The 128,527-nt window shown below is 52.7% G+C and overlaps 1 protein-coding gene across 2 annotated transcripts; it reads right to left on the reverse strand.

The window, feature by feature from the left end:
* On the reverse strand, positions 25,905 to 121,601 carry NKD1 (naked cuticle homolog 1). Of its 2 annotated transcripts, XM_021094197.1 has the most exons (11): positions 121,353 to 121,543; positions 121,192 to 121,224; positions 120,352 to 120,485; positions 60,406 to 60,472; positions 43,701 to 43,807; positions 39,921 to 40,016; positions 33,413 to 33,593; positions 32,850 to 32,934; positions 31,144 to 31,271; positions 29,529 to 29,773; positions 25,905 to 28,796 (listed from the first exon to the last, which is right to left on the reverse strand). In XM_021094197.1, the coding sequence occupies exons 1-11, from the start codon at positions 121,375 to 121,377 to the stop codon at positions 28,707 to 28,709; spliced, it is 1,191 nt and encodes a 396-aa protein (XP_020949856.1). In that variant the 5' UTR covers positions 121,378 to 121,543; the 3' UTR covers positions 25,905 to 28,706. The 2 variants fall into 2 exon arrangements, with proteins under 2 accessions (XP_020949856.1, XP_020949855.1); XM_021094196.1 differs by having other exon boundaries at positions 25,905 to 29,773; positions 121,353 to 121,601.

Consider the following 128,527-nt stretch of genomic DNA (forward strand, 5'->3'; position numbering starts at 1 on the left):
TGACATTTTTAAAAACCATAGATTCTTCTTCAAATGAAATTTGATATAGAAACTGAACACATGAGAAAGATCAAAGCCAAGCTTTTCAGAATGGGAGCTTAGGGAGCCCTACCTTAGGCCTGTCCGGGGTACCCCTGGCGCTCCATGGAGCACTATTTGAGAACCAGGGGTGGTCATTTTGTCAGGTCATTTTGGTGATGGGAAAGAGCCTCAAGGTCACAGAGCACTAGGGTAGAAGAGCCCAGACTTGAACGTAGGTCTCCTGCCTCCCATTCCTGGCCTGGCCCTTCTGTTCCAAGTCTTCAGAAAGTAAAAACACTCATTCCAAAAGAAAGGCACACACCTGATTTTTTTTTAAACACCCATTTTCCAGAATGGTGCACTTGGCTTTTTACCTTCATCATTGGAACCTGATGTCTCGGTGTCTTCACAACCTCTCCTACCTTCTGGGGTCACGGTCAGGCTGCAGGTGTCTACAGATGTGAAAAGATGCTCCAGAATGTCCCCAGGTCCAGGAGAAGCTAGAGAGGCCAGGGAAGGCGCTGGCTGTCAGGCACTGGGTGTTGCTGGGGTTTGCCTGCCTGGCTCCTTCTGGAAACGGCGTCTGGTCATTCTCCTGTGGGGAGCCGCCCCTGATTCGCATCTGTGTGGTTTGGCTAGAGCGCTGGCTGCCCCTGCGCCAGCTCCTCCATTTACAGAGCCTCAGTTTCTCTGCTGGTAAGTTGTATTAGTTTCCTAGGATGTTGTAACAAATTGTCACAAACTTGTACTTAACAAAACTGGAGTTCTTGTTGTGGCTCAGTGGGTTAGAACCAGAATAGTGTCCGTGAAGATGTGGGTTCCATCCCTGGCCTTGCTCAGTGGGTTAAAGATCTGGCATTGCAGTGGCTATGACATAGGCTGGCAGCTGCAGCTCCCACTCAACCCCTGGCCTGGGAACCTCCATATGCTGCAGGTGTGGCTGTAAAAGGAAAAGAGAAGAAAACAAAAAATGAATCATCTCACAGTTCTGGAGGCCAGAGGTGTGAAATGCAAGTGTCAGCAGGGCCATGGTCCCACTGAGGTTCTGGCGAAGAACCTGCACCTTGCCTCTCTTCTGGTTTCTGGTGGCTTCTGGCAATCCCTGGCATTCCTTGCTTTATAGACGCAACCTTCCAGTCTCTGGATCCATCAACACGTGGCCCTGCCTCTGGGTATGTCTGCATCCACATTCCTCTCTCTTTGGAGTTCCCGTCGTGGCACAGCAGAAACAAATCCTACTGGGAACAATGGGGTTATGGGTTCGATCCCTGGCCTCGCTCCGTGGGTTAAGGATCTGGGTTAAGGAGCTGTGGTATAGGATGCAGAAGCGGCTTGGATCTGGCGTTGCTGAGGCTCTGGCGTAGGCTGGAAGCTGCAGCTCCGATGGGACCCCTAGCCTGGGAACCTCCATATGCCACGGGTGCGGCCCTAAAAAGCCAAAAAGAAAAAAAATTTCCCCTCTTTTTCTAAGGCCACCAGTCACTGGATGAGGGCTCACCCCAATTCAGTATGGCCCCCTCTTAATTCCATCACATCTGTAAAGACCCTGTTTCCAAATAAGTTCACATTTGCAGGTCCCAGGGGTTTGGACCTCCAACTCTTCCTCTCCTCTACACACCCGGCCCCTGGGGCCCCAGACCACTCCCCTACCTCAATTCTGCCCTTTACCATCCACTGGGGGGCGCCCTTGAACCTCAGAACGGCCACTGTCTTTCTGGCATCGTCCATCTTCTTGGAGGGCTCTTCCCCCGCCTTCCTGGACCCCTTGCCCTTTTGCCTCCTGCCACGTATCTCTCTCTCTCTTCCTTTTTAGGGCCTCCTGTGCGGCATACGGAAGCTCCCAGGTTAGGGGGTGCATCACACCTGCAGCTGCTGGCCTACAACATAGCCACAGCAACAGATCTGTGACCTGTGCCACAGTGAGGCCACGGATGGAACCCGCATCCTCATGGACACTATGTAGGGTTCTTAACCCGCTGAATCACAGTGGGAACTCCCCCTTTCTCTCCTTTGAATTCTAGCTTCCCCCCACACCTCCCCCACTCTTGTCAATCTGTTTTTAACCGAGAGGGGCCGGGTCTCCTCTTGTTGCTTCCCCTGGATGGGAGTGCGTTGCTAGAATTTCAGGATGTGCTGCTTTTCACTGTATTCATTTTTATGGTTACTTTTCTTATCATGGGTCTGATACTGTTTTATTTCTTTTTCCCATTTACAATGGTGGCATAAATGTTCCTTAATAAATTAAACACATTGAAGTTGGGAAAGGGGAATCCTTGTGACTAGTGGCCAGGTGATGGTGGATGGGGCAGAAATTGCAGGGGTACCTGAGAGAAAGGTGGGAATTCTTTTTTTCTTTTTTTGGGGGGGGGCCCACACCCTCAGCATATGGAAGTTCCCAGGCTAGAGGTTCAAGTGGAGCCACAGCCACAGCAATGAGGGATCTGAGCCGCATCTGTGACCTACGCCACAGCTCACGGCAATGCTGGATCCTTAACCCACTGAGCGAGGCCAGGGATCGAACCTGCGTCCTCATGGATGCTAGTCAGATTCATTTCCGCTGAGCTACGATGAGAACACCAGAAGGAGGGAATTCTGAATTCTGCTCCAGGCCCTGATACAGAATGGACTCACGGATGCTCAGAGTGGGGACAGGATGTTTCTGGAGTCCACGCAAGGCCAGCAGGAGGCCAATCCTCTGGACTCCCCGGCCAGTTCTCTCTTCCAGCTGACCATTCCGCCTTAATAGTCTGTGATACACGATGAATCAAAGGCTGGGCTGCTGCTTTCCTCCCAGAAACTCCCTTGCACCAAGTCCCTTGGGGACCCCCAGCCCCTGCAACCTCAGGGTTCCTGGCCCATTAATAACCCGAGCTGCTGGAGAATCCTCCTCAACAACCCTCCTCCGACAAGTAAGGCTGGAGACTGGAAATCATGTTTCTGCTTTGAAAACTGCCACTGACTGCCTTTCCCACCTTCTGCTCAGCAAAGCTTCACAGGCTTCGTGTTTTAAATACTCCTTCGCCTTTTGCTGTGATCAAAGGACCTGCTTGTTCCCCTGATAGGTGACAAAAGATGTCAGAGAGACTAATGAGAGATTGTGGTGGCTGCCCCCTTCCTTTCTCCTGGGGGAAGAAGTCTTGCGGGGCATCTTGGTTGGGTGGCCTTTCGGATTTGGAGGTGAGGAGTTCCCATTGTGGTTCAGTGGAAATCAATCTCACTAGCATCCATGAAGACGCAGGTTCAATCCCTGCGGATCCCTCATTGCTGTGGCTGTGGCTGTGGCTGGCAGCTGTAGCTCCGATTCGACCCCTAGCCTGGGAACTTCCATATGCCACCTGTGCACCCCCCCCAAAAAAAAAGATGGTGAGTGCAAAGAAGGGTAGAGGCCTCCGGCAGGGCTGGAGGAGGGCACCTCTGGCAGGCTGAGCCTTTGGTTCCAGTGGTTGACATCAGTGGTGTGGGCCTCCTGGCATGCAATTCCCCTTCTCCTGGGCCAAGCAACCCAACTGTGCTTTAGGATAACCACCCTTCCTCCACCCTCAACTGTTTCAGGAGGTGTTGGCTCCAGCTTCAGCTATGGCTGTGTGCACCACTCAGACCTTGTATTCTCCTGGCCCTGGTGACTGGTTTTGTGATGGGCATGTCGGCCAATCAGAACCACAGAGAAGAAGGAAGTGCCTGTGTGGTGTGGCAGGTTAAGGATCCGGTGTTGCTGCATCTGCAGCACAGGTTTGATTCCTGGCCTTGAACTTCCACATGCTGCAGGTGTAGCAAAAAAAAAAAAAAAAAAAGAAGGAACCACAGAGAAGCAATGTTGAGGCTCTGATTGGATTGACTACTGCGAGAAGGCAGTTCTTCTGGCTGGTCTTGGTGAGGTATGGATGCAAGCCTGAAGTGGCCAGGGAGCTTGTCTAAGAGGGACTAAGGAGATGAAGTCCAAAAATGGGAGAAGTGGACAGACACTGAGTCCTGATGATCTTAGGCTCCTGGATCAAACCATACCTGAATACAAAAGCAATAAACCCCTTTTTCGCTTACCTGTTGATGTTTTTCTTTCATTATGATAAAGGATGGCCATTTCAGGATCATCCTTTTTTTTTGTTTTTGTTTTTGTTTTGGTATTTTTGTCCTTTTAGGGCCACACCCACGACATATGGAGGTTCCCAGGCTAGGGGTTGAATTGGAGCTGTTGCCACCGGTCTACACCACAGCCACAGCAACACCAGATCCTTAACCCACTGGGCGAGGCCAGGAATCGAACCTGCATCCTCATGGATCCTAGTCAGGTTCATTAACCACTGAGCCATGACTGGAACTCCTCAGGATCATTTTTTATCATCTGAACATGCGTCTTTAGGCACCTCACTCCCTACAGTGACCCCTCCCTCTGCACAAGGATGCAAATACAGTTTGCTCCCTTCCCCACATTTCTGGGCACACTTTCAGCCGCTTCCAGACTCATCACACACCCGCACTGGCAAGCTCTCTGCTAGAGGGCACCAGTTCAGATGGGAAAACTGAGGCTCACTCAAGTAGGATACCACATGGAGAGTTTCTGGGATGGGTCACACCTCTGGGGTTGTCTCTGATGCACCATCTTCCTACCCAAGAGACAGCCTAGAGGAATGGATCAAACGCCTTCTAGCCCACTGACTTCTGCAACTCATGGTCCTTGAACTGACAGTCCCACACTGAGGCAGCCAGGACCAGGAACATCTGACACTCATACGCTCATCTCTTCATCTTGACGTGCACTCAGCACTTAACCCTCCACCTTGCAGCTAGGAGAGAAGGAGAATGAGCGCTGACAACATCGACTGTGCTCCTGGATTCAGCCATACCTGAAGACCCTTGATCTATCTCTTGGATCTTTCAAAGGTCAGGAAATCCCTTTATAGGCTAATCCAGGTTAAGCTGGGATTCTGTCACTTGCAACCAGAAGAGTCCTGATTAGGTAGCTGCCTTCAACTCTCTGAGGGCCTGTGTGACATGGGACAAAGGGAACAGCTATACGAAGCCAGCCCCAGAGTTCAGGAAGAAAACCAGTCACAAGACGCTCTCTTAGTTGTCCAGGTGGAATAGAGCCCTTGGAGGCAGTGGAAGGGAAAGTGTCAGTGTGGGGACATGAGGGAGACAAAAACGCCAGGGCAAGGAGCCCCTGAGGGAGGGGCTGGTCTTCCAAGAATGGGGGCCAGGAGTTCCTGTCGTGGCGCAGTGGTTAACGAATCCAACTAGGAACCATGAGGTTGCGGGTTCAATCCCTGCCCTTGCTCAGTGGGTTAACGATCCGGTGTTGCCATGAGCTGTGGTGTAGGTTGCAGACGCGGCTCGGATCCTGCGTTGCTGTGGCTCTTGCTGTTAGGCTGGCAGCTACAGCTCCAATTAGACCCCTAGCCTGGGAACCTCCATATGCCGTGGGAGCGGCCCAAGAAATGGAAAAAAAAAAAAAAAGAATGGGGGGCTATAGATGCCCCAGACCAATGATTCTCAAAATGTGGGCTCTAGACCAACAGTAGCAGTGTCGCCTGGGAACTTGGTAGGAATGCAAATTCTCAGGCCCTGCCGCAGACCTACTAATCAGGAACTGAGTTTGAGGCCAGCAATCTGTGTTTTAACAAGATCTCCAGGAGGTTCTGATGCTGAGCAAAGCTTGAGCACCACTGGTGTAGACAAATACGCGCCTTGAAGAGAGCAAATTATTTACTTCTGAGAAGAGATGCAGGGAGCCCAGAGCCCAGCTGCTGAGATTTCCTGTTCATGAGCATCTCAGGGACCCTCAGCAGCTATAGAGACCTCCTCAATGCCTCTCCCATAGGCTGGCACCAAGCAAGGTGACAAGGCAAGGGGTGGCCACCACCTCCAAGTCCCTCCAAGCCATTTGCCTCCTCCACTGAGGAAACCCGGGCAGCAGCCTGGCATATGTGGAAGAGGGCACAGCCTAGAGGGTGGGAGCATTGGGGCGGGGTTGACCAGATGACCAGGAGGCTGACCAGTTAGGAGCAGATGTCACCCAGATCTCTCCCTCTACACCCAGCTCTGCTTCAGTAACCACACCTCGTTCTAGTCAGGGTAAGGCTGGGTTACCCTGGCAGGAACACACCAAGCTGAGCTCTCAGTGGCTTTATACATCACGTACTTCTTTCTTGCTCTCACCAAGTCCAGGACAAGTCAGGTGACTTTTATTATTATTATCATTATTATTATTATTATTATTTTCGTCTTTTTAGGGCCCCACCCGCAGCATATAGAAGTTCCCAAGCTAGGGGTCCAATCGGTGCTACAGCTGCCAGTCTACACCACAGCCACAGCAACGCGGGATCCAAGCCATGTCTGTGACCTACACCACAGCTCACACAACCCTTACCCCACGGAGCAAGGCCAGGGATCAAACCAGCATCCTCATGGATACTAGTCCGACTCATTTATGCTGTGCCACAATGGGAACTCCTCGGATGACTTTTAAGGAGAGTTTTCTTCTGTGCAGCATTGGCTCAGCAAACCAGGCTACTTCACTCTTGCAGCTCTGCCCTCTCAATACAAGGTGTCAGGGGCAGGGAGAACCGGGGGTGGGGGTGGGGGTGGGGGCAGGGATGGGCATGGCGCTTACATCCTTCCACTCAGGTCACTTCCACTTGCAGTCCATCATCCAGAACCAGCCTGTGGCCCCAGGCAGCTGCAAGGGGACTGGGACACACGGGGAAACCTGTTGGACACCCCCAGCTGTGGTCCACTCTGCCACCTTCATGGGATCACTCATTCCCTCACTAAACACCTAGTGAGGAATGAGCCTGCCCCACACACAGCACGGGGTCCACCACCATGAATGGGACAGAGTTTGTTCCAAACCTTAAGGAGCTCATGGGGGTGAGGGGGTGGGGTGGGGTTAAGATGGAAGATGAAACAGACCCTCATCAAAGTTCCCCAGGTCCCCATATCCATGCCCCCCTTTCTTATGGCATCACCATCCTTCCTGACTCACCAACTAAGATTAGTCAGCTCTAACCCTGGACCGAGCCTCGGTTTTCTCATCTGTACAATGGCAATAATAAGGGGGCAGCAGGGAGTTTCCTGGTGGCTCAGCAGGTTAAGGATATGGCATTGTCCCTGCTGTGGCTTGGGTCAATGCTGTGATTTGGGTTTCATCCCTGGCCTGGGAACGTCCACATTCCACAAGCATGGCCAAAAAAAAAAAAAAAAAAAAAAAAAAAAAAAACTGGGGAGTAACAGAACTCATCCAATTACAATGAGAAAAGTAAGACTCAGACTGGGGAAACCTCACAGCCCTGGGTGTGGAGCCAGGATTCAAACATCATCACCCATTGTTCAAGTCTCTGCAGTAGCCCTGGTCTCTGTACACCTCCCCGGGTGAGTGGCTGCTGCAGAGTTTCCCTCAAACATTAAACTTTCTATAAGGAGGGGATCTGCCAGTGGAGCCCCCCAGCCAAAGCCAAGGTTGGCTGTGCCTGGCCTCAAGCCAACATGGTCCCCTGAAGGCAACTTGAGGCAGCCCAGCCTGATCTCCCACTCCCCCCTGGAACCGGCTGCTGCCTCAGGTCATTCCAGAAGGGCCCTAGCAGCTCTCCTGCCACCCAGGCTGTGGACAGGGTCAGCTCCAAGCCCCTCATCCCCCACCGCCCTTTCTCCAGACTTAGATGTAGTTGAAAAGCTTACCACAGAACCGGCAAGGCCGCCACCACCACCATTAGAAACCTGATCCCAAGTTGCTGATTAAAACCAGGAGGGGGTTTTAATCAGCCGGGGCCATATGCTATTTAACTGAAGATGAAAGTACAAATGATAAGCATCATCTCGGAAAGGATGTCGTTAAAGGAAGAGCAGAACAGCAAGTGGCATCTTTTATCATGACAGCAGCCCCTCGCAAAGCTCTCGTTAGGGGCTTTGAGGACCATCTGGGCCCTGTCTTCATTATGCGGCGCTTACCGTGTCATTGTGCTCGACGACGGCTCCCGAGCCCACGCCACGCTAAACTTCTAAATATACAATTAATGCCTATTAATTATAGTTTTCAAACCCGCGAAATGATCCTTCATTAACTTAATCGCCTCTTCTGTTTTATCAGGAAATTGTCTTCTGTCTTTTCATAATCCCTGCATCTGAAGCCTCCCTTTGGCAGCAGCTGATGGTGCTTGGCTGACTGTTTATGGGAAGGCCTGCCTGTCCTTCTGGCCCTCTCGACAACCGCCACCACACCCTCACACCCCGGCCCCACCCTCCACCATGAGATAGAAAGCCACTGCGGATCTCCAGAACATTCTTATGGATTGTCTGAGCAGGCTTGGGAGCCGGAGGACAGCGATGGAAGTGAGACTGGGGTGGCTGCCACCCCCAGGAACCTGGTCAAGCTGGACCCCAGGTCGGATCAAACTGGATTTAAATCAGTGTGTGTGGGGGGTGGGGAGGGTGATGTGGAGAGGAAATTGGGGCCATCAACCTTCTGAATCGCTGTGTAGCCCTTGTCCTCACTGCCAGCAGCCATGGTGCCCACCCTCCCTGTCACCCTAGCCAGCTACTTACAGTGTCATTAACCCACTGCACGGGTGGGAAAAGTAAGGCTCGAAAAGGGGAAATGATTTCCTCGAGACTGCAGAGCATGTGTCGGCACGTGCGATGGCCGGCACTACTGTCCTGCAGGCTTCCATCCCCCTGTCCCCTTAGCATGGAAGGTCCTCTCCTGCCCCCTTGCCTTTGGACTTGGTCATGCGACCTGCTTTGGCCAGAGGGATGGGAGGAGACGTGATGCCCACCACGGCTCCTGCATCTTGGATGGTCAGGAGATGCTCAGGGAAAGCAGAGAGGCGGGAGAGTAGGGGAGGGGGCGGGGACAGAGAACGTCACAGGACACAGCTTTGCAACCTGATTGGGTCAAATGCCAGGGAGAAATTGTACATCCGCCCAGCCTTACCATTCCCATCTGTAAAATGGACATGATAGAAGATCTACCTCATAAAGTGAGGAGTAAACGATCAGTGCTTTGCCCAAAGGGCCACTCCACCATTTCTGGGGTATTGTTCTTGTCCTCATGGTCCAATATAGTGGCTAGAATTCCAGCCATCACATCTGCTTTCCAGGCAGCAGAATGGAAGATGGGATGGAGGATAAAAGGGGTGATAGGCATAAACAAGCTCTCTCTTAAGGAGGAGGGCATCTCAGAGCGCCTAGAGGAAGTGGTTGCTTCCTCACTGAGATTCCATGGGTTGATGGCCCGTCTGGATTCTGTTAAAGCCCTATTACAGCCTTTTATAAATGTACGGGATCTCGGGTTCCCTCCCTTTGCTCCAACTTTGTTTCCGCAGCCTTATTTTAAGCCCTATCTTTTCCCCTCGTTCATGCCTTGCGGTAGTTTACAGACAAGCAGTTGTGATATGAGGGACGTGAAGGAGGCTTAGGGGGCACATGCCCCCAGCTCTGAGGGTCAGAGAGGGCTCGCTGGAAGAGCCAGGTCTCCAAGGCAGAGCAGGGCAGATGCACTACAGACCCCAGGCCACCTGCAACTTCAGCTGCGACTGCCAGCGACAATCCAGCAAGCACAGACTCCCAATACCCCGGTAGGATCACCTCCCTGCAACCCCCCCAAGGCCTTCTCCAGTCTTCCAGGAGCCTGCTTGCAAGCACACAGCCCGGAAGTGAGGCAGCACCACCCTGGGACGCAGGCGGGACCAGCAAACATGTGCTCTGTATGCTCCAGCCTTCCATCCTGCAGGCGGGCAGTCGAGGAGCGCTCTGTGCACATCCCAGAGGTCCGCTGCCTCCAGGGGTAAACTTGGCAACACATCCTAACAGCAGCCTGTCGCCTTCCATGTCACCCTCCTGTTCCCTCGCTCCTCTGCCAGGCATCACTCCACCCAAACCTGATCTGCTCTTGTCTCCTTGTCTCAGACTCCGCCTTGGGGAACCCAGACTAAGTCCAAGGGCAAGAATAGGATTTGCAGGGAGGAGGAGCACATCTTCTGCGATGGAAGGGGAAGCGGAGGCCTCTGTTGTTCAAGGACCATCTGAAGGTGGTGTGGCCAGGCAGAGAGAAAGTAGGAAGTGCCTGGAAGTGGGCAGGGACAGCTCACTGAGGGCCTGAACTGCTGGCTGGGAATGAGGCCCTTGTCCCGAGGACAACAGGATGGGTTTGTAGCAGGGGAAGTGCCATGGTCAGATGGATGTTTGTTTTTTTTTGTTTTTTTTTGTTTTGTTTTTGCTTTTTAGGACCACACCTGCAGCATGTGGAAGTCCCCAGGCTAGGGGTTGGAGCTGGAGATGCCAGCCTACACCACAGCCACAGCAATGTGGGATCCGAGCTGCATCGGCAACCTACACCAGAGCCCACAGCAACTCTGGATCCTCTAACCCACAAGCGAGGCCAGGGATCAAACCAGCTTCCTCATCGATCCTAGTCGGGCTTGTTACCACTGCGCCACAACAGGAACTTCCCAGACTGGTGTTTGAAAAGCCCTTTCTGTCTGCATTGTGGGAATCAACAGGAGGGAGCAAGACTGGAAGAGGGGGTGACCAGGCTGGGGACAGCTGACAGCCTCCAGCAGGATCATGGCAGCTGGGATGGGGGAACTGGGCAGAGAAGGGACTCTCTTGATGATGCAGAACCAAAAGTTTTCAGTAACTGGATCAGCGGTGTGGGAGGAGGAGTTGGGGTTGACACCCAGCCTTCTGCCTTGGGCTACTTGATGGATTGTCTTGCCATTTACTGAGCTTAGAACAAGGTTTGAGGCAGGGTGACGAGTTCGTTTGGGGGCATGTAGTTGGAACTCCTTGTCACCAGCCTAGAGATAGTCATTAAGGCCATGACAGTGGAAGAAACCCCCCCCCCCCAAAAATGAGTCCACGGAGAAGACAAGGAGGCCAAATCTGAGATTGAAGTAGGGCCACTGTTTAAAAAAAAAACATTTCATTTTGAAATACTTACGGATTCTGCAAAGATAGTACAGAGAAGTCCCGTGTACCCAGTCTCAATGCTGCAATTTTTAAAGGAGGATTAAGTAAAGCCGACTGCTAAAAGCAGCTCTGAGAGGCTGGAGAAAATCCAACAGGGCTTGATGTCAGGAAAGCAATTTCACTTAGAATTTAGTTTGGCTACAAGAAAGTGGTTTAAACACATGAGAAGTTTATTTATTCCTCATTTAATAGTCTAAGTGTAGATGTTCAGGTCTGGAATAGAAGCCCGGTTCCTCTAAACCCTCAGAGACACAGGCTTCCGCCAGCCACTCCACCGTTTCCAGGGTATTATTCTTGTCCTCGTGGTCCAATATAGTGGCTAGAATTCCAGCCATCACATCTGCTTTCCAGGCAGCAGAATGGAAGATGGGATGGAGGATAAAAGGGGTGATAGGAATAAATAAGCTCTCTCTTAAGGAGTCATCCCAGGACCTGCCACAGGACACATGACACTGCTTAGAACTTAGTCATGGAATTTAGTTGCAAATAGTCTGAGAACTGTAGTCTTTATCCTTGAACCCTAAACCAGAGAGTCCAGTACCAAGAAGGAAGGGAGAATGGATACAGGGGAGTAACTAGTGACCTGTTCACAGAATCCAAGGGTGGAGGGTATTCTGAAAGGAAAGATATGGTTGCCATCATGAAAAACAGCCAAGAGGTCAAGAAAGGTAGCCACTGAAAGTCCCATTGGATTTAGGGCTGAAAAAGTCAATGGCAGCTTGGTGGGGATGATAATAATTGTCCATGTGACCCCAGAGCCCTAGGTCTTGCGCTCTTTACTTTTTCCAGAGTTGGTCTTTGTCAGATGGGTGGGGCGGAAAGACAGAGATGACAGAGGTGAGGGTATGAGACAAAGGGTGGTGGAAATCCAGACCACGGGCTACTCTAGAGGGAGCAGAAAGTGAAGAGGAGGGAGCGAAAGGGAGCAGGTGTGTTAGAAAGAACCAAGAAGAACTGTGAGAGGGACAGGAATGAGAGCAGAGGAAAGTCAACAGGTTTTTTTGGCTTCTGGTAGGGCATTTCCAGGTCTGCAGTGGGACTCAGGAGTGGGCGGCTGAAGACAAGAGAAAAAGGAGGTTGCTTCCAGGAGTGGGTTAGTTTACGACATTTAGAGATCATATCCAAGTGAGTGCTGAAATCCTCTAAGAGGTTGGCAGGATGTCAGGTAGAGGCAGATGCCAAGATTCCTTAGAGAAGTCCTGGTGCCTTCAACAGCACCCCCAGTCTTTAACGTGTCATTATGACACTGCCCCAAACCTTGAATGCTTGCTATGGATTCCCAGCAAAGTGTTCGAACCCCTCACCTTTTACCTCTGAGGCCTTCTATGATCACCTGGCATGGATTAAGATGCTGTCAACAACAGCAGCCTGGAGGAACCAGTGATGCCAGGGCCTGGCCCTGAGTCTCCTGGGTGAAGCATTTCGGTGTCTGCTAGTCTGTTTTCCAACTGCCAGTGCCCTATGACTCTCTGTGGGAAGCTCTGTCTGGCCACTGGAGCTGGCTCTCCCTGTGGTGGGAGCAAGACTCAACTAATGCCTGGTGGGAAGGCATTTGCAAGCCCAGCGTCCTTGCTCTGAGGGTGGGTAACACCGAGGGGTGTTCCACATGGGTTCCCAGCAGCATCAAGCTTGAGTTGTCCACAGTCGCTTCCCTTCCTCGCTCCCCTCCAGCCCTTCCCAGGATCACCTCAAAAAGAACAACTTACCCTCTAATCCTCATCTCATGGTCTTCTCCGGAGAAAAGCCAAACAACCAGAGCACAAGATGCTGAGTAGCTGCCAGGTCCTGGGCACGTGGAAGCTCAATGACATCCTTTGGGTTCCCTCTGCATCTGCTATGCGGTCCTCAGTCTGGTGGCAAGATGGCTGCCCCCATGACGTCTTAACAAGCCCGCAACAGATTTTTCCTCAGGTCTCATTGGCCAGGAGAGGGTCACGTGACCTTCTCTGAACCAATCACTGACGAAGGAAAGGAAGGCTTTGCTAAGATGGGCTTAGACCCACGATACAGTAAATGGAGAAGGCTTTCTTCCCGTGAATTTGTCGGAGAAGGAGAAGGAGTAGGAAGAAGAGGAAAAATAGGGAGGCCGTGGAGGCAGAGGAAAAAGAAGAAAAGGAGCCTAAATGGAGAGTGTCCAAAAAACTTTACAAGCTCAGAAATGCATATTTGGTTCTGATGTAGATAGTAAAGCCAGCATGTAGTGAGTAAAAAAATAAAATACCAAAAGAAAGAGAGAGACCAGCTTAAACTAATCATCCAGGGGCAGCAAGGGTGTTGGGGCCAACCACAAGGAACAAAGCATGCCCTCGTCTTCCCTTCCAGTCTGACTCTTCCTCCAGAGATATGAAATAGTGGAAAGACAGAGCTGGTTGACTCTGAATGCCAGTCATTCATTGATACATTGATTCACCAAGCATGTACTGAGTGCTTACTCTGTCTCTGCCCTGAAGGAGCTCACAGGCTACTTTCGGGGTGGGGAGGGGATTGGGGAGACAAGAAAAGCACAGAGGGCCAAGTGTGTGGGGGCTGAGTGGCAAAGGCATCATCATCTGAGGATCCCCTGATTTAGCTGTTTCGCCGCCTAGAATCCCACTCCCCTACGCCCCAGGCTCACCCTCCTCATGCCTGCCCTGTAGAGCCACTCTCCTCCAGGAAGCCTCTCTTGATTTCCCCAGACCTCCAGGCCCCACCTTTTCCTTAAGCCCTCTTGGACGTTGGATGGATCAGGCCCTGGACTGACACTGCCTTGGAGGGCTCCAAAGTGTCCTCGTGTCCATTTGTCTCATCCTCCCCATCAAGAATGAGGGCTCCTGGAGAGAGGGGTCATGTCCCCAGGGCTGACCCACAGCCTAGGCCCACCTGCCTGGTCCCAGTCTCAGCCCCCATCCCTGCCTCGTGGCCTCCTCTCCCTCCCTCCCTCTATCTCTCCCATCAATTTCTTATTTCATAAAAATCAATTTCTGTCCCGTTTTTGCCATCTGCATAAAAGACGGTGGCATCAATTAGCCTTCGTTCTCTCTCTCTCTCTCCCTCTTTTTTTTTTTTTTTTCCCCTTCCTCATCTTTTTTGGAAACCTCTTTGTAGGGAAAATCTCATATTTCAGCAATTTGCATTATCCACACACTCAGCTTTGAAGTTCTAAGTTATGGTAAGAAAAGGACCCACTTATCTGCCCATAAAAAATGTTCAAAGCTTATAAATTCCCTGAAACAGATGTACATTATCATTGGATTTGCCTTTCTCTTTGCTAGAGCATGCCTAATAGAGTTTCGGCCGCCCCCTGGCCCCCTTCCCCCGCCCCTGTTAGCATCTTGTCTCCACAGAAGCCTGCTCCCCACTGGGCCAGACCGACTTCAAAGGTCCCAGGCTGTCTGTTAGAAGCAAAGCACAAAGTGGGAACATAGGGGCCTTTTAAATCCCCCACGTTTAAGTCAATATCATGCCTCCCTTCTTCCTCCTCTCCTGGCAGAGGGACACAAGGCAGCCATTCCGTGTCTGCCTGCACGAGTGCCAATTCAGCAGTTACCAGAGAGGGCAAAGGGAGGCCTCGCTCCGTGTGTCCATCTTTGCTCTCTCCTTCTCTCCCGCTTTGCTTTCTGTTCCTTCCCTCACTTGAGAAGATGCTGTTCAGGGGCAGGGAAGGTTTTGCTGACCCCGGGTGTAGGCAAACAGGTGGATCCTGAGCTCTTTATGTGTGAGAATGTCATAAGCGATGTGTATCCAATGCGCCACCCTTGGGTCCTCCGATGAGAGGCTTCCTTTCCAGTCCCTTCTCCACTGACTGACCAGATGGTCACAGCCTATTCCTCCCGCCCCTACTCCCCGTGGACCCTCCAATGTCTCAGGAGCAAATTCTCCACCAGCCCCTCACCCTGCACCCTGGCCCAGGCCACCCTGGGCCTCCTCCTTGCCATCCATGCTCGCCCACCTTGGCCCCATCCGTTATTCCAATGGCTTTTACCCCTTCTCCTACCTCAGGGCCTTTGCACAAGCTGTGTCCTCCAGCCTTTCACCTGACTATTTCCTCCTCAGCCTCGAGGTCACCGCCTACATGTGGCTTCCTGGAGAGGCCCTCCCCAAGTCCCGATCTCAGTCAGGTCCCTTTTGGTTATTCTGTTATTCGGTTAACTGGATACGCTTGGTGATTCCCTCACGATTCCCCAGAAATGGTCACAGTTGATAACAATGTCATTTTGATGGGACAGCTGTCCCCCTATGAGACCGAAAGCTCAGTAAAGGTAAGGAGACCTGTGTTATTTCATGTTGAGTGTGGTTCCTGACCCATGGCAGTTCATCTGTAAGGTTTTGAGAGTGTAAATGGGCAGAGGAGTCTGGAGATGAAGTTGGGACGGGATGGTTCAGGTCAAGGCCGGCTAAGCCCAAGAAGGAAGGACCTCTCTGAGCAGGGAGTCCCAAGTTTGGGTCACCCTTTGCTCTGACCAAGCTTGATTTTGGCGGCTCCCGGTCACCAGGGGATGATGGTCTGACCCCAGAGACCAGCTTGCAGTAACTAAACTGCACAGCAAGACTGAGCGGGGTCCCCGAATGCTAAATTCTTTCTCCACAGCAAAGGAAGGGAGGAGGGAAGGAGGCAAGAGGAAGGAAAAAAGGTCACGCAGGCCACGCTAGAATATTCTGGTATTCTGGCTAGGAATTTCTGAACAAATCAGAATCAGATGCTGCTTTTTGAGAACAGAGCCAGGAGACGTGGAAGCAGGGGACCTCTGTTAAGACAGCCAAGTTCCCACTGTGGCTCAGCGGGTTAAGAACCTGACACCGTGTCCGTGAGGATGCGGGTTCTTTCCTTGGCCTCCCTCAGGGAGTTAAGAATCCAGCTGTGGTGTAGGTCGCAGATGAGGCTTGGATCTGGTGTGGCTGTGGCTGTGGCCTAGGCCAGGGGCTATGGCTCTGATTCAACCCCTCGCCTGGGTGGGAACATCCACATGCCGCAGGTGCGGCTGTACAGAAAGGAAAAGAAAAGGCAGGAGAGGAGAGGAAAGGTGACCAAGTGCCCTGTCCACCAGGAGAGGACCCTGCCAGGGGACGGAACCGCTCCAAGTCCCCCAGGATCTGCGTCCCTGATGTGTGTGGGAGCACATGGGCTGAGCCCAGCGGTGCTGCCCCTCTGCTCCCACCACACAGAGCATCCCCTGCACATCCCTGGGTTTCCATCTGTCCAAAGGCTGCTACCCCTGCATGGAGGCGGAATCGGTGAGTCAAGGAGCCTGAGCAGGACCCCCTGCGAGGCTGTCCCAAGTCTGGTTGTCCTGACAACTCCCAGTCAACAGAGATGTGCTGAGGGCTGGGAGGCAGCCACCTGCTAGGTGTGGCTTGGGGCGGAGTAGGGGAAGACAGGAACCTGCCCTAGGTCAGTCATTCATCAGATATGCAACCAGCACCTATCTCTGCCGCGCCTTTGGGATTACACAATAATCTTTGGTGAACACGATCGCGCTTTAGTGGAAACAGATGTTAACCAGCTAATCGGAAGCCTGAACAGGCTGATACAGACGATCCTGACTCGGCGCAGATTCTTTATGAATTCAGCTCCTTGCTAAGGGTTGGTTGTACCCTCGAAAATCAATGCTCTACTCACGACGTTTTCACGGTCATTCACGGTCGTGCACAGAGCAGTGAAACACTCGGCTTCCAGGTTCTCAGCTGACTGAAATCAAACGAGGCAAAACTCTGCCTTCCTATTTCAGCTCTCATGTCATAGACAAGTGTTCTGTGGTCTGTTCATCGCTGGGTTGCATTGTCGTGCCCTGTGTTAGCGATGGCTAAAGGGCTCTGTAGGGTGTCTCTGAGCAAGCCGCTGTCAGGTGCCTTAATGGGGAAAGACGTGTGCTAGACAAGCTGCCCTCAGGCCTGGCTTCCCGTGGCTGCGGGGCCGTGAGTTCAGTGTTCACATAAACGTCAGAGAAACCAGGTGTCTTTAAACGAAAACACACACAAAACAAGGTTATGAACGGATGGGCTGATGGCAATGTTGGGACAGAGGCTGGCAGGACACTAACCCCAAATTTCCTCTAAGACCAATGGTTCAGTCCTGGCTAAGTTAATGTGGGCGATGACTTTATAGAGAATAAACACCACAAATAACGGCGCTGGGCTGTCATTAGAAATGTGATCAGAGCTACGAATGAAGGGGACGAGAAGGGCACCCTGAGAGCGTGGGCACCCTCTTGCTGCAGCTGGCCTCTCAGGCCAGGCCAGGCCAGCAGCCCCTCACTCACGTTTTTTTGGACTTGGCTGGAATGATGGTAGAGGAGGGCGTAGGACTGGTTTTGGCTATTCTTTGTTAATGTCCACAGGCTCCTGGCAAGGGAGGTTTGTCGAGTGACTAACAGTTTGTCTCCAAGGACAGGAGACACGCTGTGTTGAACCCCACCCACACATTAAGATTGTTAAATCGCTTTGCTGAACTGTAACTGTTTCCTCATTGGTTTCCTCACAAGGCTGTGCTAGGGATATCAGCAGATGAAGACTCAACATACAATTCACACTCCCGTAAGTATCAGACCTGGTGATTTAGACTCCTCTGCAATCCTAGGGCTCAGGGCCCAGTCTCAGAGGCTGAGCCAGATTCTTGGAGGATAAAGAGAGTCGCAGATGCAGAGCAGCCAAGGTCCATTCCTGGGAGTCCTCTCCCCTACCCAGGGGAACAGACAGAGCTGCTGGGCAAGGCTTTTAGGCTGCCAGTCCGACCACTGCCCTATTCTTTTAGGGTGCAGCATTGCTGCCCTAAGGCCCAGCTTGTCAGAGCCCAGAAAGTCTCATTATGCCAATTTGGGATTTAAGGTCCAGTGAGGGGTTGGGCTTCCCCAGGTTCACAGCACAGGGCTGGTCTTTAAGGAACGGAGTGAATTCATCCAACCTGGAAGGGAAAAGCAACAAGGCGGGTGGAGTGGCCCTTGTGTGTGCAGGGAGGTGGCAGGGAGGTGACACGCTGCAGCCCCTGACCCACGGGGACTTGACTCGGCAGCTAGGGGTGGGGCAGGGCACCCTTCATCAGTCAGGACCATGCCTCCTTCCCCACAGGCCCTACGGGATCAGATTCTCCTCGTTAAAGCAGCTACCATCTCCCGAGGGCCTACTCCGGGCCAGGCTCTGAGACGAACACTCAGGCCCATCAGATCATTTAATCTGATCCTCACAACAGCCCGATGTGCTGGGTACTCTTACTACTGCCATGTTAACCGAGGAGGAAACCAAAGCACAGAGAGGTTGGGTCACTTGTCCAAGGTGGCACAGCCAGGAAGTAGCAGGCTCGGGACTCAGTTAGGGTCTGCTTGACTCCAGTGTCCATATTCTTAGCCGTGGTCTGTTCCGCCCAACTGAGCAAGGAGGTCCCAAGCCTGCGCCGTGCTGTGATCTGGCTGCCAGATCTGGTCACCTCCGCAAACTCCACCCACTCAGCCAGGTGTGCAGGACTCAGGATGTTGGGTCCAGATAATCTGGAGCCACATCCTCCAGAATCCACAGATGGGAAGGGCCAGACTCCAAGCTGAACCATGAGAAGTGGCCCAGAGGGACAGGAGTCACAGCCGTGCCAGGCCTGGACAGGGCAGCACTGGGCTCCCCTTCATACCCACGTGAAAACCCCGCCACTTCAGCAGCCTTTCTGCTCCCCTGCAAGAGAGCTGGCTGGGGGTCAGGGCGGGCACTGATTCAGGGAATTCCACATGGAAGGATTTCCTCTGCCATTTCCCGCCTTGCTTCTAGCCCTGAAGAGCCAGCAGCTGCAGCACAGAAGGCCTCGTTAGACCCACTTTACAGCAAAGCAAACTGAGCCTCTGAAAGGTGACGTCAGCAACTCAAATAGTGCAGCCAGACAGAGGGAGTCCCTCAAAGTCCTTTGGGGGGGGAGTCCCTTCTGCTTTGTCCCTTTAAGGAAAGGAGGGGTTTCACAGGGGCTGAAATTCACAAGACGACCCGCCCACTCAAAGGAGGACCGGCCATGTGCTGAATGAGTATTTCCAGGACTGGCCCCAAAGAACTCCTCCCCAGGAAAGTCCTCCCAGGCCTGAAACACCACTAGCATCCTTTCTTATACCACGATGCTGCCTTGAACAGACCCAGGCTTAATCGGCGCTGCTGATCCCCAAGGTCAGGTGCTTCAGGATATTTAGGGTTATGAGCTGAGGGGTCCCAGGGGCTGGCCAGGGATGGCACATGGGCACCAGGTTGAGAGCACTGGGACCCTGGAGAGTTCGCATCCGGTGGGGGGTGGCGGTGGGGGGGACCATCAGCTTCTTTGGATTGCCACCATGGGAATGCAGGCCTGCAGGAATCACAATTTTTTTTTTTTTTTTTTTTTTAGGGCCACACCTGTGGCACATGGAAGTTCCCCAGGCTAGAGGTCGGATAGGAGCTATAGCTGCCAGTCTACGCCATGGCTTGCAGCAACGCTGGATCCTTAACCCACTAAGCAAGGTCAGGGATTGAACCAGCATCCTCACAGACACTATGCCAGGTTCTTAACCCACTAAGCCACCATGGGAACTCCTGGAATCGCATTTTTTGATCTTTATGACAAAAGCCCCAAATCTAGATTTTTTAGGCAACAGCTTCAGATTTCAGAAGTGAGTTCTGATTGTTGGAAATCCCAGCTGGGTCAAATATGACATGGTGATGGGCCATGGTGGGTATGACTCAGGATCAGAGGGTGGATTCTTGGAGACTCAGAGTAGGCAGGAAACGGGAAGGGAAGGGGAGGGCCAGAGTCCTCAGGGAGCATCAGTCCAACAAGCTGGATCAGCATCTCCCTCCTCGCCACCCCGGGCTGGGAAACATCACTTGTGGCCCACTGCTGGGCTGCCCACAACAGGCAGTCTGGCTGCAGCTGGGCCCTGCCGGCACTGGAAGGGTCACCACAATGGCCCCTGCGGAGTCCCTGGCCCATGATTGAGGCCATGGAAAGCCAAGCCACTTCCCCAGATATCACAGATGCCGGCTGGCCTGTCCCCATGTTCCCCGGAAGGGAGCTGAGGCCACAGATTGGAAACCAGGCCTGAGAGCTGGCCTGGGCTCAGCTTCCGGGAGGAGTGTCCATCTCAACAGCACACCTCCCCCCTCAAGTCTTTGTTCTCTGGTCTCTAAAAGAGGAGAAGGGAGTTCCCGCTGGGGCACAGTGGGTTAATCTGACTGCAGTGGCTCGGGGTGCTATGGAGGTATCGGTTCAATCCCCGGTGCAGTGAGTTAAAGGATCTGGCAGTGCTGAAGCTGCGGCGTAGGTCACAGCTGTGGCTTGGATTCAGCCCCTGGCCTGGGAACTTCCATATGTTGCAGATATAGCCATAAAATATTTTAAAAATTAAAATAAAAATAAAAAGGAAGAGTAATTTCTGTCCTACTATTAATTGTTCACAAACATGACAAACAGTTAGTTAAATTTTCACTGGTTTCCAAAGGGAAAAAAGACAATACAGTGAGGGTTCTTTCTTTTTAAATAAAACTAATTGACGTCCTTTTGTTTGTTTTTCTTTAAACAATAAGAGACTGCAGGAGTTCCCGTTGTGGTTCAGCAGAAATGAACCTGACTAGAGTCCATGAGGATGTGGGTTTGATCCCTGGCCTCACTCAGTTAAATAAGAATGCAAAAAATATTTGCATTCAAAAATATTTGAAATGTTACTTTTTTCTTGAAATTTGACTTTCATTTGAAAAGTCTTTTGACTTTTGCTGTATTTTCACTTTCACTCAAAATGTTACTGCTGGAGCTCCCACTGTGGCTCCCGTTGCCGTGAGCTGTGGTGTAGGTCTAGACGAGGCTCGGCTCCCACGTTGCTGTGGCTGTGGCATAGGCTGGCAGCTGTAGCTCTGATTTGACCCCTAGCCTGAGAACCTCCATATGCCGTGGGTGTGGCTCTAAAAAGAAAAGGAAAAAAAAAAAAAAAAAGAAAGAAAAAAGAAAAACAGAAAGGGAGGGGAAAAAAATGTTACCACTTTGTAAGCTTCACAGTCAAGGACTCACAGGGAGGAGGATGCACTGAATCCTCCAGTCAGTAAAGGGTGTGCGAACCCTCTGCCCACTCCCTCCCACCCCCCTCCTTTTTGTCTTTTTCTAGGGCCACATCTGCAGCATATAGAATTTCCCAGGCTAGGGGTTGAATTGGAGCTGTAGCTGCAGGTCTACACCACAGCCACAGCAACGCCAGATCCGCACTGTTTCTGTGACCTACACCACAGCTCACAGCAACACCAGATCCTTAACCCACTGAGCGAGGCCAGGGATCGAACCTGCAACCTCATGGTTCCTAGTCCAATTCGTTTCCGCTGCGCCATGATGAGAACTCCCCCTTCTTCTTCTTTTTTTTTTTTTGGTCATGTCATGCAGAAGTTCCTGGGCCAGGGATCTAACCCAAGTGACAGCACAAGATCCTTCAGATCCTTAACCAGTAGGCCACCAGGGAACTCCACTGTAGTTCTTCTTCTAAACCTCTAATGTCCCTCTCCTCATACCTTTTCCATCCAGATGTGGGGACTCAGGAAGAGCCCACTGAAGAGTCAGCCCAGACATGACCCCCAAAGCAGACAAGAGTAGGGGAGTGGCAGGGCACCCATAAGCTTGGGCAGCAAGCCCTGGTCTGCAGGAGGGCAAAGCGGAACTGCTAGGAGGTTGCACGGAGCCCTGCCTCCCCAAGGCTGGCTTTGACCACCTGCCTGGGTGCCTCCCCAGGGAGCAAGGGCCCCAAAGCAAAGCAGGAAGCCTGGAAAGGGCCACTCGCATTTCCCTAAGGAGCCAAAGGAGGAAGGCCAACACTTGATCCCTACACCCGGGCCCACTGTGGAGCATAGGCCTTGTATCCCACCAGCTCCAGCTCTTTGGTGCCTATAGTTTTACAAGGGGAGGGTGGTAGGTTATGGAGGGCCTGGGTGGCAGGGCCATGAGGAAAAGAACTCAGCTCACACACAGAGGGCTCTTACTACATTCTCCATCCCTGTCCTCTGGTGTGGTTATGGCTACTTGCTCCAACACCAGGAGGCATTTTGTTTTATTTTATTTTAATGGTCACATCTGCAGCATATGGAAGTTCCCCCGCCAGGGGTTGAATCAGAGTTGCAGTTGAGGCCTACACCACAGCCACAGATGCCGAGCCGCCTCTGTGATCTATGTCACAGCTTGTGGCAATGCCGGATCCTTAACCCACTGAGCGAGGCCAGGGATCAGACCCACATCCTCACAGAGACATCAGGTCCTTAACCTGCTGAGCCACAGCGAGTACTCCCCATCATGAGGCTTTTGGATGGGGAAGGGGTGTGGGGAACTCCTGCCTCCCTTACACCTGAATGCACATATTCCTCAAGGTCAAGCTGCTAGGGTCTCACGCTGCTCATGTTGAGGCCCAGGCCTCTGGGTTTCTCTCACTGTGGTCTACAAAGGCCCACCTGTAACACTGTTTCCCCGGATGGGAGCTTGTTTTTTGTTTTTTGTTTTGGTCTTTGTGTCTTTTTTAGGGCCGCACCCACGGCATATGGAGATTCTCAGGCTAGGGGTTTAATCGGAGCTGTAGCCACTGGCCTATGCCACAGCCGCAGCAACACCAGGTCCCAGCTGCGTCTGCGACCTTCGCCACAGCTCACGGCAACGCCGGATCCTTAACCCACTGAGCAAGGCCAGGGATTGAACCCGAAACCTCATGGTTCCTAGTTGGATTATTTCCACTGCGCCATGATGGGAACGCGGGTGGGAGCTTGTTAACAGCACTGATCCCTGCTCCCACCCACCCAGGGCCACATAATCTCAGTCTCTAGGGGTGGGCCTGGGCCTCTGCATTTAAAATGCTCCTTGGAGAGTTACCATTGTGGCTGAGTGGTAACAAACCCGACTAGTATCCATGAGGATGCAGGTTCGATCCCTGGCCTTGCTCAGTGGGTTAAGGATCTGGTGTTGCTGTGAGCTGTGGTGTAGGTTGCAGACGGGCTCAGACCCCACATTGCTGTGGCTGTGATATAGCCTGGCAACTACAGCTCCGAGTGGACCCTTAGCCTGGGAATCTCCAAATGCCTTGGGTGTGGCCCTAAAAAGCAAAATAATAATAATAATAATAATAATAATAATAAAATGCTCCCTGGGAGAATCTTACGGTCCCTAGAGTTAGGCATTGCCCTCAAAGAGCCCTCTGAGGTCATGTGGGTCTCGACCTGGCTGCACAGGAATATGCAACTTCCTGATACCCAGGCCAGAGAATTGGCAGCAGCAGAGGTGGAGCCCTGGCACCAGTACCTTTAAAAAATCTCCCCAGGTGATTCTGAAGCACTCAGAGGACGAGAATGATTGGCTGCGCTCATTCTACTCTGACTGCCCCCAGCCCCACTCACAGGCTGGTCTATGTCAAAGTCAAGTCCGGAGGGTCCCTTGTCAAGGTCAAGACCCTCCTGCCTCTGCCAGGCTCACAGACTAGGCAGCACAATTCTCCCTTTGTGGGTTGGCAGGGGGATGTGGAGGGGAGAGGAAGGCCCTGGGGTGGTCAGTGGGAGATGGGGAGTCTAGGCCAGTCTCTGCCATTTCGTCCCTTTCTGGGGTCACCTTCTGCTCCCAGGAGATAGGTCTCGCTCCCACCACCCTCTTCTCGTGCTAAAGGCAGAGACGCTGGGTGCAGAAAGCCCTTGGAAGACATACATTCATCAGTCAAAGCATTCAAGGGCATGAGCCCCTGAGAAGATGGGTCAGGTTCAGAGGCTTGTTGGTTTGGGAGAAGGTGACAAGACCAAGGAGCAGACTGGAGCCTCCAGCAAGAGGCACGACAGCAGGAAGTGATACAGCTTTAATGATTGGAGAGGGGCGCCCTTGGTACAGCTTTTGGGAGTCAAGAAAGTGGTTGGCTGAACCACCCGTGCTGGCTCTATAAAACACAGGCATGGGCTCGTACACCTAGACAGGGGGTGACGCTGGGCCTGGGTGGGTGGATGCTGGGGCTGCACTGGACAAGTGGCATGGCTGCCTTGGGGTCTCTTGGGCCTGCAGCCCCCGTATGTGCTGGTGAAGCCCTACTTTCAGCGAGGAGGTGGGCGCTGTGGGGGTGGCGCGCCACAGCCCGCTGGCACCGAGCACAGCCCTTTCATTCCTGAGAGCGCTGACAGGCCTCACAGAAGCAGGGTTATTAGTACAGGCAGCCTTCCCCTCCTCCTGCCACCTCCAAGGTTGCCTTCCCTCTGGCCCAGTCATGATTTGACATCTAAACGTCGAGACAAGGTGGGGGGCAGGGGGAAGAGCAGAAGAAACTGCTCCTGGCTGTTTCCTTTGCCAAAAAGTGTAATTGGCACGGCTGCGTGTGAAGTGCATAGGCCTCTGGGGACACCCCCACCCACCCCCACCTCCACCCCCCACCCCACCCTGCTCCCTTCCCGGGCTCCCTAGGCAAAGAGAGCTTCAGCCTGCCTGACAGCCTTCATCAGACGTCCCCGGTGCCAGAGACAGATCAGCGGAATCGGGCATCCGAGCAACCAGCCAGTGCTTGTGGGTATGTGCGCATGAGGCTGGCAAAGCTCTGTATCCGGTCTCCAGCTCCCAGGGCAGCCCGGGTGCTCAGAGCGCAGGTCCTGGGGAAGCTCCTCTGTAAAGGGTGTCAGAGTTGCCCACGAGACAAAATTCGTCCCCACAAGCCTGCAGGAAAATGTGCTCAAAATGTCACCAAGAAGCATGGTTGACCATTTATTCTTTGGTCCCTTGGTTCCTCGGTTCCTTCCCCTCCCTCTCTTCCCCCTCCTCTCTTTTCCTTTTCTCTCTCCTCTTTCTTCGACTTCCAACTACTTGGTACAACTTCCTTTAGAGTTCATGTACAACCGATCAAAATTGAAATCAAAACTCTTTTTTGTCTTTTTTAGGGCTGCACCCGTAGCATATGGAAGTTTCCAGGCTAGGGGTTTAATCAGAGCTGCAGCTACCGGGCTACACCACAGCGGGATCCGAGCTGCATCTTCGACCTACACTGCAGCTCAAGCCACTGCTGAATCCTTAACCCACTGAGTGAGGCCAAGGATCGAACCCACATCCTCATGGATACTAGCTGGGTTCTTAACCCAATGAGCCACAACGGGAACTTTGAAGTCACAGACTCTCTTGAGCTCAGCTGTTCGGTAGTGGCACTCTGTTGCCAGTGCTCCTGGCTGGTGGGCACTAAGACGAGCCAGGCACGGGTATGTGCCATGGCCTAGGATGAGGCAGATCTGCCTGCAGGAGGGGATGGGCAAGCTGGTGACAGCGCCTCGGAGCAAGAGAAGGGTCGGGCAGCTGTTAAGAGGGGCGGGCAGAGCTCCGTGAGGGATGCGGGGAGCTCTCCAAATACATTAGGTTGCAGAGAAAAAGGGCCCAAGTATGAATACTATGCTATTCCTTGGGTAAAAATAAAAGGGTGGGGTGGGAAGAGGATTAAGCAGTAACGGCAGTGTTTTCTTTCTTAAAAATAGACCTGAAATATATACTGCAAAGTGTCCACAGTTGTAAAATCTGGGTGGGGAGTCTCACAGTTATTGTTACACGGTTTTCTGTTTCAAACTTCATTTGAAATATTTTTCAAAATAACAAAATTGGGGGGGGGGTGGGAGGAGAGAGGAGTCGGCAGAGCACGGAGCCTGTTTAGGGCAGTGAAAATTCTCTGGATATGATGTGACATGATGGATACATGTCATTACACATTTGTCCAAACCCACTGAACGCACAACACCGAGAATGAGCCCCAAGGTAAAGTGAACCTCAGGAGATTATGATGGGTCAATATAGGTTCATCCTTGGTCCAAAAGGTACCATCTGCTGCGTGATGTTGCCAATGGGTAAGGCGATGCCCACATGGGGGCAGAGGGTATACGGGACCTCCTGCCCCTTCCTCTCAATGTTGTAAATCTAATACTGCTCTGAAAAGAAAAAAAAAAAAGGCCTTTAAAAGAAATTAACGAGAATTTAAACAGGGAGATATCTCATATAGATGTATTTATTCTTGTTAAAAAAAAATGGCAGTGACACTCCTGTGGGCACTGTTTTAACTCACTGAGTTCTCACGATGACCCCATGGGGTAGGTCTCTCACGATCCTCCTTTATAAAGGGGAGGCTGAGGCTTGAGAGGTACACGGAGCTACTAAGGGCCGGAGTTCGGATTTGAACCTGGGTAACCGGGCACCAACATCTGTGCTCACATCACCAAACCACACTGAAGGCCCAAAAGGTACCAGGAAGCTGGGGTTGGGGAAGTCAAAGGGAAGTATATTTCTTCCTGTACACCTCTGAGTACTATCAGAATATTCTACAAGCGCGTGTTATGATTTTTTTTAAAGTTAAGTAAATCCCAGGTACCAAGATAGAATCCTGAGAGGCATGGAGCTTGGGGAGATGGCAGGGACCTCCTCTCACAGGCTGAGGAAATGCTCTAAGGCAACCAGACCACAAAAAGCCTCCCTCTGTGGACCCAATGCCTGGCTCGTTTCCATGGTTGCAGCCATTCTCGGCCTGGGGCATCATCTGCTCTTGTCTGCTCAGCATCCTCCTGTCCCTTCTTCCGGCACAGGCCCCACCCCTTCCCCACAGGTTGGACACGTGACTCCAGGTGGGCCACGGTGATTGCTCCAGGGATGGGTACCAGATTCAAGCCCAGCCAATCAGAATCCTTCCCTGGGCTTGTCCTAGGGGAAAATCCTTTTTTAAAAATCTGGTTGGGCAACCCAGAATGCCAGCAGCCCCCACACCATGGCAAAGCATGTCAGGGTGAAAATATAAATACAGATCGGGAGCAACAAGAACCAGCAAGTCTCGGCTTCATTCACATCATGGATCCTGTTATCTCAAAGCCAGCTCCCTCTCTGCCTTTCCTGCTTTGGTTACATTCCAGTCAGTTTGAGCTACTTGCTGACTGACTAGAAGCCCACCACCCCAAACAAAGGAAGCCCGAATCCACTGGTTAAGGGATCCTGGGAAAGACCAGAATCCCACCTCTGCCACCTGCTGTGTGGCCTCAAGAGTTACTCAACCTCTCTGAGCCTGCTGAGCTCCCTGAGCTTGCACTGGCTGCTTCAGCGTTGTCCTCAGGATTAACTGTGCTAATCTAGTCCCAGGCTCATCAGTAACTAATAATAAAGCGAATACGGGGACAATACCTCAGCACACTAGCTTCAAAAATAACTCCTTACCAATCGCATTAAACCAACACCAGAAGCTCTGGAAAAGGGGGTGCCAGTTGGGAGACCAAGCAGCAGAAAGGCAGGCAGTTGATCCACATGTTCTTCCTGTGCCCCTCCAGATTCCCCCTCCTCTCTCCTCTTCCCTGGAAGAACTCCCAGGGGGACCCCCATCAAGAGCTCCCTACTCTGACTTCCGGTGGCTTCAGTCTCAGCAGGATTCAGGCAGGCAAGACAGTGAGGTCAGGAAGTCCTTTCCCTACAGGGTCCCGCAGGCTGGCTGCATCCTTCCAGTAAAGGTCACAGCTCTTTCAGGTTCCCCCACCTCTCTCTCTGCTGAGGATGCTCCCGGCCAACCACTCCACACCAGGGGAGGGACTGGCACCCACAGTGCCAGCCCAGGACCCTGCCCTCTTTCAAGAGGCTCTGCCCCCACTTTGTAAATATTCCCTTTATTAAGCTCACTTTGGTCACCCAGTTAGAGTGTGTGCGTTCTCTGGTTTTCACAGGGTCCCTGAGTGGTTGACAGGGGTCTTTTGCCTGGCCTTCCCAGGTCTCAACCTCACACTATCCAGCTCTGCAGAAGACACTGCTCCAGGGTCCCAATTCTGGCCACTGTCTCCATGTCCCTCCAAGCTGCTTCTTCTTTTTTCTTTTTAGGGCCACATCCATGGCATACGGAAGTTCCCAGGCTAGGGGTCGAATTGGAGCTGAAGCTGCTGGCCTAGGCCATAGCCACAGCAATGGGGGATCCAAGTTGCATCTGCGACCTATGCCACAGCTTATGGCAATGCCAGATCCTTAACCCACTGAGCGAGGCTAGGGATTGAACCTGCATCCTCATATGGACCAGTCGTGTTCTTAACCTACCGAGCCACAATGGGAACTCTCCCTCTAAACTTTCTGTACTCCAACAGGCCTCTCCAAAATCTGCCAGGTCCCAAACCCCAGAAAGGATCCCCAGTGAGAGGCAAGTGGCTAACAGCAGGTAACTGACAGCAGTCTCAACGAGAGGCACACAGGGTCACATCTGGGCTCTGGATGTGTCTTGAGAAGCAAAGCACCGATTTCTGCACACCAGAAAAGTTACCTGAGAGTGTATATTTATAGAAAGATACATAGAAATGGACAGACAGCATCTATCTACAGATACAGGAAGCTCTGGTAGAGAAGCACATAGGTAGGTATATATTTGCCAATGGTAGGACCCGAGGTTTCCACATCTTCCGTCACAACCAACACCACACAACTGCCCGATCTCGGAACCCCATGCTTGTTTACGTGGTTGGTTCCCTCGGCAGAGGTTACCAAGACGAGAAAGCTGGTTCCAAGGGCAGTCTTTCAATATGCGTGTGTAGCTTTCTAAAGAAGAGAGGAGGACGAGAGGAGAAAAGAGAAATGTATTTTCTTGGTGTGCGGCCGAAAAGGCGGGACTGGTTTGGGGGCAGGGACGCGAGTCCGCTGGAAAGGCGTGAAAGGTACTTCCAGAAAGGATAGCTAAGGTTTCTAGGTTGGGACATTGAAAACACCACAGCCGGGGAAGTCGCGCCATCTGCAGTCCGCTGAAATCCCTTGTAGCACGTTACCGTCAGTGAAGGGCACAATAAAATCAGAATCATACTAAGAGGTAGCAGCTGTTTATCTTCTCGGAGATTTGGAGGGTCTCTGGAAGCCAGGCCAGGCAAGGGTGCTCTCCTGGAAGAGACTGGGGTGGGACGGAGTTCTGGCGGAGGGCTCGCCCGGGGCTGGGAAAGGCGTGGGATGGCCTGAGCGGACACCCCAGCTCTGCCGCTCCGGAGCCCGCCCCCCCCCCGCACCCCCGGGGGTTGGGGGAGCCTCTGCCTCTGCAGGCCACTTCCAAACCCAGAGTCACTTCTTGGATGAGTTATGCAGTCCCCACAACATATAAATAAAAGTTTAGTTCTGTGTTCCCGTATAGCTTCTACATGGAGGCTAGCTGAATATTAGTGGAGTACCAATAATTATTAATAACAATAATCGTCATAATAACAATAATTAATAGAATAATAATGCCTTGCGGGCAGGGGGAGGGGGTCCTTCACATGGCGGGGGCGGGGTGGGCAGGGCTCTATGTCTGGTAAAAGTGGTGGTAATGGTGGTGGTGTTCGTGGTGGTGGTGATGCTCGTGTCTCTGGACCGCCTGGCCCGCCGGGCTCTCGTACACCACCACGGCGGGCAGCTCCCGCACGTGGTCCCGCCCCACAACGGGGCCGCCCACGGCCAGGGGCGCCTGCACGCCCCGGCACCCCGGCTGGCTCTCCTTGGCGCGGTGCTTGTGCTTCTTGTGCCCGAGGGGCGCCAGCGTGGGGAGGAGGGCGGGACTGGCGGCCAGGTGGCCGGAGGCGGGCACTGCAGGGACGGCGGGTCCCACTGGGGGTTTGCTTCTGGCCCCTCTGGCCCCGTGGCCCACACTCACGCTCTTGCCCTGGGCCTTGGGGGACCTCACAAAGTGCTTGCTCCCGTCCTGGGTGCCACCCCGGAGCCGCTGCTGGACCTCGGAGACCTTGGCGAAGGGGGCATCGAGAAAGTGGAAGGAGCTGGGGTCCGCGCCTGGGGGCTTCCGGTGCGTGATGTGGGCAGCTTCGGGCTCGTGGGAGCGAGATCGAGTGGGGTTGGAGGCGCGGGGGGGCAGTTCTGACTTCTGGGCCACTGACGGGGAGCCTAGGAACCAATTCAGCAGATGTTGGATGAGCACCTACTATGTGCTGGTGCCGCACGGTGCCCCAGAGCCCATCCCCACCACCAGTTCTCCTCGACTCATAGAGGGGTTTTTCTTTCTTTCTTCTTCTTCTTTTTTTTTTTTTTTTTGTCTTTTCTAAGGCCGCACCTGCTGCATATGGAAGTTCCCAGGCTAGGGGTCTGATCGGAGCTGTAGCCACTGGCCTACGCCAGAGCCACAGCAACTCGGGATCTGAGCCATGTCTGCGACCTACACTACAGCTCACGGCAACATCGGATCCTTAACGCACAAGCAGGGCCAGGGATCGAACCAGCAACTTCATGGTTCCTAGTGGAATTTGTTGACTACTGCGCCACAACGGGAACTCCCATAGAGGAGTTTCTTATCCAAGCTCCTCCCCTCTCCCACCCTGCTTTGGAGGAAAATTTTCTGGAATGGAACTTTGCCGTCTGCTAAGTGGGGAAAATTGTTTCTTTGTTAGATCTTTAAAAATAATCAGTTCTCCTTCTGAGAGCTTTGAAAGAGAGGAGACAGAGATGCTTAACTGTCCGAGGTCAGTGAAGCGCAGCAAAGGAAGGCTACAAGCATATTCCTTAACTTACGGAGGCAGCGGGGAGAGAGAGGAATTAAACAGGGGAGGAAGGGGAGAAGGGCGTTAGGGGGAGTGAGATTTAGTGGACCGTGTCTTCATTTATCTTAGCAAGAGCTGAGACGTCAAGGGCTGACAGCAGAGGTTTGCTTAAGGAAGCCAGAACCCTCAGCAGAGGAGAAGGGAACGGGGTTGGGGGTGGGTCAGTGGCCAGCACCAAACCGGTGTTTTCATTGGATTATAAACCCTCGGCTACTACTTGAGTTTGTTTCAACTTTGTGCATGTATTACTTTATTTTTTTATTTTATTTTTTATTTTTATTTTTTTTGTCTTTTTGCCTTTTCTAGGGCCGCTCCCATGGCATATGGAGGTTCCCAGGCCAAGGGGTCTAATCGGAGCTGTAGCCGCCGGCCTACGCCAGAGCCACGGCAACGTGGGATCCGAGCAGAGTCTGCAACCTACCCCACAGCTCACGGCATCGCTGGATCCTTAACCCACTGAGCGAGGCCAGAGATCGAACCCGCAATCTCATGGTTCCTGGCTGGATTCGTTAACCACTGAGCCACAATGGGAACTCCCTACTTCATTTTTTTTTTTTATGTTTCAAATGTCGTCTCCTCCCAGAAGACTCTGTAATCCGGCCGATAAAAGCTGTGCCTTCCCCAAGCTCAGGGGGACAGGGAACATCCTCGTTTGGCCCACCTGCCCGCCCAGCCATGCCCGCCCCTCGCCGCCCTCCCAGGTGAAGGAGCTCCCCTTACCAGGCCCAAACTGGGATGTGTAGTTTTCTATGCCGGCGAGGTCTAAGTAGTGGTTTCTCCTCTCAATGTTCTCATCTACGCAATGGTGGTAGCAGCCAGACTGCTCCAGACGGCTGTCACCCTGGAACCTATCGGGGGAGGCAAGTGAGGGGGTCGGCCTTGGCCCCCTAGTGGGAGGGGTCCCACTAGCTCTTGAGAAAACACCAGGACAAGTCTACCTGGTCCCTCTGTTAGTTTCCATCTGGGTCTTAGGAGTGGGGGAGTGGGGGGCAGGAAGGACCACCCAGCCCTCCACCCCATAACCTCCCTGGCCTGGCCTCCCTGGGCCTTCCAAGAAGATGGACAGGGACAACTATGCTTTGAACAGGCCCAACGCAAAGGAGAGGGTGGTGACTGGTCAAAACTTAAGGATGCTCCAAAGCCAGGCTTTCAAACCACGTCTCCTAATGCCTGCCTGGCTCCCCAGCAGGGGAGGGAGGAGAGAAGCCCCCAAGCCACCGGAGTGGAGACTGGTCACTTCCATAAGCCCAGAACAACCCTTCCCAGTGTGTGTGTGTAGGAGGGGGGAGCAGGGGAGAGAGGTGACCTTTCTCCCACTGCAGGATTCTGGGCTCCTGTCCCTCCTCTTCCAGGGTCTCTGTGATCCGCTCACACCCATGTGCCTCCTCCCTGCTCCCCCAGGACGGCCCCCGCACATCTATCGCACATCTATCGGGGGCTGGGTGACCCCGACCCCCAGCCCTCTCCCCCACCCCATTGCTTCCCTGCTTGGGCGGCCTCTCTCTTTCTCCTACGCTAGTGCCTCTCAAGTCCTAGTCCTTTCCTTTCCATGTTCACAGTAGGTACCCACTCATCCTCATGCCTCCTCCATTCCTGTTACTTCATATCACTGATGACACAGCACTTTTTTTTTTTTTTTTTTTTTTTTAAGGTCCACATATGGAAGTTTCTAGGCTAGGAGTCAAATTGGAGCTGCAGCTGCAGGTTTATGCCACAGCAACACGGGATCTGAGCCGCATCCGTGACCTAAGCTGCAGCTTATGGCTATGCAGGATCTTTAACCCACTGAGTGAGGCCAGGGATCGAACCCACATCCTCATGGATACTGGTCAGGTTCTTAACTCCCTGAACCACAACGGGAACTCCAACTCAGCAGGTTTCTTTACCCCATCTCTCTGTTTTCTTCCCTCCCTCTCTTCACTTCCTTCCTTGTAGTTACAGAAATAACAAGTGAAAGATAATTGCAGCCTTACAACCCCTTATCCACAATTCTGAAATCCAAAACTCCTGAAAATAGAGTTTTCATAACCCATTTGGCAGCCACGCTCGCTCTAAACAGATGTGAAGGTAGCTATAGCCTTTATTTCACTTAGTATAGTTACATGTATCCCTGCGGAAATATTTCTGTGCTAAATCCTGAGGTTCTGCTTAGACCCCCAAATAGAAGACACAAGAAACACGTTGGGAGTACTTTTCTAAAACCCAACAAATGTCAAATTCCAAAACACACCTGGTCCAAAGCATTTTGGGTGAAGCAACGTGGGCCTACACTAAGCTGTCTTGGAAAACTGAGTTTGATTTGTGAGCCTGTTTCCTGAAATTACTGCCCTGTCCCAAGGAGACTGTAGACTCCTCAAAATCCCTCAGAGGCAGGTACACAGCTGGTGCTCAACCCGTTGCTCCGAGGCACTGGGCCCATGCCCTACCTGAGGAGAGCCCGTTGCTTCTTCTCCCAGCTTCGCAGTTCCTCCGCGGGCTTGGTCTCTGCTCTGGGCCTGGTGCTCTGCAGGTCTGAGTCATGTCCGAGAAAGAACCCAGTAAGCAGCTTGTTCCCAAGCCCGGCAGCCTCCCGGCCCTGCCTGAGCTCTCCAGGCTGCTTGGCACCCGGCCCCTGAAAACTTGCCTACAGCAGCCTTGCGACGGCTCCGTGGGGAGGGTTCTCCCTGAGCCTGGACTAAAGGGAGGGGTCTCACAGCCACCTGACCCGCTTAACTCCTCCCCCAGACTCACCTCCTTCCCAGACCCCTTAGCCTCCTTTGAGGCCCTGCCCATGATGTTCACAGCGGCTGCTCCACCCCCAGGCCCACCTCCAGGGCTTTGCTTCCCCGGGGGCCTTCCACCTGGAATTCCTTCCCTATCCAATCCCTACTCCTGCAAGGACCCGCTCAGCTCCCACCTGTCCAAGGAACAGCTCGCAAGAAAGCCCCCGGGACTCCCCGCCACTCCTCTCAGTGGAGGGACCCTTCCCAAGAACTGGGAGCGGACTGACCCCCGCGGGCAGGATGGTGCTCCAGCCCTTCCCCAGGGTGATTGAGAAGGATGCTCTTCTTGCTCTGGCTCCCGTCGGGGGCCACGGTGAGCTTTACCCGCAGCGTCTTGCTGGACGTCGGGGAGTGGTTGACAGAGGAATCCACCACCTCATAGATGGTGTGCAGCAGGCTGGTGATGTCCTGGGTGGGGAGGGAAGCAGAGACCCACTGCATTTCAAACAAAAGAATCAGAGGGCCTGAGACACCCGAAGGACGGAAACCTCCCCGGTTCCCCCAAAGCCCAGCCTCAGCAAACACTAGGATGTGGGAGGGAGGGGAAGCAAGAGTGAGGACGCGGAGGGGAGTGGCCTGAATGCACAGGAAGGACCATGGGCAGCGGGACTCAATGGCGCTGGGAAGGACTCTGTGCAAATGGCTACGGAAACCTCTCATCCCTCGCTGGTGGAAAGATGCCTGAGGATGCTACGTTCCTTGGACCTCCCGGATGTCCTGCAGAGGCTAAGCCATCTCATAGGCGCCAGAGAAAGCTCTTAGGCTGGGTGCTGTGTCACAGGTAAACTGAGAGGAGAGCCACGGGTCCTGTGGGCGTGGGCATCCACAGCATCCACTTCCTAGAGTTCCCTGGTGGCATTATCAAGGATAAGGAGAAAAGGGAACGAACCCCTGTGCACTGTTGGTGGCAACGTGAATTAGTTCAGTTGCTGTGAAAAACAGTATGGAGGTTCCTCAAAAAATTAAACATAGAATTACGATACCATCCAGCAATTCCACTAAGGAAGGGTATATGACTCAAAGAACTGAAAGCAGGTTCTCTAAAAGACATTCATACAGCCATGTTCATAGCAGCATTATTCACAATAGCCAAAAGGTGGGTACAGCCGGGCATTGTCACTGCTATGGCACAGGTTCGATCCCTAGCCCAGGAACTTCCGCATGCCACAGGAAAACACACATACACATAAACAAGAAGAACATAAAAGAGTATGTGCTTCTGATCTGATGAGCACCCTCAGAATGAAAAATGAAAAAATGAATATGAGCCTAAAGCTAAGCAACTGAGAATTTAACCAAATCTCATCTTCTGTCTGTTGCCCCCTTCACCAGAACAGCTCTCTCCAATCCATGCTCCATGAGGCATCTCAAATCTGTCTGAGTGGGGGACGGCGAAGGGACGAGGTCCCCCTCACTAGGGATCCCCTAATTCCGGACATGGGCTAAGGTCCTTGGTCTGAGGGGAGGTTTCCTGCTTTAGATGAGGTTGAAACCCCAGAAAAGGCATTTGCTCTATAAGTCAGGCTCGTAGTCAATGATCTGCCTAGCGACTCTTGCTGAAGACAGACGGACTCAGCCCCCCGGTGCCTCCTCACCTATAAGCCCATAGGCAGAGGTGACACCAAGCACTGCCACGGCCATGCAGGTAAGGTCTTGGATGACCAGGAGTGGCAGGGCCACTGGGACACTGTCCCCACCCACAGGAGGGGGTAATACAGCCAGCCCTGCAGGCTCAGGGTCATTCCAGAGAAGCCAGAAATCCAGAGTCTCCTGTTAAATCTTTAGAATCTTTGATTCTGGCAACAAAGTTAATTTTTCCAGCTCATTCCCCTCTGCCCCCAGCCCCTGCCATCCATCATTTGATTTCTGTCTCTATGAATCTGACAACTCTAGGTACCTCCTATAAGTGAAATCATACAGCATTTGTCTTTTTGCGACTGGCTTCTTTCACTCAACACATTGTCCTCAAAGTTCATCCAGGTCATAGCAGATGCTAGAGGCTAGATAATAGTCCATTGCACGGATCTGTCACATTTTGTGGATCCATTCATCCTTCAGTGGACACTGGGGTTGCTTCCACCTTTTGGCTATTATGAGTAATGCTGCAACGAACATGCTGTATGAATGTCTTTTAGAGACTCTGCTTTCAGTTCTTTGGGGCATATACCCATGAGTGGAATTGCTGGATCATATCACAATTCTATGTTGAATATTTTTGAGGAAACCCTGTACTGTTTTCCATAGTGGCTGAACCAATTTACATTCCCACCAACAAGGGCTTCCTTTTGTCCATATCCTCTCCAATACTTTTTTTTTTTTTTTTTTTGGTCCTTTTGATAATAACCATTTTAACCGGCATGAGGTGATATCTCAGTGTGGTTTGGTTTTCTTTCTTCCTCCCTCCCTCCTTCCTTTCTTTCCCTTCCACCCTTTTTTCTTCTTTCCTTCCTCCTTCCTTCCTCTCTCCCTTCCTTTCTTCTTTTTATGGCTGCACCTGTGGCAGGTGGAAGTTCCCAGTCTAGGGGTCAACCTGGAGCTGCACCTGCCAGCCTATGCCACAGCCAGGGTAACACCAGATCCCAGCAGCCTCTGTGACCTGTGCTGCAACTTTTAGCAACACCAGATCCTTAACCCACAGAACGAGGCCAGGGATCAAACCTACATCTTTACAGAGACAATGTCAGGTCCTTAACCTGCTGAGCCATGTTTCTCACCATGGTGGTTTTGATTTACATTTCCTTGATGATGAATGAGGTTAAACATCTTTCTAAGTGCTCCTGGGCTATTTGTATTACTTCTCTGGAGAAATGTTTGGTTAAGTCTTTGCCCATTTTTTAATCGAGTGATTTGTTTTGTCATTGAGTTGTAGGAGCTCTTTACATATTCTGGATATGAATCCCTTCTCAGACACATGATTTGTTGATATATTGTCCTATTCCATAGGCTGCCTTTCACTCTGCTGATTGTGCCCTTATTTTGGTGTAGTCCTGTTTATCCGTTTTCACTTTGTTGCCTGTGCTGGGCCAGAACATCTGGGGGCTAGACTGGGATTGTGAGAGCTGCCCATTTGAGACCTGGGCTCTGGCCACACACTCGCTGTCTCACTGGGGATCCCAGCTTTTCTGGCAAGGCCCACAGAGGACCCTTCTTCCCCCTTCTCTTTCACCACCAGGACTGCCCACTCTCATCATCTCCAGAAGCCCATGAAGGAGGTGCTATTATCTCTATTTTACAAAGAAAAGTGAGGTCCACCAATATCCTCACCTAAGCATCATATACCCAGATTGCCTGGCGTGCAATCCCTGAGGGTCCCAGCTGATTCAAGGTCTAGAACAAGGGTGCTTTGGCAGTCCCAACTGGACGATCAGCCCTGTTGACTGCACAGAGTCCAGCACAGAGGAGCAGGTACCTGTGAATATTCATTGTACAAACGAACACCTGAAGGATGAATGGGGACTTTCTCCTGAGCTGGGAAGTTGGCCCAGATGCCGGCTATAGTGTGGCTGCAGTGAGACAGAAGCCCGTGGGCCCCAGCGCACAGGCACGTGTGTGCTGACGGCCAGAAAGCGTGGAGGGGAACAGGATTTACAGCCAGACTGAGGAGTGGCTTTGGGGCTAAAAATAGACCAGAGGACGCTCCAGGCTGGATCTTCTCTGGACTGGAAGCCAACCTCCTTGCTCCTTGGCAGGAGAAAGAGGCCAGGGAAGGCTCTCCCCAGGGCTGGGCTGGGGCATCCTTCTTGGAAATCCTTACTTTCTCACTATTCCTCTTGTTAGCAAAGGGGAAAGGAGAGCAGAACGCAGCGCAGAAAGCAGTGCCTGCCTGCAAGGTTTCTGTAACACGGCCAAGGTGGGGAGCAAACCCTCTTAAGGCCAGCTCAGGAGGCGCCCTCAGCCTCTCCTGAGCCAGAAAGGAAGAGGGCAGTTACCAGGGGCTGAGCTGTCTTGGCCACAGCATGTATTAAAAGAGGGGAGGAGTTCCCGTCATGGCTCAGTGGTTAACGAATCCGACTAGGAACCATGAGGTTGCAGGTTCGACCCCTGGCCTCGCTCAGGGGGGTTAAAGATCTGGCGTTGCCGTGAGCTATGGTGCAGGTTGCTGACGTGGCTCGGATCCCGCATTGCCATGGCCCTGGCATGGCTGGTGGCTACAGCTCTGATTAGACCCCTAGCCTGGGAACCTCCACATGCCGCAGTGCGGCCCTAGAAAAAGACAAAAAAAAAAAAAAAGAAGGGAGCATCTACCATACCCCTAAGAAACCCAGCCCAGCTCCCCGCAGAGGCTTAACACATAGCTGGGTCACCCCAGTTCAGCTTCGTGACCCAGGCTTCAAGCCTGGGGTGCTTTCCCCTGTGAAGACAATAACACCATTTCCAAACAGGCTGGCAAGGGGTGGGCTGGGGGATGGGGGCTTCTCACTCTGGAAAAAAAAAATAACCCTTCACACAAAACATCACAACCAGAGGACACTTGAGGATCTCCCCAGAGTCCAACACCAGAAAAGGTCTCCACTGATTTCCAAACACTCAGGCACCCCTGGAGCCTTTGCCTGCCTGGAATCCATCCCCTCTTCCCCTAGCTACAGCACCTTGATTTTATTTTGTGAACCAAATGCATACCCCCTCCCACTTTCAGACTATGTGACTCAGTATCAAATAACTTTCCACTGACTCTCGAATGAGCACACGGACCCAGAGTGGGCCACTAAAAGCATCATAAATTTATGGCAAAAATGACTGGTTCAGGACCAGTGAGTTCTTTTTTTTTTTTTTTTTTTTTTTGTCTTTTTTTTCTAGGTCCGCACTCACGGCACATGAGGTTCCGAGGCTAGAGGTCTAATCGGAGCTGTAGCTGCCAGCCTATGCCACTGCCAGCCTATGCCACAGCCACAGCAACGCGGGATCTGATCCACGTCTGCAACCTACACCACAGCTCATGCCAACGTTGGAGCCTTAACCCACTGAACGGGCCAGGGATCAAACCCGCAACCTCATGATTCCTAGTTGGATTCATTAACCACTGAGCCATGAGGGGAACTACAGGACCAGTGAGTTCTGACACTCCAGATGACTTTCTGAATTTGGGGCGGGGGGTGGAGGTTGAAGATGGCATGGGCTATAGATTGAAACTATCAGCCATGATCTTGCTACTGCCTGCCTGATAATAAAGAAACACAGAGGAAAGAGAACCATAAAGAACAGCTAGTCCTGAAGACACTGAGCCTCTGGATCCAGCCATGCCTGAAGCCAGTATTTCTGGACTGAGTTTTCAGTTACATAAGCCAACTGAATCTTTTTTTTTTTTTCTTTTAACCTAAGGCAATTTGTTGAGATTCTATTCCTTACACCCCAAAGAGTCCTGAATGATTAAAAGTCCCTCACAGCTTCTTCCTCCAACCTATTCTAACATCTTCTAATACACAGCCTGAGGAAGAGGTGGTCTTTTTTCACCCAAGTCTCCCCTCTGGCAGCTTTTTCTGTCTGTAGAGAAGAAAACACTGAGCCCTGAACCGCAACAGGGAGATAAGGCAGTGAAGCTTTAGTTCTCCTGGGGACACCCTGAGGCCCTCGCGTGCTGGACCAGAGGTGGGCATGATGCCAGCCACATTCATCTCAGACCTCCATGTGGGCGTGTTAGAGGCCACACACCTGAACACCAGGGTCTCCTGGAGAGGGGAGAGGATGTGAGAGAAGGCGGAGAGAAAAGGAAATGAGGAGATGGAAGGAATGGCACCAAGGCCCAGGCAAAAGACAGGCAGCAAATAGTCAGCTATCATTCAGACCGGATCACGCACCAGCTTGAACCAGCCCTCCCCTGTCTTCCCTTAACACCAAGAAGCAAAGTCACCTTGCTACCTGGGGCCTCCGAGGTCGCAGACCACCTGTTCTGCTGGCTCCTGGCTGCAGCCCTGTCTCTCTGGATAAGCAGCCCCGGCACCAGTGTCTTCCGCTTCCTTAAACACCCTGAGCACTCCTGCTCTCCCAGGCCCAGGGCTCTCCCCTAGCTCGGCATGCTACATGGCTCCGCGCCTGTGCCGCCTCCTCCAGGAGGCCTCCCTGGACACCCCTGCCCCCAACTGGGGCATGTCACTCTGCTTATTTCCTTCTGCTCATGTCACAGCTCACAATGATCCTAAGACTGTTGGGGCCCCTGCTTCCCTCCGTAGATCATCAGAGCTACACGGCTGGAAACTGCTGCATCTGGGTCGGTCCCCACTGTGCATGGAGCCCATAGGGGATGCTCACAGGAGAGGCAGACCCAGACGTGGAGAAAGGGGAGGAAAGCCATGCAGGGGAGGTTTGCGGGGAGAGACAGACACAGGGCTGCGGGGGGAGTGGGAGGAGGAGCGGGCTGGTAACAGGGCCATGGGGTTGGGGGTGCTCATTCCTGCATCTGTGGAGGGAGGCACTGCCCGGCCTTCATGTGCCCAGCCCTCCAGCTCCAGGGCAGACGGGTCGAGGTGGGAAGTGGCCTGGGGCGGTCTTCCTCCAGGGAGGCCTCGGGGCTCTGCTCCTGCCCCTTCGCCCCTTCCCCAGCAGGAATGGCGCCTAGGCTATAGCAGCCCCACTGTCCCTTCCTGTCTGTCACCTCCCCCTACTCGGATCTCCGTGAAGCTCCCAGTGGCCCTGCTCCTGCCCTTAGGAGAAGGGGCAGCAGTGGCAGGCACACCATGGCTGGTCCCGGTCCCGTGCCTGAGGGCATGACCTGGCGGGAGGCCAGGCAGGTGCGCTCACCTCACGGGTGACCTTGCCGTTGTTGTCAAAGTCATACAGGGTGAAGGTCCACTCCTGCCGGCTGTCCTCCTCCACCGACACGTCACACTGCAGCTCCTGGACACGGACAGACAGTAGATGAGCGTGGCTGGTCACCCGGTAGCTGGAACCTCCTGGCTGCCCTCCCCAGACCCAGTGTGACAAGCATAATGACCAAGACATGATGGGCCTGGGAGAGAGGCCAAGCCGGGGAGGGGAGCTTGGGCCAGGGGAGAGGTGCCTGCCAGATGCCAGAGAGCCTCCGGGTCTTCAAAGGCCAAGGAGACACAAGGGGGCCAGGGGGGCGGGGTGGGGGGTGGCGGGGAGAGTCTGGGAGGAGGAATTGTGGCCTCAGGAAGACTGAACTTGGACCCAGGGTTAGAAGGTACTGGAAGGAAGACACAGGGAACAGTAACTCAGGGAGCCATGGCGGGACCGTCAGGGTGGCCCTGACCTGCAAGGCAGGACAGGAGGAGCATGAAGAGCTCAAGTTCCAAAGTCAGCTCCAGGTGCCCTGCATGACTGTCCATAGATGCATGACCTTGGCCATGGCCCTGCGCTTCTCTGAGCCTCAGTTTCCCCTCATACGAATGATGGAACATGATGGTATCAACCTCATGAGGTTGTGGAGAGCATTAACTGCCCTGCCTCCCGTCTCCCGGTCCCCTCCACGTCCCCCTGCAGCTGTGGTGGGCACTTCCTGACCTCCGAGCTCAGCCACCCGGCCTCCCTGTCCAAGAACAGCCCCCCAAGAGTCCGGGATTGAATGTCCAGGGGCGACATGAACGAGGGAGGGGCTGAGCAGGGGGACACATCTGAACACATGCAGTCTGACTCTCAGAGGGGCACCAGGGGATGGAGCCCAGCTGCCCGGGACCTGCTCGTCAACCTCCCCCCACCCCCCCGCCGTTATGGGCACCCCTCTTTCCCTGCTCCCTGGGATCACCTCCCAAGCCTCCCAGTCTCAGCGTCTGCTTTGGGGAAACTGGAAACAAGTGCGTAAGCGGCTCAGCACGGAGAAAAGCCCCATGAGGAGCGGTAGCTGCTATTGTCTCTGCTGGAAGGATTAATAGAGCGATGACGTCATCATCCTCACTCCCAAAACTCAAAGTGTCCAACTGCGGGGACTTGGAGCCGGGAAGCTCCGTCACTGGCGGCCAGCATGCAGGGGCCAGCAGAGCATCAGGGTTCCAGAAAGGATGGCCATAGGGGGAAAGAGCATCCACAAACAGCCTTAAAGAACCACAAGTTCTATGAAAACAAGCCAAGATGCCCCCAGACCGTCTTGTCCTCAGCTCCCCTCTCCTCTGCATGAGGACAGGCTCAGCCCCCCAGGGAGGGGAGGCACCCAGCCTCCAAATGCCGATCGGACGGAGCCACAGCATGGTGCCCCTGGCCCTGGCTTCCGCAGCTCGAAACCGGCTCCCTCCAGCAGTTCCCGGGCGGCCCACGCTGAGTTCAAAGTCAGCCTTCCCTCAGTGGTGACATGCCTGTCTGCTACCTGCCAAGTGCCCGCTCTGCTCTCGGAGGCACCGCGTCGTGCAGCACGGCACTTGTTCCACACACATGCTGCACACAGGTGTACACGCTGGCACTCGCGTGTGCACACGCACACAAACATACTGGCGTACACACAAGCATACACACATATGCATACACACACATATTCACACATACACATACATGTGTTCTGCATGTGCACACACATGCTCATGCACACATGGGTGTTCACCTGATTCCCTCTCCCAGCCCCTTCACTTGGCCCCAAAGACAGCACAAGCTAGAAGTTCAGATACCTAGTTAGGTAACTGCCCCACCCCTGTGACATCGGTCACGTGGATCTTCCTGTCCTCCCACCCCAGACCTCTCAAGTGAGTCCCCCTCGTGGACCACAGAGGAGTCACAGGCATCAGCCAGCCCTCTCCGGAAGCAGACCCACTTCAGCTTCCTGGGAAGACGTCCGGCTCCGGGCCTTCCTCTGCCCCTTTGCTTGGTGCTCAGCTTTGCCAAGAACTCTCAGAAGACCTGCAGGGACCCCCGGGGAGGGGGTGGGGGGCACTCAAGAAGAAGCTAGCAACCTCCGCTCCTGTGTTCAGGGCCCCTGGTGACCTGCCTTATACACACACCCCTCTCCCTCATCCCGGCACAGTGCAGCTTGCTCTTCCCACACCACAGGCCTCCAGGCCTTTGCTCCTGCTGCTCCCTCCGTCTGAAGTGTCCTCCTGATCCCAAAGGCTCCACTATGTATCCCCTCTCCCAAGTCCTGCTCTGATGCCAGACGCTCAACTCAGACACCTGCCCTCCCCCACCTCCGCCTGCAGCCACGGCTCCCTCCTTCGGGCACTGCGCAATCTGGAAACTGCCAGGATGCCCATCACTCTGCACCGCTCCAGCCTGACCTAGGTGACCTTCCTGCCCCCTCCATGCTCCCAGATCCCCATCGCATCACCGACTATGCAGTTACTGGGCCTGGGTCCCTCTTTTGAGCCCCTCCCCATGCTCTGCTCTGTGAAGGCAGGAACCATGCCTAGTTCACTGCCTGGTTCCCTGGTACCAGCAGGTATCAATCGACATTGGTTGGGGTTCCCACTGTGGCACAGCAGAAACGAAACCGACTAACATCCACGAGGATGTGGGTTCAATCCTTGGCTTTGCTCCGTAGGTTAAGGATCTGGCATTGCCGTGAGCTGGGGTGTAGGTTGCTGACATGGCTTGGATCTGGCATTGCTGTGGCTGTGGTGTAGGCTGGCAGCTGCAGCTCTGATTCAGTCCCTAACCTGAGAACTTCCATATGCCACAGGAGTGGTCCTAAAAAGACAAAAAAGAAAAAAACAAACAAAAAAAAACTGGTTAGAAGGACAAAGGCAAGTACTTCTGTCCCAGATACCCTTTTAAGCACATGAGACGCCTTCACTCAATGCTTACACCATCCTGAAAAGACAGATGTTAGCATCGCCATTCTGGAGGGGAGGTGAGCGAGGCAGGGCAGAGCAGGGAACTGAACCCCCATCTGCTGGCTCAAAGTCAGCGATACCCTAGTGACCTCACGAGGGCAACAGACAAGGAAGGAGGGAGGGTACAAGGAAGGCAGGGGAGAGGAAGAGCCAGCGAGCCCCATGCAGGCAGACCTGGGTCTCGCTCTTGGCACCTGGTACACAGAAGGAGCTTAATATACAGTTGGGGGAGGCGGGTCAGACAGACTGTGGGCTCTGGGTGGGTATGTCCCTTTTGGTGCTGGCCACCTGAGGCAACTGAGTCCCAGACAGAGTCAGGGACCTGCCCAAGGCCTCCTGCCTCCCGGTGGTCCACCCACCTGAGCGCCATCCCCCCGCCCCCCCCCCCCGCCAACGAGTTCCCCAGGACACCTCGGGAGCTGGGAGCAAAGGCTTCTTTCACCAACGAGGGAACTGAGGCCCAAGAGGAGGGCAGTCACCCAGCAAGGCCAGAGTGCCATCTCCCCTTGCCTACTTGTGTCCTCCCCCCAGGCCCCCGGGCCCTAGCCCAGTGGCATCCTCTGGCCACCACCCCACGTTGAGTGGCTGGGGACCCGAGCTGAGCGGGGAGGGGGTGGAGTCCCCAGGGCCTGGGCCAAGCTGGGGCAGCCCCAGATGTGGCAGGAGGAACATGTCACAGAGGGCGGGGGTTCAGGCAGGAAGGGAGGGACGTCACATCTGGACAGGCCTCCGCTCCCTTCCAGGAAAAGCAGCATCGAGAAGGGGCACCCCTGCTGTCCAGGGCGCAGCACCAGGAAAGGAAACTTACATCAAATTTCAGCTGCTTCTTGGAGCCGGGGCAAGAGTCCCCGACCTTCTCCATCCTCTTCTCATCGCCACTGGCCAGCCCGTCCGTCTTCTCGGGAGGCAGGGCCACTGCGGGGTGGGGGGGGAGGCAAGAGAGGTCCCGTGAGGAGGACAGTCCGAAGCCGGGCTGCGGGGCCACCACACTCACTGCGGCTTTGTCCTGGAGTCAAAATCACTGTGCTCTGGCCCCCAAAATGCACAGGCCTGAGACCCCACCCCCACCGCCACCCTTGTGCCTCCTCACCAGCGACTCGGGCCACCCCCGTGGGCCCCTCAGGCCTCTGTTCTCTGCAGCCCAGGTAGGCAGCCTGTGGTCACCTAGGACAGTGTTGGGCCAAAGGGCAGGTGGCCGAAGGCAGGCAGGTGCTTTTGGAGCCTCCAGAGGGAGGAGCTCTGGACCGCGGCCACTTCTCTGCAGTCTCACTGCCTCCGTGAGGACATTTTGGCAACTTCCAAAAATAAAAAAATGCCCAAGCGCAGCCTGTGGCACACTGGGGGGTGGTCAGGAGCAGGGACAGACACAAAATTCAGCAGGGTGGGTGAAAGGCGAGTGCACAGGCGCACGCGTGCACACACACACACACGCACACACAAACACACACACATGCGCACGCACACCACGGTATCTTCAGGAGCCAGCTCCCCCAGTGCCTTTCATCCTGCCTCTGCTCCACTAGAGGGTCCTCATTCTGCCAGAGACATTGACCAGAGGGCTCTGTGGTCCCTGTGGGTCCTCACCATGAGGACAATAAGAATAAACCAGTGGGAAGGTGGGCACAAAGCCCGGGGCCAATGGACATCATGTTCTCATGAAAACCCGCCAGAGGTGCCAGGAGGACAGCCCAGCGTGGCAGCCATGGTCCCTGGGCTAGGACCCAGCCCACGAGGTTCCATAAATCCTGGACGTCCCACCAGACCCCTTCAGCCCCTTCTGCCCACTTTCTCTCCGCCGGAATAAGGGGACTGGGGTTTGCTGGGGAATGGGTTTTTCCAGAATATCTCACAGCGCCTCTCATTAGATTCCCTCAGCTGCTCTGGGAGAGGGATTCTGTTGTCCTCTTTTACAGGGGAGCAAACAGAACCTGGCTCCCACTGAAGAAACCCTTCCCCCCATGTCCGACGCGGGGTAGCCGTGAAGGGCCGTGTGAGGAGCTGAGATACCTAAGCGGCAGCCCCAACCATGGGTGGGCTTTCTTGGGGAGTCAGGAGCCTGGAGAAATGCAGCCACCAGGCCCAGGAAACTAGGTGAGGGGTCCCTATGCCCCCACCACACTCACACACCCCAGCTTTGCAGACCAGGACCCAGGAGTAAGCTACTGGTCAGGACTGAACCCCAGCTTTCCCCCTTCGCTCCTGCCCTGTGGGCCCAGCCGTTATCCAAAGCATTTCCCTTGGGGCCCTCCCGAACACCTTGGTGGCCTCCAAGGATAAAGACGAGGCGGTGACCTCACATGGCATTGACTACAGCGTTTGTCCACTCAGTCCGCATGGCAACCCTGGGAGGCTGTTATTGTTATCAGCTCCATTATCCAGATGGGAAAACTGAGGCGCAGAGAGGCGAAATGCTTTACCAGTAAATGCTGGGGCTGGGCTTTGAACCTAAGCAGCCAGCCTGGCTCATGCTCTCGGCCACTCCATGCCATTCCTGACTTGGTTCAGGAGGCTTGGGGTGTCTCACAGCAGCCCGGGGAGAGGATAGCCTCTGCCTGGGCTCTGATCCTCCCTACCCTGTGTGTGGCCCCAGGCAGGTCACGTAACTTCTCTAGACGGCTCAGTTTCCCCAACTGCAAAATGGGGATGGTAACAGTCCCCTTGCCAGAGGATTGTTTTGTGGATTCAAGGAGCTATGACAGGAGGGGCTAAGAGCCCAGGGCCCGCACACAGGGTCCAGCCAGTAGTAGCAATGGCCTGGGGAGCGACGTCCCTGACCGGTTCAGCATTTGGGAAGCAGGAAGCAGGTAGCTCGGAGTTCCCATCATGGCTCAGTGGAAATGAATCTACTAGCATCCATAAGGATGCAGGTTTGATCCCTGGCCTCGCTCAGTGGGTTAAGGATCTGGTGTTGCTGTGAGCTGTGGTGTAGGTCACAGTAGCGGCTTGGATCTGGCATTGCTGTGGCTGTTGGCCTAGGCCAGGAGCTATAGCTCTGATTCGTCCCCTAACCTGGGAATCTCCATTTAAAAAACACACAAAAAAAACGGGTAGCTGAGTTTTCTAAAAACGGAGGCTTCTGGAATACAAACAGATGCAGAGCATCATATCAAGTACATGCAGCCTGGGTGGGGACAAGCCCGGGGAAGGAGGAGATAAAGCTGTGGATGCTCCGGTCACCAGGCCAGACGGGCGGGGACAGGAAAGCGATGATGGCCAGTGACTGGTCCTGCTCCCTCACAGCTCCCCTCTTGGCTGGCCCTGGAGGCATGCGCAGCCATGTCTGGATGCCCCCCTCCTTCTCGTCCCCCAAACACAGGCCCAGTGGGATGCAGGGAGCCCCAGCTCGCCATGCACCCCGTCCTCCCCCAGCAAGGCAGCAACTCCCTAGAGCTGTCAGGGGCTCTGGCTAGAGACTCCTATGTCTCAGTCACAGACTCCAGCTCCTCCCTGGTGGTTTCACAGAATGAGGCCAATGAGAATAAACCTAAGAGAGCTGGCCCCTCGGAGACCTCCAGGGTGGGCGGCGGGGGGGGGGGGCTTGGCATCCTCATTGCCAGGGTGGTTGTCAGGGGGAAGGTCACGGATGCTGACCGTCCCAGGGTGGTGGATGAAACCAGGTCCAGCCCTCCCTGCTCCTCCAAAGCCAACACCTCCATGGCCAGGAGGTGTCCTGCTCCAGGTTGGCACCAAGCCCCAGGGAAGTTAGATGGGAGATTGGCCAGTGACCCAAGGACAGTCAAGCATACAGCCCGCGCCACCCTGACCTCTGCATCTCAAATCTATCGGTGTACTGCTGGGCCGGAGCTGCTACCATCGGAGGAAGAAGCAAAAGAAAAAGAAGAAAGGAAAACAAAGGCCAGCTCCAGCTTCAAAGCCGCTGCCTCCCTCCGCAGAGGTCCTGGCTGGAGATGCAAGCCGGCCAGGCTTATCGAAACCAAACTTCAAGTTCAAAGGGAAGTTATCAGAAAACCACCTTCAGGTTCAATGTTGCCTTTCAAGTTCCACTTGATAAAACCCAAAGAAAAGAAACCTCTGTCCCTGCTCTCCCCTTCTCTGGAGCACCCAACCCCCTGACAGCCAGACAGCCCGTCCTTCCCGCGTCCTCCCCTGCCCGCCTTCCCTTCTCCTCTCCCAGGGAGGCAGGAAACACCGCCCCCATTCCTCATTCTCTTCGTACATCTTCTCCAAAGACCTGGCCTTTGTCCTCTCTTCACCGGCGGGTCCCACCCCTCATCCCATCCTGACTCAGAAAACCACCTGGACACCCAGCGGGGGCCCCTTCTCGGCTTGAGGACAGGCACAGATGGGTAGCAGGACCAGAAGCCATCTGCCCTGGGGCCTGGGGACCAGGAACAAGGACAGTCAGCACCCCTTCGCCCCCACGAAAGAAAGCCCTTCACCTTCTCACTGTCGCCCGCCCCGTGGCCAGGAGAGGGGGCAGATAATAGGTTAGAAAGCCACGCAGACCCCAGCGCCAGAGACGGAGGTGGGGGGTCGGAGGGTCTGTCATCTACATGCACATATGAGCCCTTTGAGCCAAATGATGCCAAACATCACCGGCCCCAGCCACACCAGTACACACCAAATCACCCTCCCTGCCCCCCCCCCCATCTTCGGGCTCAGGGGTGAATGGGGCTCGCTGCAGGCTGCCCAGGTCCAACCAATTGGGGAAGAGCAGAAGGATATTTTTGTCAAGATGGGTTTTACCACCAGAGTCCAAGCCCGCTCTTTGTCTCTTACTTCTGTGCAGCCCAGCGATTATTTTTTGCAGAGCTGATCTTTTGGGGTATAGTTTCAGGGGGACTCTGATGACTCTTCAACGGCACCAGTAACAACACTGCTAATGTGAAGACAGGAAGGAAAGCAGTGTGAGGAACAAGAAGAAAATGAAGGGAAGGTACAGATCGAGGAGGATGCGAAGGCTTTACATGCCAACAAAGTACCCTTGGTGACCTAGAGCAAGCTACAACCCGTGAGCCAAAGCCAGTCGGCCGCTTATTTTTGTAAATAAAGTTTTATTGGAACACAGTGACACTCACATCCATTGTCTATGCAGAATTGAGCAGCTGCAACAGAAGAGACTACAATGTCCCAAAGCCTAAGATACGTACTTTCCTAGGGCTTTACAGAAAAGCATATGGACTGTGCCTCAGGTGAGTGCAGGTCTGCACACCTGCCTTGATAGGCAGGGTGCAAGTCCAACTTCCTCTGCTGCTCAGCTGCTCGACTGGAAATCCTTGTGCAGTCCACAGCCTGCCCAACCATACACAGTGGCCATGGAAGAAAGAAAATGTCCACGCCTCCTTCTTAAAACCAAATCTCAACTCAAGGGAGTCTGGGGCAGCATGTGGAGCTCCTTCTCTCTGGAAGCTGTTCCCCGCCCCTCCTCTCACCATGGCCACGGCTATGGCCACAAGGAGCCAGCCGGCTGGCTGTGTTTACCAGATGATGGCTCTGTCCCACATTAGCTCCCAACCTGGCATCTCTCCACCCCCAGCAACTGCCAGATTAAATGCATTACTTGACCATCTTCACCCGGCTCCCTTTGATGTTCCCTTCTCAAGCTTCAAAATACCTTTTGGAGGGAGATCAGACAGCATTAAACAGAATTACTAATTAATTAAGCAAAGTTAAATTTTAAACACTGTTTGTTGTGTTAGCCAAAAGCCTGAACAGAACAGACTTTTTTCCTCCGCTGAGATCAAAGACAGTCTCTTCCCTCTCCCCTCCCCCAGTTTAAAAAAGGAGGGGGGGAGGGAAGAGAGAGAGAAAGAAGACGGTGCTAGAGGAGCTCGGGGGAGAGCAGGAAATACCTGAATGGGAGCAACTTTGATCGTGGGTCCCCCACACCCACCCACGGGCCACATGGGAGATGTCTGAGGCTCACGGGGGGACCGCACACTGGGAGAGCCATGGTCCCTTTCTCAGGACTGTTTAGCAGTGACCCAGGGAGCAGGATGGCACAGCCCACCCAGCCCAAGCCGCTGACAGCTGGCACCACCCAAACAGCATGAGAAGCAGGGCGATGAAATAAAACAGATCCACCCTCCCGAGGCCCCACCCTCCTGAGCAGGATGAGCGCCCCAGGGGTCTTTTCCCCACCCCCCCACCCCTGGCTTGGGGTCAGGGTCATTTGGGGTCATTGGGAGACTGGCCCTGAGACGCAGGCGGTGCACTGTACAACTCTAGGGGGCGCCATTCACACGCCGGACAGCCTCGATTTGTGTTTGCTTATGACATTTTTCAGACAGATGGCAGAAAGGTGTCTCAGGGCGGAGCCCCCTTTTCCAATTTGCAGCAACGCATTTGTCGCTAACAGAGTGCTGTCTAAACCCATTGAGTCTAGCACTTTATTCTGCCATCCTATCTGCGATCTTCTGATGGTTTCACAGGAGCCTGCTTCATCCACAGAGCCAGAATGCGAGTTTCTTTTCTTTCTTTTTTTCTTTCTTTTTTTTTTTTTGTCTTTTTAGGGCTGCACCCATGGCATATGGAGAGTCCCAGGCTAGGGGTCTAATCAGAGCTGCAGCCACCAGCCTACGCCACAGTCAGAGCAATGCGGGGATCCGAGCCGTGTCTGTGACCCATACCACAGCTCACGGCAATGCCGGATCCTTAACCCACTGAGCGAGGCCGGGGATCCAACTTGCGTCCTCATGGATGCTAGTCGGGTTCGTTATCGCTTGAGCCACGATGGGAACACCCCAGAATGCAAGTTTCTCGAGTGCTGGCCAGGCTGGCTTCCGCCCCTGGGTTGCCCATGGTGTAGAGCCCATACCGCGCATACACAGAGCAGATATTCCACCCCAGCGAGCTCCACGGCACCAAATCCCACAGGTGGCTGGAAGGCAGGCTACACAACAAACACCAGGAGTCCTGGCACGATTGAGATGGGGAACTGGCAGGGGGAAAGGGGTGGTTTGAAAGGGGTAGGTCTTGGGCTAACATCCAAATCCTGGGTGACATCCGCAAGTGCCGGCTTATTTTAACACAATCCAAAAAGCCTTTGTGGATGTTAAATTCTGGAAGAAGAGACACATTCGAGTCAGGGTATGACTAAGGCAGCCCCCCCCCCAAAGGCCAGAAATGAATGCTGAAATGCTTGGCGGACACCAGCCCAGTTACCGGGCAAGTCCCTCTCGGTTGATATAATTTAACACAAGCCAGAGCTTCCTGGCTGGAGTCTGGACACTTGCCTTAATGTATCCACAGGCCTTTCTCAATTGTCCCCGTCCAGATTATCTGCTGCAAATATTTTAGCCTCAGGGTGGCTTGCCAGGAGGTTTCTGACTCCCCAACCCTTCAAGAGCAGCTGTTAGAGAGGGAATGCAGATGGATTTTAATATTAGCCTATGCCAAATATAATTAGGAGGGTAAATCTGCTGCCAGTAAAAAGAGAAAGATATCATGTGTGCATTCCAGGCCAAATGGTTTCTTGCATTATCTGCACGCGGCCTCCTTGGGGAACGAGGGTCCCGAGGATCCACGGATCTGTTTGACCACGCACACAGCCATGGGCAGCATGGGGGATGCTGGTGCTGTTTGTGGGCACACGCGTGATTTCATTCATAACAGCCCCAGGCAGCGTGTGTCACCGCTTGCCTGTTACAGGAGGAAACTCAGCCTAAAAAGCAAACCTGGTCGAGCCACTTCTCTGCTGCTGTGTCTCAGCCCCATGTCTCCACAGAGCTGCTGTTCCCCACCAAGAACACTCTTTCGGTCTCTCCGACTCCTGCTCCTCCTTCAGGCCTTCAGGTTTTTGCTTTTGTCTTTTTAGGGCCGCGCCCACGGCATATGGAGGTTCCCAGGTTAGGGGTCGAATCCGAGCTGCAGCCGATGGCCTACACCATAGCCACAGCCGCACCAGATCCAAGCCGCACCTGCCACCTACACCACAGCTCATGGCCATGATGGATCCTCCACCCACCGAGCAAGGCCAGGGATCGAACCCGAATCCTCATGGATACTAGTCAGAGTCATTTCCGCTGAGCCACAACGGGAACTCCCAGGCGTTCAGTTTAAACGTCCCTGCCTGACCCTCACGCCCTCAGGTGCTAGGTTAGGTTTCCCGCTTCAGCAATGCCTGGTCAACACCATTCATCACCATCACTCATTGAACTAACTCCTCCTCCTCCTCCAGTTCCGATATATCGCTCCGTACCCTACAAAGAGGTGTAGTGGCGGCGGCGGCGGCAGCGGTGGCAGCAAAATGAAGCAAGAGTTAGCAGCAGAATCAGGATTTGAAGCCAGAAGGTGTAAAAACTAAACCCAAAACATCCCAGTTTCCTGCCGCCCCAGCCACGGGTCTCTCCACTCGGGTTCCACCACAATAGTTGACACCTGTTCCTGCCTGTCCGGCAACCATCCCCCTCCTTCTGATAATAGCACCGGCTTTTCTCTGGTGGGCCGCCCCTCCCCCACCCCAAGCTGAGTGGTTTATGGGGCGCTGATTCCCCTCCCAGCTTCCCCGGACACACCCGGCACCCAGACCCGGCTGGCTTGCTTATTCATCCTGACAGTTCCGTGTCTGAGCTCAGCGCCAAAGGAGGGAGCGTCAGGAAGCCGATGAAGCTAAAGCGTCAGGGTCCCTTGCTTGCGGGGGGGGGGGGGGGCCCTTCCACATTGGAATGTGCCCACATGGTTGGTTGTTTTTGTGACATTTTCAACATTAGGTATTGTATCCACCATCTGTTAAGGACGCTGTCTCTTCCCGCTGTGACATCCTCCATGTCCCTCTGTGTCTTGGGCATTTCTGGACCCACATGTCCCTCTGTGTCACTTGGTGTTGGAGTCCAGGCATTTCTGGACCCAAGCTACCTTAAGGAGGTTGAGTCGGGGATATACTGATTTAGGTTTAGAGGGAAATATTACATAGAAATACATACACATGCATTTATATATACATGGACTAGTTACGAAAGAGAATCATGCATTCTTTTTCTTAAAGAAGGCACCTGTGTTGGATAAGCTTTGGGTCCCGCCAAACCTAGACCTACCTTGCCCAGTAGAGTGAGAATCATATTTGGCAAGAAATAATGGTTGTGGGAGCTCCCTTTCACCTGCACTGGCTCGGGTCATAGGATGTGAGCATCCAGGGCTGGTTGGTCACCTCTGCCACTGTAGCAGGACAGATGAACAAAGGGCAGAGGAAGAGAGGATGAAGAGAGAGCGAGAGAATGAATGAAGGAGTTTGTGTGTGAGCGTGTGCGTGTGCGTGCTGATGACATGGTTTGAGCTCCCGGACCCAGCCATCCCATCTTGGGCAAGATCCACCCTAGGATTTCAATTTCCTGAACCAGATCTTATAGGGAGTTTGGGTTGAGTATCCAAAATAACGCAAAGAATCCTGACTCAACTCACCATCACGTGGAAAAAGTGCATTTCAGGAAAAAAAAAAAACAAAATCACCGCCCAAACCAGTAGCTGACCCCATGCAGCACTTTTTTTTTTTTTGGTCTTTTTTAGGGCCCATGGAGGTTCCCAGGCTAGGGGTCCAATTGGAGCTCCAGCTGCCGGCCTACACCACAGCCACAGCAACGCCAGATCCGAGCCGAGTCTGCAACCCACACCACAGCTCACGGCAATGCCAGATCCTTAACCCACTGAGCAAGGCCAGGGATCGAACCCTCAACCTCGTGGTTCCTAGTTGGATTCACCTCCACTGCGCCACGACGGGAACTCCCCCCATGCAGCACTCTTGAAGGTGGTTTCCGGCAGTTTCCACCACCAGGCACCTACCCCTTTCCTGGGTCTTTTCCTCCACACTCCTGCCTTCTCCGGGTTACATTTTTCTGTAAGATTTTTATTTAAGGGCCAGTTGTAACTGAGGGAAAAGAAGAAAGGGAAAGAAAAAAAAAAAGAAAAAAAACCTTCCCAACAAATAGCATTCTGGCCTTTTTTTCTCATCAGAGCCTGAGGTTGATGGCCACTCTGCTTTGAGGTTTGAATAGGACTGAGACGAAACATCTGTTGGGAGAGGGGGCGGGGGGAACACCGGGAGACGGAGAGGGATGGGGGAAAAAAGCCTTCTTTGGGCTAAAAATATCATGTCCCTTCCACTAGCCCCCCCTCATCCCCGCCCAAGTTAAAACATGTGATGAAATTCAACTTTTAAAATCTAACCCCGAGCTACTTGAAACTATGAAAGCTTCCTCGGTATCTGACACAAGTCAGAATTTCCACTGTTCAAGCTGCGCTTTTATGAAGAACAGACTTGAGAGAAACTGCTGTCACCGCTGAAGCCTAGGCTTCTGGGGGGACTGCGGTGGAGTGAAGTCGGGGCGACTGACACTCGCCGGCAGGACAGGCTCTGAACAGAGGGAGAGAAGCCAGCGGGGTGGGGCCCGCCTGCCCCTCCGTCTGGGGGTCCCCGCTGCTCTGCAGTCAACTCCCCTTCCTCTCAGACACACTGGGAACCACGGCCAGCCCCGCCGATTGACGAACCTCGCCTGGGAGTCCCACGGAGCCGTCTGTGGTCACTTCCTGAGAAGTGTGCTCTCCTGCTCGCTCTCTCTCTCTCCTCCCCAAGGGCTCCCTGAACTCCAGATTCAGTGTCCAACTGTCTACTCAGCCTCTCTATCTGAAAGCAGGTCAAACAGGCATCTTAAAACCAACGTATCCCCAAATAAAAGCTCTGGAGTTCCCTGGTGGCTCAGTGGGTTAAGGACCCGTCATTGTCACTGCTGTGGTGCAGGTTCGATCCCTGACCCGGGACTATCTGCGTGGCCCCAAACCCCCAAAATGAAAACAAAAGCCTGGATTGTCACCTGCCAAAATGTCCCCTCAGAAGTGACACCATCAGTTCCTTAATTCCTTAAGCCCAAACTCTAAGGAGTAGCCAGGATCCCTTTCTTTCCCTCCCCCACCTCCCTCTGCCCCTCCACCCCCACCCCAACCACTTCTCTCCAGCCCTGGGCTAGGCCAATGCCATCACCTCTCCCCTGCACTATCGCAATCACCTCCTGTTCTTACCGCTTCCTTCCTCCCTCGGAATGATCCATCCTTCCCAGAAGCCACAATTATCTTGTGCAAATGGAAGTGAAAATCTAGGCACTCACCCACCTCAAACTTTCCAACAGTGTCTCTACAATTGCAGCATGAAACCCAAGCGCACGGCCCCACCCTTGCAGACTGCCCCAGCCCCAGCCCCAGCCCCAGCCCTGAGGTCTCCTGCCACCTGCCGCCACAGGGGCCTCCCTTCTGTTCCCCCCTCAACTCAGTTCCATCCCCCCTGGGGCTCTGCTCCCTCCTCCTGGCCACTGTCCCTCCACATCCTCCCCTGGCTGGCTCCTTCCTGGCATCTGCACCTCCGCTGAAGTGTCACCTCCTCAGAGAGGCCTGGCCACTCCACCCTTCCCTGGGTTTCGTCTCTTTGAGGAGCGCCACTCCCAGAACCGTGCGTGCTCTCTCCCAGGGTGATGTATCCACTACCTGCCTCCCTCACGTGGACACCCCAACAGCAAGCCCCCCACCCCAACCTTGCTCTCGGCTGGAACCTGGGGTCCAGCAGGGCCCTGCACCCGAAGCAGGCACTCGGTAAATTCTCACTGAATGAGAAGGAGGCTGTCGAATGCTGTGTGACCCTGGGCAGGTCACATAGCCTCTCTGGGCCTCAGTTTCTTATTACAGTGGAAAGGGACTAGAGGCCTCTTGGGGGCTCCTCAGCTCTGTGAATGGCTAACATCTCACACCAGGAGCCTGGATGGACTGGAGGGGGCCCTCCCTGGGGACCTGACTCTTCTCGTGAGCACCACTGGTCCCTGAGTGATGATTTTTCAACTTTATGATGGTGCAAAAATGATACGCAATCAGTAGAAACCGCACTTCTAATTTCAAATCTGCATCTTTTCCCGGGATGGTGACACGTGCTGGGACCCCTCTGGTGACACTGAGCAGAGGCAGCAGGTCCCAGCTCCCAGCCAGCCACGTGAACACCAGGGTAAAAGGCTGGTACACCTACCCTGCGTCCAGACAACCATTCTGTTTTTCACTTTTGGTACAGTAATCAGTAAATTATATGTGATGTTCAAGGCTTTATTATAAATAAGCTTTGCGTCAGATGACTTTGCCCAGGTGTGAGCTAACATAAGCGTTCCAAGCACGGGTTCAGTATGTCAAATGTAGGGACTGCATTTTTGACTAATGCTATTTTTTCCTTTTGTCCTTTTTCAGGGCCGCTCCTGAGGTACATGGAGGTTCCCAGGCTAGGGGTCAAATCGCAGCTGCAGCTGCCAGACTACACCACAGCCACAGCAATGCCAGATCTGAGCCACGTCTGCAAACTACATTGCAGCTTATGGCAATGCCAGATCATTAACCCACTGAGCGAGGCCAGGGATCGAAACCGTGTCCTCGTGGATACCAGTAGGGTTCGTTAACAACAGAGCCACAACAGGAACTCCAGGACTAATGATATTTTCAACTAACAATGAGTTTATCGGGACATAACCCCATCAGAGGTCAAGAAAAAGCTGTATTTATTGAGCACTAATGGCACAGCAGACTATGCCACGCACTCAGAGGAGGAGGAGACATTCAGAGATTCTCATAGGACTAAAGAAGCTTTGCAAATAGGCCTTCTTTGATCTGGACTAGTAAATAATTACAAACACCACTGGGCTCCCTGTCAAGAAAGATGGCCCCATGAAAAAAGAGTCAGGACAGTTCACATACTCTGGCCCACTCTGGACCAGGGCTGTTTTCTGGGCTGACGTAAACAACCTCGCTGTCTTCCCAGGAAGAAGGGCTAAACCTGCCCCCAACTAGAAACTGAAGCACAGAGAAGTTAAGTGACTGGTCCAAAGTCACACAGTGAGATGTGCTAAAGCCAGCCTGGATCTGGAGTCTGACTTGCAAATTCCCAGCGAGTTGGAATAAAGGGGGGAGGGCCCCTCTCATGCAGCCCGTCCGGGTTGGAGGAAGACAAAGTTCAGGCCACGATGACTGGGACAGGCCCTGAGCTCACAGCGGGGCTACTCAGCCCTTCAGGTCTCAGTCCCAACGCCACCCCACCGCCCTGCTCAGCAGGACCTCCACCCTCGGGCCAGGGAAGCAGCCACCCCTGTGGACCCCACCGGACTGAACCTGGGCTGAGCCAAAGCAAGGCCTGCCTGGCAGAACCCCTGGACCCAGGGGCTTTGAAGGGTCTTTAATGAAGGCAGGACCGGCAGGTGGGACCTGCTCTGTGGACTCAACTTTCTTTCTTTCTTTTCGTTTTTCTTTTTTGTCTTTCTGCCTTTTCTAGAGCTGCTCCCACGGCATATGGAGGTTCCCAGGCTAGGGGTCGAATTGGAGCTGTAGCTGCCAGCTTACACCAGAGCCACAGCAATGTGGGATCCGAGCCGCATCTGCAACCTCCACCACAGCTCACAGCAACGCAGGATCCTTAACCCACTGAGCAAGGCCAGGGATCGAACCCACAACCTCATGGTTCCTAGTTGGATTCATTAACCACTGCGCCACAACAGGAACTCCTGGACTCGGCTTTCTATAGAAGATGCCAAGCAGACTGCACTCTGCCAGTTTTCACCTCCAAGCAAGAGGTGGAAAGACAAGATGTAGCCATGATGCTGAGGGTCAGTGACAGGCAGGAGTGGGGACAGCAGGAGGTGGCAGGGGAGAGCGGGCCCCCCCGAGAGAAGGGGCTGAGGAGCACAGAGCAGTAGTCCAGGCGATGCTGGGTCAGAAGGACAGCCCTGGACACAGTGCTTCCTGGAGGCCCTTTAGGGTGACATGCACAGGTCTGCCCAGCAGGCCTGGCACCAACGTCCACCTCAAGCCACAAGCCACAGGCTGCCACCACCTGTCGTTCTGCCCACCTGGGGAGGTAGGGATGTCGAGTGAAGTGTGGGGCCCCTCCCCGGCCCTCAGCGCCCTGCTGGCTCAGCGGGGGAGGGTTCGGCTCTCCTTCCACGCTAAGCCTCAGGTCCGCCTGCCACACCCGGCCAGTCCTGGAGCGCGGGACTGCTCGTGCTTACTTTGTTCTTGCCACAGTTCAAAAGCAGCTCGAGGCCCCAGCCCGCGCTCCAAGCCCAGCCTTAATCTCCCATCCCGAGAGCTCCCAGCTGGCCAGTTAAGGCAGTTAAGACGCTGGATTAGGGCCGGCTTTACATAACAACGCAGGAGCTAAAGCCATCCTCTCCTGGGATGGCTAAAAGACTTCTTTTTATCTTCACGCCTCAGATGGCCTTTTTTCTCCCCTAACAGCCCTCCAGCTATCCAAGAGGCAATGAACTTGGCCAACAGGAAGACAAAGGAGAGATTCAGGACTTCAGCTTGCTCTCCCTTGGCCCAGAGCACAGAGGGATGCCTGCAGCCCAGCTCCAGGCCAGGTGGAGGCTTCTCCGTGGCCAGGACTCCTCTCCCCAGGCCTCATGGTTCACAGCCTCATCCCCCCCTTCCAGAGGGGTGGGAAGTGGGGTGGTGGTGGAGGGGGGTGGCCGGACCCGGCGCCAACGGTGGCCAAGAACCACAAACAGTTACTGGGGCCAGCATCCCCCTGCAAGGAGTTTCAGGGGCCACACAGGCAGGCCAGGAGTAAACTAGAACAGCCCCCCTCTGCTGCTTTATTTACTTGTCGTTGTCACTTTTGGATTTCGTTGTTAGTCCTCCATTTCAAAGGAATATATAGACCACTTTCTTCTTGGAAAACATTAATTACAGTTAATACTACAACCTTCTTTGACCACGCTTTCCAAGTTTAGTTTCCTCCTCCCCTGTCCAGAAGGAGCTACTATTTTTGTCTGTCTAGGCCTCTAGCTACACTATATATATATACTATATATATGTACGTTCACATACACAAGGAAATACAGATGCCCTTTTTTTTTCCATGAAAGATAACACATGGTCTGTGACAGGCCGCATCGTGCTGCAACTTGGTCTTACATTTGGTGCTTCTGTGTAAGCTTTTGTTTGAAGAAAAGGGCCAGAAACTTGATCACCAACAACCCAGTCTAAGCCCTAGTTGGGAAACTGAGTCAAGCTGGTGGATCCCAACCCTCAAAAGCCCTCAAAGCTTGACTTGCAGCGGGTAGGCCATGGGGACAGACTCAGAGCCACCAGCCACACCCCCTGTCCCGGACAGGAGCTAGGACCTTTAGGCACCGTATTTCTCCCCCATCCATCAGTCCATGTTTGTCAGTGCTGCCCCATAGCTGTTTGTCCTCCCTACAAGATGCCCACATCCTCCGAGTTCAGCCCCACGTCCCCATGCGTCGTGTGATAGGGGGCAAGGGGGCCCAGAGAGGGAGGGACCTGGCTAAGAGCCACAGCAAGTCACTGCAGGAGCTGGGAGGGGAGCCAGGTCCATGGGCTCCTAGGCCAAGTGCTCTTGCTGCTTCATGACTCCAGGGCTCACCCTCTGAACACAGAGACTGAACCAAGCGCCCTCCCTTGCCGAGAGAGGCGGACTCCACGGGGAGGCCGTTTCATGTCAGCAGGGAAAGCGGCCTCATGTGAAATTGATGACATGATTGCAGACTGAACCCCAGTGGACAGAGAAGTGCCTCATTTGGGGGCAGTAACCAGGGACTCAGTAAATGCTGACGAGGCAGGCAGATTGAGATGGACGGGTGATATTTGGAGGATGGTTACATGGGTTAAGGAGTGAGTGATGGGGTTGAAGAGACAGGCAGAGGATGGGCTATGGGGGGCTGGATGATAGAGAAGCACAGGCCAGCTGATGCGTGGGTGACAAAAGAGTAGGGCGATGAATGAATAGGCAGTAATGGAAGGATGGGCCGGGGGATGGGGGGGCAACAGACGAATGGATAAGTGTTGGATGGGTGGGTCAGAGACTACGGGGTGGGTGATGAGTGAGTGACGGGTGGATGAATGGATTGATAGATGAGTGGACAGGCGGATGCTTAGACGGAGAGTGGATGGAATAGATAAAAGGATGAATGAACAAGAGCATGAACTTGCTAAGTTACCGGGTGAATGAGCAAATGAATAGATAAGTGGAATGAGCACAGAAGCCCATGGAATCCATGTCTGGGGTGGCCTCAGTCCCAGGTGCCCACCTCCTGCAGACCCTGACCTGACTCCCCAGATTTACCCTAGGCGCCAAGTCCCAGCATCTCTCCACGGACCCAGAAATGACAGCTGAGGATTAGGGGAGCCCAGGGAACAATGAGAATCAAAGCTACCAAGCCCCAGAGTGTAGTCACCAGATCTGCAGGCCACCAGGCTTCAGGGAAACACCCCAGAGCCTGGACAGGGCTGTCTGTCCATGCATCTCCTCCTCCTATCTGGGACCTGCTCATCATATCTGAGCAAAGTCTGGATAGATAGCTGGGTCCCCAGCCAGCCTCCAACTCCTGGACCACTGAGTGAATCTCTCAAAACAGGGCTTCTCAAAGTACTGTGTGCACACAAGGTCTCCTGGGGAGCCCATTACAGGGCAGGCTGGATTCAGCAAGCCCGGGGGGAGGTAGGAGCTTATATTATCAGAGCTCTCGGGCCCCATGTGGCCGCAGTCCTCAGGTCTGGCCCAGGCTCTCCTCCAGAACCTCCTGGCACAGCCTACGTCTCCTTTCTAGACCTTGCAGGAGTTTCAAGGCCCAGATTCTCCTCCCCCCACTAGACCTTTGGGCGTCCAGCTCTCCCGCCAGCTGCCTGTCCCGGTCCCAGCAGAGAGAGCTTGACTGTTCTAAGGCTGCGCCCATTTGATGATTCTCTCCTCTGATTCTGAGTAAAAAAGGGAAACATGGAGTTCTCATGTGGCACAGTGGGTTAAAGAGCCAGCATCTTCACTGAAGCAGCCCAGGTTGCTGCTGGGGCGCAGGTTCGATCCCTGGCCTGAGAACGTCCCTAATGCTGTGAGCACGGCCAGAAAATAAAAAGGGGAAAACACTTTTCCTTTTAGTTAATCTGGATCTTGCAGCAACTCAGGGAATCAAGTAGGAAAGTCTCCCGATTACCATTCTACAAACATGGAAACTCAGGCTCGGAAAAAGGACATGGCTTCCCAAAGTCAAATCGGCACACCCGTGGCCAGCGCTTGACTCGCGCATCCTACTTCATCCTACAAGACAGGGCTTCCCCTTGAAGGAAGAAAGGAGGGAGAGCTCCCGAGGAGAGCAGGGAGGGGCTGGGGGGTGTGGATGTGTGTGCTCACCTGTGCTCCAGGTGAGGGAGAGGTCGTTTGGTGGGAAACACAAGGACTGCTCCGTGCAGTGCTTCCTAGGTGCCTAACGCTGCGTGAGGAGCCTATGCACGGCCACTATAATCACCCCCACTGGGGGAGCCAGGGTCAAACAACCTGACCACGGCCCCGTGGGGAACACAGGCTGAAGAGGGCCAGGATGTGAAGCTGCGTGGTCTGGATCCGCTCCAGGTGTGGACCTATGAGGCGCTACTTCCCTCTTCACCCCACCCACCCCCATGGAGAGTCAGAGTCCTGTCCTCTGCCGGGTCTGCAGATTTTCTGGAGGGCACGCTGGGCACGAGGTAGACCCGATGGCCCTTCCCTACCTCCCTGGCCTTGAGAAGAAAGTAATGGATTCCAGTACCTTCTAGCCGGAAGTCCTCCTCTTCCTCCTCGCTGAGCGTTTCTCTGAAAACTTCGCCCACAAGCTCCTAGAAGAAAGCAAAGCAGGGCTATTAAGGAAGAACTGGGGTCAGGTTGGACCCTGGCCATGTTACGGTCAAGGTGCCACAGTGAACATGTGTGTGGCAGGTCGCAAAGACGCAGGGACCCTGTTCTGATTCTTCTGATGGAAATTTAGCTCAATGTGGTAGACCCTATTGCTCTAGAATAGTTAAGTACTGCACCGCCACTTTTTTGGAAGCTAAGTTTTTCTCGGCTTCCAACCCACCACGAAACAATGCACAGAACCACGTTTCTTTCTCAGAAAGGGGGTTCCACCCTCCACCCTGGAAAAAGACAAAGGCAAGATCCCTCCTCTATACTGTGAGCCAGCTGCAGGGACTCGGGAACCACAGCCTCCCTGTGGGTCCCACGAAGGGACCTCAGTTTGGGTCCTCCCTCTACCAGAGAGTCTCAGGCGGGCTATCTGGTGAGTTTATAAAGAGAGCCTGGTGTGCTGTGGGCGGGCAAACTTAACATAAACCCTTAACATAATCCCAAACTCTTCAGCACAGCCTCTAGGAATCCACAGGCTTTGGGTCCAGCTGACCCTCCATCCCCGTTCCCATATCTTCCCAACACACACATCTTCTGGCGACTAGCCTGATCCTGGCACGAGCCTTGCCTTGGTCCCCAAGCATGAGTTAAAAATGTCCAGCCTCTCATCCCATGAGACAAAGCTGCTCCGAATCAGTGGGGAGGCTGCCACTCAGGTGTTGTCGAGTTGGAAGGGGCGTTCGTTTGGTCCACAGGCTGGGAAATTTCTGGACTATTAATAAAAGTCCCATCTATCTGATCTGCCCCAGCAGGATGACTCCAGATACAGAGAAGACAGGACCAGCGCTTGTCAAACTGTCTTGCGTCTTTGCTGGTTTTCTGCCAAGAGGAGTACTGTGCGCAAAAAAGATTGTTTGAAACAAAGGTAAACAAGACCCCTTCCTGCAAGACTGACTACGGTAACGGATGCTGCGGATCTTTAAGTGGTAGCTTATCCCTCAAGCCTATTTAGACCCTAAAGTTTTGTTTTTCAAAAGCATCACACAGGGAGTTCCCATCGTGGCTCAGTGGAAATGAATCTGACTAGTATCCATGAGGACACAGGTTCGATCCCTGGCCTTGCTCAGTGGGTTAAGGATCCAGCATTGCCGTGAGCTGTGCTGTGGGTCTCAGACATGGCTCAGATCTGGCGCAGCTGTGGCTGTGGCATAGACCGGCAGCTATGGCTCCCATTGGACCCCTAGCCTGGGAGCCTCCATACGCCACGGGTGAGGCCCTAAAAAGATGGAAAAAAAAAAAAAAATCACATGGGATTTGTGTTCTAAGGAACCCATGTTGGGAAATGTCCCTCTCTGGGGTGGGGGGAGGTGAGGTTTGGGGGGGGTGCACTGCTTATCTCCCTTAATGCCCCCAGTGATGCTACAGCCGTGCTTCCTGAACCACTAAATGATAAGCAATAAAAAAAAAAAAAAAAAAAAAAAAAAAAAAAAAAAAGCAACTCAGCAGCTCTCACCAACTTTTCCTGGAGGAAAAAAAAAAAAAAAAGTATAAAGAAAAGGGAAAAAACACTCTCTTCTTGAAAAATTAGAAGAAAAAAAATAAATAATCCTGCACTGGAGATGCCTAAAAGAAAAAGCAGAGCTCGCCTTGATTAACAAAAGAAAAACAATGCTTTGTATAGCTGATCTTATCAGCTGGACCCAGCTGGAGATAAGTCTCTTGTGTGTGTGTTTTTTAAAGATGAACAGCTAACATTTTATGGATTAGGGGTGGTTTTCTCTGTTCTCTTTCTTCTTTCAAAGCATTCTAGGGTCGTACACACGCTGTCTTAGAGGTTGTTCAAATGTGGTCATTCAGACTCCCGGTGTCCCATGGACTTCAATACCAGGCTACTTTATTCTCCGAGTCAGGAGGACTTCGCTCTTCTCCACCGCCAATTATTATAATCACCGAACACTTCCTGGGCTTGTAAACTGGCTGTTTGTGTTAACAGAGCCAGAGTTGACAGGGGAACTGGGAGACGGTGACAGGAAGGGCCGCACTCGGCTGGCATCATTAGACGGCTGGGACGCCCTGGCAGCCAATTAGAGCCGATCTTTCATGCTGGAGAAAGACGGATGCCGCCTCTCCAGAAGGGCTGGCAGGCAGCGCTGTCTTACGGGAGCATGTGACCGTCTTCAAGGGAAGCAGCAGACCTGTTCACGCTGGGGCCTCGCGGAGGGCGGGAGCTGGCGCTGACCCCCGCCGCCTTGACTGCTCCTGGCAAGGCCGACTGGACCCGGGAGACAGATGCTTTGGGGCACCTGCCTCTTTGTACTGGCACACTCAGAGGAGTTTAAAGACGTCACCACATCACCATCAGCAAAGCAGCCGTCTGGAACCCCGTAACGATGCCTGGCATGTGTATAACACATCCCCCCCCCCGCCCCGCCACCCCCCGTCATCACTGTGATGATGGCTTCAGTGCTCTTCAAGAAAAACGGTCTGCTGGGAGGACCTAACTCTCTGACATATTAAAGGTATGTCTTTGCACGTTAAAGCAGTTCTGGCAAGTTCTGGGGTCGGCCTCTTCCCGCCAGACCTTACCCTGCTCTGCCTAACACATTAAAAGCTCCTCAGCACCACAATGCAATGCAGGTGCTCAACCACGGCACAAGTTCACTTCCTCCACTGACCCTGACAGCCCGGGACCCAGGGAGTGTGGTGTCTGTGGTCAAGCTCTGAATCACCGGGACAGGGACAGAGGCAACATAGCCTGTTGAGCCAGATGCAGCGTCAAATCCTGGCTCCGTCGCCTCCCTCACCCTTGGCTGTGGGACCAGCCACTGGCTTCTGGGAACCTCAGTCTACTTAGCTGTAAAATGGGCACAGGGCTAAACCACAGCAATAAGACAACACCAATAAGACAGCTTACACTTATTGTGCATTTCCTATGTACCAGGCACCGTGTCAGGCACCATATATATATATATATATATATAATACATATATAATATTATCTGCCTGTACCATCACAACAGCCCTGCTCTTCTCCGTCTCTCAAGGAACCAACCACCTGGCACACGCTCATAAAAATGATTTGCAAATGTTAAGTGAGACATATAATTGTCATTGGTTTTTTTCTACAGCGAAAGGGTCCCAACCCTCAAGGAATGAGACAGGACAAGAATGACAGTCACTCACATCACCAAGCTCTCATGCTCCTTGAGGCACTGATCCACTGGCATCTTCACCAGAATCTCTGGAGAACAAGATTCCCAAGAGCCCTGGGTTTAAATGAGGAGGAGGCTCCAGGAGGCCAGATGACCACCTCTGGATCATCGGCAGAGCCAAGACGTGAGCCAGCTCCGTCGGGTGCAGGCCTGAGCTTGTACTTTGGAATCGGGGCTCCTAAGGGCATGGGGTCAGAGGTGGATAAGAATCCTGGCACTTGCCAGGGACCAAGAATCACACTTAAAGAAGAGCAAGAAAACAGCCCAGCCAGCAGCTCCAGTGGGTCAGGGGCCAAGTACTCCCATCTGCCCTGCAGACTCAAAGGCCCCACGGCTCCTCCCTACCAGGTTTGGAACAGGCCCAAGCCTCAGCCAGGAGCTCTACATGTAAGGTTTGGGGCCAGGCCCCCAGGAGCATCCTGCAGGGAGATCCTTGACAGCCACAAGCCTCAATGTGGGCCCCTGTGGGTGCAGGGCACGGAACTGGTGTTGCTTAGGCCTTGGTTCAAATCCCAGCTCTGGGGAGTTCCCCTTGTGGCTCAGCAGGTTAAGAACCCAGCTCATATCCATGAGGACGCAGGTTCAATCCCTGGCCTCGCTCAGTGGGTTAAGGATCCGGCAATGCCGTAAGCTGTGATATAGGTCTCAGACATGGCTCGGATCCCATGTTGCTGTGGCTGTGGTATAGGCTGGCAGCTGCAGCTCCAATTCAACTCCCGGCCTGAACATCTATATGCCACACATGCAGCAATAAAAAAAAAAAAAAAAATCCCAGCTCTGCTGGTCACCCAGCTGAAGGAGCTTTATCTCCAGAGTGCCTCAGTCTCCCCATCTGGACATGGGGATGAGAGCAGTCATACTGTCTTGCGGTGGCTGTGAGGATCCAGTAAGCCACGGCACAGAAAGTACTTAGCAGGACATCTGATGCCACGATTGGGGCTCGACGAGCAAGAGCTATTGTTTATTATTTCTTCTGCTCTTCTTATCAGATGGTTACCAGAACATTGCAGGAAGAAGCTGAAAGGCCCACCAGACCCAAAGTGCCCTCAGACACTGAGAAATATGCGCCTCTTCTGCCACAAGCACTGTTTTTAGTTCTTTGCATTTACTCCCCATGGCAGTCCTTTGAGTGGTGGTGTTATTACTCCCATTTTACAGATGAAAAACTGAGGCACAGAGAGGTTAAGTGACTTGTCCAAGGTCACACAGCTAGTGTCAGAGCCAGGCTTGAAGGCAGGCTTCCCGGCTTCAGAGCCCTTACCCTTCACCACAGCCCTATAGGAAACTCGATAAGCAGTCACCTCCTTTCTCTCTGTTGTGCCCCTGTGTCCCCTTAGCCATCACTCTGATCCCCTGGTCCCAGGCTCCCTCTCCTCTGGACAGCCAGCCTCCACTCCAAGATCAGATCAAAGACCTTCATGGCTCTGTCCTCCTGCCCCTCCCAGCCTGGTGCCAGGCTGCCACCCCCCCCACCACACACACACTGGCCCAGTGGCCAGGCTTGGTGGCCTCTCAGGCCACAGGGCCTGGACCTGCCTCCTTCCCAAGACCCAGCGCTGCCCCTCCTTTGCCCCACGCTGGGCCCCAGGAAGAGAGGCCAGCTCTTCCGGGCAATGAGTGTACAGCCAGCATCAGCCCAGAGCCCAGAATTGCAGGCACAATGCCTTATAAGGCCTCCGGGGACGGGAACCCACATCAAAGCAGGGCCTTGGGGAGCGGGCTGGAGTTCGGTTGGGGTTTTTCCTCTTTGTCTTTGAGACTTCATACTCCTGAGCTTAATATCTTTCCCCACCGCCTGCCCCAGCAGTGCTTTGTCAATCTTTCTGTTCTCTAAGAGCTAACAGATGTTGGTGCCACGGAGTTTCAAAGGAAACTCCTGGTGCCCACAGAACACGGCACAACTTATAGATTCTAAGAATGCACAGAGCTGGGACAGGCCAGGGGAAGAGAAGGGTGGGAGGCAGGACCCAGCCACCCCGTCACCCTTAGATCCAAGCAGTCTGCCCTGGAGCTGCTCCAGGAAATTCCTGGCGAGCTCTCTCTTCCCAGCACGCCGCACAGAGGCGGCGTTCCTGCGCACAGGGCATTCCTGGGGAACTGGCGCCGCTGTGGGCAGGCCTCTCACAGAGCAAACTCCGGCCGTCCAGGACAGGGATGCTCCATTTCCAGAACCCAGCCGGACCTGGGAGTCAGACGCTCACCTGTCCACCTTCGGCAGCTGAGTGATAGATAGCAGATGCCTCCCTTAGCCCCTCTGGGCCCCGTGATGCTCTTTGTGAAATGGGGGTTTTGATGTAAACAGGAGTCAGAACGAAAAGATAGACAAGGAGTTCCTGTTGGGGCTCACTGGTAACGAACCCGAGTAGAGTCCACGAGGATGCGGGTTTGAGTCCCTGGCCTCGGTCCGTGGGTTAAGGATCCGGTATTGCCTTGAGCTGCGGTGTAGGCTGTGGCTGTGGCGTAGGACAGCAGCTACAGCTCTGATTAGACCCCTAGCCTGGGAACCTCCCTATGCAGAGAGGGCGGCCCTAAAAAGACAAAAAAAAAAAAAAAAAAAAAAGTAGGCAAAAATCCCTAGGATCGTGTCTGATGGGGAGGGTAGGGAACATAAACTTCTCTCCGCCTTCTGTGGCGCCCTATTCCTGCCGCATGCTCAGACCATTCTCACATTTTATCCTTAGAAAACCCTAATAATTCAAAACCTTTGTGTCCACCCTGGGACAACACGCACACATGTGTATCAGGGAGGCATGTTCAAGTTCAGCGATTTTTTTTTTTAATGTATTTTTGTTTTGTTTTGTTTTCTGTTTTTTAAGATTTTATTTTTTTACCTTTTTTTTTTTTTTTTTTTTTTTTTGCTTTATAGGGCAGCACCCATGGCCTATGGAGGTTCCCAGGCCAGGAGTCTAATCGGAGCTGCAGCTGCCGACCTACACACAGCCATAGCAACGTGGGATCCGAGCCGCGTCTGTGACCTGCACCACAGCTCACGGCAACACGGGATCCTTAACCCACTGAGCAAAGCCAGGGATTGAACCCACAACCTCACGGTTCCTAGTCAGATTCGTTTCCACTGCACCACCACGGGAACTCCCTAAAATTTTTTTTTGTATAATTTTTTTCCTTTTTTAAAGTTTTATCAAAGAATAGTTGATTTATAATGTTGTGATAATTTCTGCTGCACGACATCTACACACATCCATTCTCTCTCAGATTCTTTGCCCCCCTAGATGATCCCAGAATATTGGGTAGAGTTCTCTGTGCTATACGGCAGGTCCCTGTTGGCCAGCCGTTCCAGAGATGTGTGCTAGGGTTTTGGGATTGGCAGGTCCAGTGATGTTGAGGCAACGTAGTTGCTAATAACCCACCATCAGAAACACGCTGAACACCCATCAAAAGAAAGTGGGCTCGATCCAGGCAGTGGATACCACGCTGTGGCTCAAAAGAGCCACATACGCACTGACACACGGAGCACCGTGCCACATGCATGACGGACAGAGTGCCCCGGAAAACACCGAACACAGCCAGGTACCCTGAGATCACCCACAGGTACATAATGTAGATGTTGAAGACGAGATGGAGGAAATGGGAGTCAGAAATTTCAGCTTCATCAGAATGGTTCTCATTTTTAAATACCTTCATATACCACTTGGGTCATTAAAGCCTCCTTTAACACAAACCCGCACGGTAGCCCACTTGACGAAAGATGGACTAGAGGCTCAGACAAGAGATTAAATGGCTGGTCCAAGGTCCCTTAAGGAGAGGAAGTGGCCGGGCTGGGTTAGAGCCCCCAGGTCCCAGGATCCTTATCCGAAGAAGGGGCAGCAGGCCAGGATGACGCTTGTGGTCCTCTGGAGCACACACTTGGGGCTCCAGCCCCCCACCTGGCTGTGGGACAAACCCCTTCTCTTGGGCTCTACCCGGAAACCAAGAGTGGGAGGGAAAGCGGCGGGGCTGTCCGCTTTCTGGGTCCCAGTGTCAACTCCAGGATGCACCTCTAAGCAGTGGACCTTTGTTACTTCTGCCCCGAGAGCCTTCTCTGGCCTCCAAAGTCTGCGCCACCCACAAGGGCAGGGGGAGAAGAGGGTACGGGCAGCAACTTTGGGGAGTTGGGGGGGTGGAAGGCGGGGGGAGGGGGTGGTTCCCTCAGGCTGGGAGGGGCTAGGGATTCCCTCCTCCCCAGGGATGGGAGGGGAACACTCACCCCTCCCGGACCTGATGTCAGCAGACCCCAGACCCCAAGAGGCAGCCTCCAAAGAGAAACAGCACCTGCTCTTAAAAGAGCGGAATGGGCCAGGGCCCTTGGCCACTTCCCTGAGGACACGGCAGCCTCCCATGGCCACAGGTCACCTGTGGAGGTTTCATGTCCACCTGCTCAGCACCTGTCCCCTGACCACGGCAAAGCCACTTGAGCCATCCCAGGACCCTCCTCATGGGAGCAGGCAGGAAACATGTCTGGTGCCCAGGCTGCACCTAAACTCCTCTCCAATGTCTGAGTAAGGCCCAACCCAGGAGAGCACTCCCAGGGGGGCAGAGAGAGGCCAGCGCTCTGTCCAGGGGGACAGGGACAGGGCGTGCGTTCATGGCCTCGGGTCCAGCCTTCTCCATAAGGCTGGCTCCCCAAGGTCAGGGCTCCGGGTCTGTTTTGTAGTAGACCAGTGTCTCATGCAGAGCAGGCCTTCGATAAATAACCTGTTGGACGAACCCTGGGCCAGTCACACGACAGTCACAGATGCCACTAAATTGCCCTCCTTGCTTATCATAGCAATTCGGGTTACTTGCAATGGCAGGCTTTGGCCCCCGTGGCCCCCAGCACCAAACCAGGGTCTCCTAATACCCAAGTCCAAATTCCCAGCCAAGCTTGGGAGCCAGAGGAAGGAAGCTGCCACCGCCTGCTTCGCTGCAGCGCCTCCACAACTGTCCTGAGCACAGAGAGCTGGGAAGGCAAAGGAGGGGGAGGGCCCCCCCCCGCCCTCACCCCCAGGGCTGCAGCCTGCAGAGCCAGCCTGTGTTTGGCCTGGGAGGACCAGGACTTCGGGGATGCGTGGCAGTCATTAAAATTCCTCAGATTTCTCCCTGATTGTTTGTCATCTGTGGGAGATGTGATCCCTGTACCCATGTCCCAGGGATTCCAACCTGAGCTTGCGTCCTGGACTTGAGGGTGGCTTTGCAGGAAGGTGGATGGCAGGCAGGGAGTGGGATGGTGGGGCTTAGCAGAGAGGGGTATTACTAGTAGTATTTTTAAGGCCGCATCGTCAGTATGAGGCTGTGGCATAGGGAAGTTCCCAGGTTAGGGGTGGAATCGGAGCTGCAGCTAAGACCTATACCACAGCCACAGCCACAGCTGGATGCAAGCCACACCCGTGACCTATGCTGAAGCTTGTGGCAACTTCGAATCCTTAACCCACTGCTCGAGGCCAGGGATCAAACCCACATCCTCATGGACACCATGTCGACTTCTTAACACACTGAGCCACAAGGGAACTCTAGCAGGGAGGACTTCTGATCCTTGGGGCCTGACTCTGGAGCCACCACTGTGTCCCCTTCCTCTAAGCCTCAGGTCCTAGACCCTACAGGACAAAAATAACCCCCAAAGATGGGTTTGTCTAGTCCTGGAAAAACAGCTGGCCATGGGCAGCAAAGAGCCAGCAAAGTCCACTCGCTGGGCAGTTACCCCTCCAAGCTGTGGCATCCACAAGCCATCACCCTAACTTCGCCTGGAACTGGGTCCCCCTGGGCTACCATGAGTGCTTCACATTTTTCTTTAAATTGGCTCTTTCTCTTCTTTCCTTTTTTTTTTTTTTTTTTTCAATCTAGTCTTGCCATAAGCAATAAGATCGAGAAAACTCTGGGTGCAGTGTACTAGTTAGAAATGGTTGATTTTTTGTTTTCTTTTTTTTTTCTTTTTCAGGCTACACCTGCAGCATATGGGAGTTTCCAGGCTAGGGGTCAATTTGGGGCCTACACCACAGCCACAGCAACACCAGATCCAAGCCTCATCTGCGACTTACATCACAGCCTGTGGCAGCACAGCTCGCTTAACCCAGTGAGCGAGGGGAGGGATCGAACCTGCATCCTCCTGGACATGTCAGGTTCTTAACCCGCTGAGCCACAAGGGCAGCTCCAGAGCTGGGGTTTTAAAGAATATAACGCATGTGAAACGGACATAGAACCAGGATGTCCCCCCTTGACCTCAAGTCCCATCCCTCCCAGTCAAAAGTAGAAGGTGCTTTGGGAACCAGGTTTAAGGAGCCCAGAGCGGAGGCCTCTGCCTCCACCTCTGCCCTGAGCAAACAGGCTGCTTCTGACAGGGGAGGAGGCGTTGGGGGAGGAAGTGGGGAGGCCCAAGTGAGGCAAGCACCTGGCGAGGATGGGTCAAAGAAGGTTCTCACGGCCCAAAGGACATCCCTCCCACCCGATCACAAGCCCTCCCTCCGGGGCTCATGCTTCTGGTTGTGGTTTCTGGACGTGGAGCAAACGGCTGCGGCCAATAGAAAATGGCAAAGTTGAGCATGACCCACGGTGCAGCCTGACCTCCAACCTTCGGGATTGCAGAGCTCTTCGGAGGAGATGACCCAACGTGAGGCAGACAGTCCAGGGCTAGGCGGGGCTTCCAGAACGCGCTGCTGGCATGACTGGAAGTTTCCTATATGTCTGTGGTTCAAAGGAGTGTCTGCAGTGGGAACCAGGATCTGAGGGGCTGCTCAGGGCGTGGGAGCAACTGAGGTTACAAATATAAAGGACTCAGTGATAATAACAACCAGCGTTTCTTTGGGGAGGGCCGGGCACGTGCCAGGGCTCTGCTCAGCACGTTGCGTGCATTGCGAAACGCTCCCAACAGCCCTACAGGCTGGGTGCCACTGTCACCCCACTTTAGCCTCAAGGGAGGCTTAGTGACTTAGTTAAGTGAGTCCCCTGAGGGTCTGACTTGACCCTGTCTGCTTGACAATGCATGACCTTGTACAAATGCCTTCACCTGTCTGTGCCTCGTTGTCTCACCTGAACATGGAAAGGACAGCCCCCGCCTGGCACTGCGGCTGCAAAGGGGTAACAGGAGCGCGTATGGAAGGCTGCAGCACACTCCAGGCAGTCGGCATGTCAGCCACACAGCTGGCACTTCTCTTTCTGCCCCCCTCTCTCATTCTCTGCCCTCCCATCCTCTCCTCCACCCCCGCTGACTCCAGGATGCCGGACAGCTGATCAAAGCCGGACCCAGCAGAGCCTCCACCACCCCGCGAGGCCCCAAGTAGCACCCCCGCAGGCCGCCTGCACTCAGCACCTCTCAGAGTCTCTGCCCTCCTGCCTGGCCCCTGGCCAGCCATGCCACTGCCAGCTGACCCTGCCGCCCAACTGGCCTGCCACACCGCTGGTCGCCACGCTGCTGACCAGCCACACCACTGGCCTGCCACGTCCCGCAGCCGAGTGCTGATAACAGGAGAGGCCAAAGGGGTGGGGTGCGCCTCTGAGCATCGAGCAGCTGGGGTTGCCTCTGCCAGCAGCTCCTGGCCCCGGGACAGGCCCCAGATCTGCTGCCAGGGTCCAGCGTGTGTGCCTCACCGAGCAGGGTGGCCGTGAGCCAGGCTGCTTATGACAGCACTGTCATCTGTCCACGAGAGAACAGTGCCCCATAGACCACCCAGCCACCTCGATGCGGGGAAAAGATGTGCGTCTCTGCCAAGGGCAGAGGCCAGCCCAGTTGGGGACCCCTCACGACCAGAGGACCGAGGGACATGTGGTATTTCTCTCAGCTTTGAGAGTGAGAGGTTTAGGCTTCTTGCTTCTGCTAACTTAAATAAATAGATGGATTACAATCCTCTTGTTTCAAATGATATGAGGAGCCCTTATCATTTGCATGAGAGTAACTGTTTAGGCGAGACTTTGGGACCCTCCTTTTACATGCGCGCGCATGCGCTCAGCCCACCCCATCAGGCCCTGGAGTTCTTGCAGGAGTCATCTTCTGTCCCCTGCGATCCTAGTTGACACAAGGCCTGTCTTCCTCTCTCCTGCCCCGCCCCCATAACCCAGATTTGAGGACCTCTCACCCTCACTCTCACCGGCTGGACCATCTGCCTCCAGGGTCCAAACCCGCCTGTGCTGTGTCCTCAGCCTGGAGACTCTTCTCCCAGTGGCTACCAGGTGAATCCTATCCCTCCCTCGACCTGGTGTGACTGCTGACTCCCAACAGCCCTACCCCACCCAGTGGGGGCAGAATCCAGGGCCACCCCTCGGGCTTCCCAGAAGACTCAGTTCATTCAGGATCTTAGCTGACGATGTGTTGCTGGCTCTGTACCTCAGCATCCACATCTGTAAAATGGGCCTGTGACACAGGAGGGACTTGAGGGTCACGGGAGAGGTGGGTGTGAAAGCCCAGAAGAGTTAAGAACCCTGTTTGGGATCGAGGGGTCCCAGGTCCTCGGTGCTGTCAGGTGGGAGAGCAGCTGAAGAACTGCCCAGAGTCCATTCCCCTTGCAATCGTAAATAAAAGAGGCATGTTCTCTGGAATGTTTCTGGAAGGACATGCAATGGTAGTGGCTACTCTTGGGGAGCTGAGCCGATGTTCCTGCACTGTCCAGCTTTCTGGACTGTTTGGATTTTGTGTTCTCGCTCCTCTTCCTCTTTTTTAAACCAAGAATATAACAATGTTTTTATACTTAAAAGAAATGAGGAGTTCCTGCTGTGGCTCAGCGGAAATGAACCTGACTAGTATCCATCGAGGATGTGTGTTTGATCCCTTGGGCTAAGGATTCGGCGTTGCCATGAGCTGCAGCATAGGTTGCAGATGTGGCTCAGATCTTGATTCGACCCTTAGCATGGGAACTTCCCTATGGCGCAAGCGCGGCCCTGAAAAAAAAAAAGGAAATGAAACTTTTGGAAAGTGGCTATTCCATGGAGAATGATGTGGTTCCTCTGCCTACTCGACGGCTCCCCCGAGCTCCTGGACCAGCACCCCAGACTTCACGTATCCCAGGGCTGCCCCCCTGACTTCTTCCCTGGTCCAGCTGGGGCAGCTCCCTCCTTCTAGCTGCTCAGGCCAGACACCCGGGAGTCAACCTGCCATGTCTCTTCCAGCCCTTGTTCCATCCACAGTATATCCTGTGGGCTCTATCTTCAAAAGGTACCCCGACAGCAAATTTTTTTTTCTTTTGTCTTTTTAGGGCTGCACCTGTGGCATATGGAAGTTCCCAGGCTAGGGGTCTAATCAGAGCTGCAGCTGCCAGCCTATGCCACAGCCACAGCCACACAGGATCCTTAACCCACTGAGCAAGGCCAGGGATTGAACCTGCAACCTCATGCTTCCTAGTCAGATTCATTTCCACTGTGCCATGACAAAAACTCCCCTGGCAGCAAATTTTCACTTCCTCCACATCCATCAGATGCTCCAGGCCAGGGAAAGAGGCCATCCTTTCTCACCAGGACGTGGCAGTCATTTTCTATTCCCCGTATCCACCTCCCACCTCATTCTCCAAAATCTTACTAATGCTCCACAAAGCCCCACCAATCTGTTACATCACCCCCACCCCCGTCCACAGAGTGCCTCCCGTCGCTCCGCCTCAGCCACCCTGGCCTCCTTGCTGTTGCTCCAACATGCTTGGCGCAGTCCCACCTCAGGGCCTTTGTACATGCTGTTCCCACTGCCTGGAATTCTTTGTCCAACTCTCCCTTTCCCCCACTCCTCCTTCAGGTTTTGGTCGCCATCACTTCATCACCTGGGTGAGGTCTTTCAACTCCCCCCCTCATTTTGTTTGTTTGTTTGTTTGTTTTTCAGGGCCGCACTTATGGCATATGGAGGTTCCCAGAGCTGCAGCTGCCAGCCTTCACCACAGCCAGAGCAACACCGGATCCGAGCCACATCCTGGACCTATGCCACAGCTCGTGGCAACGCTGGATCCTTAACCTACTGAGCGAGGCCAGGGATCAAACCCGCATCCTCAAGGATACTAGCCAGGTTCTTAACCCGCTGAACCACAGGGGGAACTCCCTGATCCCCCTCATTCAAAATTGCAGTGCCCCACTTCTCCTCTCTCTGCCCCTTCCCTCCTTCGTTCTCTTTGGGGAATTACCAGCATCTGACATACGCATCCGTGCCTGACAGAAGAGGCACCCAACGAATACAGGCTGACAACTAAACGTGGCTCTGTATTCACTGACTCGGAAAGCCATTCCCCGCATTTTCTTGAAAGAGAAAAGCAGTTGCCAAAGAGCAAAGAGAATCCAATTGCATCTGTTAAAATTATCTGCGTGTGTTTCCATGCAGAGGCGTCAGAGAGGCCCATCTGGAAAGAAGGCACGAGAATGTTGTTCCCGGAGGTTTGGGCCTGGGCGCCGGATTCAAGGTTGTCAAATGCATGATGATGTCTCCAATCAGAAATAATAGCAAGGCATTTGGAAGAGAGCACAAGGAAACAAAATGGGAACGTGAGCTGATTCTAGAAGGACTGGCGCACGGATGCCCCGGCCAGCAGGGCTCCCGCTCCAGTGCGGGGTGAGGTTTGCAACTCTCTGGGGAACTGGGGAGTTTTCTGGTCCTAGTAGGAGGGAAGGTGGAGGCTCTGTGCTTCTCTACACCCCAGACGCCACTGCTCCCTCCCACAGCCATGCCGTGCACACAGACCGGGAAGAGACCACTGCCAGAAGCCCAGTGCTTCTCACTGCCTTTGGCTGCACACCCAGAGAAAGCTGGGGGGCTAGCAAGACCTCTTTTTGTGATCATGTAATGCAGTCGAGGCTTGGATTCCAGAAATGGCATGATGCCAGCTGAGCACATCAAACTGGGCTGTCACCAGGAGTGGGGGAGGGTGGCAGCTCCCTCCACCCACCCCAACTGCAGCACACCAGCCAGGTCCTACTGTTCCCACTGTCAAGGAGGGATGGAGGGAGGAGGGAAGGAAGGAAGGAAGGAAGGAAGGAAGGAAGGAAGGAAGGAAGGAAGCCCTCCATAGGCTGACCAGATTTCACAAATAAGAGCATAGGATACACAGTGATACTTGAATCTCAGATTTAATGATTTTTTTTACTATAAATATGTGCCATGTAGCATTTGGGAATATACTTAAATTTAAACATTACTTGTTATTTGTCTGAAATTCAAATTTAACTGGGCATCCTATATTTTATCTGGAAACCCTTCCCCTCCATCACTTTCATCCAAGAGGTATGGACGGGGCGGATTTCTCCCCCTAACCACAAAGGTGAACACATGTCTCAGAGCTGACCGAGCAGACTGGCCACTCCGATTGGCCAAGACCTGCCGCAGGACCCAAGCCAGGCCTAAGAGATGCAATCCCAGGACAGCTGCTCTCTTTCTCCTGACATTAATGAGATGCGAGGGTGGGGATCTGACACTGAGGAGAACATATTACCTCCTCACAGGGAGATCCTGTCTAAGAAAAAAACCATCTCAGAGGAGAAGAGAACAAGGAGGCGAAACAAAAGAAAACATGTCCTGACGATATTGCCTGAGCACCTGGATCAAACTATGCCTGAAGCTAGTATTTCTCCTAGACTTTTCACTTACATGAACTGCTGAACATTCCCTTTTTGCTTAAGCCAGTTTGAGCCTCTTTTCTGTCATGAATGAAACCTGCTCAATTCAGCCTCTTCTCACCCCACCCATCCCTGGCACAATGCTGGGCACAGAGTCCACACTGTGAGAGTATTTAAGCTGCATATGTTGTAACTTTACACTTTACTATGAAAGTTAGTGTAGGATTATGGGAAAGCCCGGGCTTTCAAGACAGGAAAGCTCAGTTCCCAGCTCGGTCCCATCCCCATTCTGGGTTTACATAAATAACTCAAGTCTTGTGAGCCTCAGTTTCCTCATCTGTAAAACAAAGATACTAGTACCTATACCTGGCATGTCTGTATAATTTCACTGCCCAAACCAGGACGCTTTTGAGAGTGAAAGGGGGCAATTAGAACAACCAGGCCAGGACCACAGGAGTGGCTGGAACTGCCTTAGGCAAACAGGCCAGTGGTACAACGACCTACAACTGACCTTACCCACCTCCACCTGATCAGCGGTCAATGCCTTTGGTCCTGTCCGCCCACCCCTCTGCCCAGGACACTCCCCCACTCTCTCCTTCCAGCTTTAACTGAGGTCTCCAAGGGCACCTCTTGGAGAAGCCATCCTGAGATCCCCCCACACTCAGTATGGTTCCCCCTCTGTGACCCCGGCCACCTGTGACACTCTCATTGTTGTCCCCATTGTCCTGTCTGACTACCATTTGTGGATGGCCAGTCTCCCCGCGTGGCTAAACTCATCAAGGACAGGAACTGCACATTGCTTCCTCATTACCGAAGGCCCTACAGACCTGGCACCATGCCTGGAACACATATGACAGCAGCCAAGAAAGTAGACAGCTAGCCCTCCTTCTCTGCAGGCTCCATATTTTCTCCGTGCGTTGGTAAAACCAGCCTGGGTGAGATGTCACCCAGGGCCGACTGGGACGAGGATCACAGAGCGGGGAGGGTGTGGGGCAAAGGGAGGGCCTGCCCCCAGCAGGCCAGGACACGCTGATAATGTTCTCAGAGCCAGGGACTCTGGGGGACAGCAGCCCCAGGAGGCCCCGCCCAGATCAGCGGCCCCCGAGGCAGTGGTGGTGGTGGTGGCGGCAAGTACGCTGGCCCCGCGACAGCTTTCACTGATCTGGGGCCAACATTGGACTGGACCTGGGCCGGCTGCCTCTTCCAGAATCCAGCCCTGGCTCCTATTCAAAACACAGGCCTGGCGACTCCCCACAGCCCCAGCCAGCTCTGCCCTGGTGGCAGCCAAGTCACTGCCCAGAATGCAAATTGGGCAGGTGCACAGGGCCTCTCCGACCTGAGACCACGGCCATGACATCCCGCACAGCCCAGACTGTTCCACCTATGAGCATACAGCATCCCCTGGGTTGCTCAGCCCCTTACCACGCAAGCAACCCTGGCCTACCCTAGGGCAGGCTCCCCACCCAATTTCTCAGTCCAGCCAGGCTCCCAGCCTGAGGTCAGCTACCTGAAGAGCATGTTGCCATACCAGCACTTTGACTCACACCTCAATCCAGATGGCACACTGCTTCTTTATTTTCACAGCATCCCTCCTCTGCTCTACAGCCCTCGATGGCTCCCTATTCCCAACCCTCTGAAGTCTTGCCCTACCTCCCCTGTCCTGCTCACTGGGAGACAAGTAGCTACAGGGATGGGGAAGGCTAGCCTTGGAGCCTCACCTTCTGTCTCTGTTTCCCCATTTGTGCAAAGGGAAGGGGCAGGGCTACAAGAGTCCATGATTCCATGGGCTCACAACAGCGCCAGTCCAGCCGGGCCCTCCATCCTTCCTCGGCTCTTTAGGAAGGGCTAATACCCACTTGCAAAGCCCCTGGCCAGTCTCTCAGGACCACCTCTCTCAGGAGCAAAAACCCTGGAGGAGAAGGAAAGAGATCTATGGGATCCGAATGTTTCCCCTAATCAGATTCGGGATCAGCCCAGCCCAGAGCTCCCCCAGCCCCACCACACAGGAGCAAGAATGGACAGTTCAGACTGAGAAACGGGAAACACAGAAAACACCCCAGACAGGACCCCGGCAGCTCAGCCTAGTGCACCTCCAAAACCATACTTATCAAGGTCAATCTCACGATAGGTTGAGTCCTAAATAAAACTAAAAGTTCTCTTCCGACATAGCAGGCTAAGGATCAAGTGTGGTCACTGCCGTGGCTCAGGTCACTATTGAGGCACAGGTTCAATCCCTGGCCTGGGAAATTCCACATGCCACAGGTGCGGCGAATGAATAAATACTAAAGGTTAATATAAAATACATAAAGAGGTACTTGTAGAAAAGGAGGGTGATTCCCTGCCCCCCAAAAAGGATCACTATTTTTTCTTCCCTTTATTTATTTATTTTTTTTTCCGGCTTTTTAGGGCCACATCCACGGCACATGGAGGTTCCCAGGCCAGGGGTGGAATCGGAGCTATAGCTGCCAGCCTACACCACAGCCACAGAGACACCGGAAGAGATCACTGTTTTTGAATATTTTTAGCATTTATCAGCTCGATGTAGAGGAGGGTATAAATGTCTATGGGTAATGTTGCTTCTTCCTTTGGGTGTTTGCTAGTCTTATACGAGGTATTGATATGTTCTTGTATTACAAGCACGGGAGGGTCGATATGGAGAGGTGGGTATTATAAGCAACAGTCCTGGAAAAGGTTGGGCCTCTTCCAGAAACAGAAAGTTGGCTAGGCTGGCAGGAGAGGCTACTTATAATGCCAAGGTCAAAACGAGGGATCCCTCACGATCCACCTGCCCAGGCCCTTAATAGGAGACCAGGCAGGGCCCAGACGGGAGTTGCCACCTCCCAGGAAATGAACTTCCAAGGTGGCCCCACTACTTATAGGATGGTACTAGCAAGGTACACAGCTTTGCCTTCATGGTGCCCCTGACCAGGCTGATATTTCAAAAGGCCAAGTGGGGGTTGGCTGGGAGCACTGGCTACATGGCGCTTCTGCCCCGCAGCATCGCTGGGCACACTGGACGGCAGACACACAACACCAAACAAAACCCCAGGAGTTCCTTGGAGACAGTACACGGTTTTGAAAAATCCATTCAGTCCGTCCGTGTCTTTCAACTGAGGAGTTTAATCCATTTACATTTAAAGTAATGGTCGAAAGGGAAGGAGTCGTTACTGGCATTTCGTTCACTGTTTTCTGTCAGTACTGTAGCTTTTTTGCCCATCTTTTCCTCTCTTGCGGTCCTCTTTCGTTGAATTTCTGTATTGGCATGCTTCGACTTCTTTCTCTTCTTCTTTTGCGTAGCTTCTCTGGGTATTTGTGTGTGTGTGTGGTTACCATGGGGCTTACACAGAACATCGCACAGTTCTAACACAGTCTATTTTAAGTTGCTGAAAACTTAGGTTCGAAAACTCAAGCATACACAACTCAACACTTAACTTCTCCCTCACCCCTGCCACCTGTCACACTTTATGTTGTCGTCCCAATTTACATCTATTTATACAGTGTATCTATTAATATACTTTCTGGTGATAGTTACTTTTAACTCTTTGTCTTATAACTTTTGTGAGGTTTTTTTTCTTTTTTCTTTTTACAGCCACACTTGTGGCATAGGGAGGTTCCCAGGCTAGGGGGCGAATTGGAGCTGAAGCTGCCAGCCTATGCCACAGCCACAGCAACCTACTGCAGTTCATGGCAACCTACTGCAGTTCATGGCAACACTGGATCCTTAACCCACTGAGCAAGGCCAGGGATCCAACCTGCATCCTCACAGACACTATGTCAGTTTCTTAACCCACTGAGTCACAATGGGAACTCCATCTTATAACTTTTGTACTGGAATTAAAAGTGACTTAACCCACTGTTACAACAGTATTCTACATTTATCTACGTATTTACTTTTACCAAAGAGTTTTATACTTTCTCATGCTATGGTGTCAATGTTGCATTTTACATAAGGCAGATCTATTGACCTAAGCTACTGTTTGCCTAGGAAGGACTTCAATTCTCCTTCATTTCTGAAGAATGGTTTTGCAGGATTAGCGTTCTTGGTTGGTGTTTTTTTTTTGTTTGTTTTTTTCCCCAGTACTAGGTCTCAAAGATATATTAGCATCCTCATGTTTGTTGCAGAACCATTTACAACAGCCAAGATGCAAAAACCCTACATTTCCTTTAGGAGATAACTGGATAAAGAAAGTGGGGTATATATGCTATTACAATGGACAATTATTCAGCCTTTAAAAAGAAGGACAGGAGTTCCCATTGCGGCTCAGTGGTTAACGAATCCAACAAGGAACCATGAGGTTGCGGGTTCCATCCCTGGCCTCGCTCAGTGGGTTAAGCATCTGGGGTTGCCATGAGCTGTGGTGTAGGTCGCAGACACGGCTCGGATCCCATGTTGCTGTGGCTCCGGCGTAGGCCAGCGGCTACAGCTCCAATTAGACCCCTAGCCTGGGAACATCCATATGCCATGGGATTGGCCCTAGAAAAGGTAAAAAGACAAGAAGTAAAACAAAACAAAGTAAAATAAAATAAAAATAAAAAGAAAGACATTCTTGGGAGTTCCCTTGTAGTCTGGTGGCTAGGATTTTGGACTTTCACTGCTACAACCCAGGGTTCAGTCCTTAGTCTGGGAACTAAGATCCCACATCAGGCTGCTACATGCTGTGACCAAAAGAAAAGAAGAAGGAAATTCTGTAATACGAAACAACATAGACAAACTGCAAACTGCAAAGATGAACATTATGCGAAGTGACATAAGTCAGTCACAGAAGGACAAATACTCCATGCTTCCACTTACATATGGTATTTAAAATAGGCCAATTCATAGACTCAGAGAGTGGAATGGTGTTACTAGGGGATGGGAGAGGGGGAAATGGGAGTTGCTAATCAACGGGCATAAAGCTTCAGTAAAGCAAGATGAACAAGCTCTAGAGATCCACTGTACAACAACTGAAACTGCCGCCAACAAAAACGTATTATTGTACACTCACCAATTTGTTCAGAGGGTAGATCTCATGTTAAGTGTTCTTACCACAATAAAATAAAAAATTTTAAATGTATTTATTTATTTATTTATGGTCTTTTTTTTTTTCAGGGCCACTCCCGCAGCATATGGAGGTTCCCAGGCTAGGGGTCTAGTCGGAGCTACAACTACCAACCTATGCCACAGCCACAGCAACACAGGATCCGAGCCGTGTCTGTGACCTACACCACAGCTCACGACAACGCCGGATCCTTAACCCACTGAGTGAGGCTAGGGATCGAACTGGCAACCTCAGGGTTCCTGGTCAGATTTGTTTCTGCTGCGCCATCATGGGAACTCCTAAAAATATGTGTAAAGCATAAATAAATAAATAAGAAATACATAAGAAAACCCCTTTAGGAGTTCCTGTCGTGGTGCTGTGGTTAACAAATCCGACTAGGAACCATGAGGTTGTGGGTTCGATCCCTGGCCTCGCTCAGTGGGTTAAGGATCCAGCATTGCCGTGAGCTATGGTGTAGGTTGCAGATGTGGCTCGGATCCCAAGTTGCTGTGGTTCTGGAACTCGCCTTGAAATTAGCATTTAAATCTTTAAGAAAAATTGGATCCTCGATTAGACATGTAAGTTGAATGAACTAAGCAATTCCTCTAGGCCAGCGGCTACAGTTCCGATTCGACTCCTAGCCTGGGAATCTCCATGTGCCGCGGGAGCGGCCCTAGAAGAGGAAGAAAAAAAAAAAAAGACAAGAAAACCCCTTTAAAAGCCTCCTTATGTAGCAAGTAAAGTTTGACATTTAAAAAGGAGGTCGAGAAAGTTGACTGGTTGGTGTATCTGGGCGATTGGTTCAAGGGGACTCATCACCGTATTCTCTCTACTTTGTGTGAGTGAACTTTTCTATAATGAATACTTGCTAAGGGGCGTTTCTGGGCAGCTTAGCCTGAAGACTAAAAGCATGACTTTGTATCCTCTTGGGAGAAGCAGCCAGGTCCAAGGCTCACCAGGAATCAGATAGTCAAGAACTAGGATCCCATGATGTCGGCTTCTGAGAAGATGCTAGATTCCTTTAGGCACAGTGAGATCACGGCGAAACAGGGGAGCTGGATGTTGTGAGGCACTGACTGTGGGCTAGCCACCATCCTAAGAGCTTCATGTTTATGAACTCAATCATCACAACAGCCATGAGGCAGACCCTGCCATTTCCCCCATTCCACAGATGAGGAAACTGAGGCCCAAAGTGGTTCAGAAACCTGACCAAGGGCCTAAGAAGTGTCAGCTGTGGGATTCAACGCCAGGCCACATGGTGCATGAGGCTGTCCTCTAACAATCATACTTGCCATTCCACGTCATCCCAGAGCAGATCACAGACCAGCAGGGTCAGATACAGACATAACAAAGCAATGGGTTAAAGCTATAGCATCACCATAGCTTTGGAACAGATTTCACTGTAAGTGCAGTGATAGGTTCATAACTACGATTAACCACTGCTAGAGTAGCTGATCTGTCATTCTAAACATGTACTCTCTGCCCCACTTGCTTATGGAACTCGCCTTGAAATTAGCATTTAAATCTTTAAGAAAAATTGGATCCTCGATTAGACATGTAAGTTGAATGAACTAAGCAACAAAAGCACGAACAGGCATAGCTGCCACGCTCCATGCACGGAAGTCACCTGGACATTAGGGAATCCCATTAGCATCAGGGCACTGACCCATCACCCACGCTGGGCCTGCTGTACTCACTACCCACCTGACTTGGCCACCCCTGCCCTGAGGAAACCTGCCCTATCGGACCCTCTGGGACTCCATCAAATGACTCAGCTTTGGGCTTAGTTACGTGATATGCCCAGGAACAGAAGGCTGTCCAGAAGCAAGTTATGCCTTTTAGAGACCCTCAGGTTTTTCAGATCCACCGAGATATATGCAAACTGCAGGACAATTTTTCTATAAATCACCAGTTCAGACCCAGAAGCCAGAGGATAAAAGTTATCTTCATATTCAAGATAATACTTTCCCTCCCCTTAGGAATACAATTGTTAGGCTGCATTAATAGAAGTATTATATCAACATCATTGGAGGTGATACTTGTTCTATCACTAAAAGAGGATCAACCCCACCTAGAAAATGAAGTTTCATATGTAAAGACATGGGTATACTAGTTTGCTAATCAAAGTGTGGCCTGAGAACTAGCAGTCTCCACCTAGTCTGGAGAACTGTTAGACATGTAGAGTCCCAGGCCCAACCTACTAAATCAGAATCTACATTTTTACGTGATCCTTATGCAATTCATATGCACATTCGAGTTCAAGAAGCCTTAGTCGAAGGATAACCAGAAAGATGACTGCATAATTAGAGCTGATATTTACTTACTTAGCAGGTACCAAGCCCTGTTTTAAGTACTTTACACGTATTAACTCATGCAAATTAGTTAACCCTCCTGCAAATCCAATCTATCACCATCCCCATTTCACAGATAAAGAAACTAAGACTTGGAGAGGCTAAGTAACCTACTCCAGAACCCATAGCTTCAGAGTGGTAGAGCCAACAGCACAATGGTGAAGAGGTGGAAACTCAAGCTGAGGACCCCAGACGACCTGCAGGAGAGGGTGGAAGAGGCTGGCTTCCTCTTCGGCAGAGGGAGAAGGTCAATTGTGGGTGCCTGGCAAAGGCAGAACAGAACTCATGGCAGAGACGGCTCAAATATTCTAGTCCTCGAGGAGCCGGGGCCAAAGAAAGAAGCCACTCGAGGTGGTGAGCTCCCTGTCACAGGGAGGTATTCAAGCAGAGGTTGGGTGGCCTTCGGCACAGAATGTACTGGAGAGGATTCCCACTTCATGAAGGAGGCAAGCTTGCTGGCCTGGACTTTGCTCTTTAGTCCCAAGGCCAGGAAGATGTTTCCTCCACCTGCTGGAGGACTGGAAGGTGAGTGTGTTTTCCTTCCCCACCAAGGGTGGCTGTGGATATGAAGATGGTCCATGGGAGCCTAGGACATCACTTGGCCTTATGAAGTCCGAACAGATGATGGGGCCTGGTGTTACTCCTCTGGCCCAAGCATTTTGTTCATTTTGGATCCCAGACCTGAGGCACTGGTGGTCCTTAGAGAGCAGACAGGGCTAGCTAATTAAGCCCTGGCTGGGGATGGGGGCAGGAAGCAGGGAGACACCCCTCCCCTCTGCTCTGAGCCTCTGTGGCTCAGTGATTCGAGCTTTCACACAGGGAAAAAAGCCCCCATTCACTGACCCATGGGCCAGGGCTTTGGTTGGGCGGACCCAACTCGCTGGCATCTTCAAGTGATGGCAATTTGGACCTGATTCACACAACACAGTGGAAATGTTAAACCCTGATGGGAACTAGTCTTCTAAATATGCCATACCATGCAAATCTTCCAGAAGGATGCAGACATGGCCTGGAGGCAGCACAGCCAAGGCTCAGACCACTCCGGTCCTCAGATACTCGTCTGGAACACGAGGACGGTATGGCACCCAGCTCACAAAACACCCAGAACAGTGCTAGACACACAGTTAGCACTGCATCAAAACGCAAAAAAATCCTCGTCATTCAAAGGAAAGGTGCATTTTACTGGGTATGTTTGCACAGTGCCGTCAATAAAATAATGATCCAGGTACCAAATAAAAGGAGTTTCCACTGTGGCTCAGCAGTAATGAACCCAACTAGGATCCATGAGGATGCCGGTTCGATCCCTGGTCTCACTCAGTGGGTTAAGGATCCGTCCTTGCTGTGGTTGTGGTGAAGACAGGCAGCTCCAGCTCCGATTTGACCCATGGCCTGGGAACTTCCATATGCCACACCTGCGGCCCTAAAACAAAAAACAAAAAACAAAAAACAAAAAAAAAGAAAAGAAAAGAAAAAGAAAAGAAAATAATGACCAAAAACACTCCTCATGTCTGGGCACAGAGAAGTTTCCGGATAAATGGTGGCTGTCATCACTGTGGCTCCTGCTGCTCTCCTTTTTATTACTATAACCAGATTCTAAGGAGAGAAGAGAAAAAAAAAGGGGGGCACAGATCCCAGGGTCCAGCCTAGGAGCCTGAGGTGCATCGAGGAAGGACAGGAGACGGCCGGGTGACGAGGGCAGCGGGAGGAGGGGAGGCCCCTGCCTGGGTAGAGGCTGGGCGGCTGGATCTTGGAGGCGGCAGGGCCTCTGCAGAGCCAGCTCCTCGGGCCTCAGAAGTCAGGCCAGCTTTCAGTTCCCGGCATTCCGGCCCCAAGTCCCCAGTCGGGCCGGCTGCCCAGGGCGCTCAGATTCTTCCAGGGCCCAGGATGTGCTTCCAAAGCAGCCTCGTCTCAGTCTCCGGCCCAGAATTCTTTGGCCGGCAGGGACCTCATCTCTGCGAGGCTGACATAGCCCAGCTGCTGGGCTCCTTCTCCTGCACTCCCACTACGGTCCCGCCAGCTCCTGAGTGGACAAACTGGAACTGCCAGTGTCCCCAGGCCCCGCTTCAGTCACACATTTGGTATAAATGCCAGCAAAGTGTTTCAGCCACCCCTCCCTGGTCTCTCGGTGCCTCTACAGTGGCAGAAACCACGTGGTCAAAAATCAGAAGGTCAAGACAAGTTTCTCCAGCCTGGAGCAAAGTTCCATGAAAGGCCATGATTTAAAGAAAAAGAAACAAAACAAGAACCCTCTCTATTGTCCAAAGCAGCACATCCCAAATCCAGCCTTGTTCTTGATGCTTTTTTTTTCTTTTCTTTTTAAGGCTGCACCTGCAGCATATGGAAGTTTCCAGGTCGAATCAAAACTGCAGCTACCAACCTACACCTCAGCCACAGCAACGCTGGATCCAAGCCACATCTGCAAACTATGCTTGTGGCAATGCTGGATCCTTAACTCACAGAGCGAGGCCAGGGATCGAACCTGCATCTTCACTGTACACTATGTCAGGTTCTTAACCTGCTGAGTCACAACAGGAACTCCATGCCCTTCTTGAGTTCAGGAAACTGCCACGGCCTCCCCCCACAGCAGGTCCCTCCCTCAGGAGGCTTTCTGCAGCCAGGCCCATGTGTGCAACCTCGGCCTGAGTGTCTGGGACTCGTTACCATCTATAGATGACAGCCCAGAGCCAACGTTAAGCTGGACCTCGGTTCTGGATATCTAGGGTGTAACAAACCACCCCAGACTTAGTGGCTTAAAACTGCCACTCCATCGTCTCTCCGTGGATCACCAGGGCTCAGCTGGGCGGCTCTGCTGGTCCTACCTGAGTCTCTGGTGTGGCTGCCGGCAGATGCAGGATGGAGCTGCCATCACCAACCAGGAGCTTACCTGGGCCAGAGCAAGCAACATGGTTCAGTCGGTGTCTGGCCCCCTGGCAGGCATGGCTGGAGGGCCAGGCTCAGCTGAGACACAGGGACAGCTGGGCTTCTCTCTTGCTCCATCTGTCCCCGAGCCTCACTCTCTCCGGGTGGCCTCTCTACCTGGTTTCTCCAGCCAGGTCTCTGGACTTCTCTTTGGGCAGCTTGGGGCTCTCAAAACCACAAGAGCAGAAGCTGCCAGGATTTTTTAGGTGTTCCTTCTCGTGCCATCTACTGGGTAAAGCAGTAACAGAGCCTGTCTAGACTCAAGTTAGGAGAATAAACTCCACTTCTGAAAGGAGGGGCTGGGGGCAGAGTGTCAAAGAAGGTGCAGCTGATTTAATCCATCATGATGCCCCACCTCCTACATGCGGGCCACTCCTCAGCCCAACACCCAGGTCAGCGTCAGCACACAGCCTCAAGCGGCATGATCACGCAATCTTTTCTTCCTTTTGTTATTTATTTATTTTTTTTCTTTTGCTGTCCCTGTGGCAGATGGAATTTCTGCGCTGGGCCGAATCAGAGCTGCAGCTGCAGGCCTACACCACAGCCACGGCAACACCGGATCGGAGCCACACCTGTGAGCTACACTGCAACTTGAGGCAACGCTGGATCCTTCACCCACTGAGCGGGTCCAGAGATCGAACCTACGTCCTCATGGACACTATGTGAGGTTCTTAACCCACTGAGCCACAAGAGGAACTCCCCGGTCATGCATCTTATACCTTAATCTATGCTAGGCAGCAGGCTTGGGATGGGTCTGCAGCATACACGTGGAATAAGCAAACGTGCACTCCCACCAGAAGCACAGACAGGAGTGAACTGGGATGCACAGCAAGGCACAGGCAGTGGGCTTTGGACCTCAGAATCCCTGCTGGGTCACCAGAGGCCTCTGCCGTCCTGTCCAGATGGCTGTATGAGATGACTTATGCACGGTGCCATTCCCACAGCTGCACACGCACGGGGACATCTGAAAGGTCTGAGGCCACCATGTTCTTTGCAGAGACCTCAGCCTACGTATGGGCACCCCTAAGACCTAGCCTCTCTCGGTCCCTGGGATAGAAAAGAATCTCATCTTGGCAAAGCTCTAGGCAGAGGCCAGAGGGACTGCTGTAGGGAGGACAGCCCTGGGACAGCCCTTAACCGCTTAACTAAAATCACACTCGAGGCATTATTAGCAGACAGCTCCAAATTCATGATCTGAGGCCCTTCGGCTCAAATGGACTAATGAGTTGAGACATCCCTGGGCAGGCAACGCACCCTGGCTTTCAGAAACATCCCAGGGAACTCGGCAGATCAAGGCTGGCATCTGGTCCACGAGCTGCCTTGCTATGGCTGGACCAAGAGACAAATGCATTACGGGGCCAGAAAGACACCTGACAATACGCACAGCTCAGGAAGGTCAACCAGGCAAAATTCCTAACCCACAATTCCCCCTCCCCATGCCACTCCTCCAGCCCTGTAGGCTCACAGTGACCCAGAGCTGTTGCAAAACTGCCCAACCTCATCCTGGATCAGAAAAATAAGTCGCCAGCTCTGTGGAAGCCCACAAAATACCCAGAGCCATGGACCCACCACAGAGAGCGGGCACTGGCTGTTCAGCCCGCTCTCTCAATCCAAGTTGCTTCTGAGCAAGTGCCAGGGGCCTCACACAGCAAGGAGCCCTCAAAGTCTCAGCGGGGAGCTCAGGAAACTGGTCCTCAAATTGAAAGCACACTGAGTTATACTAAAACCCCATACTCAAGATTCACAACGCACCTTGGCACAACAAAGGTTCTGAGAAGTTCTGCAGTTTAATTGGTTGTTGCATATCTATCGGTCCCCAAACTTATTTTAGCACAGGATCTTTTTTCTCCCAGTATTTAGGAAGCACTGTCCTATGAGAAGCAGGACATCAGCATAGGGCAGATGTTACAGCCACAACCCTGGAGGAACTCCAAATAAGTGAAGTGGGCCGGGTTGTTTATTTGCACAGGAAACATACAAAAACTTTCATCTCCATGAAGAAATAAGCTGTCTCTCTCTCTTTTTTTTTTTTTAAACAATGAACCATCTTAGTTTATCTATGAGAGAAATAGAAATATTTATTGAAAAGAAAAAGGAGTTCCCTGGTGGCCAAGGATCCAGCATTGTCACTACTGTGGCACCAGTTCCATCCCTGGCCCAGGAACTTCCAGATGCCAAAACAAACAAACAAACAAACAAAAACAGAGAGGAAAAATATCTCTATAGGAAAACAGATGAAAGAGCAGTGATAAAGGGCAACTGAGAGGGAAACAGGACTGGCGGGCAGGGCAAGGCACTCATAGAACCCAAGCCACTCTCGGCTCCAGCTAAGTGTTGCCAGGCTGAGAAGTTGATGCCGGTGTTACCACATCACTACGCTATACACTTGTAACTTACGTCATACTGACTGTGCACCTGCTCTTAGACTTCAGTTTTTTTCGCCGTACAGCAGAAAGGATCACAGCCTTATAAATTAACTACACTTCAATCAAACTTTTTTTAAAAAGAAAAAAACCATTAAAAATAAATAAATGAAAAAATAACAGGAAGTCAGAAATCTGGACGACTAAGTGAAATCCCCTATTTTTTAAATGTTGCTTCTATTCGATTTTTAATTGAGTGGGTCAAATACAGTTTTCCTGGCGGCCAGAGGTGGGTCACCGATTCTCAATCTCTGCCAAAAGGAAGAGAGTAAAACGCTCATTAACTTGCTGCCATCACCTGTTTCCCAAGCATCTCTGGCCAGGGGACCCTTGGGAAGCAGAGTCGTAGGGTCTGAGTGTCCTTGCCACCAGCATTCCCCCGGCACGTGCACTGCATTCCGAGCGTGCACCTGCTCTTACGGCAGATGCAGGGAAGACCGCCCCAGGATGTAGGTTTTGCCTCTGCAAAGGTTCTGCCCTGCACCTTGGGCCGCCTCCTCTGCTTGGGCTCACCCAGGTCCACGTGGCAAGGGGTGAGCTACTAGCCCAGCACACAGTGGAAGCCCAAGTGCCCGGGCCATCAAGAGGTCCCCACATGGCATCCTAATGCTGAGGTCCCTTTCAGAAATAGGATCCGTTCTCAAGCCAAAAAGGAAAACAAAAAAATCCACCAGGAAAGACTCACAAAGAAAGGTTTAGCTCAGGGGACCAGCAGAATACCTGGGTATAGCAGGTCAGACAACAGGAGACACACACAGCCACAGACTCGCTGAATGAAAACCCATGGATGTAAAGCGACTTCTCCCAAGGGACACAGAGACACCTGCACTTCTGACAGGAGGAGGCATCGTGAAAGCAGTGACCAGACACAGCCCGTGCCACAGCCAGGCTGGCTCCAAGGTTGCTCAGAAGGCCACCTGGGCATTTGCTAAAGCAAGAGAGAAGGTATAGGGGTCTCATACAGTTCTCAGAATTGGACAGACAGCCACAGCAGTGCAAGAAATGCATCCAGTTGGAACCTGAGTGTGACTATGTCAGCAAAGCATGAGCAGCCCCCAGAGGCAACATGACTCCACACGGAAAAAGAGGCAGAAGCTTGTGGATCCTGGAGCTAGACCCGGCCAGGTGAGGACATCAGCAGAAAAGAAGACCCAGGCACCCACAGCCCCGGCAAAGGGCACAGGACTCAAGCAGGGGTGGCAGCAGAGGTAGACACCTGTGCCCAGAGACCCACTGGAAGGTGGCTGTCCAGACGGGACTACATTTCCCAGCACCCCTGGCATCATGAGCCCACAGGATGACCGCTCTGTGCCATCTCACAGGCAGGGATCACTCCCTCATTTCTTGTCGCCAGCTAGAAGCAGAGGGCTCAGGGGAGCCGGTGAATGAGCCACAAGGTGGAAAGAGCCTGGGCCACTGATTCATCACATGGCTAACAGTCACTTTCCAACCAAGGTACTTGGTTTTGACTGTTCCATGAGGGACAATAAAATTCTTAGGTGTTAAGCCACTGTCATAGTGAGGTTTACATTTCTGCTACAACAGCTAGGGTTACCCTCTCTAAAATGGGAGGAGAAAGAAAGGAAAATCCCACGGATCAGAGTTCCCATTGCAGCTCAGCGGTAAGGTATCCATGAGGTTGTGAGTTCGATCCCTGGCCCCACACAGCAGGTTAAGGATCTGGCGTTGCTGTGACTGCGGTGTAGGCTGGCAGCTGCAGCTCTAATCTGACTCCTAGCCTGGGAACTTCTATATGCCATTAAAAAAAAAAAAGAGGCGTTCCCATCGTGGCGCAGTGGTTAATGAATCCGACTAGAAACCATGAGGTTGCGGGTTTGATCCCTGCCCTTGCTCAGTGGGTTAACGATCCGGCGTTGCCGTGAGCTGTGGTGTAGGTTGCAGACGCGGCTCGGATCCTGCGTTGCTGTGGCTCTGGTGTAGGCCAGTGGCTACAGCTCCGATTGGACCCCTAGCCTGGGAATTTCCATATGCCGCGGGAGCGGCCCAAGACCAAGAAATAGCAAAAAGACCAAAAAAAACAAAAAAAAAAAGAAAATGCCACAGAAAGAGATCCTCACGAGGGTGAGCAGCTCCAGGCAAAGGCAATACAAGGAAAACTCACCTTGTTAAGTCAAATCTGCCTCCTACATGCAGCCTGAAAGCCCCCAAAGTGAGGTCAACTTTAAGGCCCCTGGGTGCTTACTTGTGCCTACTACCTTGATCAAGAATGCCTTACGAAAAGTTATCTTGGAAAAAAACCAGTTATTTATTCATATATTCTACCCACCCACCCAATGACCCGCTGGCAAGGCATTCCTACCACCTCCATGGATAAGTAAGGACCAGGGGGTCGAGAGAGACAGTGACTGGTCCGAGCAGCTGGGAGAGGCAGAGCTGGGATGTGATCTAAACCCTTGCTCCTTCCATCAGCCCCTCCTGCTCTGGGTTATTTCCCACCTTTTCCCACCCATCACTTTCCACACCTCCCACTACACTGGGTAGCTCCTAAAGCCTCATGGTGCTGGTGGGGGGCTCAATACTCACTGCGGGGAGTCACGTGACAACCTGACAACCCACAGCCTCTCTCAGGCCTACTTCTGGTGTCTCCTGAGCCCACCTGGGAGGCTCACACCCAAATCTAGCTCTCGGCCTCTGCTCCCTCAACGATCTTATTAGTCACTAGTTATCGATGTTTAAACAAGGCTTTTTTTTCTTTTTGGTCTTTTGGGGCCGCACTCGCGGCCTATTGTGGTTCCCAGGCCAGGGGTCACATTGGAGGTTCAAATTGGAGGTTCCCGGGCCAGGGGTCAAATTGCTGCTGGCCTACACCACGGCTACAGCAATGCGGGATCCAAGCCGCATCTGCAACCTACACCACAGCTCATGGCAATGCCAGATCCTTAACCCACTGAGCAAGGCCAGGGATCGAACCTGCGTCCTCATGGATGCTAGTCAGACTCCTCTCTGTTCCTTCACGACAGGAACTCCCTAAACAAGGCATTATTATCCCTGGGGTCTGCATCATCTTTGCTGCCTGGGGAAGAGGAGGGAGGGCGAGTGGCCACTTCATGCCATCTGACATGGGGGTGGGGAAAGCTGCTCCTCCCAGCTGTTCTGAGACATGCTTAGCAGTGCACACATCTGCCAGGCACCAAGCCTCCATTTATCCAGGACCTGGGCAGGGCTCTGGGAGAAGAACTAAATTATCGCATAGCTCCAACTTTGAACAAAAGGCAGGAATAAACCGAGACACTAGTGATCAATCTCAGGAACTCAGAACCATCAAGAAGCCAGAGGTGGGCTTGGTAGAAGCTCTGCCGCTAAGTGGAGCCCACCTGCCCCTTACAGTAGGATGGCACCACTGAGGCCAGATCACCCTTTGTCGTGGGGGCTGTCCTGTGCAGCAGAGCAGGCTGAGCAACACCCCTGGCCTCTACCCACCAGAGGCCAGTAGCAACACCCCCCCAATTTGTGACAATCAAGAATGTCTCCAGACACTGCCACATGTCCCCAGATCCCATCGCTCTAAATGAGGGTGCAACCAATGGGGGCCACACCAAAACCTAGGTCTCATGCTTTCAAATCTCCCGTCTTCTCATCCTGGGTTCTTACAGGAAATGTCCCACTTTTTAAATGTTGGCAACAAATTCATTAAAAAAAATAACCTGCTTAAAAATAGCCTGCTTATGCCATAAGAGCCAAAAAACAGGTGTGCACCTCACCAGCCGAGCCGCCACTAAGTCCAGAAGGAAAAGGAGAAGGGACACCACCCATGTCCCAAGACTGGAGAGGCTCTGAGCTCCCCAAAGGCCACGCTCCAACCCCACAGCCCAGAAGAACCCTCCACGAGGCTCACACGACAAAGAAGGAGACGGACAAGGAATCCAAGTGACCTCAAGGGAAAGAGTGTCACCACCTCACCCCCTTGGCAAACGCTCTCTCCCAGAAACACAGGCTGCCCAACCCAGGCCCAGGAGAATCGATTCCCTTGGCAGAAAAACTGAGAGAATTTCCTCACCCGGCTCCCTACCCCCCGCCCCCCGCCCCATGTCGCCCCCTCTCCCCCAAATATAATTACCCTCCCGCCGACGTTTCTAGAGCCCAGGCCCTGCGCCGTTCTGGTCTGCGGAGCAGATCCTTGTGAACCGCCCACCTCTAACAACAGCTGGCCTCTGGGCACTGGTGACTCTTTCAGTGCCACCCCCCCACCGCCCCATTTCCCCCCCCCACCCCCGACCAGAGGCCTGGAGTCTGCATCTCTCAGCCGCTGCTTAAAGAACTTGTTCTAAGCAAGTTTCCTTCACTTGGAGCAAAAATCTGGGTTACTAGGGGGAGGGCAGTGGAGAATCTAATAAATCTTCCAATATACTTTTTGGCCAAGAGGGAAAAAAAAAAAAAAAAAAGAAAGAAAGAAACCCTACTTACTGGTGTCATGAAACAACTTTCCAGCTCCCTCTGAAGAGAGCGGGTTCAGAAGTTACTATTGTATTCAAGCTGTATTAAATCAAGCTGTGAGCAGCACCGGGGTTATGCTTTTAAAGAATGCCCTGAGCCAATTCTGATGTTTAAAGGGAAAAGGAAAAGTTTCCAAGGCTTCCATAAATTCCGACGAGAGGAAGTTTCAAACTTGGGTGTTCACAGTCCGTGGCCCCCACATGGAAACAGCTTGGTTTCATGTATTTGGTTTTCCTGTTCAAAGTTGAGGGTCTTTTAACTTTGTATTTTTACAGGGCTCCAAAGAAAAGGGAGAGGGAGCCATTCGCTCCCCGAGTGCCAAAGAAAACCCCAGAGCCTCTGACAAGAGGGCCTCTGCCTGGGGGCAGGGGTGCGGGCAGGGGGACCCCCTGGTCCTGGCACAGCCCGGGGACAGCTCCTCCTGCCCGCTGGAGGCCAGGCCTGTGGGGCCAGCTGCGAATAACTCCACCCAGATCAACGCGGGCTGGGGCGTGTGAGTGCAGACCAGGCAGGACAGTCACTTGGCCAAGGCTGGGCTTCGGCGGCCGCCAGAGGCAGGAGGAACAAAATGGAGCCTTTCCAAAACCAAGACGAGGCCCGGCCAAGAGCCAAGGAATCCTAATTTTAGTCCCTGGGGGAAGACGGCTGTGGCTGCTCAGCCAGAGCACCAAGTGAGGCCCAGCATCCCTCAGAAATGTCAACCAAACCAAACAGGCCCTCCCAGGACACCTCCACCCTGAGCCCTGACTTCAAGGAGCTCACCCTAGGTCGGGAGGACTGACTCACCCACACCAGTTTCCAATCCCCAGCCCCACTCTCCAAGCACTGGCCCCCTCCAGCCCAGGAGGTGGTGGAGGCCAGGGCCGTATGCCCATTTGACAGGCGGGAACACTGAGTCCCAAGAGAGGCAGTGGTGAGGCACAGTGGACATGGGCAGTCCTGAGTCTGGATCCCATATGGAGTCCCAGCATGCAACACCCCTGTGACCTGGAAGAAGGCATCTTGTCACCCAGAGCCTCAGTTTGACCATCTGTAAAATGGGAGTGAGAATGCTCCCCTCAAAAAGTTGTGATGAGGCACAAATAAAATTTACAACTATACACACACACATATACACACACACAATGTTAAAAAGTGACTCCCAGGGAATTGCAGCTGTGGCTCAGTGGTAACCACCCCAACTAGAGTCCATGAGGTTGAGGGTTCGATCCCTGGCCTCGATCAGCAGGTTAAGGATCTGGCGTTGCCGTGAACTGGGGTGTGAGTCGCAGACCGTAGCTGGGATCTGGCATTGCTGTGGCTGTGGCATAGGCCGGCAGCTGCAGCTCCGATTCAACCCCTGGCCGGGGAACCTCCATATGCCAGGAGTGCTGCCCTAAAAAAAATAAAATAAAATAAAATAAAAGAGGCAAATAGATAAATAAAAAATAGACTCCTGAGCCGTACCCCAGTCATAGAGGGTTGACAGCTGTCGTTCCCTGGGCCAGACGTCCCTCCCTGATCTGTGGTCAGAGCACCCTGGCCCTTTGTGGGTTACTGCCTCCCCTCTCAGTCCCTGTGGCTGTGGACCTGACCTGTTTCCAAAAGCGTTCTCAGAACCGGCGATGCCTATGGCATTGGAATCGCCAGGGGTTGAACCCCAAAGTTACTGATTTGTTTACCCTCCCCAGGTGCACAAGAGGTGGTCCTAGGAACAGCTGCCAGAAAAACTGGAGACGCGGTGCTCAGAGAGGGTGTTAATTCCCCCAGGAAGCTGCACCTCTGCCAAGGGTCTCAGATTCCGAAGGGCTTGGGAGGATGGGACCCTGTCCCAGATTTGAGGCCAAGATGTCCCCGGGGAGAGCTCCTGTGCGGCAGAGACCAGGCAGAGTTCTGATCTGACCCCAGAATGCACTTGCTGGCTCTCGCCCTCCAACCATCCGCCTTCACCCCACAGGGCGGCTCTAGGGGAGGATGGACACCCAGAACCTCCAACCCGAGCCTCCCCGTGTCCCCTTAATCCTTGACCACAGCCCCTAGACCCGAGGGGTAAACCCGAGACATCCATCCCAGCACAGGGCAATTTCAGCGGCGGAAGGTCTCCATAGCAACCGTCCGGCTGAAGAGACTGATGAGCTATCTGGTGGTGAGACAGTGCTCGGGGGAACAGTGGCGAGATAGGGACGAGGTGGTACCGAAGGACGGAGCTAGGACTTTTCCAGCAAGGAGGGAAATAAGAAAGACCTGTCTGGAGGGGAAAACACTTCCAGAAAGACTTTCCACTCTTCTCTCTCCTTCTCCCTCATGAGGAGAGATTTTGAAGGAAATGAGGATTAGTTATAGTAAGAGCAGCTTTTCTGAGGACCATCCATGCCAGATCACAGGGGTTCAGAAGGAAGACCTTCCTGAATTCCTACATTAGCTGCAAGAGGGAGGGTCAGTGGTTAGTCCCATTTTACAGGTAGAAAGACTGAGGCCTCAGAAAGATTCAGAAAGTTAACTAAGGTCACACAACTGGTAATAGCAGGTCTCAGAGTCAAACCCATCTAGTTTCAGAGCCCACTCCGCTACCCTCGTCTGCACAGCAGCACCGCTGCTAGCCTCCATGTTCTCTGGGCTCAGGAGAGACTGGCTTTGGATCCAGTTCTACCTGACTCAGAGGCACACTCAAGCCCTGATGCCACGATGCCTCTAAGGAGGAACTTTGTGGGGGGGTGAGCATCCATCTTTAGAGGCCGGCTAGCTGTGCACAGAGGATTTCTTTGTTTCCTAGGGTCCCAGAGCAGACCCCTGAGCCCCAGGCCAGCTGGGACACAAAGGAAGGGGATGGGATTCATGACCCTGCAACACTCAACCTTCCAGCCTGCCCCAAAGAACATGTGGGGCGGAAGGAGAAGCACTAGTTAATTTAAAAAAAAAAAAAATTCAAGGGATTTCCCGCCATGGCTCAGTGGTAATGAACCCGACTAGTCTCCATGAAGATGCAGGTTCGAACCCTGGCCTCGATCATTGCCATAAGCTGTGGTGTAGGTCGCAGACACGGCTCGGATCCCACGTTCCTGTGGTTGTGGTGTAAGCTGGCAGCTGTAGCTGTGATCTGACCCCTAGCCTGCGAACTTCCATATGCCGCAGGTGTGGCCCCCAAAAGATAAATAAATAAATAAATAAATAAATAAATAAATAAATAAATAACTTCAAGATAAAAGCGACTTAGAAGTGACTGAGCCCAACCACACCTGCCCCTATTTAGGAACAAGATAGCTGAAGCCTGGTAAAGGGAAGGAAGTCGTCCAAAGCATTAGTGAAGCAATTTCACTCTGCGAGTATTCGTAGATGGATACCTACTACATGCTGGGCATGTGCTGGCGTGGAGCTCCGGGGGCTCCTAAGAAACCCCACCCCCTCACACCTTGGACTTGATGTTCCTGCAGGAGGTGAACAGTAACTCAATGACCACGTGCATTAGTCACGAATAACCAGGGGCCGTGAGCAGCCCAAGAAAGCAGAGAGGGCAAGGCTGTTATCAGGAACAACAGTGACGAAGGAACAGGTTCTGAGGGGGGCCCCTGGGAGGGCTGCTCTGAGGCTGTGATGTGGAAGTCGAGTCCTGAAAGGTGGGTAGAGTAAGAGTATCAGGAAAAGCATCCCAAGCTGAGGGAACAGCATGTGCAAAGGCCCTGAGGTAGAAGCATGATGGAGGTTGTTCCATAAAGGACCAGAGTAGCTGGGACAGAGGGAGGAGGGGGGAAGAGGAAGAGGACGGCTTATGTTTGGATGTCTGAGCCACAGTTGGGAGGAGGTTTCAAGCAGTGGGACCCAGGTAGCCAGGAAATGAGAGGTGGGAAAGGGGCATATCGTGGCCCCTACAGACTATGGGAAGGATTTTAACATTCCTCTCAAGGTCATGGGGAGTCACAGTAGGGATTTAGGAAGGAGTATGATTCTATAAAATCCCCTTGTGTTCTGTACGATCAGCCTGGCTGAAACACAGAAGATAAAATCGGAGGCTGTTGGAATTCTCCAGGGAGTGATATGATGGTGGCTTAAACCAGCATGGGGACGATGGCAAGAAAGGAAAAATTCTGAGCTTTCATTTAGTCGCAGAATTGACAAAAGCTGTCCATCCGCTGACCCTTCCACTGAAGGAAGGGAGGACGACCTCCAGGTTCTGACCCGAACCTCAGGGGAACGGAGCAACAGCCACTGGGCTGGGGAGGCCTGGAGAACTGGTGGGTTCCCGAGGAAGAGGAAGAGGACAGCTTATGTTTGGATGTCTGAGCCACAGTGGGAGGAGGTTTCAAGCAGTGGGACCCAGGTAGCCAGGCCACCTGAAGCTCCCAAAGCCCCCACCCAACCCTGAGAGGCGCCATGGACATGCACGCGGCGCCACACAGCCGTGCGGCCAGCTGGTCACCCTCATTCTAGCTACGCTGCTGACCAGCCGGCGCCTCTCTCCATCACCTCCTCCCACAGAAGGCAGAGCCTCGGCATCTGCGTCTCTCAGATCAGGATCTCAGAAGAGGGAATGGGGTCGAGTTATTGGAAGGCGACCGCCTGCAGTCCCCAAGCCAGGGCCCATGTCACTGACAATTTCCCAGACCTTGAAAGGGACCTTTAATCCAATTGTCTGTGTCAGGCAGTCAATGGGCAGCCCCTCCTTCTCCTTCCACCTTCGTCTCAGCTCTCCCTTTGAAGGCAGCCCCAGGGAGAAGCTGGCCGGCACAGGCGCAGCCCAGCCCCGACAGCTGCTCATGGGCACGGCCAGGAGGGTCTGTGGGATCCCAGAGAGGACCACCGAGGACCAGCCCTCGGTGCGAAAGCCTGGTGCCATGCTGGTGTGGTTGGGGGTGGGGGCTGCATGTCATTCTTTTTTTCTTTTTCTTTTTAGGGCCACACCCATGGCATATGGAGGTTCCCAGGCGAGGGGTCGAATCAGGAGCTGTAGCTGCCGGCCTACACCACAGCCACAGCAACGCAGGATTTGACCTGTGTCTTCGATCTATACCACAGCTCATGGCAACGCTGGATCTTAACTCACTGAGCGAGGCCAGGGATCGAACTTGCAACCTCATGATACCAGTCAGATTCGTTTCCTCTGAGCCAAGGCAGGAACTCCTGCTCATCATTCAAAGACCCTCCAAGGCCCACTCCTCATTCAGTACAAAGTGCTGCACAGGTGTTACAGTCCCCCCAGCAAGACATTCGCCAGATGGCAGGACTGAGGCTAACAGACATTACACTGTCACTTCTGGAAGTGGAGTCCTAGCCGGTTCTCCCTCCAGAGGCCTTGCTTAATACATATCAATACGAGCAATGCTCCTAAATGCCCTGTTTCTCACCGGCTCGGTGTCAGGTCTTGAGCTCAGTGTCTCCCAGACATTCTCAATGGACACAGCCGCTCTGTGGGGCAGGTGCCATGGCTACACCTATTTTACAGATGAGGAAACAGAGGGACAGAGAGGTGAAGGAACTTGCCCAAGGTCACAGGGCTAATAAGAGGCACAGCCAGCATCTGCACGGGGTCTGGTTCTCTCCGGAGAACTTCTCTGCTTTATTATCTGCCTACCCCAAACAGGGCCTACGGAAGCTTTTTTTTCCCTAATCACCCCAACATAAATGTTTAATACCATAGGTATATTGTTGATCTCTGTGTGTGTATATTTATGTTTTACACATAAAAAGAGTATGATTTTTTTTTTGCCCCCACCAAGAAGCAATTCTCACCTCTTCAGGGGCCATAGCATCGCCACTGGGAAGAGTCTAGAATTGAGACCAGGGCTGCCCAGTAGAAAGAGAATGCAAGCCATGTATGTAATTTTACATTTTCTAGTAGCCACATTTTTTTAAAAAAGTGGAGAAGTGGGTGAAATTAATTTTAATAATGCTATTTAAGGCAAAATATCAAAAACCTTGCCATTTCAAAATATCACTATGATTTGTTATTGATGTAAAAATTAGTTAAGGAGAAATTCTACATCCTCTGTTTTCACACAGAGCCTCTGAGATCTGCCATGTATTTCCAACCCAGCCCAGCCCTAGTTCAAAGGCTCAACAGCCATGTGAGGCTAGTGGCCCCTTAGGGGACAGTTCACCCGGATGCTCTGACCACTCTGCTAAGGCGGGATCGTTTCTCTTCCCCAAAGCCTTGGAAATGAAGCTCTGAGAACCTTTCTCCCACCAAGGAACCCTCTGGAGAGTCAACACCAGTCCTAACCAGTGGTTCCAGGGACTGCGTTCTTAGGGCTACTGTGGATGGGACCCCTTGCTAAGACGCTTTCAAGGAGACATGAAGATGACTAAGAATTGGCATCTTCCCTCGAGCAGCTTATCATTTAAGGGGAGGGAGAGACACATGTGCCAAACCCTACGGCAACCAGGCCTAGAGGCATCTCATCCATTATCGTCTCATCTTCCCACTCAGCCTGGGGGAAGGGGGTTGTTCTTTAATACCATCCAGGGAGTTCCCGACGTGGCACAGTGGTTAACGAATCTGACTAGGAACCATGAGGATGCAGCTTCGATCCCTGGCCTTGCTCAGTGGGTTAAGGATCCAGCGTTGCCGTGAGCTGCGGTGTAGGTTGCAGACGTGGCTCGGATCCCACGTTGCTGTGGCTGTGGGGTAGGCCGGCAGCAACAGCTCTGATTAGACCCCTAGCCTGGGAACCTCCATATGCCACAGGAGAGGCCCTAGAAAAGGCAAAAAGACAAATTAATAATAATAATGATAATGATAATAATAATAATAATGCCATCCCATTTTATTGCCAAGGAAACTGAGATTGAGAGACCATGGATCTTGTCCAGGGACCGCCTGTCTCTCTTGGCCAACTCAGAACATCAGCCAAGCAATGTAAAGGCTTTTATGAACAAGGAGGGGCAGCCTAGGGGCAGGGGGCGGGGAGGGTGGGGATGTGAGAAGGAAGCGGGAAGCCACAGTTCTGAGGATAAAGACGGGGCAGGCAGGGGCATTTGCAGGGAATGAAGAGGCAATGCAAGGTCCTGGCAGAAGGCACAACACACGAGAACCTTTAACAGACAGGCATTCTAGGTGGAACTAAGATGCCTGAGCACACAGCCCATGTGCAGGACACTGCATGAGAAGAGTCCAAGTTCAATCCTCGAGACGGGGACACGCACCCACCGTCCAACCCTCGGGCCATAACGCCAGAGGAATCCAACTTCCCAAAATATTTACCCGAAGGCTCTGGGCACCAGACTCCGTTCTGTAAACTTGGGTACCACTCCAAAGCTGAAACGATACATCTCTGGGAGAACAAGATAAACGCTCCCTTGCGTTCTAAATACTGACAGGGCGGTGAGGAAGAGAACGATACAATCAAACCCTCTCCAACTGCCCAACTTGAAAGGGATTATCCTCAGAAGCAAGAAGAGGGCAAGGGTGTCGTCTTCTTATCAGGCACACGGCTGCTCCAGACACAAACACAACTCTTGGCAGGCGCCCTTCTTCCACGTGGAGGTGGGGAGACCGGACAAAGTCTGAATCTGCAAAGGTCAACCCCGTCCTCCCTGAGGACCATCAAGCCAATGCTGTTTTTTCCCCTAATTTCCAGGAGGGAACAGTCCCTTCCCTGAGCTGAGAACGGACCCGGAGCTCAAGGAACGAGGCCCATGATTCTCCAGCCTGCTGGAGCCACGCGTATGGCCGATCCCCCTTGACGGTATCTGAGCAGAAGTCTCCTTTGGGAGGCGGGAAATAGGCCCACTGCACCTCAAGGCACCAGCAGAGGAAACTGCAGGATGAGTTGATTCTGGAATGTGGATGAGCAAGGCCCCCACCCCCACCCGACCCCCACCTCTGACCATCACCCCTGGACAGCATGGATTGAGCACGCGAGTAAGTGCTCGACACGCATGATCTCACAGAACACGCTCCGCGAGCCCACGTGATGGATGACTGTTATCTTCAATGAACAAATGGAAATGGAGCCTCGGAGGAGAGATGAGCCAGAGTTCCACGGCCAGTAAACAGCCGAGAAGCTGAGCCCAGGCTTGTCCTCCTGCGGGGGGCCTCCCACGTGGCCACAGCACCCTGCTTCTTCCTCTTTCTGCCATGCACCCCCAGGTCACAGCCCGGCCCTGAGCACCGCCCCCCAGCCTGATCTGTGAGCAGAGGCCCCCTTCTACTCGCACCACGAGCCCCAAATCTCCAAGGAGGGTTAAGACAAGGTGGGCACACGCCTCGGGGCTCCCCCAGGCTCCCGCCCCATCACAGGTCACCCACTCCCAACTCTAGAAATGCAGCCCGGCCTTTCAAATGGCCCGTCCAAGAAGCGGGCTCCCTAGCATAATATTTTCCTCCCACAGAACGTGAGAATAAAGGGCTCTTTGCTTGTCTCCTGAAATAACTGGCTCTCACCATAAAGCAATCTTCTGCCCAGTGAAAATATTTCTGTAAAACTTGGTAACTCTATCTGCGGTGCCTTTTCTGAACATCAAGAATCTTGGGGAGTGAAACACGGCAGGGACAGACTTTAAGACAAGCTCATGAAGTCATGTCTACCCAGACATTCTCTCCTTAACGCTGTGATTAATTTGCTGTTAACCACAAGGACTTTGTGTCTTAATACTCTCAAAGCAAAGCACCAGGGGAGTTCCCATCATGGCGCAGCAGAAACGAATCTAAGAACCATGAGGCTGCAGGTTCGATCCCTGGCCTCGCTCAGTGGGTTAAGGATCCAGCATTGCCAGGAGCTGTGGTGTAGGTCCAGACATGGCTCGGATCTGGCGTTACTGTGGCTCTGGTGTAGGCCAGCAGCTGTAGCTCTGATTAGACCCCTAGCCTGGGAACCTCCATATGCCACGGGTGAGGCCCTAAAAAGCAAAAAAAAAAGAAAGAAAGAAGGAAGGAAGGAAAGAAAGAAAGAAAGAAAGAAAGAAAGAAAGAAAGAAAGAAAGAAAGAAAGAAAGAAAGAAAGAAAGAAAGAAAGAAAGGAAGAAAGAAAGAAAGGAAGAAAGAAAGGAAGATCAAAGCAAAGCACCAGTTTGTCTTCCTACAGAACAACACCCACCACCTGGGGTCCAGCCAGGTGGGCAGCGGAGCCCCTGGCTGGGGCTCAAGGTCTGGAAAGGCCTCTGCTGAGACCAGGCAACTTCACGCGGCCATCATGCACAGGTGAGCTGTCACCTCGGGCCTGTCCGTGGCCAGGCCGGAGGCACAGGTTATAAAATAAGCGAGGGGTATCCTAAGTTCAGAACATAAAAGCACTCACAACTAACCCAACTAACGCCAAGGCCCCTGGATAAGTCACTGAAACCTCCTCGGCCTTAGCCTGCCCACCTGGAAATGGAGAAGAATCACTCCAGGGAACTCTTGAGTGTCCAGAGATGTTCTCTCTGGACCTCGTCATCCATCACGGGGCAGCCAAGCCCCTTCCAGATGCTGTCTTAGGCCCCCACAGAGATGGAGTGGGTTCCCTGGGAATCTTCCCGAACACATCAGCAGCTCCAGAGGCCTTATCGGGCTATTGAGAATGTTTACAGAGGGCTTACTGCATGCGGAGCCTTAAACCACAACATGCATTATTTCATTTAATCCTTAAAATGATCCCAAGAGATGGATCCTTTTTTCCTTCATTTTATAGGTAAGGAAGTTAAGGTCCAAGGTCCAGAAAGTTCAGTCCAAACCCAGGTCTGAAGCCCAGGTCCAAAGCTCTGTGCCCCTGGAGTAGAGAAGACCCGTAGAGGGGGAAAAAAAGTTAAATAATGAGGGTAAAACATAGCCATAAAAACTAAGGCAGAGTTCTTAGCCCGGAGGCTATGAGCGCCCTGAAACTGGAAGTTAAGTTATAGGAGCATTTATTTGAGGAGAAAGACATCAGATACAGCAGATTCCCAAAGGGTCTTACTCCCTATCCCCCAAGAGTTTTTAAGAATCACAAAAAGAATGTATATACATATATATACATGACTCGATCAAGTGGCTGCACAGCAGAAATTGACAGAACCCTGTAAATCAACTATAATTAAAAAAATAAAAAAAAAAAAAGAAGAATCACAGAACTCTGACTGTCACTTAAAAGGGAAGTGTGACCCATGGGGGCTGCACGGAGGAGGTGGCAAATCCCTCATGCTCTTCCAAGATCCCATGGCAAGGAGTGGTTCTCCCCAGGGAGTCAGCTAATTGTCACACAAATTCTCCAACTGCTGACTGCAACTACTGTCGGTGAGTCTTAGGAGGCGCACAGACACTGGTTCCCTCCACCCAGAACGCATTCTGCAGCCTTCTCCTCACAGTGGGTTTTCCCTAAAAGGGAACCACCCATCCCTTCCCTCCTAGCCCTTAAGGTTTAGGGTTGGGGGTGCTGATCCCAGCCCCTACTCCGAAGTGGCCACAGGAACCCAGGACCATCAAGAGGCACGGGGTTTGGTTCTGGGATGGCCATGTGACCCCCATCAAAACAAAGGGTGCCCAGGCTGAGCTTTGGCTGAAACTCACTCTTCCAGTCAGAGATGGAAGCCCAGGCCACTGGGAGCCAAACTACCACTACCTGGGGGAGAGTCTGCCCAGGCATGAAGCCCCCCCTCCCAAAAAAAGGGCAGAGATCACCTACCTGGGATAGAGTTGGAGCTCTGAGACCCAGCAGTCCCTGAATTCGCTCCACCCTCCCCACTTCCCCGTTACCCCGGCCAGTAACGCTCTCAGTACAAAACAGGTGAGATGAGCTTAAAACCTAAACGATCCTGACTAATCCACGCAGCAAAGGGTCACACTTACTGAACCACAACGGCCCCCTAACCCCCCCACCCAACCCCTGCCAAAGCTGCTGCCCTCCTAGATCTTGAAGACCCTGACCTGGGGGAAGAAACTCTGGCTTTGCCAGAAAAGAAGCAGAACCACGCCTGGAGATGACATCAGGGTGTGCAGAGTGTCTGTCGGGGCTGGGGTGTGTGGGCAGAAGCGCAGCTACGGAAATGCGCCGTGTTGATCTAAGACCATGGGCCACAAGCCCGTAAAACAGCCTACAGGCCCAAGCACGAGGAATCAGTACAAATACATTAGGGTCCATCTCTGCATAAGGACCTTAAGAGCAATAAGATTAAAAAGCAATTAGATTATATGTACCAACAGGGAATGATTTTCAGGACGTACTGTTAAGTCAAAAAGGCAAGGTATAGAACTAGATTACAACATGCAACTTCGGTTAAAAGAAAATAAAGACTCTGTCACTTTTTTATGAATCCCCACCTTAAATGAATTTTTCCATTAGCCTACAAATGCCGATACTCCCCAGTCTTGTTGTTTGTTTCTTTTTGCATTTTAGGGCTGCAGCATATGGAGGGTCCCAGGCTAGGGGTCGAATCGGAGCTCTAGACGCCGGCCTACACCACAGCCACAGCCACAGCCACATGGAATCCGAGCTGAGGCTGCAACCTACACCGCAGCTCACGGCAACACCGGACCCTTAACCCACTGAGCGAGGCCAGGGATCAAACCCGCCGCCTCGTGGTTCCTAGTTGGATTCATTTCCACTGCGACATGCAAGGAACTACACCCCAGTCTTGTTGGCCAACAGGGCTTCTAATGTAGTTAACATGCTTGGTGGATGTGTGTTGGTATGAACTTCCGGCACACGGCTAGAAGCACCTCCAGGAACCAGAAAAAGCAGATGCCTTGGAAGAGGGATGCGGGGAGGCCAGTGGTATTGGTAGAGGTGGAAAGTGGCTTCCTTGTTATTATATACCCTTTAGTACTGTTTTGATATATAGATAATTTTTTTTACCATGTGCATTTCATTTACCAAAAGCAAAGTGGTGAGGCCTTTTATGAAGGAGGGGGAGACAAGCAGAGGCCAAAAGGAGGTGGGGATTTGGATTTGGAGGGACAGCCCTCTGGCCAGGCTGCCAGGCCCCTCTGAGCCCCATCCACCCAGCAAATGTTCCTTGAGCACCTGTCACATGCCAAGTGGTGCAAAAGGCCCTGAGGACACAGCAGTGGGCCACACAGGACCTGGCTCATAGACTCTGCAGTCTGGCCTCAGTTTCCCCAGAGTAGTCCTACTGACTGATCCTAGCCAGGTTTCTGCAAAGCGTCAATACCTGACCAGTCTCTGTGCAGCTGGGAACTACATCTAGCCACTTGTGATGGAGCATGATAATGTGAGAAAAAGGAATGTATATATGTATGTGTGATTGGGTCACCTGGCTGTACAGTAGAAAATTGACAGAACACTGTAAACCAGCTATAATGGAAAAAAATTAAAAATCATTAAAATAAAGAAAGAATTCAAAAAAAAAAAATATGTGTGGAAGGCTCTGTAAACCATAAAGCTCGGGCAGACTGCTGGCTCTTCCTACTGGAGAAAAGCTGGCCCCACTCTGTGCTGAGCCCCAGCCCCAGGAATGGGTTTTGCCTTCCAGCCCCTCACACCAGAGCCAAGGGGACCAGTCCTCACCCACGAAGCCCAGAAGCAGATGCCAAGCAGGCCCTCCAAGGTTAAGAAGCCCAAGAAGGGAGTTCCCGTCATGGCTCAGCGGTTAACAAATCCGACTAGGAACCATGAGGTTGTGGGTTCGATTCCTGGCCTTGCTCAGTGGGTTAAGGATGCGGCGTTGCCATGAGCTGTGGTGTAGGTTGCAGACGCGGCTCAGATCCTGTATTGCTGTGGCTGTGGTGTAGGCTGGCGGCTTCAGCTCCGATTAGACCCCTAGCCTGGGAACCTCCATATGCTGTGGGAGTGGCCCAAGAAATGGAAAAAAAAAAAAAAAAAAAAAAAAAAAAAAAGGCTAAGAAGGCCCCAATTCCCCAAGCCACCCATACTGGAGACGCACCATTCTTCTCATTACTGACCCCAGCAGTGGCCAGCCTGGGCTTCCTCCCTCCAAGCTTGAGGGGAAGCCAGGCCTCCAAGGAGCAGGTTCTGAAAAGGCCCCAAGGAGGGTTTCACCGGTGTGTAGTGGGGGCAGAGCTGTGCTTCCAACACCACTGTCAGCAAATAACCCCTTCCGCCCCCTCAGGGTTGGGGGTTAGCCTGAGGCATTGCCCCACTGGTCCAGAGCTGTGCAATCCAGGCAGAAGCCACTAGCTCCATGTGGCTGTTTAAATTTACACTTAAATTAATTCAAACAATTAATTAAAATTCAGTTCCTCAGTTGCAGGAGCCACACTGCAAGGGCTCAATGGCTCCAGGTGGTTCCTGGTTCCTAACCTGGACAGTTCAGACAGAGCATCCCTGTCATCATAGAAGGTTCTAGAAGACAGAGCATCTCCATCATCATAGAAGGTTCTAGCGCTAGGCTAGATACCTTTGTTAAAGGATATCTCTCTCCTTCCTGTTATAAAAGGAAGGGCCTGGCTGGTCTTGCAAAAGAGGCCAGGGATCCATAACTGCCTGCAAACTTCTCAAACCACTTATAGGTTTGAGGGTCCTCAGCCATGGGAACGGCACAGGGACAGAAGCAGTGACTGAGAACCTGCCACGAGGCAGGAGCTGCGCTGCTCGTTCTCTGGCTACACTCTGAGTCCTTCCCAAAACCCACTGCCTCCAGCTACCATCTTCTCTCGCCACCCCTTCCAGGGAAGCTTGTCCTTACAGCTGCACACATCCGCTCTTTGCTCATTTCTCATTCTCTTACAAGATGCATTGGCTCTTCGACAAGTTACAAAAAGTAGGAGTTTCTGTTGTGGCTCAGCAGGTTAAGAACCCAACTAGTATCCATGAGGATGTGGATCTGATCCTTGGCCTTCCTTAGTGGCTTAAGGATCCAGTGTTGCCTGGAGCTGCCATGTAAGTCACAGTTGCAGCTTGGATCCCACACTGCTGTGACTGTGGCGTAGGCTGATGGCTGCAGCTCCAATGCAACCCCTAGCCCGGGAATTTCCATATCCCAGTGGTTTGGCCCTAAAAAGAAAAACAAAAAAGAGAAAAAGAAAATTACAAAAAAAAAAAAAGCCAAGCAACGTAGACATGTCTGATGTGAAAAGTGAAATTCCTTCTCTCCTTACCGCTTCCCACCACTCCATTCCCCAGGGAAACAGACTTTGACAGTGTATCATTCCAGATCTTTCTACATGCACCTGCAAATGTGTAGACATAGGCCTGAATGGACTTTTGTATACCGCAAAAACCAGGACCACATTATACGGATGTTCTGCTCTTGCTTTGCTCATTTGACAGCATCTCAGGGCCTCCTTCACATCCGCTTGCAGCCCTCACTCAACCCGGTTTTCCCAGTTGCAAAGAGATCCACGAAACGGCTGCACCACCCACTGTTGATCAGTCTGTCTCCTGGTGATGGCTATTTGAGTGGTTATAAACTTTCCCTCTTCTAAATAATGTGGTCTGTTACATAATAATAAATATAATAAATAATAATAATATGCTATTACATGTTAAATAATAATATTAGCATATATGCTAATATGCTAAATAATAATATGCTGTTCTTACAAGTGTGTGCTCCTGGGCAAGCGTTCCTTGGTTCCTTTGGGACTCAGAGCAGTCTCACCTCTGCTGTCATTCCACCAAGATAGCCACACCAGACTGTAGCCACCAGGGCCCTTAATCCAATGGACACCTTTCCGTCCTTTTTCTTACTCAGTCTGTCCAGAAGCTTCGTCCAGGAGACCACGCCCTCTCTAGCAGACTACTTCGACGGCCTGAATAAATCCCACCTCCCAGTATGTCCCCTCCCCTAAACCTGGGCTGGATCCTGTGACTTGCTTTAACCAAGAGAGTGTGGCATTGCCAACTCCAGGCCTCCTAAAGCTTAAGAAGGCTTGGCAGTTTCCACTTTTGCACTTTGGGGAAGCCAGCCATAAGAAGTCTGGTTCCTCTGTGACTGCCATACTACAAGGAAGCCCAAGCTAACCACATGGCGAGGCCACCTAGAAGAGAACTGAGGCCCCAGACAGATGCACCAAGTGGAGCTGTGCAATGGGCCCCTCCCTGTTGGAGCCAACTCAGCTGTTCTACGTGGAACTGCAGTTAAGTTGTCCCGGTCAAGCCATGCCCGAAACACATAATCTTAAACAGATTAAAAAATGATAAAGTCAAGAGTTCCCGTTGTGGCTCGAACTTGACTAGTATCCATGAAGATGCGGGTTTGATCCCTGGCCTTGCTCAATGGGTTAAGGATCCAGCATTGCATGAGCTGTGGTGTAGGTCATAGATGCAGCTCAGATCTGGTGTTGCTGTGGCTGCGGCGTAGGTCAGCAGCTGCAGCTGATTCCCCACCCCCCCAGGCCTGGGAACTTCCATATGCTGCATATGTTGCAGGTGTGTGGCCCTTAAAAAAAAAAAAAAAAAAGGACTTAAGTCACTAAATTTGGAATAATTTGTTATACAGCAAAAGACGCCTTTGTTATACCTTTTCTATACTACACTCTGAGAGGAGGAAGCAAAGGCCAGGAGAGGTCACAGTAGATATCTAATAGCTAAGCTGGGAACACCTCCAGGCTCAGGGTTCCCAAAATAGTGTTCTGTCCAGAAAGATTCAGCCATGTATTCTTGCCAGGATGCAGCTGCTACTTGTCATGTTCAAGCTGAGAGGACATGGGGGTCCCCCAGAGGCCCTCTTCATGCCCTAAGCAAACGGAGTGGGTGAGCAAGACAGCACCCAAGGAAATCCTAGAAGAATTGTTCAGACCAGAAAGTCAACAAACCAAAAAAGCCTTGAAGCCAAGAAAGACAATTTTGGCACAGAGGGGTTAGGTAACTTGCCCAAGGTCACACAGCTAGTGCAAAACAGAGCTATGTCTTAAAAATAGGCATTTGGACTCAGCATCTGCGCCAGTGGCCAAACACCACTATTTTCTAACATTCTGATAGTGACTCCGAATGTTTTATAATGGGACTCTTCATATGGGTTTGGGTATAGATGTGTTTTTAGATACATACAGACTTAGATCTATCTCTTGGTGTGGACACCCATGTCTATATCTATATCCAAATCTATCCATCTATCTTCTATAGACATGGGTATCCAATGCTATAAACTAAACTGAAAGCAATATTTACTCTTACTATATAGGATGTTCTCTCATATTTTAATTTTTTTTCTATTTCTTTCTTTCTTTCTTTCTTTTTTTTTTTTTTTTTTGGCCTTCCTAGCAGCATACAGAAGTTTCCAGGTCAGGGACTGAACCACCGCCACAGCAACGACAATGCCAGATCCTTAACCACTAGGCCACCAGGGAACTCCCTCTATGTCACTTTTTCTTTGGGGGGGGCTGCACCCGAGGTACATGGATGTTCCCAGGCTAGGGGTCAAAAAGGAGCTACAGCTGCCAGCCTACACCACAGCCACGACAACACAGGATCTGACCTGTGTCTGTGATCTACACCCCAGCTCATGGCCACGCTGGATCCTTAACCCACTGAGCAAGGCCAGAGACTGAACCCGCATCCTCATGGATACCAGTCGGTTTTCGTTTCCGCCGTGCCACAATGGGAACTCCCTATTTCACTTTTTAAAATGATGGTTACTACCCTGCTTCCATGAGCCATGAATGGGGTTATAACATAGCTTAAGTGCAGGGGGGGCAACCTCGCCCATAATGACAGCTCTAAAATCAGACTGACCTGAATTTGAATCTTGCTAGAGGAGGATCCACTTCCGAGTCAAGTGACTTTGGGCAAGAAGGTGGATTTCTTTAAAGCCTCAGTTTCCCCAGCAGTAAAACGGGGATGATGATAGTACCTGCCTCATAATGAGGCTGTGAGAACTGAGTGGTAGGAACAGCTCTTGGCCCAGGGCCTGGCACAGAGCAGATACTCAAATGCTGTATCTATAGTTCAGCACCGGGCTTAGCATACAGTAGGCACTTAATAGCCACACTGAGGCTGTAGCCACAGAACATGCAGAAAGGAAGCATGTACCTATGACTGACTGAGGCAGTGGGCTGACTGGGAATTCCAAAGCAGAGGAGGAAGAAGCATGCTCCTTGAACCCACTGAAAAATCAACCTCATTCCTAGTTTACAGTAGTTTTCTGACATCATCTTTTTGCCTTTTTTTTTTTTTTTTTTGGTCTTTTTGCCTTTTCTTGGGCCGCTCCCACAGCATATGGAGGTTCCCAGGCTATGGGTCTAATCAGAGCTGTGGCCGCTGGCCTACACCACAGCCACAGCAACGAGGGATCTGAGCAGCGTCTGCAACCTACACCACAGCTCACGGCAACGCTGGATCCTTAACCCACTGAATGAGGCCAGGGATCGAACCTGCAACCTCATGGTTCCTAGTCGGATTCGTGAACCACTGCGCCACGACGGGTGTGGAATGGCCTCCAGCACGCTGAAGCAGCGCCCCCAAAGCCACTCCATGGAGCTGCCATCAGGCAAAGCCTCTGTGTGAGGGGCCCGCTGGCCTGTGCAGACTTCTGGAGTTAGAGACACACCCTGGGCCCTGAGCCCACTTGGAAAGTTCTGGTCTTCCCTAGCCTCACTGTGGCCTGAGGGTGGCCAGGTCCTCATGCTGACAGGGGCCCTTTAGGCTCTGCCCCATCCTCTCCAGGGCCCCGGCTCCTTACATACTCAAGCTCAAGGCCAAGGCCTTGGGCAGCACAGAGCAGGCCAGCCAATCAGCACTGAGCTGACACTACTTGGTGGGATCAGAAAGGAGAGAAGCTGGAGTAATGAGAGATGGGTGAAAAAAAGGGATAATTTGAGTGGACAAGGACTCAAAACAGGTTGTAACATATAGGATCCCCGCCACTGCCCCAAATCCCCAGGTGCAACCCACCCCAAATGGTGGACCCTGCATTTCTGTCCAAACGTCTCAGAGACTGGATTCTGGTCCTAAGTCAGATCCCAGAAATGGGGTGAAGACGCTCTTGCCAATTGTGCCTCCTGATCTTTGCACTTCCCAAACCCTTTGTCCGAGGTGCTTTTTCCAAACCTTTCAGCTCCTGGCTATTTATGCTTTGGCTCTCAGCAACTCCCCAGTCCAAAGTAGAACTCCTCCTCAATTTCTGCCCTGTTCTTTTTCTTCCTTGCACTTAGCTCGCATCTGGGTGATCATCAGCTAACCACACCAGAAAGCTTCAAGAGGAAGAATGACGTCTCTTTAATTCTCTCTGATTTGCCAGCATGAACCCATTTCCCTCAAACAGCTCAGCGAGGTAGGAACGACGATTCCACCCATTTGACAGATGCAAAAGCTGAGGATGAGCAACAAGCCATCACATGGCCCAAGGCCACCTGGATGGGGAGAGGTGCAACTGGGACTGGCCCCCAGAAGTCTGACTCTGAATGCTCTAATCACACTTCTGACACCTACTGTGTGCACAGGCTGGGCCTCAGTATAAAGAGGCTCAAACCACATCTCTACATACTTAGCCCACCTGCCCTCCCATCTTGTTCCCCACCCAAGTGAAACATACTATCCCCGACTCCCCAGAACCTAGCCTTGGCTTGGGCTGTACCCTCTGCCTTGGAGGCAGCCTGAACGTGGCTCTCCCTTGCTGGGCTCAGGACTTTAACTTGCTGAGCCCAGCTCCTCATCTGCACATAGGGGAGTAATACGTGCAAAGAAAGCATGTAAAGCATCAGGTTCTTTTTTTTTTTGCTTTTTAGGGCCACACTCACGGCATATGGAAGTTTCCAGGCAAGGGGTTGAATTGGAGCTGTACCTGCCAGCCTACACCACAGCCACAGCAATGTGGGATCCAAGCTACGTCTCTGTGACCTACACCACAGCTCACAGCAATGCTGGATCCTTGACCTACCGAGGGAGGCCAGGAGCCAAATCTGGGTTGTCATGGACACTAGTCAGGTTCACTTCTGCTGAGCCACAACAGGAATTCCCATCAGGAAGCTTCACTGTCCACTCATATGTACTATTACCACTAACTTAGTCATACCCCACCCAAATCTTGAAGGTCTAAACAATCACAAGCCAGGCCAAATCGAGTTGTCTGGGTCCACCCAAAGAAGTGTTTTTGAAAAATTTTATGTGACTGACAATAAATGTTTTAATTAGAAAATCTCTCACATAAGAATCCAGATGGCTGGATTCTCTCAATGATCAGAAGATGTGGCAACACCAGGGCCCCATTCCCACAGGGCAACAGCTGGCTGGAGCTGCAGGGCGCTGCTCCCTTGACCCAGGATAGGTGTTCCCCGGGGCACCCCTGTCCCCGCACCTCCCAGGGGTCTTCCTGCTGAGTTCATTACTATGACTTCTCTGGCCCTGGGAAGCCCTTTAGATGCTGACCCCTGGCCTCAGTCTTGCCATCTTTGGGGTCTTTGTGTTTTGGCCGCACCTGTGGCGCAGAAGTTCTCCCAGATCTCGGGGCTCACCTCTGTCTTGCTGACCCCGCACACAATGGTCTGCTCCTCTGGACAAAGACCAAGCTCCACAACATGCCTAAGAAAGCTCCCAGGCCCAGGCTGTGACTCCTCTTCGGCCAACTAAATGCCAAGGAGCATCTCAAACAAACTGACCTCTTCGCTACCAGGCTTTCTCATGTGTAGCCGGTCTGCCCAGCAAACCCTCCTAGGGCTGTTATGAGTCCTCTTCCCTTGCCTTGCTCACCACCCTTCCCCCATGCACCTTTGGCCTTAAATCACAGCTCCTTTGAGACCACCGCTGACACTGCACCAGTCGGCACCCCCTGCTATAGGCTCTCAGAGCCCCCAGAGCATCCGCTAATATTCCCTTAACACTGTCGTCTTCATTATTCAGGATCTACCTTCCCAAACTATGAGCCAGTCTAACACGAATATCAATGCAAAGTAAAATATTAGCAAACCAAATACGGCAACATTTTAAAGCAGCAATCTATTGCAGCACAGAAGCATTTCATTTGGGAATGCAAGGAAGGAAAGTTGAACATTAGAAAATCTAGCAAAGAAAATTGAACGCTAGAAAATCTGGGCACGGAGCAGGACAGAAAGGGTGGGGAGTGGAAGGGGGTGCGGATGGCAATAGAATAAGTAATTCTGTGCCCGTAGTTCCTATCTGTAAAGTTGGGATAATAATAGTACCTGCTTCAGAGGGTGGTTGTGAGGACTCAAATTGTAAAGTGGTTGTAACGCTGGGCACACAGTAAGCCATATAAATCATGCGTCAAAATCATACATTATATTAGCAAAGAATCGTCAGCTCCATCCAACACCCCAAAAGCCTTGGATAAAATTCAATAATTATTCCTGGTTTTAAAAATTTTAGTAAGCCAGGTGACGAAGACAGCTTTCTTAACTAGATGCACAAGGAACATCATGCTTAATGGTTATTAAATAGTAGAGGAGATTCTAACCAATGCAATAAGATAAGAAAAATAGATGAGAGGCAAAGATGAAAGTTTAGTTCCACTAAACTCTAAGTTCTGTGAGGCAGGAACTATGCCCTATTTCTCACAGTTTCCACAACATCCTAGCCACACTCAACTATCTGTGGAATGAACAGCCACTCGGATTAGGTCTGATTCCCATTAAATGTTCTCAAAGAACCCGGTCTTCTCCTTTGAGGCACAAATCACAACGGAGATTGTGCAATTTGTTTTTTAAAAATACTTATCTTTTCCTACTAGGGTGTAATCCCCATGAAAACAAGGATCATGCTCTGCTGACAGAGCAATTGATGCCTGGCTCAATTCCTATGGCACAGATGCATGAATGACTCGAATAGAATATATGCAATACACAATTGCTAAAGTATAATAAATGATTTTACCCGACTTCTCAGCTGGAAGATCTGAGGCCCAGAGATGCTTCAGCTGATGCCACACCAATCTGAAGCCCACCCAGTATGCTGGGGCCCTCTGAAAGGCGTCAGCCACACACAGGCCACACACAGCCCACATGGCTCAACCAGGAAGGAAAGTGAAGCCCAGAGCAAGTCCTCAGAGCCCTCTAAACACACACCCATCCAAGACGCACCCCAGTGGGCAGAGCTGCCTGGGGAGAGCTCCACACGCCACCCTTTTGGGGCTAAGGATGACTTCAGCGGCTGGGCCTGAGGCTTCCCTCCCAAAGCCCCGTGACGGGTACCCACATGGATAAACAGCCCTCTCTGCTTCCCTGGGAAGTTATCAAAGAATTACTTATGTCTCTGGAAATGCTTGTTTGGAAAAGGTTCTCCGCCCCACCTGAGCCTGGCAGGAGCCGCAGCATCACCAGGCCTGCCCTTTGGGGAGGGATCAGGCTTTTCCTCCAGCTCCTGAAGGCACTGGGCCATTCTTCATGCGCAGCGTCTGAAGCCGGCCATAAAGAAGCAGGCAGCGTCCCAGGATAAACGGAGCGCAGTGACATCAAAGACTGCCTTCCAGATTAAACAACTGAGGCCTTCAGCGCTCTCTGGCATTTCTTCCAGGATATTCTGGGCTCCTGCCTCAGTTCTCCCTCGGATGGAATGGCAGATATTTTGTTTGTGAGAGTCTGAATTTTTTCCTTCCTCGGGGAGGGGAGGGGAGGGAGGAGGCGAGGGGAAGGGAGGGGAGAGAGAGAGAGAGAGAGAGAGAGAGAGAGAGGGCTCAGAGAGGAAGAGAAAGAATGTCTGGTGGCGACAAGAGCCACGAAAAGAACATGTGTGAGTGGAAAAGAGAGAGGGAAGTCGGGGAGGCGGCCGGAAGTGCCTGCTTTGGAATCCAACAGGCGACCTAAAAATTCCAAAGTTGTGAACCTCCAGCCAGGGAGCTGAGCGGAGGAAGGCTACAAGAAGCCCTGAGCTAAGAGGATTGAGGGGTCCCTGTCTCCCCCATGCCCACAGTCCCCCCTCGGGGGCAATGCCCCTGGCCCACGGGGTCAGGCTGCACTCCCCTTCCTCAGACGCATCTGGCAAACGGAGCCAAAGGACCCTCTTCTCTCAGCCACAGGTTCACAGCAGTTCTGGGGCAGGATGGGCTCTCTCTGGAACAGGCTTCTTGTCCCTGGGCTACAGCCGACCCTCCTCCCCCACAGGGCAGTGGGGGCCACCACTCCCACCCAAAGAGCTGGAATACTGCCCCAAGTCCCTGCACAGGACATTGCAGGCTAATCAGCTCCAGGGATTGTGCTGGTGGCTGGGGAGGCAGACTGGCTGCCGGCCTGGCTCCATCCCGCCCACCTGTCCAGGGGAACAGGTAGCATACACGTGCCACTAAGAGACGAACAGTGGTGGGGGAGGGGTGCGTTTCAGAAAACACGAGCACCAGGAGAGAGACCCAGGCCGCCAACCTGCAGCGACCGTCCCCTCTCGAGGGCCCAACCCAACCCATGCGTTGTCCACAGACGCTAACGAGCCAGGGGACTCAGCCAGCTCTCCCCACCCAGATGCCACCCCCTCCCTGCATGTTCCTTCTGTCTCAGCTTCTCCCCAGCATTGCAGTCTGTTAACAGGTGCTTGGGCATGCTTATTCTTTGTCTCCTTGATTAGACTGGAAGCGACAGGAGAACAGGCACCCAGCCCTTTGATCTGCCCCGAGGCCTGGCACAGCTAAGGAAGCCAGCATTCAAAACCATTCATTACTGACCACAATTAATAGCTGAGGGCCTGGAGTTCCCGTCATGGCTCAGTGGTTAACAAACCCGACTAGTATCCATGAGGACGCGGGTTCGATCCCTGGCCTCGCTCAGTGGGTTAAGGATCTGGCATTGCCGAGAGCTGTGGTGTAGGTCACAGAGGCAGCTCGGATCCTGCGTTGCTGTGGCTGTGGTGTAGGCTAGCAGCTGCAGCTCGGATTAGACCCCTAGCCTGGGAACCTCCATATGCCATGGGTGCGGCCCTAAAAAGACAAAAAGACAAAACAAAAAAAAAATAGCCAAGGGCCTGAAAGAAAAGGCCTGACTGCACCCTTCCATTTATTCCTGCTTCCGCCTCCACCTGGCTGGGAAAGAGAAACTGGGGGAGGAAGAGGCAGAGATGGTGACCTAATCTATTTTCACTCGTTCATTCATTCAGCACATGTATTGTGAGTGCCACTGTGTACCCTGGGGGACACCATAGGAAGATACAGTCCTCAGAACATGACTCTTCAATTGCTGACACTCAGCCTTGCTGCTCTTTTTTTTTTTTTTTTTTTTTTTTTGTCTTTTTAAGGCCACACCCACAGCATATGGAGGTTCCCAGGCTAGGGAGAGAATCAGAGCTGCAGCTGCCAGCCTACACCACAGCCACAGCCACACTGGATCCTTAACCCAGTGAGCGAGGCCAAGGATGGAACCCACAACCTCATGGTTCCTCGTCAGATTTTTTAACCACTGAGCCATGACGGGAACACCCAGCCTTGCTGCTTTAAGCCCTCAAAGGGACAGTCTGACCCCCGAGCCTGGTGCCCGAGCTTCCTGGTATAAGGAGGAATATACTCCATCCATCCATCGCCCACCTTCTCTCCTCACTCCTGACACCACACTGGGTGAGGGGATGGAACACTCCCCCGAGTTCCAGGAGCTAGTGGGACGCGCCCTGGTTGTCTCCTGGTTTAGCGCCCCCCGCCCCACCTCCATCCCGAGTTTCTGGACAGTTTGTACAGGATGTGAACGCAGAGGGTCTGTTTCTGAGTTTGAGGGAACAGAACACGCACGCAGCCTGACTCGAGGAACCAGTGTCCTTCTCCAAGAAGAAAAGTTTCGTAGGGAGAGGAAGCCAGTCCTCGAAGCCCCTACCAGAGCACCCAGAATAGGACACCCTGGCCCACCACCCATCATCCTGAGGGACCCAGACCTACGGGAAACCAGAAGCCACACCTGGCACTCTGCCCAGCTCCAGCTTGCCCGGATCTCCTCCCCAATCCCCAGGGTCCAGGTGGGGCGAAGAAGCCGGCCCGGGTGCCACGGGCGGAGGGGACAGTCCTTGGAGAACCTGAAGAAGCCAGCCAGCGGAGGCCCGAACGCCTCCACCAGCCTCAAAGCAAATCATCTTTTAATTCTGAAACACCAAATATTTAATTTATGCTTTACCTCAAATGTCAAGTCCACCTCCCGGCACATAGCTTTGAAACCACGTAAGGAGGCCTAACACGTTCCATATGGTGAAGACATGGGGCCTTTTAATTGTGCCAACTGGTATCATTCAAGGGTAATTCCCCTGGAATCCAGCACTCAGGCAGCAGCTGGGCGGGCCTCCACTCTCCTCACCCAGCCCCACACGTCCCCGCGGGCTCCCACCGGGCCTGCACCCTCCCCGCCTTCCCCCAATATCCAAATGCACGAGGTGCCCCCTCATCAAATTACCCAACCGCCTGGCAGCCACCTTTGATCCAGAGGCAGGCTCGCCTGCACCGCAGCTCCCCGCCTGCTTCCCCAGGCAGCTCTGCCATAAAAGAACAAAGGGGCCAAACGGGGGCAGTGGCGGGGGCGGGGGTGGAAACGGTCTCAAATCCGGTTGCACAGATTCATATATACACGTGCACGTCCAGGCTACGGGAGCATTCACAGACGCCCAGGTTCTGCTCCTCTGCGCGGTCCCCCAGCAGCAACTCTGTGTCCCTTATGCTACTCCATCCACCTACGGGGCTTTTCCATTTCTCCCACGAGAGTTTTCAGATCTCACCTTCCCAATCGGTTTTCGTTTGGAACTGCCTATTGCTGCTTCGGGTTGCTAATAGCCTCCTGGAATCGCGGAGATTATTATGCTTATGTTACGTTCCAAGCGTTCAGCCCCTGGATGTCCGGCATCCAGGGTTCACGTATCCCGTTTTCGTAAGTAGTCGGGTACCTCCCATGTCTCATGTGTCTTTTCCTCCAAGCCTGGGTTTCCTTGAAGTGCATCATGTACCCACTGAAAGGGCAGAAGCCTTAGCCGGTCTCCCTCTGAGTGAAGCCTAGAGAGTATGGGGGGGTGGGGCTCTTGTTTCATAATCTGGGCCCCCACCTCCACCCCGACCAGGGCATCTCTCCCCAGATTCTATCCTCTAGGAAGTCTTATCGGCCAGAACCCGGCCAGGGAGGAGCACGTTATTGCGCCCATTTTGCAGATGAGCTAGTTAAGGCAGACCAAGGCCAGATGGCTCACACGAACGAGGGGGACAAGCTATTGTGACCACAACTGACCTCATTTATTTGGTGTGTGGGGAGGGCAGGTATGGGTTGGTGCCAGCCAGGTCACCCTCTCACCTCCCAGGATCTTGCATGCAACTCAGACCCACCTTGAATATTTACTGAGCTACGGAGACCCCCCTCGGGGAGGAAGAGGAAGAGAGGCAGGGGCCCTGGTGCTTCCGCCTGTCTCACAACCTGTCTTGTCCCCAAGTGCTCTGCAGAAGGTGGGCGAGCTCCCTCTTGAGGGGGAAGTGCTGTGGGGCAGGACTTTACCGCACACGCGGCTTCTGCTGTCCTAGGAAGTGCTCCAGAAAGGTTGAAAACCAGAGTCCACCCCAGCTGGCTGGCAACTTTTACAGAGTTTTGAGGAGGATTAAGATAATGTAAGCAAAGTGCTTGGCACATACAGTCACTTAATAAATAGTAGTTATCATTGCAGTAATAATAATGCTATGATAATAATGCTACGAATGTGCCCCCACCCCCGTCGCTTTGGTGAAAGGCCAGGTGATGGAGGGGAGACAGAGGCTGTCCTCAGGTGGGGGCTGGGGCTGGTGGGGGGACCACTGCTAGCGCTCGGCACTCAGCACCCTTTGGAGCCCACGCCCTTCTACATCCTGATGAGATAACGCAAGAACCTAGAGCCACCCTTTTTGGAAATCACGGAAACAAAACAGACTGAGAGTTGCCCACTTGCTACCCTGTTCAGTATCTCGATGTTGCCCAAATGTGGGACATTCCTGTTCCCATTCTCAATTTTGACCCGTTGTACCTAATTTTGTGTCTCAGAATCGATTTTAAACTGTATCTTTCAACTTAGCTTCATCCTAAGCAATATTATCCATGAAATCATGGGTCTAATAACCTACTTTTTTTTTCTGGTTTAAAAAAAAAAAAAAGTAACTACTAAGATAAAAGATATCCCCCCAGGTACCACTTGAAATCACCTCCCAGGCCCCCCGCAGTGCAGCACCCCCCCACCTCGAGCTCACCCCGCCTCCTCCCCAGGCAGACTCACTGCACCCCTACACCCCCAGCGCTGCAGGCTCAGGGGCCAGGCCAGGGGGTGGTGGGAACCCAGGCATCCGGGTCCCAGACACCGAGCACAAGTCTCAAGGAAGCAGAGGCTCCCTCCCCTGAATATCTTGGATGGCAGAGCCCACCCTCCACCACCCAACATATGTCAGGCTGATGGCTCTGGGTCTCACATCTTCAAAAGTGCTTTGAACAAACACTAATGACCCCTCAGCATTTCTCTGAGAGAGGGGGCAGGAAGGGAGGGGGGCAGGCACCCTCCCATGCCGTCCTCAGCTGGGGGAAGAAACCAGTCCTCAACAAGATTCCGTGACTTCACCAAAGCCACAGACTTAAGCTGGGGCCCCCTCCTCACCCTCCCTCATTTCCCCCAATGGCAACTTTTACTGGCTCGCATTCCTCTTGCTGGGAACACTACTATTTAATTAAAAACGACAGACTTTTGTTTTCCTCTCCTTCCTTCCTCCTCCCTCCCATCCTCCAGGACTGGATGCCAAGGAGACCCACCAAAAACATGCGGGTAACATTTGTTATGGCTTTGAAGATAAAAGTCAATTGAAGTAAGCCCTCGCTGTATTTCAAGTTTCCCCTAAAGCATGGAGCAAGCTGCCTGGCAGTTTAGGAAAGGAAAAAAAAAAAAAAAAAAGGGACTGCAAATAAATGTCATTCTACAAGAATACTTTGTAAAAATAAACAGGCCGAAAAAACGCAAAACTTGATTAATGGAAATCCACTCAGTTGGGCTCTGTCTTGAGCTGCAAATGCATTTGTTCATATGGCTAAATCGGATCATTTTCATTGGGCTTTAAATAAATAAAGAGATCAAAAACTAGACATGGTGGGGGAAGAAAGGGAAGTTGGTAGTTCTGTTTTTAAAGGCTCTCCAACTGCAGCACCCCCACCCACTAAGTTTTGGCCTTTCCGAGGGGACAACAGCTCCAAGTCCAGCCCAGCTAACAGATGAAGAGAAATGGAGACGAAAAAGCCCCCAGCTCAGCAGTGGCAGTGGAGGAGGAGATGGGAGCTTCTTCCAGATGCAGAGCGTATTTCATACATGCACCAGAGGCGACTTCATCCACAGGCTCACCTCCCAACACTGGTCCCTGCAACAGACTGCACCCGGCCTGGGTCCCACTATTCAAATACACGCACGCATGCACCTGCATGCATGCACCCGCACACACGCACCCCTCCCCAGCCCATGGACAAGACCAAAGAACTAACCAGACCCGAGTCTCAGTCTGCTCCCCTCTAAGTTTAAAAAAAAAAAAAAAAATTAAATGTCACATCAAAAAGTTGATTCATCCTTTGATCCTTGGCTTGCTCGAGTTCCACGCAGACCATCTGAAAGCCCTGTGCAGAGTTCTGGAGCCCATAGGACATCTGTGAACACCAGTCCCAGGCCAGGAGCTGGGGCTGGACTCACTCACTCCCCTGTCACATCTGCTGCTCCCGTAGGAATAGATCTAACCTCAGGGACCCACAGGGGGAAGGCTGAGGGTGGGCTCAGGCAGCAACAGAAGGAGGCCCTCTCGCTCCTTGTGGGCCAAGGAGGGGTCTCCTGGCTCTCCCCCCACCCCCCTACCCAGTCCTGCCCCTCCCAGATCACAGCCTGCTCCACTGGGGTTCCAGGGCAGATGGGACTGATGAATGCCACAGACAGTTGGAACACATTCAGAGGCCAGCACAGTCCTGCCTTCCACCCAGACACCCCAATATGCCTTTCCTCTCTCCCTAGCCCCAACTCCCTATCCACCTCTGCATGCTGGCCACAGAAACAAGAGCAAGCCCCCAAATCCCTCCAGAACAAGCAAGCTTCCCCATCAACCAGACCTGTACCACTTCCTCACCTAGGACCCTTCCCCCCAGACAGCCCTCTGCCCCCAACTGGAAAGAAGACTGCCACCTGTGTCACCAATAAGGTTCCCCCTGGCATGGGGGTACAGGGTCATGTCAATGGGGCAAGGACAGCTGAGAAGGATTTCTGAACTTAGAAGCTGTGCCAAGAGGGTGCTAAAAGTTGGGATGCGGATGGAGACCCAGCTCTGAGGTTGGGAGGGGGGGTAGATGGAAATCGTACCCGGGTTCCTCTGCCAACGGTGCCCACCGCCCGCAGCTGTCGGGGTCCGGAGCTGCCACCCGGGCAGCGCTGCCTCCCGATCCACTCTTCGATGCCTTTCCGAGCCCAGGCGGCGCTCACTGCGAAGCTGTCACCTGGAGCGGGGACGACAGGAAGCCCCTGAGTCTGGCCCCCTAGGCTGAAAGTTACCCAAGAAAGGAGAGAGGGGAGAAAGAGTGGGCGAGGCAGAGGCGGCGGGACTGGGATGGTATGGAGAACAGAGCACAGTCCGAGAGAGGGACGCGGGTAATCGGAAGAAGGGGGTCCAGCGAAATCCCAAGAGCAGAGACTCTGAGGGGAGAGCCAAGGGGAAGCAATACCCCAGGACCGAAGAGCGAGCGACACAGGCCAGAACGGCGGAGGCGAGAGATGCGGGTCGGAAAACCCGCGCACTGAACATGGGGTGAGGGGATGAGGGGAACTGAGGGTCAGGAGAGGGGGTGCAGGGGGCGCAGGAGCCAAGATCTCGGGGCAGAGAGCCGAGGGCCGGAAAGAGAAGGGGCAAGGGTCTTGGAGAGGGGGCTTGGGAGTCTGAAAAGGGGGTGCAGTGAGCGCGGGGTTGAGGTACTCCAAGAGGAGGGGTTGAGGGTCAGAGGAGCTAGCACAGGCTTGCTGGTGGAGAGAGCTGGGACAGAGCTGGGGGCACAAAGTCTCCTCCCAAGAGCGGGTTTGTGAGACCGGTGGCTGGAGTTGGGGATGAGGGTGGCCCTGGTAATAAGATCCCCGCGGGTTAGGCCATTCCGCCGACGCCCGCGGTGCTTCCCAGTCTGTCCCCCCCGTCGGTGCCCAGCGCGCCCCTACCTTCCGGGCTCTCCCTGCGCTTGCACACGGCGGCTGCAGGCACATCGCGCGCGGCGGCGGCGGCGGCGGGAGCCGGAAAGAAAGGAGAGGCAGAGAGTTAGCAGTCGCGGGGGCGAGGGCGGCGGGAGGCAAGGGGCCGGCGCGCGGGCGGGGACACTGACCCGGCTTGGAGTGAAGTTTCCCCATGCTGGGGGTGCAGCGGGCGGGGGCGTCCCTAAGCCATGCGCCCGGCCCGAGGGCCCTACGGCTCGCAGCCCCTCGCCTCGCTCTCCTCCTCCCGGAGCAGCCTCAGAGCAGAGCGGAGCCCGAGGCGGCGCCGGGACGCGTTCCTGCTGCCGCCGCCGCTACCGGACTGACGCCCGGGCGCGCCGTGCCCCCAGCCCGCCGCCGCTGCCCGCGCCTCCCCGCGCGCCCATTGGCCGGGCGCGGCGCATCAAAGGCGAGGCGAGCAGCAGAGGGGGAGGGCTTGGGGCGGGGCTGGCGAGCTGGGGGCGGAGCATGGAGAGGCGCTGCAGGACTAGACACAGCGCCCCCCTCCAGGCTGCTGTCTCTGACCCCGCCGGGGGCTGGGGACCAGGGATTGGAGACCCGGGGTGAGGGAAAGTGAAGGAGCTCCGGCCAGTAGGAGTACTGCTGGGTCCGGTCCTCTCTTAAAACAACCGATCCTCTCGCTAACAGTGCTGTGCAATCCCTCAGTTCAGTTTTTCCTTGAAGCGGAGAGGAGGACTCAGCGGCTCCAATTAACAGGTGATGAAACTGAGGTCGGAGAGGAGACGCTGCTCTGTGCCCCTGCTGCTTTGCCCCTCCCAGTCTTGCACGACCTGACTTTTGCAGAAAGTGTTCTCTTATTACTCAACCCCGTGCCTGCCCCCTCCCCTCCCTCGACCTCTGGGTTTGGGTTTGGTTGTTCTGGAGAAGCCCTACTGCGCCTCCGGCCAGCTGTGGGTCCAGCCAACTCCCAGCAGCTGCAAGTGTCCAAAAGCCACGAGTAGCCAGCCAATCGCTCTGTGTCCTCATCCAGGGGCCCGTGGGTGCCCGCCGGGGGTCGGGGCACGCTGCCAGCTGTGCGGCCCGGAAGGGGGTAACCGCTGGGCCTTTGATCTTCCTTGGTTTCCGCTCCCCGCTGTCGTTCGCCAGACCCAAGGGCTTGTTTGTTTTGTCTGGGGAGGTCTCTGCGGAGGGGAGGGCGACATCAAGGGGTTCCACTCTACCTTTGTGGTTCTCTGAGAGAACGCCTGCTCTGCTAAGGACACTGTGGGCCTGTTAAGTTCGTCCTAGTACTCGGCAGTCTGGGCGTGGGAAAAGAAAACCATGCAATCGGAATGAGGAGACCAGCTCGGCTCCCTTGCACTGAATTCTCTGCAGAAGCCTCAGTGTTCTGGTCTGTAAAATGGAGGCTCATTTCTGCCCTTTTGGCCAACTCCTTAGAAGAGCACTTCCTGATCATGTGAGCAACATATGTAATTTCTAAGCTTTCTAGTAGCCAAATTAAAAAAAAAAAAAAGTATAAGAAACAGATGAGGAGTTCCCGTTGTGGCTCAGTGGTTAACGAATCTGACTAGGAACCATGAGGTTGAGGGTTCGATCCCTGGCCTTGCTCAGCAGGTTAAGGATCCAGCATTGCCGTGAGCTGTGGTGTAGGTTGCAGATGCGACTGGGATCCCACGTTGCTGGTGCTGTGGTGTAGGCAGGCAGTTGTAGCTCTGATTAGACGCCTAGCCTGGGAACCTCCATGTGCCAAGAGTGCAGCCCTAGAAAAGGCAAAAAGACAAAAAAAAAAAAAAAAAAGAGAAAGAAAGAACAAAAGAAACATGAAACTCATGTTAATAGATTTTATTTAGCCCATCAAAAATTTCAACATATAATGAGATATTTTACATTCTTTGTTTTGCACTGTTTAAAATTCTGTGTGTGTTTTACACTTAGAACACATCTCAACCCAGACAAGCCACGTTGTAAGTGATCAGTGGCCACGTGTGATTGGTGGCTACAGTTTTGGACATTATAACTGTGAAGCATCTACAGGTCTCAAAAGGTTATTGGGAACTGCATGGCCCTCTAGAGTCATAAATCTCTTCATCCAGCAGTGTCTTACTTCCATCCTCCAAACTTCCTTTTTACACACACTTTTGGGTGGAAATGAAGGCTAATCTTATAAGCAGGTATATTTAATGCTCTTAGCAGGTTGGTTTCATTTGAGGAGTGCTTGAAACCATCCCCAAATTATTATTGTCCATTTTATTTATTCATTTTTAATATGGCTATACTTGCAGCATATGGAAGTTCCCAGGCTAGGGAATCAAATCAGAGCTGTAGCTGCAGGCTATACCACAGCTTGCCACAACATCAGAACGTTAACTGAACGAGCCCAGGGATCAAACCCACAACCTCATGGATACTATGTTGGGTTCTTAACCTGCTGAGCCATAACAGGAACTCATATTATTGTCCATTTTATATTACAGTTTTTTTTTTTTTCTTTGCTTTTTAGGGCCGAACCCTTGGCATATGGAGGTTCCCAGGCTAAGGGTCTAATCAGAGCTGCAGCTGCCTGTCTATCCCACAACCACAGCAACATTTGAGATCCGAGCTGCATCTGTGACCTACACCACAGCTCACAGCAACACCAGATCCGTAACCCACAGAGCGAAGCCAAGGACCGAACCCACATCCTCATGGATCCTAGTTGGGTTTGATCCGAGGAGCCACAAAGAGAATTGACCTACTGTATGTCAGCCATTGTCCTAAGTCATGTACAGCTCTTACAACCACTGTCTGATGCAGACTTGTACTTGTTCTACAAAGAAGGGAACCCACTAGGCTCAGAGAGGTGAAGTCACTTGCCCAAGGTCACACAGCGAGTCAGTGACCTGGTTAGGAACTGAACCCAAGCCTGCTGATTCCATTGTACCTGTAGTTTTCACAATATCAGGCAGTCCCAACACTGTCCAAGCTTAACATTCCACCATTAGCAAGAAACTCGTTCATCTGGAAATAAATATTGATTCAGTGCCAGCTATGTAACAAACACTGTTTCAGGCACTTAAGATCCATCCGCGAACAAAATAATCCCCACTCTTGTGGTCTTGCATTCCAGTGGGAGGAAGACAGAGAAGAAACAATGAACATAATGAATGGGCAGATAGTGTGGTAAGTTAGAAGACGTCAGCAGCTACAGCAGCGGTTCTCAACTGAGGGCAGTTTTGTGCTTTAGGGGACGTTTGGAAATGTCTGAAGGCGTCTAGCAAGTAGAGGCTAGGACTGCTGCTGAACATCCTGCAATTCATAGGACAGACACCCCAAACAAAGAATGATCCAGCCCCAACCGTCAGTAGTGGAAAAGTGAGAATCCTTGAGCTGCAGGAAAATAGAAAACAGAGCAGGATGACAGGGATCAGAAGTAAGAGGGAAGGGTCTGAATCTGAGCAGGAGTTTTCCTGCAGATTCCTCCAAAGGCAATGGAATTCGGTTGGAGATGCTGTTTGTCTCTCTCACCCCCCGCCCCCCCCACTGGTACCAGGGTGCAACTAAATCAAAGTGAAACTCCGAGCGGTCTTTCTCACAGTGCTCAGAAAGTTGGTGACTTCCTTAAAGCAGTCATGGCTTTCTTCTTGCCTGAGAAAAAAGTATCCCCTCTCCCCCTTGGGAATTTCTTTTTACAGTTCAAAAAGAGATAAAAGCAAGAACTAAAACTCTGCAGTTACCAGTATGAGTCTTGGGGGAAGTAAATCCCAAATGTCCAGCCCAGAAACAAAGCACCCCTTCCCCCCGCCCCCCGCTTCAGCCTGGCTCTTCTCAGCCCAGCAGGCGCTTAGAACCTCACTGCTGTGAGCTCCTGTTGTGGCACAGCAGAAATGAATCTGACTAGCATCCATGAGGATAAAGGTTCAATCCCTGGCCTTGCTCAGTGGGTCGGGGATCCGGTGTTGCCTGTGAGCTGTGGTGAAGTTTGCAGACTCAGCTCAGATCCCACATTGTTGTGGCTGTGGTGTAGGCTGGCAACTGCAGCTCCAATTCGACCCCTAGCCTGGAAACTTCAATATGCCACGTGTGCGGCCCTAAAAAAGTAAAAGAAAAAAGAACTTCACTTGCTGCTGGAATCATGACACCCCCACCCCACCCCCAGGTACCTGGCCCTGGGGGGAGTCACCAAAGAGGTGGGCCTAGTGGTGAAATCTCAGCCTGTCCAGGGCTCTCGGGGGAGGCTCCCCAGGGGCCACTAACCCACCGTCCACCTGGGGTGGCCACTCGGCCCTTTGCCAGCTTCCTGCCCCACAACTCACTGTCTTTTTATGTGTTTTAATAATTTATCTGGCCCACTTCTTGGGCTGTATACTTACAGTGACACATCTTTTTCTTTGAAGATTTCCCATCCTTTGGGGGAGGAGAAGGGGAAGGAAGGCAAGGAAGAGATAAGAGAGAGAGATTATAGCAGAAACGGGTTTCATGGGGCTTGAGATTTAGCAAGGCTGGTTTAGGTGAAATCTGTTAGATGTGGAGCTGGGAGGTTTTTGAAACACACACACACATACACACATCACCCTGGTTGGCTGCCTCGTGCTTGTCCCCAGGTGAAACCATCTGATCTGACCCCCTTCAAATGCTGCTCTCTAGAGGAAGACCTCCTTGACCTTCGCACCTGAAGAGCTTTGACCACTCTAAAGAGCCAAGGTCCCCTCCCCTCTCTCTTCACTGGCACTGATTATTTTTTAAGGGTGCAGCTAAATTTGGCTGGACTCCTGGAGGTGGGGTCTTGCCTGACTTGCATCTCTAGATGCAGTAACAAGTATTGCCCATAGAAGGCGCTCTAGATGGAATGAGAGGAAGCCGCCCAGTCCCATCTCCACCCTGTGATGTTTTACCATCAGTAAGAGGGTGAGAGGGCTTCCAAGAATATGACCAGGGATAGGCTAAAGAAAAACTAATGCCTAAATCTCACTAGGTCCCCCAAGATCCCTGGTGAGTTTGGGCATCGCTAAGCACTAAACCTGATTTGGGTGAAGAAAGGAGAATTACACTGTTCTGTGTGAAAAAGTCACTGGACTTTTCAAGATGGCAACCAGAAAAGGGAAGGAAAGAGTGACAAGAGAAACACGCTGAGAAGAGAGTGACAAATATAAGGGCCTAAGAAGGGCGCTCCTGTGAGGGGAGGCAGTCAAGTAATTTTCAGGAGTGAAGTCTCAAATGCCCTTGGCAGTTGTCACTGGCTCTGCTCTATGCTGGAAAAGCCCCGCATCCCTCCAAACCTCAGCAAAAATACTAACCAGGTCTCTTGAGTAGTGGCACAGGACAGAATGAAGGAACCAGGAAAGCCACCCAGTGTAGACCATCCATGGGGCAACTGGCCACGTACAGTCTTGAGAGGGGAAACATTCCTCAGGAGGACACGGTGGCAAGAGGCTGGAGGAGGAATGCCAGCCCAGCGTCAGTTCTTGGGGAGGAAGTTGGGGGCAGGCTGGGCTTCCCCCAGAACAAAGGGTGGGTCCTCAAACTACTCTATTCAAGCCTTCAAGGAAAAAGCTCCCAAAGACATCTGCATGAGCCTAAATGTTAGTAAAACAGAATCGAATTTTTGTGCCACCAACACCTCCCAGGTCTGGGATGTCTTTAGCGAGTGCAGGTGACCTTGGAGGAGAGAGAGCGCCAGCTCGGCTTCATCATGTCCCTGCTCTCCTCCAGCCCCTGCCTCTCTGCTCCTCTCCAGGCTCCTCTGAGAACCTTTCTGCTCACAGTACCACACTGTCTACTTCCAGACTTCTTTTATGAAAGGAAGGAAAGTCCCACCTTTTTAAGACTTTTTTTTCCAGTTACAAGCTGGCCTGGTCACCACACTCAGTCCGCACATCCAAAAAATAGAAGGAGGGGTCTAGCAGAGTGGTACTTCCTGAATCGGGTTCTACCAGACACCACAATTGTGAGATGCTCTAATTATGTGAAAGAGCTTCGTGGGAAACTTGCGGCAGCTCTGGTGTAGCTAAAGGGAAATTAGTTCCTTTTCTGCAGGACTTGTCAGAACCTTCAGTGACTGGCCAACCTTTGTGATTCTCCAAGAGAAGGACATCCTATGCAGGGTTTTTCTTTTTCTTTCTGTTCTTTTCTTTGAACAGCCACACCCGCGACATATGGAAGTTCCCAGGCTGGGGTCCAATTGGAGCCACAGCCACAGCAACGCCAGATCTAAGTCACATCCACGAACTACACTGAAGTTTGTGGCAACGCTGGCTCCTTGACCCACTGAGCAAGGCCAGGGGTCGAACCCATATCTTCACAGACATGATGTTGGGTTCCCAACCTGCTGAGCCGCAATGGGAACTCCCTAGGCAGGGTTTTTCAAACTCACTGGACCAGGGAAACCCTTTATAGGAAGCACGAGTGAAAACAAATGTTCAGAAAAGAAACTTTGGAAAATGCTGGTCTAGATGCCTTCTAAGCTTTCTTCTAATCTGAAATTCCAAGTGCTAAATCCAGGGACCCAGCCCAGGAGGGTGGCAGGGAGGAAAGCCCAGTGGGGACTCCCTGAAGGAGTATCCCCACGTGTGTTTACATCGTGCACTTAACATACCTCACAATGTACATGCCCACCTCCAGACCTCTGAGCCATCAGACACCTACTCTGCTTGAGGCTCCATGAGGGGCTCAAGGCAAGAAGGAAAAGCATCACTGCAGCAGAGCTCATGGTGAGTTTGCCTGCCTCACCTGCTTCCCTTCTAGTTTAGCCTCCTCTCTCCCCTGCTCCTCCTTCAGCCTCCACCACCCCTGCCTTCTCCTTCCATCCCACAGAGCACAACGTCTGGGTGGCCCTGCTGCCCTGTGGGTACCATATGACCCCTTCACTCCTTGGCCACAGTCGATTGGATGCCTGACCCATGAGCCCAACCAATCAGGATCTCCTTGCAGAACTTGAATAATGAGGTCCAGGGCCCAGGGTCCACTTGCTGTCAGTCTCTGAAGCCAAAGGGCTCTTAGGGTCTGGAGCAGCTGCTTTTGGGTCCCTGTGAGCTGATGAACAAGCAGAAAGAAGCAGGAGTAGGGACAGTCAGAGAGAAGAAGAGATGGTAAACCAGGCAGAGAGAGAGGTGAAGGTAGGCAGATAAACTGTCTTGGTCCCTGATACAGCCTGTTCCCACCTTTTAGCCTTACTGGTTCTGCCTGTACATTCTCTTCTGACCTCGGGTCCCTGAAAGACCCTTGGTCCCCCTTCCTTAGGCTAGGGTCAAAGAGACTAGATGAGAGTTCCTTGAAATTTAATAGCATATGAATCCCCTGAGGTTGTGTTAAATGCAATCTGGGATTTCCTGTTGTGGCTCAGGGGTAACAAACCCGACTAGCAAACATG

This window comes from Sus scrofa, chromosome 6 (genome assembly GCF_000003025.6).
Source record: "Sus scrofa isolate TJ Tabasco breed Duroc chromosome 6, Sscrofa11.1, whole genome shotgun sequence".
Taxonomy (NCBI): Eukaryota; Metazoa; Chordata; class Mammalia; order Artiodactyla; family Suidae; genus Sus; species Sus scrofa.

Coding starts and splice junctions, on each gene's coding strand:
- NKD1 (XM_021094196.1), bottom strand. CDS start 121,377: ATGGGGAAACTTCACTCCAAGCCGG. Junction 60,473..120,351: donor CCGTTGGCAGAGGAACCCGG/GTACGATTTCCA, acceptor GCTTTCTTCTAG/GAGCTTGTGGGCGAAGTTTT. Junction 31,272..32,849: donor AAGCAACGGGCTCTCCTCAG/GTAGGGCATGGG, acceptor CTCCCCCGATAG/GTTCCAGGGTGACAGCCGTC.